The sequence below is a fragment of the Leguminivora glycinivorella genome, chromosome 13 (assembly GCF_023078275.1).
Source record: "Leguminivora glycinivorella isolate SPB_JAAS2020 chromosome 13, LegGlyc_1.1, whole genome shotgun sequence".
In the NCBI taxonomy this organism is placed as follows: Eukaryota; Metazoa; Arthropoda; class Insecta; order Lepidoptera; family Tortricidae; genus Leguminivora; species Leguminivora glycinivorella.
In genome coordinates, this window is record NC_062983.1 from 4,841,126 (window position 1) to 4,985,304 (window position 144,179).

At 38.6% G+C, this 144,179-nt stretch overlaps 3 protein-coding genes, 3 long non-coding RNA genes, 1 other non-coding gene and 1 pseudogene across 12 annotated transcripts; 4 read left to right on the plus strand and 4 right to left on the minus strand.

Annotated features, from left to right (window-relative positions):
* Window positions 1–43,512: 43,512 nt before the first annotated feature.
* LOC125232388 (arylphorin subunit alpha-like) lies at window positions 43,513–47,216 on the plus strand. The gene is made up of 5 exons (XM_048138032.1): window positions 43,513–43,670; window positions 44,116–44,249; window positions 44,732–45,559; window positions 45,648–45,811; window positions 46,111–47,216. The coding sequence occupies exons 1-5, from the start codon at window positions 43,583–43,585 to the stop codon at window positions 47,021–47,023; spliced, it is 2,127 nt and encodes a 708-aa protein (XP_047993989.1). The 5' UTR covers window positions 43,513–43,582; the 3' UTR covers window positions 47,024–47,216.
* A 3,023-nt stretch (window positions 47,217–50,239) lies between these two features.
* LOC125232389 lies at window positions 50,240–57,906 on the plus strand (annotated as a pseudogene).
* Window positions 57,907–70,024: 12,118 nt separating this feature from the next.
* On the minus strand, window positions 70,025–76,038 carry LOC125232983. Its single transcript, XM_048138845.1, has 5 exons — window positions 75,940–76,038; window positions 73,538–73,707; window positions 72,427–72,619; window positions 70,979–71,186; window positions 70,025–70,305 (listed from the first exon to the last, which is right to left on the minus strand). Exons 4-5 carry the CDS (start codon window positions 71,083–71,085, stop codon window positions 70,101–70,103), a joined length of 312 nt encoding a protein of 103 aa, XP_047994802.1. The 5' UTR covers window positions 71,086–71,186; window positions 72,427–72,619; window positions 73,538–73,707; window positions 75,940–76,038; the 3' UTR covers window positions 70,025–70,100.
* A 1,469-nt stretch (window positions 76,039–77,507) lies between these two features.
* Trnat-cgu lies at window positions 77,508–77,579 on the minus strand. Its single transcript has one exon. It is a non-coding gene; the product is annotated as a tRNA-Thr (tRNA).
* Window positions 77,580–87,411: 9,832 nt separating this feature from the next.
* LOC125233002 lies at window positions 87,412–88,709 on the plus strand. The gene is made up of 2 exons (XR_007177811.1): window positions 87,412–87,815; window positions 88,590–88,709. It is a non-coding gene; the product is annotated as an uncharacterized LOC125233002 (long non-coding RNA).
* Window positions 88,710–109,941: 21,232 nt separating this feature from the next.
* LOC125232501 lies at window positions 109,942–118,278 on the minus strand. The gene is made up of 3 exons (XR_007177753.1): window positions 117,973–118,278; window positions 110,449–110,509; window positions 109,942–110,370 (listed from the first exon to the last, which is right to left on the minus strand). It is a non-coding gene; the product is annotated as an uncharacterized LOC125232501 (long non-coding RNA).
* Window positions 110,699–117,178, minus strand: LOC125232500. Of its 6 annotated transcripts, none has more exons than XR_007177752.1 (2): window positions 116,685–117,178; window positions 110,699–111,344 (listed from the first exon to the last, which is right to left on the minus strand). XR_007177752.1 is itself a non-coding variant. In XM_048138195.1 (2 exons), the coding sequence occupies exons 1-2, from the start codon at window positions 116,709–116,711 to the stop codon at window positions 110,987–110,989; spliced, it is 390 nt and encodes a 129-aa protein (XP_047994152.1). In that variant the 5' UTR covers window positions 116,712–117,178; the 3' UTR covers window positions 110,699–110,986. The 6 variants fall into 6 exon arrangements, 4 of the variants coding, with proteins under 4 accessions (XP_047994152.1, XP_047994148.1, XP_047994151.1 ...); XR_007177751.1 differs by lacking the exon at window positions 116,685–117,178 and adding an exon at window positions 116,360–116,625; XM_048138195.1 differs by having other exon boundaries at window positions 116,680–117,178.
* Window positions 118,279–120,340: 2,062 nt separating the features above from the next.
* Window positions 120,341–124,348, plus strand: LOC125232602. Its single transcript, XR_007177767.1, has 4 exons — window positions 120,341–120,543; window positions 120,943–121,128; window positions 121,781–121,892; window positions 124,081–124,348. It is a non-coding gene; the product is annotated as an uncharacterized LOC125232602 (long non-coding RNA).
* Window positions 124,349–144,179: the final 19,831 nt, after the last annotated feature.

Here is a 144,179-nt window from a genome sequence, read left to right on the forward strand (position 1 = left end):
GTATTACTGTCACTGCTGCTTGCCTGCATATTCTTATAATTATTCCATAATGGCATCCTCTACGGAACCACTAATCGATAATTTGGGATCAGATTGTTCACATTCGCTGGATTTTCAAAATGACGAATCAAGTTTTATAAAAACTTTTAATACGACACTTTCAAGAATAATGCCTTTATAATTATTGTATAAGAGAAAAAGTATTGCTTTAATTCTTTTAAACACTTTATAAAATGCTATAATTTGTTTGCGGGATAGACGTTTTATAATATGCTCCTATGAGGCATAAAGCATCATAGTTATCTTATGCATTACTTTTATAAGAATAATTGGCCATAACAAAAGCTTTTATAGTGCTTTGAATATTATACAGCGAAAAGGCATTTTAAATGGCTTCTATAAGAATACATATTTTTAAACCCTTATTGCAGTCATATAAATTGGACTTATTAACGTGTACATGGCCAAGTTATAAGAGTAAATGTACTATTGGCCAAATCCTCTTATAATGAGCTACTATAAGAGTAAATATTTTTAAACCCTTATTGCAGTCATATAAATTGGACTTATTAACGTGTACATGGCCAAGTTATAAGAGTAAATGTACTATTGGCCAAATCCTCTTATAATGAGCTACTATAAGAGTAAATATTTTTAAACCCTTATTGCAGTCATATAAATTTGACTTATTAACGTGTACATGGCCAAATTATAAGAGTAAATGTACTATTAGGCCAAATTCTCTTATAATGAGCCGCTATAAGGAACTCTGGCATAATGAATGCTATTTTAAAACTACTATGAGTGTTTAGCCCTTATAGATTGATTTTATAAGGATATTTTGTTTGTTGGGAGCTGTGTATATATTATGAATCACCTTCCCTCCAACCTCATTAGTGACGTTACGTTTGATTATTTAGGTTATTTATAAAATGGAAAATGGTGGTCACTTTTTTCATCTATTATTTAATTCAAGTACTCTGTGATCCAACGTCCAAGTTTCGAACGCGTTTCGAATTCAAAGTCGCTCAATATCAAGACGCAAAGAATCCGAAACACGAGAATTGTAAACTTTGTTCAGTTAGCTACTCTTTCTGAGACCAAACTGATTTCTTTATGGTTTGGATCTCATATAATACTATGTTGCAGCAAACAAGCGTGTGTGTGCTATTCCCGAAAAGTTTGTACATTTGGATCACATCTCCTTTTTTGTTAAAAATTGGTAGGCTGATAGACTCCATGACGCTGAGCAAGATCCACTAGGTTTCCCAAAATGTCCTATGTAGTTTGTATGAAACCTTCCATTTTTGTTACCAGATTTCTATACATTTTCGGCAACAATAAAAAAAATAATTAAAATTCAAATTAAAAACACGACTGCAGTTTTCAAGCGGGAAAAGATGAAAATAATCTTTCTATAATGTTGGTCAGTCAACTTGATTAATATACATTAGAATTTTATTTCGATGGCAATCGGGGGACCTTTTCAATGACCAAAAACCTGACATGAAGGTCCCCCGACTGCAATCGAAATAAAATATCCAGGTTCGGTCACGATATCCTCTATGAGCATAAACTTTTGCTTTAGCTATTTTTGAACCTGACTAAACCCTCATTATTCTAATGTATATTAATCAAGTTGACTGACCAACATATAACGTATGCGGAATGAAATCTGGACAAAATTCAATGTCTTATAAAATTAATATAACATAGTTTATTTTTGATATCTTTCGTGATTTTAATTATGTATTGAATATCGATAAATAAAAGAGTTAGTTTTCGCCAATGTGAGGCTTCTAACAAAACTTGTGATACTTTATGTCCATCGGTGTCGACAAAACCAATGTTAGCATTTTTTAAGGTCCAAATTTATCTTCCATGTGATAACTTTTTAAAGAAGCTTCGTATGCTCGTCATTTTTCACATTCTTGTCCGTAGGATCATTAGTGTTCTCAAAATAATAGTTTTCTTGTCGTGAAATTCCATTTACTCGACATATTATTAGTCATTCATAAACCCAGAAATGCAAAAACAGCTGTTTTTTACATTTTTTGACTTAACGGCGTAGCAGCATTTTCAAAGTTGTTTATTTTATTTTTGAAGACTATAGGCCTAACTTTTTTTGAATGTGTATCGATACTCATGTCTTCAAGATAATTTTTATCACTTTCGCTGCCCCATTCGAATGCTGTCTCGAGCTCTCTGTGAGATTTTGTGCCTTAGGGGGCCGACATTTCTTTTAATCAAATCTCTCCCAGAAAACTTGCCAATGCTGTAATGTTTTCTTGGACCACGCTTTGTTGCGGTAGTTTTTGTAAAGAAAAAGGACGCAAAAATATTATAAATTGACTGTTAGCTTCTAACCCTTCCTACAAAACTTTCCTCGGGCTTTGCATTCGGTCACAGAAAATTGGTATGTAGAAATTACAAACAGTTTCGCTTAGAGATGGGTAGTGAGTAAATACTCAAGAGTAAATATCGAGTAAATACTCAGTATTTACTCAAAATACCCGTATTTACTCGTTTTTACTCAAATTGGTGGGTATAAACTATTTCGCGTGCTGAAATGGAAATACAAATTAGAAATATTGGTGTATTTTGTTATCGGCTACTAAGTTAAGTAATCAAATTTATATGAATTTTATTTTAAAGACGTGCTCTCCATACATGTAACTATTTTTCACAAAAATAAAATTCAGAAATTACCAGTGTGTTATACATCATCTGATAGGTCTTTAAAAATTAATTGAATGTTTCTAAAAAAAGTTTTGTAATAATATGAACAGTTTTGGAATAAAACGATAATTAAGGCCGAAATAATGTTTATACCTTTATAACTTTCGAATTCGTTGTTGGAAAAATATCCAGAAACCGTCAAATTATTGCCCATATAATACAAAACACAAAACTAGTACTTTAAACGTCACCAGCTGAGCCATTTTTGAGTTTTCTTTAGAAAACCCTTAATAAAAGGTCGTAAGTGCCACATTAACAATCACTTCCGAACATCATGCCGTTATCTAGAACATCAATTTAATTTAAGTCTCATACTTTTATTGTAAATACATGCTTTTTAGGGTTCCGTAGCCAAAATGGCAAAAACGGAACCCTTATAGTTTCGTCATGTCCGTCTGTCCGTCTGTCCGTCTGTCCGTCTGTCCGTCTGTCACAGCCGATTTACTCGGAAACTATAAGTACTACAGTGATGAAATTTGATGGGAATATGTGTTGTATGAACCGCTACAAAATTATGACACTAAATAGTAAAAAAAAAGAATTGGGGTGGGGCCCCCATACATGTAACTGAGGGATGAAAATTTTTTTTTCGATGTACATACCCGTGTGGGGTATCAATGGAAAGGTCTTTTAAAATGATATAAAGTTTTCTAAAAACATTTTTCTTAAAGTGAACGGTTTTTGAGATATCAGCTCTCAAAGTCGTAAAAAGTATGTCCCCCCCCCTCTATTTTTATAACTACGGGGTATAAAATTCTAAAAAAAATAGAGGTGATGCATGCTAATTAACTCTTTCAACGATTTTTGGTTTGATCAAAGTATCTCTTATAGTTTTTGAGATAGGTTGATTTAACTGTAATTTTGGTTAAGTTATTGGTTTATTATATTTGCTGCTACGGAACCCTTTGTGCGCGAGCCCGAATCGCACTTGGCCGGTTTTTTATTTAAAACATAACTGCTAACTAAACATTATCACTATTTTTTTCTCACAATGATTACCTCTTTTTCGACAAACTAAGACTCCCATAAGCTTCTAATAATATAAATCTCATATAAAAATGTCCACACAGTTAAAATAAACACGATTAAGTACTTAAATCTCATTTTTTAAATTATTTTTAGGTAACAGTTTCTACTCACCCAAATGAGTAAATACGAGTATTTACTCGGTGCTTTGAGTAAATTACGGGTAAATACTCAGTATTTACTCACCCCTACCCATCTCTAGTTTCGCTAGGTCGTCCTTCTCGATTGACCATCATTTCGAGAAAAGGAATCCAATACTCATGAAACTTACCAGTTTAAATGACAGATATGTAAACTTTAATCTGGCATTTATACATTATTTTAGTTTATTTATTTACTTACTCTGTACGATATCAAAACTTTGTCCAGATTTCATTCCGCATACGTTAGAAAGATTATTTTCATCTTTTCCCGCTTTAAAACTGCAGTCGTGTTTTTATTTTTTTATTTTATTTCTTACATTTTTGTTACCACACAAACCAACCATATTTTCTTTAGGAATTAGGATAATCAATTCGTTCACGGTGTTGACTCTTGATATTTTAACATGAAATGTAGGTAACTTTATTTAACGGCATTCGCTTTTAGACACTTGTACTTTTGTTATGTGCTTAAGCACTGACAGAATATCTATTGCATAGCCATAACTCGGCTGCAGAGGACAGAGAGAATGGCACACCGTAACACCAACATTCTTTCTCAGCATCCCCACAAATTCACCGCCCGGCCTTGGACCGCGTGCTTCGGGCTTCGCCCGACTCTTAGTATGAGGGCGCCTTCGGCGCCCGGCCTTCGACGACGTGCGTCGGGCTTCGCCTGACTAAGTATGGCGCTTAGTCAGGCGCACTAAGACTACATCATACTAAGAGTCGGGCGAAGCCCGAAGCACGCGGTCCAAGGCCGGGCGGTGAATTTGTGGGGATGCTGAGAAAGAATGTTGGTGTTACGGTGTGCCACTTTCTCTGTTCTCTGCAGCCGAGTTATGGCTATGCAATAGATATTCTGTCAGTGCTTAAGCACAGAATAAAAGTACAAGCCGGCGCCCGGCCCTGGGCAGCCATATGCTCGACTCTAATTATGAGGGCGCCTTCGGTGCCAGGCCTTGGAACAAGTACGTCGGACTTCGCCCGACTCTTAAGTTTGAGGGCGCCTTAAATGCCCCGCCTTGGACCGCAAATGAGGGCACCTTCGGTGCCCGGCCTTGGACCGCATGCGTCGGGCTTCGCCCGACTCTAAGTATGAGGGAGCTTTCGGCACCCGGCATTGGATCACGTGCGTCGAGCTTCGCCCGACTCTAAATTTGAGCCGCCTTCGGCATCCCGCCTTGGACCGCGTAAGAATATCAAAAAAATCAAAACGGCAGATAGCAGTTGCCTCGTGGCGTGGTAATAAATAGTCGAGAGGGTGCCAGGCGCCCGCCTGTGTAGTCGCGTGGCACGCACCTACTATTCTTCTGAGTTTATTGTACCTTATACGTAGTAAATTATTAGAGTTTTACGTAGTAAATTATTAGTATTAGTTAAATAAAGCGTAGGTATTTGTCTATTTGCGGGCGATTAAAGAATCTGTTACGTTAGTAACTTATTAAGAATCTGTGATGCTGATGTAGGTAAGAATTATGTAATGCGGCATTTTGTCAACATCAAAGCAGTGAGCCTTCTGTGTTTGTATTTTTTAAAAACAGAGTAACCTAATACTGTGTTTCGCTTACGAGACATTTAAAACGACATCAAAGCTTTGTGTTGCGAGTTTAAAGAAAAATATAAATGCTGCTGAATATTTGAATCTCGAAAGCGACTTATGGCTGGCTTGCTTTGTTGTTTTAGACCGGTGTTGTCTGGGAGAATACATTTTATGTGGTGACTTAGTTCCAAATTAATAGATCAGGTAAAAGAGGCAAGCAATATCATGCCTGTTACTCCTGTTAGTTCACTTTTAAAATGTTCGATATTTGAAACAGAACAAATGACTTATCGATGAATTCCATCATCGCAAATATGATTTTTTCTTTGTACCAAGAAATTATATTCAAAATTCAAAATATTTATTCAGCAAGTAGGCTACAGGGGCACTTTTACACGTCACATACATTTTAACATAATTTTTATTGTTACAGAGCCCCTACAAAAAAGCGTACCCCTGAAATGTATGGGCTTTTAAGGCTTGAAACTAGATGGCGCTGTTTCGCATCCTGGAGATGGCCAAAATCATAATATATTTTCCCAAAATATTTTGCGTGTTTTTATTTTTCATAAGAACAAATGACAATACATGCTTCTTTATTTTAATATCATGATATCACGTCAATACACAATTTGAAATAGTTATTTGTTATACAAGGGGGCAAAGTTGTATTTTAACGCCGAGTGTGGAATTCGAGAATAGAATCCTGAACTTGCGAGTTTTTTAACACACGAGAAGTAAAATACATTTGCACCCGAGTGTAACACAAAACTTTTCCCCTCACTATAGCGAAGAAACTACAACGCAAAAAATGCGTTTATCACTGCTTCCAGTAGTTCCACAGGTGGTAAATCATCTTTATTACTAGATCCACCTACTTTTATCAATTTTAAAGCAGTTAATTTGACTTTATTCAAGGTCAAATTACTTTACCCACTAGTGGATAAAATGCGTTTTTACCCGCTGGTATTGAAGGACAAAACACGTGTTTCCGAGCTAGTGAGGGGAAAAATATTTTGTAGGCATCATCAGTGTAGTTATAAAATAAATGAGGTACGATTCTAAGTACCTATGAACATTGTAAATCCTACATAAATTATCCTTGTTTGTACCTATTGAAACAAAATGTTCTAAAAAAGCTTATAAACTAAATGAACACTATACTACGCATAAAACTGCAACTGAAATAAACCGAAATTGTGATATTTCAGTCCCATAGCCCACACCAAATCCCACAATTGACTTCTACAACACCCACAGAGTGAAAGAGAATAGCCGTGAAATAGCTAGCTCTTTTCTGTCCGAACAGACTAGTACTAGATATTAAAAATCCTAAAAATATATTTAATTAATTCCCAAAACTAATAAAAATGGCTGCTAATAATCTCCAACGCGCACTCGAAGCTTTATTCAAATTTCAAACTTATATTAATAGTGACTGCAAATTTTGAATTAGGAATTCATGACACGAATAGTTTTCCAACCAATATTATGACACAGCTCCTATATCATCAACCAAAATATCGGATATTAAGCCTTATATGGCTAACGAAACAGTTGACTGTCGGTGGAATGGAACGGCGAGATGAGAGCTTTTGAAAAATATGTGTTCGGTTAGAGAGTGCAAAGCGGCCAAATAGCAATAACCGCAATTTAAATAGTTGAGTAACGCCGTGTAGCGCGTTTTGAATTTCTACGGGTTATAGTCGAACTGAAAATTACGCTAAGTCAGCGCCATTGACTTGCAAATTGGTTAGACTATGACGAGCACAGAACTATATTTAAATAGAACAAATAAGTTAATCTATCTGTATAGGCTCTGAGCGTGTCACATTGTGTACTGACATTGTTATTTAACTGGTGACGTAGCCGAATGGCATTTCTGCGACGTGCGACGCGAAACGAAAACGAAACGCCGCGAAAGGTAGTCTGGCTCTGTCGCGCCAATACGCAAGAGCGATAGTGATAGATATCTACGAGCGTTTCGTTTAGTGGTGCCATTCGGCTGCGTACCCTGGAATAGGAAATATGTTTTTGGCCCTTGAGTGTCCATAATTTCCTTCGAAAGGATTTCCTTCGTATTTTTCCGGATACGTTCGTATTTGTCATGCTAGTTCAGTAAAAGTCAGTACATCTTGTACTGAGAGTGACTGAAATAGCATAACACGCTCGTACGTTTCCGTAACAATACGACGGCAAATCTTTTCGCACTACATATTCTGTACCGACGTATTTTTTTTTCGTTGTCTTTAACCTACAAAGTTGATGCCCAAAAGCTGAAGGCTGTGAGTAGGGACGGACTATCTAGACGTTTTGACTCAGGCAGCGGGACAACGTTTACCTACGATATCAAGAGAATCAATTAACGATAAAATAAATAAAATAAAAATATAAATATTGGGGACACCTTACACAGATCAACTTAGCCCCAAACTAAGCAAAGCTTGCTTGTTCTATCGGTGCTAAGCGACGATATTACATATTTAAATAGATAAATACATCCATACTAATATTATAAATGCGAAAGTGTGTGTGTCTGTTTGTCCGTTTTTCACGGCAAAACGAGACGTGATTTTTTAAGTGGAGAGTGAAAGGGATGGAAAGTGACATGGGCTACATTTTGTCTCTTTCTAACGCGAGCGAAGCCGCGGGCAAAAGCTAGTACTTATATACATAGAAAACATCCATGATGCAGGAACAAATATCTGTGTTCATCACACAAATATATGCCCTTACCGGTATTCGAACCCAGGACCGCGGCTTAGCAGGCAGAATCAGTACCGACTGAGCCAGACCGGTCGTTAATATTCCAATTAATTTCTGTTTTGTCACTGACTGAGTGAATAAGTGAATGAATGGAATGAGTGAGTCGTTGAGCGTAACGACACTAACAGAATTTTACGCGCTGAGTGAGTGGCATTTCACGCAAAGTAACAATGACTGGAGACTTCCGGTTCGAGCGCCATCTTAGCGGTCTCGTGTCGTGAATAATTTCTTTTTCTTTTGATCATTACTGTTGTTTAAAGTGTAATATCGATAGCTTATTATGCAGTAAACTAATGCTGTAATGAGAAGCTGATGAAAAATTAGTCTCGAAACGCGTTCAGCCACTTTTTTGTCGTCAACGACCGGTGCTCTTGTAAAAATTAGCTATAAATCTTGCAAGTGCTAACTCATCGTACACTGTCGTACTTACCAAAGGTCGTCAATGGTAAAATCCACCTCGGAAAAAAGACCGAGGAGTAAAAGCCATTAAAAAAAACAATGACTGAGTGTTACGCGCTGTCAGTTGGAAGTCCCATTATAAGTTACCTATACCTACCTATACCTACCTACCCTACCTACCCCCCTACCTACCTATGTTGAACAAATAAAAAAAATTTAATCTTTGAAGTTTCACTTCAAAATTGTCAGATACTCAATTTGAAGTTTCGATGACAAAATCATGTCATTGTAAACTTTTGTCAGTGCATTAACGCTTTATAAATGTAGCTGGTGTCCTCACAAAGAGGTCGTGTGTGAGTAACACCGCGTCACGTATTCCGCTGGGCGCGGCCATTAGTAGTTCAGTTCTCGATGTACAGTTCAGGGTACGTACGTACTACGTAGCCGAATGGCACAAACGCTCACAAATAGCACGAACGCTCGTGGATATCTATCTCTATCGCTCTTGCGTATTGGCGCGACAAAGCCAGACTACCTTTCGCGGCGTTTCGTTTTCGCGACTTTCGCGTCGTAGAAATGCCATTCGGCTACGGGGCCTGTTCTCGATATACCTACACTGAGAGAAAATACAACCAGTTTTCATGTTCGTTCAACAAGTTTTTTGGATAAAATAGCGCCTACGTGCTCTTTGGTTCAAACAACAAGCTACTTGTCATTTGAATCGGCAATATATTTGAATCAACAAGTCGATTTTATAAAAACAACCTGACACATATTGTTTGAAACATACGTTTGGCTGATTCAAACGGATAAACCGCAACAAGTCGAACTTGTTAAATTCACAATGCAAATTTCTCTCAGTGTACTTATATTACTTATATTATATATACTGCAGGTAGAAAAGGGACAAGTTGTACTAAACCAGGGGCGGCTCACTCCGCGATTCTATCGCCGCGCTACAAGTACATGCCGGCGGCCGCGAGTTCGCGGCCTAATCAGGGGTGGCGCGCGTTCTCACGGAACGCACGTTCGCACTTTCTATGGTTACTTTACGTCGCGAGTTTTTTTAAGGTTAGTGTCCGCGTGTGTAATGGCTAATAATGTTTAGTTAAATGAATATCATGAATAATATATATACCATGGACATTTTTACACAGATCTACTATTGATTAAGTCCCCGGAGAGGTTGTCTTGTGATGTTGGAATTTGAACAAAAATAATATAAATACTATATATTTTACCTAGAAAGCACCCAAGACCTGAGTATTATAGTATAACATTTTATCCGAGTATTATTTCGTTTTAATCCTTAGGCAACCCTATCGCCGGACGCCGCGCACGTGCGGCTCGTTTCTTTGTAAGAATGTTGTAGGCATTTATAAAGGCGGCAAGTCGTGAACATCAAAGCAGTGGGCCTTCTGTACTTGTACTATTATATATTCTGTGACTAAACTTCAAACTTAATACTTAGTACAGTATAACTTATTCATCGTGTTTCTATAGATGACAGTTTCCATCAAAACCAATTTATTTGGTTTTGATACGATTGGGTGAAAATGCCTGATTCACCGAATTGAAATGAAATGAAATATTTATTTTCCAAGTAGGCATATTACAATGCGCATATGAACGTCAAATAAAGCTACGCCGGCTCTAATCCTACGCCTCAGCCTCGAGAAGATTCCAGTCCCCCTCAGTTTGAGGGAGGTATCCACTATGGGACCGGCAAGAAACTCGGCGGCCTACTTCTTTGCAAAACATCACATTTTGTAATTAACATGCATTAAACAACAAGATACAATTTAACATGCAAAAGTATTCGATATTGTTATCGAACACACTTACTCACAAATTCACACTTACTTTCTACTTCTAGAAAAATGTCTAAGACCGTTGAGTCTTTAAATGCCAAATTCCTCATTTTCACATTTTTAATACAAAATGAAGGAGAAGTGTTTTCAGAAGCAAGTTCAAACAAAGACAATTTTAAGACACTTCGTCATGATTTCTAGCTGGAAAAAAAGAGGGCTACGGGGATACGATGTGTAGCCCCGTCTCAACAGCCACTATTACTTTATGTATATTTGCCTACAAATACAATATGCATAGGTACACACCTACAAAACCATTTTTTTAATCTGTTTCAACTCACATTTAGGGCCAGTTGCATCAACCACATTTGACAGACACATCATCGTCACGTATCAGAGGTCTATCTATGGAACTTTCCATGTATACAATAGAATAGAATATAATAGAAATCTTTATTTCTTAGAATATTATGGTACATACAAAGATGGTCAAGTGCATGGTACAATAGGTGCGTCATATTCTGCCTACATTGGCGTAGAAATATACAATTTATTAATAACTAAGAAACTCGTTACCTGGATAAAAACAAATGTCTACTAACCAACAATAAATTTTAACGAATGCTTTAACGGCGACAGACGGCTTGGTGCAACCGGCCCTTAGTCTATCTTATGTTTGTACAAAAATATGTATATTTATCTTTTCCTAGTAGTTCTCTATCTGATTGATATAACTTTCCCGACACAAAAAAGGTTCGAGTATTATCTCAACATGGTAAAATAAAACCAAGTACTTAAATTTTTAATTTATTTAGTTGGTAATAGATTTATGTGTAATTGTTAGTAATTAAGGATTTATTGTATTAACTTTTAATTGATTGAATAAACTATTTTCCTACTAAAAAAAAGTACTTAAATATATTTCGGAACAAACTCTTTCTTGAAGCAAATATTTTTGAACTTTACTCCCAAAACAAAAAACTAGTATTAATAACTAATAGAATAACAAAGTTTTAAGGGCCTGGTGAAACAAAGAGCCTTTTCTACTTAAAACTTTGAGAGCCATCATTAGATACACGGAGATCAAAGCTGAAGTTTGGAGACAACTGGAGATTAGATTTCGGCGCCGGTATGAATTACTGGAAGAGGCATATACTCTGTAATTTTAGGAATTAACCCATTAACGGCTGATTTTTTTTCATGTCGCCGATTTTGATAATTTTTAAATATATTACTATATTTCTTTCCAGGATTAGAGACCGAAAGTTAAAATTTAAATCGGACCAATAGTTTTGGAGAAAAATACTGATGCCGTATGGCACCTCTAGCCTTGTACCGTGTCAACAATTACAAGTTGTTATTTTTTAAATATTTATGTAACTTGTAAGTTTTACGTACATTAAGGATAAAGGCCTAAATCGTACTGGCAACTACGTTATCTGGATTGTTTTTTACACTATTATAAGACCCATCTAGGAGGTACACCCTCAGCGCATGGTACCAGAAAATGACTGATTGTTTAGGTAGATTCCAGACATAGCCAACTGCTTTATATTGATCTCACTAATTTTGTTGTAAACCGTTTGTGAAACAGTCTGAATATATCTGTATATTATTAGTAACCACTAAGTGACCAAAATCTTCATCACAATGTAGCATTGACATCCTAATTTTTCTATAATGGCTAAAAACGAGGTATATGAAGCTCCGGTGTAAGGTTATACTATATGAAGCTTTTAATTATATTGATACCGGTATTGAGATTTCTTAGCTGTAAAAAGCATCATCGTACCACGCCATCATCCTATCTTAATCTCAACCAGTGTTGTTAGAAATTAATTTATAACCAAGTGGGTTGAACCTTGATATACTGTATGGGCAAGAGGACCAACATAGATGTTATAACTCAAAACCTTACTTTTCTTGAAGCAATTTCACTAGATATGTTGAAATAGGACAATAATAGTCTAAAACTGTAATCAAAATGCTAAAACATAAGAGGAATTAAACATAGTACACGTAATATTATATCATTTGAAAAGACAACATACTCGGCTACTGATGCCGTACGGCATCGGCAAATTTTGCCGTGCTATACACGGAAAGTGAAATTAAAATTTAATAGTTTTTGAGTACCATCGGATCAATAATATATACCAAAATAGAATAAAATGCATTTAATTTATACTTTACTAGAAATAAAACCATTTTTGACCATTTTCCTCAGACCGAACATGAAGAATTTGCCCATTTTTAGATACTATATTTTTGGGTACTCGAAATTAGTAGATATAATCCAAATTGCTACAATATATGTGGTTATAGTGATAACTGGTACCCTTAGGTATCTAATTCATCAAAAATCTGTTTAGTTTTTCAATAATTGTAACCTTAGACAGCGAAATACTAAGCACAGGAAAAGCGATGCCGTGGCACCGCTAGCCGTTAATGGGTTAAAAATAACCTAACCAGAAAATTAAAACTTTGAAAAAACCCCCGAGTTAGTAGATCGATTTTCATGAAACATGGCTAAGAGCAATGCCGACTAATTCAGCTTTCAAACAAAAAAAAAACTAAATCTAAATCGTTCAATCCATCCGGGAGCTACGATGCCACAGACAGACAGACAGACGTCTACGCCGTCAAACTTCAGAGTTATGCGACTGGTCATAGAACATATTAAGCCATTAACAAATAAATAGAATGGAAAATAATGTGATGGTTCAAAAACATATCGAGAAAGTAAACTATTAATAAATTCATAGAATAGGAAAATATGAGAATGACAATTTTTTTTTATTATAAATGGACTTACTCTTGACCACAGACTAGCCAAAGGCAAAGACGTGGCCTACAATGGTGTGAGCTCGCCCAGAAGATGCCTGTTCACCCTTGATTTGATGGTTGCCGGGTTATTTATGAGCTCGGAAATATAGCCGCCGGCAAGGAATTCCGCTATAATTGCTATTGAAAAATGAAGCCTACGAGAAAAACAAAATGTGTAAAAAATGAGAATGGTATTAATTGCCATTCAGTAAATTACAGTGTACACTCATAAGAAAACAAATAATTTGTATATTTTTGGGCAGTTGCATGTCGATTCGTCCAACCAAATACAAAATGTACAGAAACCAAGCGAATCTGTCACCTGTTTTTAACCTCCTTATTTGGTCGTGTAATATTTTCATTTAGCCTCATGTGGCAAGGAACCTTTTGTGGGAAGATTTTGTTTTCATTTACATATTAAATAACTAAATGTACAAACTAGTAGCAGGCCTACGTCACTGACTCGCAGTCGCGCGTTAAGTACCTACCCGGTAGCTGTTGCCACGAGGTGACAAGTGGCCGATGGGCGCCACGCGCCCTCCTGTATGTAGTCGTGACGTAGTAACTTATTAGTATTAGTTGATAAAGCGTAGGTATTTGTCATTCTGCGGGCAAGTGAAGGATCTGTTGAGCAATTCCCGGCAACTTTGTACATAACCACGTCAGCAAATTTTAATTGAGCCTATTTTGTTACCAACATTTAGTAATATAAGTCTACTTTCGTAAGACATATACGGGTTAATTGTTATAATTAAGAAAATATAGATACCTACTAGAGAACCTTAATGACGAAATAAAACTTAAATAAAATCTCAATTCATCAACAAAATCTTGGTAACAAAATAGGAATTAATAAAAACAAATTTAACTTTTTCCTTAATTTTTGTACAAACTTTTCGAGAACTACTGTGTTACGTTAGTACCTTATTAATAATCTGTGCTAGTAGTCACTACAAAACTGGCCTCTGTAACAATTACTAAGTTTCAAGCCCGGTCTGAAGATTTCCGAGCCATGCTAGCTTGCTTCTTGACTCCAAGTTGAGAGCTTTTGAAACTTGCAGGCGGCGTATTATGCTTCCAATTTTATCACTTATCGATGTGGATAAAGTATCCGTTACGCTTTGGCAAGTCTGCCCGTGTGAGAGTGACAGATGTCTTATTCACGTGGATAAGTGATACAATTGGAAGCAGTACGCTGGCAGGATGCAAGATTGCACGACTGTTGATATTTATGTATAACCGTGTCATTTTACTCAAGTTTTGAACAACATACAACAAGTAATTATATGCTTGGTCCTACTCCTAACTACTAGAGCGTAATTAATATTTGAAAAATATTTATCAGTAATGTGTTGAGTGCACCTGTTTGACACCTGAAAGACGCGGAACTAAATAATTGACGTCATACTTACGTCAAGTCATGTCGTTGAACAAAAATAAAGTAGGTATGAAAAAATAAAAGTAATATTTTTTTATTAAATCATATAAAACATGTTCCTTAAGGCTTTTACTATTGACCCTTTAAGTATGTGGTAATACATATGTATCTAAAATACACACTGTATACAGCGTGTGTATTCCGTACAGGTGAATATCTTAATAACGGTTAGTATCGGACCTAAGGAGCCTAACAACATGTTTTTTAATAGATTAGATATTTTTTTCATACGTAATAATTCAGCAGGCAAAGTATTATGTCCACATCAATAAGCGTACCTAACTAAACGTCATTACGAAATGACGTTTATGTCACGTCGTTAAGTTGGACGGCGTACATTGCTGTACGTCACTCTCAATTAATAACCCTTTTTAACAAAATAATTATCCTATACGATTAGTATGATCAGATACTATAACTGGATACTTTATAGGTTACTAAGATACTGGTAGTTCTGTTCATTCTTAATAGTTGTAAAATTCTGAATTAAACGATATTTGATTTAATTTAATTTAGTTATTCACCCGTATGGAGTCCACACGCTGCATAAATAATGTCTCTTCTGTTATCTTTAATTCCGAGTCCCTCAGCTAAACATTCTGTTTGTACTGAATTTTATTTGGTCCAAAGTTGTCTTAAGTTAAGCGAAGTTAGGAGTGCTTAGTAATTGGTGTCCAGATACCAAAATATCAAGTTTATGGTGAAAATATAGGGATCTTGGTTGGTGTAGGTTACAAAGTGGTGGGAAACAAGTTCAACGCCCTGTTGCTAAAGAAATTTAATATTGTGTAGTGTGAGTTTTGCGTTACCACACCTCGGACACTGGCGATCAAATATATGAAAGAGGCGCGTTCCTAGCACATAGTCTAAGCTCGTGTAGGTGAACGCGTACGATGCTTGTATGAGTGAAATATGACAGGTCGACGTTTGCGTTTTTGACAGGCGGTAACTGTGAGGTAACCGAGAAGGTAACTTTTAGCTGGGAGCAGGAGTGGCGTACGATAGTACTCTTTATTATACTGTGGCGTTACACACCTTCACGTAATCTCTATGTATATTCCGTAAATAGGTTAAGGATCATACAGTAATAAAAGAAAAAAAATAAACTGTAGGCTATACTCATTTTGTCTAATGACTTTTAAAAATTATGAAGTCTTTATTTTTTTAATCCTTCATACAAAATATTTAAAGTTCGAAGGACCACTTTTGTAAACAGTTCGGGCCGACGGTAAATAAAACACTAAAAACTTTATATGTACAGTTTATTCACACCAAAAAAATCACTGAATATTTACAAAAAAACGCTATGTACACAATACAGTATGTAAACTAACGAAAACCATTTACTGTAACCCGTAAATGTCCAGGTGATACTGAGAAACTTTTAATATGGGATCAACCCCGAAATCACGAAAATATCTTCTGACAGTTTCATAGGTAGTTTTATTTTATAGTAAGTATTTCCTATGGGAGAGTAAATTTTTATTTCGCGTTTTGGGTGTTGGTCCCATAGTAAAAGTTGCTCTGTGTAACTTAAATATTAACAGAATCAGCAAATGGTTCAGTAAATGGTTTTCGTTGGTTTACATACTGTATATTATTTACAAAGTTTGTGCAAAATAAACATTTGTCGCTCATTGACATGACAGAACAGAACAGACAAAATAAGTATATGCAAAAAACAAAAGACGCGCGCTGGCAGCGGCAACCGCAGTGGCCAGGCTGCCAGTGCGCGCGCAGCACGGAGGTTGGTAGTTCCGCCTACAGTTGTCATTGGCGTTATCTCTGTCATGCTTTAGACTTCACAGAATTCGCAATACATTATCTCTTAGGAAAAAAAATCAAAGGTAACAAAAATCACAAAATACAATTTATTTTTAAAAGTCGCTGAACAAATGTTGGTCAGTATAAGGAGTATACTCGTATCTTACAATTTAATTATTTGCTTTTGTTACATACCCCAATCGGTATATCAGTAATAAATCATACGTTCAACTTACAAGTTGTTGTCCTCAACGGAGGACCGTTAAGGAGGATCTTATATGGTGATCCTGGTAGGGTCGCCATGTGATGTGGGGGACTGGGAGAACTCGCTTGTATAGAATATAGGTTTATTCTGTCTTATGTTACAAAGTAGCTTATAATATACCTATAGGCTGAGGTGAAGCAGTGTGAGTGAGGTGTTGCACTCACACTACAATTGAGGAGTGTCTTTTCAAAAGGACTTATTTCTATAAGTCAACAAGGTTTATTTCTCTAGGAAGACATAGATAAAAATAACCTCTGTTGACTTATAGAAATAAGTCCTTTTGAAAAGATACTCCTCAATTGTTAGTTATGTAGGATTCTTTCCGTGTGTGGGTTAGAAATCAACTTTACTATGGTTAGGGCGATGTGTTAGCAACACAGATCTATATTTATACTTATATAAGAAATCGTCGCCTAGCACCAAAGTACAGTCGTGTTCATAAATATGTGTACATTTTTAGGGTTCCGTACCCCCAAAGGAAAAAAACGGAACCCTTATAGGATCACTTTGTTGTCCGTCTGTCCGTCCGTCCGTCTGTCAAGACCCTTTTTCTCAGGAACGCGTGGAGGTATGAAGCTGAAATTTATATCAATTACTCAGGTCTACTGTCCCTTGAAGCTGTGAAAAAATCAAACTTCTAAGCCAACGCAATCAAAAGATAGAGCCGTTTATGCCGCAAATTTTCGACACTTGCAAGGGAATCAAAACCTACAGGGTGCTTCCCGTGAACTCAGAATCTTGAAATTTGGTACGAAGCAACGTCTTATAGCATAGATAAAGGAAAAATTACGAAATATAGGATAGGTAGGGGTACACCAGTTTAAATTAAATACTGTTTTATAGTTTAATCATTTTTATATATTTAATGATTTTTACTATATTTATTTTAACACATATATTTTATAAATATATTTTATACTTAGGAGCTAGAACAGATCTTTCTCACTCTGCAGTCTGGATCAAAGTGAGGCATGGCGCCTGAGGAACTAATCAAGTGAACAATATGAACATGGAATGAATCAAATCAATCATTCACTTAATCAGTCTGCCTCATTCATTCATTCATTTAACACAGTAGTCAAATCAGTTACCTTTTAATTACAGGTGAGTATTATTAAGTTAATTTTTGTACAATTAATATAATCAATAATCAACACGCCCCCTCAAAAATTAACAATTATTTACAATAAAAGATCATATTCCACTTCTAAGTATTGTCTGGGAAAATTACTTTATGACCCAATATTCATTGCTCACGGATTGGGGAAACCCAGAAAAATCCAACCAGGTCATTAAAAAAAAAACAATAAAAAAAATACAACAATAACACCTAAACATTTTTTTTTTCAAACATTATTGCAAACCCATTTCAGATCGCATTGTTTTAAACGCAGCTGTAGGCAGCTGTTTCGTTAAGGTGTCCGCAATCTGTTTACCTGTGGGAAGATAACACAATTTAATAACATTTTTCTCAATTTGTTCCCTAGAAATAGTACATTACATCAGAGGCCGGGAAAATGAGGATTTCCGGCCAAGTGGATATATACGGCCGAGCGAGCGTGCGAGCGAGGCCGGATAGGGATACGAGGCCGGGAATCCGTTTTCACGCCGAGGCATGTATAGTGCTTTTCTCAAACATACAATGAAATAAAAAAAAATGCTCTAAAGGACAATATTTTATAAAAAAAAGTTACTTTGCAGGCCTAGGCCTGAAAAATAATATGAAATCCCTTTACAGTCCTCTCGAGTTGTTGCGCCCAAAAAGCGATACTTCCCAGCCCATTTTAAGGAACGTAAAGACAATATTTCATTGCATGTTTGAGAAAAATGATATTTAATGTCTATGTGTTTTGATCTTTTATGGTTAGTGGGGTTGTTGGCAATACTTATACATCCGTTATTATCCTCATAAATAATAATCGGCTGTGTGATATCTACTTTAATGCTTGACGCAAGAGACTTTAACCACAAGGCTTCACGAACAGCCCCAAATAATGCCATGTACTCAGCTTCTGTTGAGGAAGCTGCAACTGACATTTGCCTCTTTGTACTCCATGTGATAGTACATTTATCAAATAACTTGAATAAATAACCTGTAGTACTTTTTCTATCACTTAAGTCATTGCCACCCCAGTCAGAATCTACATAACCACAAAGCACATTATTAAATTCACCTCGTGTGTAAGTTAATTTTAAGTCTATTGTGCCTTTCAAATATCTCAACACCCTTTTTAAACATTGCCATAATTTTTTATTGTTTTTATTCGTATATCTGCTTAATATGTTAATGCTAGTACTCAAATCTGGCCGAGTACATAGCATTATATACATTAAACAACCTATGACATTCCTACAAGGGGCATCATACTTTTCTTCAGAGTTCAATGCTTCATAATTTAGTTTTACCTCTAATGGCGTACTAACGGGATTACAATCGTGCATTTTAAATTTACGCAAGACTTTTTCAATATATGCACTTTGATTTAATGTAATTTTATCGTCAGACCTATCAATTTTTATACCAAGAAATAATTTTATTTCTTGTAAGTCTTTCATTTGAAATTTGCTCATTAAATACCTTTTAAAATCATTCATTACTTCTATTTCACCGCATGACAGAACAAAATCATCGACGTACAATACTACATACATGTTTTTATGGATGTTTCCTCTATCAAGCATGTATATACATCTATCAACAGATGAACTTATAAATCCCTTTTCAACAAGTGCTTGTTCAAAAACTTGAAACCAACACCTAGCAGCTTGTTTTAGTCCATATAATGCCTTATTTAATTTACACACATATTTTTTATTGCAATCTACACCTTGAGGGACTTCCATAAAAATCTCTTCTTCTAAAATACCGTTTAAAAAGGCAGTTTTAACGTCCATGTGGTGAACAAATAAGTTAAATTGATTTGCAAGGCCAATAATGAAACGAAAACTAGCAATTCTAGCAACCGGCGCAAAAGTTTCATTAAAATAGACTAGATATTCCTGACTAAAACCTCTGGCGACAAGCCGGGCTTTATACCTTTGCGGCCGGCCAAACTCATCATGCTTGATAGAGAAAACCCATTTGTTATCAACAACATTTTTATTCATTGGTCTCGGTACCAAAGACCACGTGTTGTTTTCAGAGAGAGACTTTAGCTCTTCATCAATGGCAGCTTGCCACTTTGATTTATCAGGTCGAAGCCTAATTTCATCATAAGTTTTAGGTGCATCATCCAATATAGCCTGCGCACTCAATATGTACTCATCGTCATCTGATTCATTATAATTTACAGGCGGACGATTTTTAAGCCTATCACTCCTCCTAGCATCTTCTGTTTTCGTACAATTATTATCAGAGGCACTGCCAGACTTAGGGTCAATAATGGTTTCATTTAATCTGCGATTTTTAATAGGCGGGCCAACATCATCAGATTTAGATGCATCTGATTTACTATTGTCACTATACCGAGACTCTGATATCACTGATTTTGATTTATTGTTATTATCAGTTTCATTGTCAGGTCTAGATGTTAGAAAATTTGTTTCGTCAAAAATAACGTCCCTAACAGTGACAAATTTTCCGCTTTCGGGTCTCCAAACTTTATATCCGTTTGGTTCATAGCCTACCAGTATTCCCTTCCATGATTTATCGTCAAACTTAGACTTACTGGTTTTATTATGTACATAAACTGTGGCACCAAAGACTTTCAAATATTTAAGTTGCGGTTTTTTATCATGCCACAGTTCATATGGAGTTTTTGATTGCATAAGGGCTCTTGAAGGCGTTAAATTTAGTAATCGAACCGCCGTCAATACGGCTTCACCCCAAAATACTTTATCTAACTTAGCACCACTAAGCATAGATCGCCCTTTCTCAGTAATAGATCTTATCATACGTTCCGAGACTCCGTTTTGTTGTGGAGTTCTCGGAACTGTCAGATGGTAAGTTATACCCTTTTCAACACAAAAACTTTTCATCTCAGCGGATATATACTCGCCCCCGTTATCGCAGTATAAATTTACCATTTTTAAATTGAATTTGGCTTCACATTTACTAACGTAGTCTTTAAATGCAGCAAATACCTCTGATTTGTACGTAAGCAAATACACAACGCAGTAGTGAGTATACTGGTCAACAAAAATGACAAAATAATTTTTGTTATCTATCGTAGGAGGAGTGATTGGGCCACAAACGTCAGAATGAACAACAAATAAGGGTCTCGTAATGTGATCTTTATTTTTAGCCTGATTAAATGGCAATCTTGCCTGTTTACCGTTTATACAAGCTTCACACAAATTGTCATTTGGTTCAATACATTGAATATGATTAACGTCATCAATCATATCTTTATTTTTCAATTCCAGAAATTTATTTTTACTAATATGGCCCAAACGTTGATGCCATAAGTTATAGTCGGTATTATTAGCTTGGTATAAACGGGAATCAGGAATCACCATATTTAGCGACACGGCAAAGTCTACAACAATTAAACTGTTCAAGCACTTACCAGTCATAACAGTTTTGCCATCTTTACATACTTGGCATCCACCATTTTCGTCGAAGATGATCCTGTAACCAGCCAGCTGCATCTTCCGCACCGACAGCAGGTTGTAAGGGGCGTCAGGGCAGAGCAGCACGTTGTCTAAGAGTCCTTGCACGCCCACGTCGCTTGTCACCTTCATTGTTCCCTTTTGTGTAGCTAAAATAAATTCACCTTGCTTAGCAACTGATAATTTTGTTGGTGGGTTAAGAACTGTGAAAGTATTGAAAAGATTTGACCTGTTTATGATGTGGTCCGATGCTCCCGAGTCCAGAATAAATCTCACTTTATCTTCTTCAACATCATCTTGATACTCGCCGGTCATAAAAGCAAAACCAGCAAAGTCGTTAGGAGTTTCTTGATTCAATTCGACTTGTTGAACTGTGCGTGTCCTGTTTGTTTCGGCCTGTTTTTCTTGAATCATTTGTTTGAAGAAATAACAATCCTTCTTGACGTGACCTTTGCGTCCACAATGATGACATTTTATAAAGTGGGTAGTTTTCCAGTTTTTATTCTTGGGTTGTTTACGACGATTATTATACTGAATTGAAGGCTTGGGTGTATCCAGTTTTCTTTTCTTGAAATTGTGGTTGTTTTGTTCGACGTGAAGTACTTTGGAGCTTGTATCTGCACTATCGTTTCTCAATTTAACCTCGTGGTCTAATAATCTCGTTTTCACAAATGCTAAAGTTAAATTATCTTCAGATAACGTCTCAATTGCAGTGATTACGCCATCGTAGGCTGCCGGCAATGTTAATAATAGATGGGCAACCTTATCAGTCTCCTCTAATTTTGCTCCAGCCGCAAATAGTTCCGTGATCAAGTCGTCGAAGGTGGTAAAATGTCGCACTAAACTTGTATCACCTTGTAATTTCAAAACTAACAGTTTCTTTCTCAGTGCTAGTTGAGTGGCGATACTTTTACGCTCATAAATGGCATCTAGATTTTGGAAAATTTCTCTGGCGGTAGAATCGTCGCGAGCAAAACCGAGGTAAGAGTCAGCTAGATATTCGACAATTATGTTTTTAGCTATCCGGTTGTTTTTAATCCAATCACTTGTATGTTGCGCGAAGTCTTCATCAATTACTTTTAAGACGTCTAGTTCACTTAACAGCGCACGAACTCGAAATTTCCAAACACTGTACTTTTCTCCGTCGAAAGGCTTAATATTCCGTTTTGGTTTTAAATTATCCATTGTGATTAATATTTTCAAAAATGCGATGATCTGGGCCCATAACCTATAGGATAGGTAGGGGTACACCAGTTTAAATTAAATACTGTTTTATAGTTTAATCATTTTTATATATTTAATGATTTTTACTATATTTATTTTAACACATATATTTTATAAATATATTTTATACTTAGGAGCTAGAACAGATCTTTCTCACTCTGCAGTCTGGATCAAAGTGAGGCATGGCGCCTGAGGAACTAATCAAGTGAACAATATGAACATGGAATGAATCAAATCAATCATTCACTTAATCAGTCTGCCTCATTCATTCATTCATTTAACACAGTAGTCAAATCAGTTACCTTTTAATTACAGGTGAGTATTATTAAGTTAATTTTTGTACAATTAATATAATCAATAATCAACACGAAAACCATAAATTTTTAGTTACATCACATAATATATTTTTTTTTAATAATTTTAACCTTACTACCTTACTACTATTTCCTCATAAACGCGTAGAGGTATTAAATTGAAATTCGTACCAAATACTCAGGTCTATAATACCTTTAAGCTGTAACAAAATCAAACTTCTATGTCAACGCAATCAAAAGAAACAGCAATTTAAGCTGCATATTTTGAAACTCGCAAGTACTCGCAAGGGAATCAAAACCTAAAGGGTACTTCCAGTCGACCTAGAATCTTGAAATTTGGCATGAAGCAACGTTTTATAGCACACATAAAGGAAAAATTCCGAAAACCTTAAATTTTTAGTTACATTACAAAATATATATTATGACTCGATTGTCGTAATGAACGAACTTTGTAAACCTTGCAGGTTTGTACGGAACCCTCGGTGCGCGAGTCCGACTCGCACTTGGCCGGTTTTTTCACCTTATTGCGACGAGTTAAGGTGAAAAAATGTACACATATTTATGAACTCAACTGTACAAGCTTTGCTTAGTTTTGGCTAGGTTGATCTGTGTAAGGTGTCCCCCAATTTTTATTTATTTATGTTATAGATTAGAATGGCACTGAAATGTGCTCTGTTTACCCCTTTTGACTTATATCAATTCCCTTTTACCTTACGCTTTTTAGCTCTGATGTTAGCCGACAGATATTAGAAAAAATATTATGGTATTCGAATTTACAGTTAGGTACTTATTATCATATTTCTTCTAACTCTTTTCAACAAATTCTTATTTTTAACCCCCGATGCAAAAACGACGCTTCTAGTTTGACGTGTCTGTCTGTCTGTCTGTGGCATTGTAGCCGCCGAACGGATGAACCGATTTCGATTTTTTTTTTGTTTAAAGCTGAGTTAGTCGGTGTTTTTAGCCATGTTTCATAAAAATCGGTCCACTATGTCGCGGTCGGGGTTTTTTTTTCAAAATTTTAATTTTGATTTTAAGAATTTCACCACCCCCTTTCTTCCCGTGGGTGTCGTATAAGGCGACTGTGGGATATGGGTTAAATTGTGGCGTAGGCGAGAGGCTGGCAACCTGTCACCGCAATATCACAGTTTCGTTTTCTTTCAACCCCTTATTTGCCAAGAGTGGCACTGAAGCTTTAGTAGTTTCATGTGTTCTGCTACCCCTTTATGGGATACAGGCGTGATTGTATGTATGTATGTAATTTTGATAACATGATGTGCTTACATTTTGCATCACTACCTCAATTAAACTTCCAGGCCTCCATTACGTTGAAATCGGTCGCCGAACTAATAACAACATTAAGCCGTAATACTAGTACGGGCCGGCTTAATTATATAAATCATTAATGAACCCCTACCCTTCACGCTTCGCCGCTGCGCAAGGGGCTGGGGAACAGTGGATCAGAATCTAATATTTAGCGAGAGGCGCTGAACTGATTCTTTGACGACCGGTCTGGCGTAGCGCGTAGTTACCCTGCCTGCTAAGCGTCCCGGGTTCGAAACCCGGTAAGGGCATTTATTTGTGTAATGAGTTGAACACAAATATTTTAATTATTTTTTATGTTTGTTATTATGATTTTATAATAATTACTGTTCATTATTTTATTTTTATTTATTTTTTTCACGGTTTAATTGTAATTGCCTCTATGTATTTTGACTTTTGTCCATGTTTTGGCGTTTGGTCCGCTGTAAGCCAAACATGAATGAATGAATGAATGAATGAATGAATGAAATCGTTTATTCACAATGAATATAATATTATGGTTACAAAAGATCTTGGTATACAATAGTGTGTCCCTTAATATATTCAGTCTAGGTAGACGTGTGAAAACAGGATTTCAGTGATATTATGATCACTCAGTCATTTAAAATTAATTGCAACTATTTTATTACGTCTAATTAGATTTACAAAATGTATATTTGGCAACGAATAGGTGTAAAGATTTAATGAAATGTCACTAGTATAATGTCTAGATATAATATAATAAATAATAATAAATAATTTGTTCTTGAGTCATGGATGTTTTCTATGTAAATAAGTATGTATAGCAATAATGCTGAACTATAATCTAAGAGTTAAAATTATTTCTTTTTGTAAAACACATTTATTTATTTTTTTTACCTACTGTTCATCTGAAACTTCAACCTTAATGTACTTAGCAATAATGCTTTTATAACTTAAGATTTGATTTTGTAAACAACTTTGTTACCTAAATGTTTATTTAACACCTTGTATGAAAGAGCGAATTCCTCCTAACACAAGTGTCAAACTTAAAAGGAGGATTCGACACCCTAAGAAACCTTGTTCGATAAATAAACGAATTTTGAATTTTTTTTTTTGAATTTTTGAATTTGAATGTATTTATCTATATATATGTAAGTATATCGTCGCCCAGTACCCATAGTACAAGCTTTGCTTAATTTGGGGCTAGGTTGATCTGTGTAAGGTGTCCCCCAAATTTTTTGTGGGTGTGTGCGTGACCAAATGTAAAATGATACGATACTATCGTTAATCATTACTACGATAATATCGTTTTCGTAGCCATGCCGAAATACAGGGCCAGCTTAATTATATCAATCGTTAATGTACCCCGGACCTTTCACTCTTCGCCTCTGCAAGAGTCTGGGGAACAGTGGATCAGGATGTAATATTAATGGCGCTCCCACACTGCCTGTTATAAATGTTATATAACAACCTAGCCATCAACCTGGGACAAAGTGATGCACTATACCTTTTTCTCTATGGCTTTGAGGTACGTTTTTATCTTAGACTTTATACGTCTACACAGAGTTACGTAACTTACGTAGAAAAAGGTACGGTGGCCTAGATGGCGTTACATCTTTGCGGGACGCTCGGCTAGATGGCTCTAATATTGATATTTGACATTTGAATATGAATGATAAGATTATGGTCCTTATTGCCAAAACTGAGGTTCAAAAGTTTTAAGCCTGTGTCGAGAGATGGCAGTCTATGCACTGTGATTACACATCTTACTTTGACAGTAACTCTCTATAATACTCGATCATTACATTACTAGCTTTACTTGTGCACTTTATATTACCTATTTTTGTTTTCTTTCATGTTTACCCCAACATTATGTTTTGTTTTTGTGTGCCTAGATTTAAGATTCAACATTCAAACACAATGTAATATTGGGACCGATTTTTGAGTCTCACGGCGTTCGAATTCAGAAAATTGTCACTGAAAATAATAGGCAATTCACCGTTTTCAACCGGTATTTTAGTGACAGTGAGACTCAAAAATCAGCCCCATTGTTATTAAACAATCCTAACATGATTCTCTTTGCTATCAATAAATAAAATACACTTACAGGCTACAACATTCATTGACATCCGTGACACATAATCAAGATAACACTTAACTGCGAACCTCTGTCAATAATGTTGATTAATTATACAGCGACCGACCTTAAGTGTGCTCGCAGCCGTGAACGGGTTAATAAAGGGTTGATGCTAGTGAAAGCTTTCCTGATTATTAAACTTAGGTGTGAGAATGTATTATTAAATTCGAGGTTTCTTCAGGTATTGGTAAAACTTAACCGCTTAGAATTAACAATACATACGTAAATACAAATTGAGAAAGCGCCGGTAGCCTAGCGGTAAGTACATGCGACTTTCGTTCCGGAGGTCGCGGATTCCAACCCTGGCTCGCACCAATGAGTTTTTCGGAATTTATGTGCGAAATGTCATTTATTATTTGCCAGTAGCTTTTCGGTGAAGGAAAACGTCGCGAGGAAACCGGACTAATTCCAAAACGGTCTAGTTACCTTTCGGGTTGGAAGGTCAGATGGCAGTCGCTTTCGTAAAAACTAGTGCCTACGCCAAATCTTGGTAGTTGTCAAAGCGGACCCAGGCTCCCATGAGCCGTGGCAAATGCCGGGATAACGGAAGGAGGATGATGATGACGTAAGTACATAAACTCCTGTATTCCCGAAAGAAGTAGGCATAGGACATGAAATTGCTCGAGATTCAGGTCCACTCTTAGCAGCTGAGGGATTGCAAGAAACCGTAACTGGGATAGAAGTGACACGTTGATATCTACCGAAATTGAACCCGAGCCCCAATAGTCGACTTCTATGACATCCACAGGAGGAAAGTGGGTGGTATTCTTAGCCAGTCACCACACGGGGAATTTAAAAAATAAATATTTTAAAGCTCAACTCTTTCTTGTTTTTCGTACTATTGATTTATATTACAAAACTATACAATGCATAGCATAAACTTTTAAAAATCCTTAAAGAAATCCTGGGAAGCTAAAAAGTCAAATAACGACGAAGATTTAAATTGCCACCAAAATCCATTTTTAGGGTTCCGTACCGTACCTCAAAATACGGTCAGTCACAGCAAATCTGTGCTACTTGTGACCCAAAGACGGACATGTAATTGAAATTAGGAAAATTTAATTATAGGGGCCACTTTTGGGGGGTGAAAGTGAAAATTAAAAATCAAAGTTTTTCTAACTATACGTGTTTCCGGTATCACTCAAAACCTCAGACACCCCAACTGATTTTTATTTTTTTAAACTCATCTAGAGTATTCATCTTTTAATCTGATCGTTACTTTTTTTTTATTGAATTTTTAATTTTCTGTACAGCTCTACTTGACTTTTAGCTCTACACTCAATAAAATAATTGCTAACTACCATCATAAAATTCATAAACCATAAGACTATTTATTTGTGTACGTTACTGCAACGACATAAGGTTTACCAATAGACAGCTAAGATGTCACTGTAAAACACTTTAAAGCTTTATCACAGTAAACTTCAAATTGGACAGCTAATCGCAGTAAGCAAATTTAAACCCAATATTCAAAATGACAAGGTTGTAATTAGGTACGAGTTCAATTTGTTATGACTTATGATAAACATTAAGATTAAACTGACAAACAACGTCAAACTAGTAGCGGAAAAAATAATCGTCCAAGTAACCAGCCAGTATCCCTAAATACTGAAAAAGGTAAACAACCTCTAGCAATGCGATTTACACAATGTTGTATTAGGAGTATAATAGAATAGGCACGTAAAAAATAACTAATAATACTAATTTAAATAAAAATATTACCCCCATCAATATATAGCTCAATCGATTCTACTCTCGATTCTGAACAAACTGTTTTCAGGTTTTTAGTGTTAAGTGAAACACGGTGTATAGTGTTAAGGTGAGCACACACGCATTCTGAATGACTTGTCGACTACAAGAGACAAGCAAATAATAAAAATAGCGTACGTAGCCAAATGGCACAGACGCTTACGAAACGCTCCTAGATATCTATCTCTATCGCTCTTGCGTATTACATTATTTATCTATTCCATAATACAATATTTATTGATGGTCCTGTTTCATTTTCCTTTATCGCTATTGGCCGCATTGTTTTTGATCTATGTACATTCGTAGCTGTGTTGTTATAGTATTTATATATGTACGGTATATTTAGGTTTATTTTAATTCCTATTTATGTATATTTATTAGTATTAAGATTATTTGACGTTTTCTATCACTCACTGCATCACCTACTCAAATCAGTTGTTTTTTGTGTCTTGTCTCCACTACCCAAAGGTTGTCTGGAAGAGATCGCTCGTTAGCGATAAGACCGCCTGTTGTCTACCATAGTTCATTAAAATTATGTGATGTAATCATGTTATATTGGTGAACAATAAAGAATATTTGTATTGTATTGTATTGGTGCGACAGAGCCAGAATACCTTTCGTGGCATTTCTTTTTCGTTTCGCGTCGCAGAAATACCATTCGGCTACGGCACCTGTTTACCTTAATAGTTGAGAATTGAGAACGCAAATAAGGCGTAGGTGTTTGTGTAATGTGTTATAGCGATTCGACTGAATTTTGTCAGTTCAAAGTCTTTATTAAAGAAAAAAAATTGAAAATTTAAGAGCGACTGCCTAGTCGTACGACACGAGTTCGAGTCCCGCCGGAAGCGTATTGTTCATTTAATACAAAAACTTGAAGTATCGTTAGCGCACGGACGCGGACGGTTTCGCTTAATAAAAATTGATTCGTCAGTTCATTTGAATTTCTTTTAAAGATTCTTTGTAAGATTTAAGCAGATTCTTTGTAAGAGCCTGCGTATGGTTGGGTGGGGCAAACAGGCAATAGCAAGGCGACGAACAGGTCTGGTACCGACTGCAAAAATAATTGATTTGTTTATAATTTGGATGTTTAGATTATTGCAATACGATAAGAAATCTGAATTCAAATGTTTATTATTTTTTTCTTTTTAGTTTCTCCGTGTTTTGTAACGCGCTTATTTTTGAAGGCGGTTTTATTTTTTGTTAATTAAGTGGAGATAGTTGAAGGGATAGAGAGTGACAGAGGCTACTTTTTGTCTCTTTCTAAATCGAGTGAAGCCGCGGGCAAAAGCTAGTTTAATATAGAATATTTGAATTCAATATCACCCCAAGCAGGTACAAATGACTGCGCAGAATCAAAAGAGGTTTAACCGATTGAAAAAAGAGGTTGTATCGCGGCGTTGGATTTATGAATTTTAATTTTGCTCCAACAGAGAGGTATTACTTTTCAGGACTTACATTATTTTCAAAGCATGGTCAAAGAGTTGGGAAATAGAGGCGTCATTATTTTATTAATTTTAATATGGAAATGTTTTTAGGTTAAGTGAGTTATGAAGTTATAATTGACATTTAAGTTAATGTTGTAAATGACCCGAAACAACTACTTCATGTAAAATAAGAATATTATGTAGGTTCAAACTAGAGATAGGCCGAATAAATAAAATATGCGTAAATATGCGGTATTCGGCAAATTCGGAAAGTTTTTCAATGTTCGTATTCGGCCGAATAGTTCGGTTACATTGCCGAATATTTACCGAATAAACAAAGTAAATTAATAGCGTAAGTTGTTTCGTAATTCATCGGATAATGACATCCTATATCAGCATTCTAAGGAACTACCAAAGGGAGTTGAAAATGCGTTAAAATACAAAATACAATAATTTTGTAAAAAAAGGTAAGATACTTAACTTATCCTAAGAAACAAAAACCAAAATTTTCTTATGCACTAAATTATAGGAACATTAAGAGCCTTAGTAAGATGAATTATGTGTACCCATTACCAAAGACCTATATAACTTCGTATAGACCGATAAAGTCTAAGAAAAAAACGTACCCCAAAACCATACAGAAAAAGGTACGGTGAGCTAGATGGCGATACACTTTTGGGGTACGCTCGGCTAGATGGCGCTAATATTAATATTTGACATTTTAAAACATATCAAGCTAAGAATATGGGCCAAATTGTTAAAACTGAGGTTCAAAAGTTTTAAGCCTGTGTCGAGAGATGGCAGTCTATGCACTGTGATTACACATTTTACTTTGACAGTAACTCTCTATAATACCACAGTATAATAAAGAGTATTATCATACAGTGTGGCCACTCCCGCTCCCCGCTGAAAGTGCCGCCCATCCCCTCTCGGTTACCTCACAGTTACCGTCTGTCAAAAACGCGAACAGTCGACCTGTCATATGTCACTCATAGTTACAAGCATAGTACGCGTTCACCTACACGAGCTTAGACTGTGTGCTAGGAACGCGCCTCTTTCATATATTTAATCGCCAGTGTCCGAGGTGTGATAATACTCGATCCTCTTTGCCGTTACCAACCAATGAAACGTTTTTAACTCTAAGCCAGGATTTCAAATATGGGTCAATCGAGTATTCGGCCGAATGTTCGGTTTGGTATCAGCTGAACCGAATGTTCGGCCGAATATTCGTATTCGACAAAGTCCGTATTCGGCCCATCTCTAGTACAGACAAATATATATTTTTTAGGAAATAGCGATCTCACATAATCAAATCATAAACATCTGCGAGCAAGGTCATTTTTAGGGTTCCAACTAGGAACCCTTATAGTTTCGCCATGTCTGTCTGTCCGTCCGTCCGCGGATAATCTCAGTAACCGTTAGCACTACAAAGCTGAAATTTGGTACCAACATAATTATATATGAATCACGCCGACAAAGTGGTAAATTAAAAAATGGAAAAAATGTTTTGTTAGGGTACCCCCCCCCCCCCCTACATGTAAAGTGGGGGTATGTTTTTTTTTTTTTTTTTTTCATTCTATCCCTAACGTGTGATATATTGTTGGATAGGTATTTAAAAAAAATCGTTTTTTGATAAAATATTTATATCGCTCCTAAAGGAAAAAAAGTGCGCCAACCCCCCCCCCCCTCTAACTTTTGAACCATATGTTTAAAAAATATGAAAAAAAAATCACAAAAGTAGAACTTTATAAAGACTTTCTAGGAAAATTATTTTGAACTTGATAGGTTCAGTAGTTTTTGAGAAAAATACGGAAAACTACGGAACCCTACACTGAGCGTGGCCCGACACGCTCTTGGTCGGTTTTTTTAAGTAAAAGTAATAGTATAAGGCTTATACACTCATTCATCTATTGGCTGCTGTCACACACTTAACGTACTCCTAAGTTATAACTAATTCAAATCGCACGGTCTATTGTTACACATGTCATTATCAGATCTGTAGGACCCTTTACGTTATCCGATACGATAAATGTACGTTTAAATATACATAATTTGACGACCGGTCTGGCTCAATCGGTAGTGACCCTGCCTGCTAAGCCGCGGTCCTGGGTTCGAATCCCATAACATTTATTTGTATGATGAGCACAGATATTTGTTCCTGCGTCATGGATGTTTTCTATGTATATACGTATGTATTTATCTATCTAAGTATGTATATCGTCGCTTAGCACCCATAGTACAAGCTTTGCTTAGTTTGGGGCTAAGTTGATCTGTATGAGGTGTCCCCAATATTTATTTATTTATTTATAATGACACAAGTGCGGAAAATAGGAACGAAACGAGTTGTGATAAATTAAAACACGATCGAAGGGAGTAAAGTTGCTTTTGACCTCGACTCCCCTCTGCCGCCAATAAAATTCTTCTTCTTCTTCTAACTTAAGAGCTGTGCTCTTGTCGGTGGAGCAATCTCCAACTCGTCCGGTCCTCTGCCAACTCCTTCAACTTCTGGTACGACACGACCAGAACCTTTTCTTTAATTTGGGTGAAATAGTTCCTCCTGGGTCTTCCTCTTCCCCTCTTTCCTTCTACTTTTCCTTCTACGATGTTTTTGAGAAACAGGTCGTGTCGTAGCATATGTCCAACTAGTACGCCTCTTCTGTTTTCTATTGTCTTTAATATATTTATTTTTTCTTTAATCCTATCTAATAAAATTACGGTGTGTAAAAATAGTTGCTGTATTTAATACATAAATATTGGGTTGGTAAGAAAGTAATGAGCGATCGATTGAATTCCACATAAAATTTTTGAGAGAGTTCTAGAATCTTCTATGGTCGAAAGTATATAAAGGGCGAGTCGCACAGTTTCTCGTCAGTCATTCACTAGCTGTGGCCGAGCTAATATAAGGAAGAAAATGGACGAATTAAAAGTGCATGTAAGGCATTGCTTACTATATGAATTTCAGTCTGGCCATTCAGCCGCCGAAGCAGTGCGTAATATATGTCAGCGTCTTGCTCCTGAAGTTGTGTCTGAGGCCACGGCGAAACGATGGTTCCAGCGGTTTCGTAGTGGCGACTTTTCATTATCAGATCAACCTAAGTCTGGTCGACCGGTGAAGATTGATGTAGCCAAATTAAAAACCTTAATTGAAGGAGATCCGAGGCTAACGAGTCGTACTCTTGCTAGTGAGTTAGGCTGCTCTCATGTCACCATAGAAACACATTTACACGAGTTGGGAAAAAACTACAAATACAGTGTTTGGATACCGCACGAACTTGATAGAGATCAACTAAACCGCCGTGCCGATATCTGCATACAACTGTCTTTTCGCCGCACATTCAACTGGTTGGACCATCTTATCACTGGAGATGAAAAATGGGTCTTATATATAAATCATACACGCAAACGTCAGTGGCTAGCTCCAAACGAAAAAGGAATAGAGGCACCAAAAACAGAGCCTCACCCGAAAAAAGTTATGCTGTCCGTTTGGTGGGATATTCATGGTATTATTCACTGGGAACTCCTACCAAGTGGAATGACTGTTACCGCATCAGTATACTGTTATCAGCTTGAAAATTTAAACCAAAAAATCTGTCAGAATCGTCCACAGCATGCTAAAGTTTTTTCTTACACGACAATGCTCGCCCACACATTGCAAAAGTGACTCGGCTAAAGCTATTGGAGCTAGGTTGGAAAGTGATACCTCATCCACCGTACTCTCCAGACTTGGCACCTACGGATTACGCATTGTTCAGATCGCTAAGCAATGCCTTGAATGAAAAAAAGTTCGATGATCAAGCCCATCTACGACAGTACATAGCTGAGTTTTTTGAATCTAAACCTAAGAACTTCTTCGCCGATGCTATTCATTCTTTACCAGAACGATGGAGACAAGTAGTAGATAACGAAGGCCGTTATATTTTTGATAAATGATTAAAATAATAAATTAAATAAAAATTACAATATTGGTTATTATTCGCTCATTACTTTCTTACCAACCCAATATATTCTTTTTCTGTTCGACGGAGCCGGGAAGCGGTAACTTCATTTAGCGCAGCGGCCTGAAATTTGACGCTTTCCGGCCAGAGGTTAGAATGAGCTTTTTTTAGTTTGAAGACCGAGTAATAAAAAGCTAAGTACGCCGATGTGACAGGCGTGCCCATAAAGTTCACAGGGATCCGCCTCGATCGCAAAGTACACTGGTTCAATTCCAGCCCCAGGCCGTAGGTTTATTCATGTCGGATAATGTTAAAGGGCTCGAGCAATCACCGTTCGACTCCATGGCGACAGTTCGAATGATCGACAGCTGGTTTACTCCACTGTGTACCTCTTGACAAATAAATAAACTAGCTTTTGCCCGCAGCTTCGGTTGCGTTAGAAAGAGACGAAAAGTAGCCTATGTCACTCTCCATCCCTTCAACTATCTCCACTTAAAAAATCACGTCAATTCGTCGCTCCGTTTTGCCGTGAAAGACGGACAAACAAACAGACACACACACTTTCCCATTTATAATATTAGTATGGATTAGGAAAATGTAAGTATAAACTTTCCGGAACGGAAACATAATATAACAATTATACTTTTAATCAATTTGAGTAGGAAATTTAGTCAAACGTAATACATAGTACAAAATCATCACGTTGCCAAGATCTATTCTATGAGACAAATGTTTCGCATATAATAGGTGGCGACATTTCCACACAGCCATGTTCCTTTATATACAGAAACTAAGACTATGTAGGTACGACTTAATAGATAGCTTATATCTATGAAATAGTTTCTTGTGGCATTGTATCGAGGATGCTGGCAACATTTTCTCACTGTATCGCAATGCCGATATATTGTACGAGGAACTTCCAATTTCGTTTTCTTCCAAACCGGTAAGTGCTAAGAGGATTACTGCAACTTGAGCAGTGTGAATGTCAAATAATAAGTATAAAGTGACATTACCGAATAACTGACAGGTAATTGTTGTCCGGCGAACTGACCCTTTAGCACAACTTGCCTTGTCGCGCTCGAGTGCATATATCAAGCGCGACTTCATGTATGGACTCGCGCGAGACAACGCAAGTTGTGCTAGAGGGGCTGGTTGTTAGTGGAAGTTTTAAGCATAAATCGTCATCATCCTCCGCGTGCATCCTCTGCGTTATCCCGACATTTGCCACAGCTCATGGGAGCTGGGATCTGCTTTGACAACTAATGGCAAGATTTATCGTAGACTCGTTTTTGACCTTCAAACTCATTATAAATGGGCTTACCTACTCTTAGCCACAGACTAGCCAAAGACAAAGATGTGGCCTACGATGGAGTAAGCTCACTCAGAAGATGCCTGTTCAGGTTCACTCTTGATTAGAACGTTGCCGGGTTAGCTATACCTTATTTGGATTATTCCGGTTTCCTCATCGAAAAACGACTGACAAGTACCAAATAACATTTCGCACGCAAGTTCCGCAAAACTCATTGGTACGAGCCGGGGTCGAACCGCGACCACCAGATTGAAAGTCGCACGCTCTAATATCGTTTAAATATAATGCTTAAATCATTCACCGAAGCTAATAAACTTAAATTCACACGCTTGGTCGCGTGTGGAGCGCACCTAACAGATGGTGTCGAGCGATAGACTTTGATTTATCGGAGTTGCCTGAATAGCTCCAGTTCACCCGTTTATCTCGAGTGGTACATTCTTCACACAGTAGCTTTTTGCTCAGGGGTCGATTCTGAATTAGAATTAGGCTTTTGTCTTATTCTGATTTGAGGTTGACTTGCGTTCATAAATCTTGAATCAAAAAATGCTATTGATCTCAAACATGGTATGAATTAATGATGTTATGTGCCTTATTATAATAATGGATGGCGTAGGGGTGTGGCGACCCTATCGCCCGATGGTTTTAGCAGTGCAATCAGTCAACGCAGGGCAGCTTGTGGCGAGCTGTTGGGGAACAGCGACCCCACGTACCAGGTACGTTTATATTTATTACATAATTATTATAAATATTAGAGTGCTCCTGGGCTCAAGGTGTGATAGAGCTTTTTGTGAGATCTGTTACCCGTAAGGCGGGTGGGTGGACAGGACTCTCTACCTCTGGCTTGCCTTGGCTGGCCGTCCAGAGTGGAGTCGTTAGGGCTACATGTTCTAGGGGTGGAAGTGAAAATTTACATAAGACGCGAGGTTGGTACTGTGGCTTGACAGCCACTGGGCAGAAAGCGGTGTACACGAACCCCAATTGAGAACCTCGTTCCTTGAGATTTGCACGGCGGTTAAAAAACAGATATGTCGCCTCTACGCCCCCACTCTCTGAGAGCAGGTAAGCAGACATCGTATTATAGGGCGCACCTTAAGGGCCCCTCTTTATCATCCCCTACAATAGGCCCATAAAATGAAATACGGAATCCCGACCTCCAGGCCTAGCGAATTATTTCCGCGACCACCTTTTTTGTAAAAATTAAATTGCTTTTTGTAAATATATGAAGATGAAATTATTTGGATATTAATACCAAGGATTATTTGTATAGGATTTACATACTCCATACTCAGAATCGTACCTCGATTTTTTTAGCGCCACCTATTAAATACTATCATAACTAGGTACACTGATGAGGCCTACAATTTTCGCCGATTTACATTTGACATTTCTAAAAATTCAAGACTGACCTGACCTTGGTTCCGTGGCGAAGGGGGCGCTGTCTCGTGTGGGATGCAAGTTGTGTCAGCACTTACGCTGCATCCCATTTGAGGCAGACTACAAGTTGTGCTGGCTCAGCGGCGGAGTCCGCGGCAAAGTCTAAGCACACAAAGTACTCCGCGTTGGAAACCGCTTATGACTTTGTGCCGGTGGCAATTGAGACAGCGGGGCCTTGGGGTTCAGAGGCTCGCTCCTTTTTCAGGGAATTAGGGCGTCGTTTGCGGGAGAGGGGCTGCGATCCTCGTTCTGGGTCGTATCTGGTCCAACAGGTCTCCATTGCAGTTCAGCGGGGAAATGCGGCGGGTATAATGGGGACGTTTGAGCCAGGTACGATCCAGGGAGGGTTATTTTAGATTTAGGTGTATGTTGTGTTCCTTTTTTTATATATATATGTTAATAACATACTTGACGTGACATAGATACTATATTTGACGAAGCCTGATGTGCTGTGGATTTTTGTTTGTACTTATTATTTACTTTATTTGCTTATTTATTCAATAAAACTTTAATTACAAAATTCAAGAGAGATTTTTATTTTAAACTAATTAAAACAAAAGTTATGACAAAAAATCAGTTTTTGGGCCTAAAATTATTCAACTTCGATGCCAAATATCACAGAAACAATGAGCTGTGGAGTAGTTATGAGACAATGTCTTGCTTAGAGACAATGTTGTCAATGTGATAGGCTTTAGAAATAATCATAATATCAATGGATTCAAATCGAAGGTCATTAGCGCAGGGAATGCCCTTAATAAATATACGTATAAGGGTCAGTTGCATCAATCACATTTGACAGACACGTCATCGTCATGCAGCAGACGTCTATGGAACTTCCCATACAATAAAATTTAACGAACGCTTTAACGGTGACAGACGGTTTGATGCAACTAACAGCCTGTTACCGATAAGTGTTTCTTTATAATACTCAAATTAGATTTTTGCGTTCTTTTTTTTCATACAATAGAAAGAATGCAAGCGAAAATTCATTGGTCAATGGGATCTGTTCGGAATTCTAAGTCATATTGGAATTTCACCAGTAACGATGCGCTAACCGTGCTGAATTTATACACCGTGTTTTTATTTAATTCCGATAACTTTTCATATAGTTAGGTCCATTACAGGAAACAGAAGTTTTATTGAATTCAGATTTTTTTTTCTAAAAAAACCATACACCTGCGATGGATGTTACATCAATTGCTGTTGAGAAACGGGATTTACAATTAACTCTACTAAGTGTCAAAACTTTGACATGTCAATCTCATATCGAACACACAAAACCCGTCTCTCAACAGCAATTGATGTAACATCTATTGCAGGTGTATAATGTTTTTTTTTGTAGAAAAATACAAATTAAAAAAGACTATGCTATTCTGTTTCCTATAATGGACCTAACTATATAGGTTGTACCTACCGAAGTTAACGGAATTCATTTAAAAGTGGAAAATGTCTGCCTTGGGTGAGACTTGAACTCACGGCATCGATTGCAGACGTTTCTGCTAATCAGAAGTTAAAAATTTAACGGAATTCAATAAAAACACGGTGTATACCAAAAAGTGCATAAAGACAATGTTCAAGTACTCACATACTTAGTCAACTAAATCATAACTAGTCATAAAATAAAAAACAATAATGTTTATATAGATTTATCACCATTCCCGTACCAAAATGGTCCCTTATTTTAACATATTTTATTATAATAGCAGTCGGGGGACCTATAGACCAGGAAAACGCAATACATCAAGGTACCCCTACTTCTTGTTCATAATACTGAGCTATTCATATTACGACGAAAGAATTTCAGATGAATTTTGGGGAGAATAAAAGAAATACAAAGTCAAAGTGGATGAGGTTGAAAACGTCATCTAAAAGCTTCTACAATCTATGGTTAGCAGAAATGCCTTACAGATCTGATTTAGTGCGAAAAGTTTTTTTTCGTATTTTTCCGGAAACGTTCGTATTTGTCATGCTTCTTCAGACAGTGTAATTATGTCTTGTACTGAGACTGACTGCAATAGTGACATATTCGTACGTTTCCGTCAAAATACGAAGGAAAATACTTTCGCACTATATCTGTACCTATTAACCCATCGTATGCTTATGCACGGATCCCAAAAATTAGGTCATCTTTTTGTATTTTTTTCCGGAACGGTTTTTTTGCTCTACTTTATATGGTATAGCCGAGGTTGGAACCCACGATTTTTTGACGCATCCGCACACGAAGGGTTAAGGCGCCGGCACATTATTAAAATGCGACGCGACGCCACGTATTAATTAATACATTGCAGTTTGTATAGATCATTGCATCTCGTCGGATTTTTATAGTGTGATTCTGGTCATAAAAAAAAACTACAATTTGATTTGACTCAACACGCGTCGTGTGTTATCGGGTCGCGTCGTGTTTTAATAGTACGTCGGCGCCATTATGCTATTCGTATGAAGTTGGAACACTAACACAAGTTAGGACAAGCCACCGAAATGAAACGTCACGCCAAATCACACATACCAAAAGTCATGTGCGATGTTTAATTTTGGCTGCATGACACGAAAATTGAGTCGCCTAACTTGAAATTAGTTTCACATGTACAATCCGAATTTACCATTTCCTTCTCGTATCTTACTAGCCGTAGCTTTCATAAAATACACGGTATTTTTGCAGGAATAAAACTCAAGTTTCAGAAGACTGTGTGAATGATATATGTGATAGGTAGAAAACGTTTTAAATTTGGTACGGGCTCGTTAAAAGTTTTGACATGGAGGAAAATTCTAGAACTTTTTTTGGTGACAGATAATCTGACTATCCGCCGATAGCTCATAGCTTACTAGCTCGCGGTGGGACCAGTGCCTGGAGAGTTTATTTGATACTCTAATGAGACAGCATTTGACAGAAGTTGGGCACCATACAATTATTTGACACCCTAAATACAAATTTCTTTTTTATCATGCAGAAACGTCTGCGAGCGCTACTACATATTTTTAAATTAAAGGAAAAATGGAAAAATTCACACCTCCGGCAGGACTCGAACCTGCGACCTTTGGCCTTGCCGGGGCCATAAATATAATTGATCAAGTATGTGTTTGAGTAGTAGGTATATGAACGTATTGAACGTGGCTATGTTTTTGCTCTTTGCTCTGAAGTTAGTCGCTTGTCTGCTCGGCAAGGGTAAAGCTAGCCACAAACGCCGACACTTGATATATGTCAGCTAACCGCAACATTCCGCCCAAATAAAGGGAAATAATGTTACCTATGCTCTGCATAGTTGTTTGTATAGCGTAATGTAGAATAATTATTATTTAAGTAGAATATTAATTACTAGCTTTTGCTTGCGGCTTCGCTCGCGTTAGAAAGATTCAAAAAGAAGCCTGTGTCATTCTCCATTCCTTCAACTATCTCCATTTAAATAATGACGACAATTCGTCGCTCCGTTTTGCCGTGAAAGACGGACAAATAAACAGACACACACACTTTCCCATTTATAATATTAGTATGGATATACCCATGTAGGTCAGCGTACTCATCAGCGTTAATTATTGAATCAGCAAATCAGAGCAAATTGATACAGTAAGATTACAAAATAATATCACCGCAGTCTGTAGTGAAACAGGAGCCTACGTACGGTGTTGCTTATTTTATGAAAGGTAAAATATTATATTTCTCCCCATTAAATTATACTCTGCCATGACATGCTACATGCCTCATTCTCAAATGTGTGATAGCGACTACCCCTAAAATGTTCATAAAAAAAAACAAACGAAAAATTCTAAAAAATAAAATACGTTTTTTTAGCCAGAGAATTATAATGATATTTTCCACCCACTTAAATAATTTAAATAATTTAAGTGGGTGGAAAATATCATTATAATTTCGGTAAAATAACCAACACCCTAAACCTGCTGTATCACTTTTTAGATCCATTCCACGACTCTAACTTCATTACTGCATTTAGAACATCACACAGCGCGAATAAAATATTCCACATCGAAAAATCCCCGCGAATGAAATCCGATAATATTTTCTATTAGATTCGACTCACGCTAACCGATAGACATATTTCCGATTTGTCGACAGATGCAGATGGGAATTCGTGTTTTGCAGTTATAAAATATCAGCACGTCTTTCAAGCTAGGAAATGAATGCTCAAAAAATGTTAAGAAATGTTTTGGCATACGGCATACTCTAATTGACTTCGTTCAAAGATTAAATAGGACACAGTGTTAGGAGGTGAACAATGAACATATCCTTGGCCATACCCCCAAAGCCACTCCAATGAGTTTTTGTTTTATAATAATATTAAATATATTTGCTACAGGGGTGGAAGTGAAAATTTGCATACTACGCGAGTTGGTACAGTGGCTTAACGGCCATTGGGCAGAAAGCGGTGTACACCACTCGACACCCTTGAGTTCTCACACCGGTGTTGCCCTTGAGCCATCTTGGATGTCGCTTTTTGTGGGGGCCCATCTTGTGAGGATGAGTCACCGTCTGCCGGAAATAAAATTGCATGCCGTTTTATTAGACAGGCGTCCGGTTTTTTATCCCATAGCCTAGTAAATATTTAGTTCATCACTTTCATCCAATAGCCCAGTCCATTTTAGAACTGTCAAATAGTCCTTACACCCTTTGCCTCTACGTGTGTCCCATGATACGGGCAAGGGCAACATCCGCTCGGTGTACCCCTTACATTTCATTAAAGTGTCAAAAGGGCCTCTACGCATTGGCTTCGGCCCCGCGCACGCCTCCCAAAGGTCCGGAACACCATTGTTCCGTGATGGGAAAGAAATGTTATTCGATAGCGTGAGTTTTATTCTGTCATGTTTTTCGATATAGTTCCTGTATATACTTCGAAATTATCCGCTATTGAATTTTTATTTGTCATACAATCATCATACAATCACGCCTGTATCCCACAAAGGACAGAACACATGAAACTACTAAAGCTTCAGTGCCACTCTTGGCAAATAAGGGGTTGAAAGAAAACGAAACTGTGGCATTGCAGTGACAGGATGCCAGCCTCTCGCCTACGCCACAACATAACCCATATCCCATAGTCGCCTTCTACGACACCCACGGGAAGAAAGGGGGTGGTGAAATTCTTAACCCGTCAACACACAGGCAATTTTATTTGTAATTCTTAGTCGCATCTTGATTTAACTATCTATGAACAAAATAAGAATAATATTAGAATAATTAAGATAAACATAATTTTGACATGTAGCAAATTTATAGTGTAATTTTTATCATGAAATAAAGAAATCTAATCTAATCTAATCTATCTACATTAGTAAAGCAAATATTTGGTATAGTTTTCTTCTAAATCATACATACATACGTATAATCACGCCTATACCTATCCCATAAAGGGGTAGGCAAAGCACATGAACTACTAAGTTTCAGTGCCACTCTTGGCAAAAAGGGGTTGAAAGAAATCAAAATGTGACATCAATAATAAGTCTTTTAAATCAAAGTTGCAGAATTGATTGATAGCACATTGACTCCGTACGGTACCTACGTTACCATTTAACCTACTAATACTAACCAATAATATGGACAGTTAGTCTATTATACTAATAAAGCACCAAGATATGTTTAATGCACGCACAAAGTTTCTTTGTTCCTCTTCAAATTCATACAACTATCAAAACTATTAAAGTTCCAAGACACAACCAGTATCGTTGAAACTTAAAACTGAGTGGCAACTAATAAGTTCTGACAGTTCATTAAAGTAAATGACAGCTTTGAGAGCGGGGATTCCGCTGAATTATTGAAATCCACAATTAAGTTAAACCGGATTTCCGGTGAAACTTCAAAATGGCAACCGTTTTAGAGTCAGAACCAGCTGTGTTGGCAACGATTATGTGACCGTCATATTTTCATCAAAATTTAACTGAGCTAGACGAAAAGTGTCAATAACGTTGAGTATAAATCCCAGCATATTCCACAGCGCGACGTCTAGCAGAAGGGGTTGTTGTAACTGAGACAACAGACAGCACCAAAAGCTCTATGTGACCTCCTAGGGGTCAAGTTGCCCCACCGTGGGAACTACTCACCTAAACTTACGCGTGACCCCTGGGTGGGGCTAAAAGTGCAACAACCTGGCAACGGTAGTCTTCTGACCTCAAGAATTTAAAGCAGATGGAAGCACACAGACACTGGGTTTAGATAGATAAAAAAAACCGGCCAAGAGCGTGTCGGGCCACGCTCAGTGTAGGGTTCCGTAGTTTTCCGTATTTTTCTCAAAAACTTCTAAACCTATCAAGTTGAAAACAATTTTCTTAGAAAGTTTTTATAAAGTTCTATTTTTGTGATTTTTTTCATATTTTTTAAACATATGGTTAAAAAGTTAGAGGAAGGGGACACACTTTTTTTTTCCTTTAGGAGCGAGTATTTCCGAAAATATTAATATTTAAAAAAAAACGATTTTTGTAAACCCTCATTCATTTTTAAATACCTATCTAAAAATATATCACACGTTGGGGTTGGAATGAAAAAAAAATCAGTTCCCACTTTACATGTAGGGGAGGGTACCCTAACAAAACATTTTTTTCCACTTTTTATTTTACCACTTTGTCGGCGTGCTTGATATATATCAATGGTACCAAATTTCAGCTTTCTAGTGCTAACGGTCACTGAGATTATCCGCAGACGGACGGACGGACGGACGGACGGACGGACAGACAGACATGGCGAAACTATAAGGGTTCCTAGTTGACTACGGAACCCTAAAAATGAACCCTATCTATCTATAGTATCTTTTGAAACTAGGTAAGAACAGTTTGAAACTACTAACGCGTATCATTACTGGTCATAACATTATCAATAGACTTCTTAAGATGACCTTGTCACATTGTGGTAAGGAGGAATGTAGTTTTCACTTACTAGCAAAATGTAGGGGGCACCACTATACAGGCTGAAATATAAATAACCGAAACTTTGCATAGAGACTCTTGCGGCCATAATGAACAACTTTTATTTTGGGACCAATGCTGAAATCTTGAAAAAAAAAGGTTTTCTGTTCCATATAAATGAGCGGCATCATGACAGTCGCAGTGCAACAGCCAAATTTTTTTTCGATGGCAGCATTGGTTCCATAATAAAAGTCGTTCAATGGACCCTTAAACCTTACACACTTAAAGACACTTAAAGACCTTCTGTGCTCGCCAGCCATCTGCAGCTCTCCACTTCTCCAGCCCTATCATTTTGTACCTTTTGGCGTTGAAACTCTAGGTCCACGAGATCCCAGCGCACACAAATTTCTCGCAGAAAAATATGCCCGATTTTATAATTAAGTAGAAAAACAACTGAACATTCATGGCATGCCCTTATCAACGCAAAATATCACATCATTGAGACCAAACTTAAGATACAGGTAATCAGTGTCAAAAGTCTGTGATAAACTATAATATCGTAAACAAGAGTAGACGTGCGAGTTGGTATGAGATAAGGGATTTCAGTATAAAAGCGGTGCCGAAGTACAACCAGCAGAGTGGAAGAGGAAGGGGCAAGATGAAGACGGTCCTGATCTTAGCAGCTCTCGTGGCTTTGGCGGTCGCCGGGACCGTACCGCACAAATACGATGTGAAGCTTAAATCTGGTATGTTTTTATACTTTATTATTCAAAATAACTATTTGCGTAGTGACTCTGTCTGATTTATTAAGCCAATGGTCTTGGGTTCGAATACCGGTAAGGTTGTGTTATAAGCACAGATATTTATTCTCTTCTACTTACATATTTTTTTAATGAACAATATAATTTTTTCTCACATCAAATAAAATTATCTTGATACTTCAAAAATGATAGATGAGATTAATGAAAAACTTTCATTTATTTTTTGATGGCGTGTGTCTATAAATTAAACTTGATTTCTAAATTTAGCAGACAGAAAAGGCCAAACACTTTTATCCCCGTATGGTATACTTAATTTCAACGGATTATTTTTAGGCTTATAGGGTCTGTGTTTAATATGTTTTATTTTTTTACCAAATAAACCTTTAACGTACCTAAGATAAGTACTTAACTTGTTTATTTATAATTATAGTTGACGCCAAATATCTGGAGCGTCAAGACAAAATCTACTCACTTTTGGAGAGCATAGGACAATACCGAAAGGATGCAGGCTACTGGAAGATTGGGTATGAATACGACGTCGAGGCTAACATTGACAACTACACCGTAAGCTGCCTGTTACTTAGAATAATGCTTCAAGTACTTAGTTGCTGTGGTCTAGGCTCGAATCACTACGAGTATATGCATGGAAGAAATTTTATTAACAAGCATAATGTTATTCTCGAGGGACTCGTGTAATTGAAATACTGTTAGCAATATTACTAGTCCATGAAATCAATACTTATCCACGTTTGACGACCGGTTTGGTAGTGACCCTGCCTGCTAAGCCGCGGTCCCGGTTTCGAATCCTGGTAAGGGCATTTATTTGTGTGATGACCACAGATATTTGTTGCTGAGTCATGGATGTTTTTTATATATTATATATATCGTTGTCTGTGTACCCACAACACAAGCCTTCTTGATCTTACCGTGGGACTCAGTCAATCTGTGTAAGAATGTCCTATATTTTATTTATTTATTTTTATTTATTTATCCAGTTAAGTATGAAGATTAGTGCATTGGTTCTCAACCCAACTTTATTTTTTCAGAATAAACAGGCGGTTGAAGAGTTTTTACAATACTACAAGCGTGGATTCATGCCCAAATACAAGACATTTTCCGTATTTTATGATGAAATGAGAGAGGAGGCTTTGGTCCTCTTGAAGCTCTTCTTTTACGCCAAGGACTTTGAGACCTACTTCAAGACCGCAGCCTTCGCCCGCGTGCACTTCAACGATGGCCAGTTCCTCTACGCCCTATATGGAACCATTGATTTGCACCCCGGTACCTACCAAATGTTCCTGCCTGATCCCTACGAGATGTTCCCTCAATACTTTGTTAACACCAAGACTTTCCTGAAGGCATACCGCACTAAGATGCAGAACGGAGACTTTGACCCCGCCTATGCTGCCACTCACGGCATCTATCATGAGAACGGGAAATATATCTTCTACTCCAACTATACTAGCCCGTGGCTGACTGGCAGCGAAGAGGACAAACTTTCCTACTTCACTGAGGATATTGGCATGAACTCTTTTTACTACGTCAACCAAATGCTCCTTCCGTTCTGGTGGTCGAGCCAGAATATCGAACAAAATTACAGATTCCAGGGCGACTGGTACTATTACACCTACCGACAGCTGATCGCTAAGTACTATCTCAACCGCCTCAGCAGCGGGCTCGGTGAGATCCCTGAATTCTCGTGGTACAAGCCCATCGAGACCGGCTACTACTGCCAGCTGTCTACCTATTACCCTTTCTTCTCGAGGAATGATAACTATGAAATAAACAAGCCTGAGAATGAAAAGTACATTTCGTACCTCGACTCCTACGAAAAAACATTCCTGTACTACTTGGAGCAGGGCAGCTTTAAGGCTGTGAGTATGAATCTTAGTATATTACGATATATCATTATATTATATACTTTCTTACTCAAGTATTATAAAACGTCAAATTTCATTTCAGAATAACCAAGATATCGATCTGCGTGAAGAAAAGGCTATCAACTTTGTTGCTAAATACTGGTTCACCTACTTTGACTTGAGGTATACTACGCCCAAGAACTGTGAACGTTCCTACGAGATGACCGGTCTTCGTCTCTTGGCTGGTACCCCTGAGCCCAGTGACAAGTTAGTTGTTTTTATTATTTTCTAGTGATTGATCTAATAAAAAGTTGTAATTTGTTTTTCATGTAAATATAAATCAAATTTTTAACCCTTATTGTATCATCAAAAGTTACAAAATAGTTCAATGAAACAAAATAAAAACAGAAATATACGGTCATTGCAATATTCGCGAGGAAAAACATAATTAAATTTAAAGGTTCTGCGATCTGTTTAAAAATGTCCAATAATCATAAAAAAAAAAAAGGTGAAATGTAATTTTTAACATTTGGCCAGTTTTATCACAAGCTTCTTCTGATAAACAGGTACACCATTTTCCCGAGTGCTTTGGAGCTGCCTCAGACCTCTTTGCGCGACCCCATGTTCTACCAGTTCTACGCTCGCATCCTGAACTATTTCCAACAATGGAAGGAGTATATGGAACCCTACAGCTATACCCAGCTACATTTCCACGGAGTCAAGATCAACAATGTTAAGATTGACAAACTGGTGACCTTCTTCGAGCCCTATGACTTTGATATCACCAACGATATCTTCCACAGCATCGAAGAGTTCAAGGCTAACAAACCTTACGAGGGTAACACTTACGACGTCTATACGGTCCGTCAACCTCGTCTGAATCACCAACCCTTCACTGTCACTGTCGATGTCAAGTCTGAAGTCAGCACTGACGCCGTGTTCAAGATCTTCCTGGGTCCCAAGTACGACAGCAATGGCTATCCTCTTAGCATTGAAGACAACTGGATGAACTTCATTGAACTGGACTGGTTCGTTCATAAGCTGACTCCTGGACAGAACAAGATTGAGCGCCGTTCGCTTGACTTTATCCGGAACAAAGAGGACTCCATCCCCACAGTTGAAATCTTCAAGCTGTTTAAGCAAGGAAAGGTCCCAGTCGATTTGTCTGAGAAATACGTCTACCAGCCCCGAAGAATGATGTTGCCTAAGGGTACCAAGGGTGGCTTCCCCTTCCAGCTGTACGTCGTCGTCTACCCCTCAACACCTCTGCCTGAGTTTATGGAAAAGTACAAGGCCTACTTCCCCGACGCGAAGCCCGTCCTCTACCCCTTCGACCGGCCCGTGTACGAGCCCTACTTCAAGCAGCCCAACATCTACTGCGAGGATGTGTTCATCTATCACAAGGGTGAAGACGTTGCCAACTTGTACAATGTTAAGCAGTACTACCCCGGTTTCAAAAACCAGGTACCCAAACACTAAAAGAAAAGGAAATGAAATACAATACAACACCTACTATGATGATCCTACGGTCGTATTTGAACAAAGCCTCAGCGACGCGACATGGATCCTACACCAACAAAAGTGACATCCTTGTATAATAAATTGTAAGAATAACTTCAACATACTTTATAGCATAAATGATGTGAAGAATCAAATAAACAATATTTTGAATGTTATGTGTTTCTTTGAAATAATTACACCCTCCTAAAACTTCAAACTATTACTATAGAATCCGCCCACACTAACCTTGACCTTCATCATTGTGTCAACCAGAGGAAAAAAATATTAAATTAAATACCTTTTTCATCATGACACAATGTAGCAACCTCATAAAAGTATTCAAGGTTATTATTAATTAAAACAAAAAAATAAAAAGACGCACTTTTTATGTTAACTAAATGTGATTACATGCAACTGATCCTAATTGCGTAAAATTAAACCTTGAACATTTCGGTTCCACTTTAAAACAAAAAGGAATCTAAGGAGACCAGATACCTGAAAGCAGACAGGTTCTATAAATAACAGATAAAGAAAAAGATTCTTAAGACTTGGAAATTGATACAACTTCCTGTGATTCAGATCCTATTTAATTTATCTTTGTCCACGTTCAGGTAATTCAATAGGGCGCAGCAAGCGGAGGTTTTAATGCAGACAGCCAGGCAGCACCGAAAACTCTATAAGAGAAAAAATATTTGACTACCTCTGTAGGAACTACCCACCTAACCTTACACGTGACCCTGGGTGGTTCTATAAGCGCAACAACCTAGCAACGGTACTGTCTTCTGACCTCAAGTTTCTAATTAATTAAATACACGCTAACGAAAAATAAAAATAAATATGGATGACCTTATCTCCTATGAAAGAATTTCGGGAGGGGCTTAGGTACCTCGGCGAACTGTTTCACGTTTGCACGGGTACCAGGACAACAAGGAGCGCGACCGGTCTGGCTCAGTCGGTCCTGCCTGCTAAGCCGCGGTCCCAGGTTCGAATCCCGGTAAGGGCATTTATTTGTGTGATGAACACAGATATTTTTGTTCCTGAGTCATGGATGTTTTCTATATATATAAGTATGTATTTATCTATTTAAGTATGTATATCGTCGCTTAGCACCCATAGTACAAGCTTTGCTTAGTTTGGGGCTAAGTTGATCTGTGTAAGGTGTCCCCCAATATTTATTTATTTATTTTATTTATTTACATAATATATGTAAAAGTAACGAAATAGCTCTGCCCATATTAGAACCCGTTCACAAATAATAAAAATTTAAAAGAAATGGAAGCACAGAAACTGAACAGCTGTTGTAGACAGTCAAAGATAAATATCAAGGTTTATAATATACACCACAGGATAACCGGGCATCTTTTGAAAGTAGGTAAGAACAGTCTGATACTCTCAATAGACTTCTTAGGGCCACTTGCACCAACGAAAAGGAAGGGTTAACCCGAAGGTTAGCCCACCATTTTATATGGGATTTGACAGATGACATCCCGCTAACCCTGAGTTAAGTGGTTGGTGCAAGGGGGCCTTAAGGCAATGAAAATTAGTAGAATCGCATCTTCACATTCTGGTAAAGAGGAATCGGACTTTTACAAACTATTTTTTTTTTGGGGCATCAACAGCAATACAAAAAGAAATTTATAACATAAAGAACCATTAACATAGACAATAACAATTTATTTACAGATGTCCACAAGTTAGGTATACAATAAACATGCAAAAACTAAGTAGTAGCAAAAAAATACAAATTTAGTAAGGAATTTCGTTGCGTTATCCCGGCATTTGCCACGGCTCATGGGAGCCTAGGGTCCGCTTTGACAACTAATCCCAAGATTTGGCGTAGGCACTAGTTTTTACGAAAGCGACTGCCATCTGACCTTCCAACCCGAAGGGTAACTAGGCCTTATTGGAATTAGTCCGGTTTCTTCACGATGTTTTCCTTCACCGAAAAGCGACTGGCAAATATCAAATGACATTTCGCACATAAGTTCAGAAAAACTTATTGGTACGAGCCGGGTTCGAACCCGCGACCTCCGGATCGAAAGTCGCACGCTCTTGAAGAAAAAAAAACACTGCAGCTTATGAAGTAGGCACATAGGCAGTAAAGTACATAAGTATACAAACAGAATATACGTGACACCGCTGTATAAAACATTCCGTAAAGACAGACTGAAACACGATGAACTAGTACATCGCACCGGACTTAAAGATGACTGTCCTTCTGTTCTGTGTGCGTATCTCTGCTATTCTGTTCTAAATGCACAAACGCTCACGAAACGCTCACGATAATATCTCTTTCGTAGCTATCTCTATCGCTCTTGCGTATTAGCGCGATAGAGCCAGACTACATTTCTGCGGTGTTTTGGTGGCGTTTCGCGTCGCAGAAATACCATTTGGCCAAGGGGCCTGTTCAGTAATAGGAGAAGATTTGAATATAAATGTGCCACGGGGCTCACCTACCGTCCCAGCTTAATCGCTGCCCCCCATTTTAATTGCAAATGGGCTTACTCTTGGCCAGAGACAAGCCAAAGGGCAAGACGTGGCGTATGATGGAGTGAGCTTGCCCAGAAGATTCCTGTTCACCCTTGATTTGAAGATTACCGGGTTATATGAGCACGGAAATATAGCTTCAGATATTTGTGCTGAATAACAACGCTTTATCGAGATTCAGCCTGCTGCCGTCAAAACGTCCCTACGCTACTTACTTCTAAATCTACAAGCTTGTCAGTCTCTTCGATATGTACCCGTATTTGAATCATACTTCAACCAACCGTATCATCATTATACAGGGTGCCCGGTAATTAAAGGACAACCTTTTAACCACCAAGACCTTATACTGGTCCAGAAAATCGACTTTAAGGTTTAGTAAAAGTCGCCTTGCTTTCAAGATTTTCACACTTTTTTAAATTTTAATACTACCTAAAATTTTAAAAAGTGGGAAAATCTCGGACCTTAGCGGTTAAAAGGTTGTCCATTAATTATCGGGCACCCGGTATAGGTAATGTTCAACACCTACCAATCAACTAAAATTGTGTCCGAGTTTATAATTTATGTAGAAAAACAACATCCATGACCGCTAATTTCGTTATCAGCGCGAAAGTTCCTCATTAAGACCAAATTTAAGATATAGGTAATCGGTGTCAAAATTCTGTGATAAACTACAATATCGTAAACAAGAGTAAACGTGCGAGTTGGTATGAGATAAGGGATTTCAGTATAAAAGCGGTGCCGAAGTACAAGCAGCAGAGTGGAAGAGGAAGGGGCAAGATGAAGACGGTCCTGATCTTAGCAGCTCTCGTGGCTTTGGCGGTCGCCGGGACCGTACCGCACAAATACGATGTGAAGCTTAAATCAGGTATGCTTTTTATTATATTATTTAAACTAAATACTTGGGTAGTGAGTGACCCTGACTGATAAGCTAATGGTCTTGGGTACGAATCCCGGTGAGTCTGTGTGATGAGCATAGAATATTTTTTTCCTGTATCATGGATATCTTCTACTTACATATTTTTTTATGAATAAATGAAAAATGAAAATGAAATATTTATTTTTCAAGTAGGCATATTACAATGCGCATATGAACGTCAAATAAAGCTACGCCGGCTCTAACCCTACGCCTCAGCCTCGAGAAGATTTCAGTCCCCCCTCAGTTGGGAGGGGGGTATCCACTATGGGACCGGCAAGAAACTCGGCGGGCAACATCTTTTCAAAACATTACATTTTATAATTAACATGCGTTAAATAACAAGGTACAATTTAACATGCAAAAGTATTCATCAAAGAATATGAACAGACTGGGTACTCTATGGAAATTAATTTCAATAAATTATTAAATTATATATAATTTAATATTTTCTCATCACACCAACTGGTAAAAATTATCTGTATACAAAAATGGACAAGGAAATTGCAATTATTTTGACATTGTGTATCTATAATTTTAAGTTGATTTCTAAAGTTGGCAGACTGAAATGGCCAGACAATCTTAACCCCCCCCCCCTATGGAATAGATTATAGATTATTAACAAAATTTTACATGGTATTGCAAGGGTCTTTCTTTAGGCTTATAGGTCTGTAATGAATATACCTATATTATTTTTACCAAATAAACTTGTAGCCAGTTAACGTAAGTAAATAACTTTATTATTTATTGTTGTTTATTTATTATTATAGTTGACGCCAAATATCTGGAGCGTCAAGACAAAATCTACTCACTTTTGGAGAGCATAGAACAGTACAGAAAGGATGCAGGCTACTGGAAGATTGGGTACGAATACGACGTCGAGGCCAACATAGACAACTACACCGTAAGTTACCTCCTGCCAAAATAGTATTTTTTCTACTTGTCGACTGTAATCTGTCAATTAGGACACCACAGACTAAACTATAAGTGCTAACTTTTCAGTGTTGGATACTCTATGGTAGTTCCGACTCAATTAAGCGGTTATTACAAACAATTGGGTTGCTAGGTAATTCGATGTTGATACAACGGTGAACGACTCTATTAACATTAATATTAACTTGCATGAATGATGATATTTCCGTCCATTGATGATGAAGATGATGACTCGTAGAAAAAGTATTAAATACAATAGTGATATAATTAAGCTTTTCACTCTCGTACAGTACTATTAGGCCACTCAGCAAGCTTCGTAGCATAAACATGGTACTCGACCGAAAAGCTTTGTATTATTTATATGTAAAATGACGTTTGACCAAGGAAATATTTTGGGAAACAAATACTTGCCAAAAAAAGTTTTGCTAAATGTCAGTTTGCGATAAGTTGTTTTGCCAAACGTTTATTTGGGAAATGATAATTTGGGAATAATAGTTTGGGATGTGAAACTTTGGGAAACGGTTTTTGGCGAATCGTCAGTAAACCTTTTTTGTGGTGTCCTAATTGACAGATTAAAGTCGACGAGTAAAAAAACACTCTTATAGGTTTTAACTGAACGACGTCTAGTTAAAGGCCCCACGTCTATATAATACTATTAGTGAGATTTGCTTGTATCATTTATATTCATGAATAACTTGCCTTAACTGACCTTACGGCAACCACAAAGTATGACCATTTATTTTAGGTTGGGTCAAGGCGTGACCAGCTGGATTGGGCAGTATTTAATTAATTGTAAAACTGGTTTTTACCAGAGAAACTAACGAATTCACAAAGAAATATTGAGAAATTCGTAAAATACTAAGATTTGATAAGCTCATTTGAGTAGCATCTTTTGACACAACTGATACTAAGTGATTGCGTTCCCAAATACTATAAAAATAGAGATAGTAGGGAATGCCTCAGGGCGTTAAGTCCGCCATTTGTACTCTTTTTAGGGTTCCGTAGTCAACTAGGAACCCTTATAGTTTCGCCATGTCTGTCTGTCCGTCCGTCCGTCCGTCCGTCCGTCCGTCCGTCCGTCCGTCCGTCCGTCCGCGGATAATCTCAGTAACTGTTAGCACTAGAAAGCTGAAATTTGGTACCAATATGTACATCAATCACGCCAATAAAGTGCAAAAATAAAAAATGGAAAAAAATGTTTTATTAGGGTACCCCCCCTACATGTAAAGTGGGGGCTGATATTTTTTTTCATTCCAACCCCAACATGTTATATAATATATAACATGTTGGGGTTGGAATATATAACATGTTGGGGTTGGAATGAAAAAAAATATCAGCCCCCACTTTACATGTAGGGGGGGTACCCTAATAAAACATTTTTTTCCATTTTTTATTTTTGCACTTTATTGGCGTGATTGATGTACATATTGGTACCAAATTTCAGCTTTCTAGTGCTAACAGTTACTGAGATTATCCGCGGACGGACGGACGGACGGACGGACGGACGGACGGACGGACGGACGGACAGACAGACATGGCGAAACTATAAGGGTATGACTTGATATTTACGCCCCTTCAGAAAAGCAATTTTTGCAAGTCCATAGTAGAAAATCTTGGTCGTAAAGGCAACTTTTTAAGAGATATCAAAATTTTAACTACACAGATCGATAGCGCTTGAAATTCTGAACAAAACTGTATATATAACTCATTTTCGCCAAAATGTCCTTTACGCCAATTGAACCCAGAGGTATCGATAAGGTAACAATATTATTGTTGGATAGGTATTTAAAAATGAATAAGGGTTTACTAAGATCGTTTTTTGATAATATTAATATTTTCGGAAATAATCGCTCCTAAAGGAAAAAAAAGTGCGTCCCCCCCCTCTAACTTTTGGACCATATGTTTAAAAAATATGAAAAAAATCACAAAAGTAGAACTTTATAAAGACTTTCTAGGAAAATTGTTTTGAACTTGATAGGTTCAGTAGTTTTTGAGAAAAATACTGAAAACTACGGAACCCTACACTGAGCGTGGCCCGACACGCTCTTGGCCGGTTTTTTGTAAATTTGTGCAATAATCCGGCAACCTTCAAATCAAGAGTGAACAGGCATCTTCTGGGTGAGCTCACTCCATCGTAGGCCACGTCTTTGCCTTTGGCTAGGCTGTGGCCAAGAGTAAGCCCATTTATAATTTAAAAAAAAACCGGCCAAGAGCGTGTCGGGCCACGCTCAGTGTAGGGTTCCGTAGTTTTTCGTATTTTTCTCAAAAACTACTGAACCTATCAAGTTCAAAACAATTTTCCTAGAAAGTCTTTATAAAGTTCTACTTTTTTGATTTTTTTCATATTTTTTAACCATATGGTTCAAAAGTTAGAGGGGGGGGACGCACTTTTTTTTCCTTTAGGAGCGATTATTTCAAAAAATATTAATATTATCAAAAAACGATCTTAGTAAACCCTTATTCATTTTTAAATACCTATCCAACAATATATCACATGTTGGGGTTGGACTGAAAAAAAATATCAGCCTCCACTTTACATGTAGGGGGGGTACCCTAATAAAACATTTTTTTCCATTTTTTATTTTTGCACTTTGTCGGCGTGATTGATATACATATTTGTACCAAATTTCAGCTTTCTACTGCTAATGGTTACTGAGATTATCCGCGGACGGACGGACGGACGGACGGACGGACAGACAGACATGGCGAAACTATAAGGGTTCCTAGTTGACTACGGAACCCTAAAAAGAAAAAAAAGAATAATTAATTGAGATACGGTTGTACTCACGTTATTATATCGCTATTGCTGCGACATGTTTCGGGCCAATTCGGAGGCCCCTCTTCAGGCGTATAGGAGTTCACGCGACGGCTAGACTCCGCAAACTGAACGCGCCGCTCGCCGCTCCGCCCGCTGCGCGCGCGCTGATAGGACGGGGAAGGGGGGCGCAGAGCAGTCTGCTGCTGTAGTTGTTGTGTAGAGTTCTGGTAGCGCGGCTGTGTCGACCGATGGAGGTAAGCACACTGCACTCACTGTGTCCACACGATTGTCAAAACACATTTTCTGCTTCACATTAGGTATTACCGGTTTCCATGCTGGTGGCAACATCCAGCCTCCGTCCCGATTGAAATGCTGCTGATGATTAGTGCTAAAGATAAGGACCCATTGGGTAGCCCGGGGGTATACGAGATACCTTGTGACTGTGGTAGAGCGTATGTCGGCGAGACTGGAAGGAATGTCTCCGCGAGGTTGTCGGAACACATACGAAGCGTGAAGAACATGGACACCAGGAATTCCGCAGTGGCAGAGCACGCGTACGATACCGGCGCGTCCCATTTTATACGCTTCGATAGAGCAAGGTTGTTGGTACGGGAGAAATGTTTTGTACCACGCAAAGTTCTCGAGGCCATTGAAATCGGACGCCGCCCTAATTTCAATCGGGACGGAGGCTGGATGTTGCCACCAGCATGGAAACCGGTAATACCTAATGTGAAGCAGAAAATGTGTTTTGACAATCGTGTGGACACAGTGAGTGCAGTGTGCTTACCTCCATCGGTCGACACAGCCGCGCTACCAGAACTCTACACAACAACTACAGCAGCAGACTGCTCTGCGCCCCCTTCCCCCGTCCTATCAGCGCGCGCGCAGCGGGCGGAGCGGCGAGCGGCGCGTTCAGTTTGCGGAGTCTAGCCGTCGCGTGAACTCCTATACGCCTGAAGAGGGGCCTCCGAATTGGCCCGAAACATGTCGCAGCAATAGCGATATAATAACGTGAGTACAACCGTATCTCAATTAATTATTTGAATATGTCTCACGGAAGTTTAACGTGTAGAAAAAAAAGAGTTTAAATAAATCATACATGTGTAGTGACACTAGTGACTAATTATCAAGAAGTCAATTTAAGACTTGAAAGCTCCGTCTCTTAATACGGTCCATGCTCGAATCACAACATGCAGGGAAGAAATTTTATTAACAAGCGTAAGGTCATTCTCGGGACCCGTGTAATTGAAATATTGTTAGCAATATTATTAGTTCATGAAATTAATACTTATCCAGTTATGAAGTTTAGTTCATTAGTTCTCAACCAAACTTTATTTTTTCAGAACAAACAGGCGGTTGAAGAGTTTTTACGCTACTACAAGCGTGGATTCATGCCCAAATACAAGACATTTTCCGTATTTTATGATGAAATGAGAGAGGAGGCTTTGGTCCTCTTGAAGCTCTTCTTTTACGCCAAGGACTTTGAGACCTACTTCAAGACCGCAGCCTTCGCCCGCGTGCACTTCAACGATGGCCAGTTCCTCTACGCCCTCTACGGAACCATTCAATTGCGCCCCGATACCTACCAAATGTTCCTGCCTGATCCCTACGAGATGTTCCCTCAGTACTTCGTCAACACCAAGACTTTCCTGAAGGCATACCGCACTAAGATGCAGAACGGAGACTTCGATCCCGCCTATGCTGCCACTCACGGCATCTATCATGAGAACGGGAAATATGTATTCTACTCTAACTATACTAGCCCGTGGCTGACTGGCAGCGAAGAGGACAAACTTTCCTACTTCACTGAGGATATTGGCATGAACTCGTTCTACTACTTCAACCAATTAGTCCTCCCGTTCTGGTGGTCGAGCCAGAATATCGAACAATATAACAGATTCCAGGGAGACTGGTACTATTACACCTACCGACAGCTCATCGCTAAGTATTATCTCAATCGCCTCAGCAGCGGGCTCGGTGAAATCCCTGAATTCTCGTGGTACAAGCCCATCGAGACCGGCTACTACTGTCAGTTGTCTACCTATTACCCTTTCTTCTCGAGGAATGATTACTATCAAATAAACAAGCCTGAGAATGAGAAGTACATTTCGTACCTTGACTCCTACGAAAAAACATTCCTGTACTACTTGGAGCAGGGCAGCTTTAAGGCTGTGAGTATGAATCTTAGTATACGATATATCATTATATTATACTTTCTTACTCAAGTATTATAAAACGTCAAATTTCATTTCAGAACAACCAAGATATCGATCTGCGTGAAGAAAAGGCTATCAACTTTGTTGCCAAATACTGGTTCACCTACTTTGACTTGAGGGTATACTACGCCCAAGAACTGTGAACGTTCCTACGAGATGACCGGTCTTCGTCTCTTGGCTGCTACCCCTGAGCCCATTGACAAGTTAGTTGTTTTTATTATTTTCTAGTGAATGAGAAGTGAATGACCTTATAGAAAGAACCGAACCAAATTACCAGATGTTGATAATTTTTTTGATGTTAATAAAAATTAAGATATTGGACCCTAAATGAATATCCTAAAAAGTCAAAGACAAATAGATCCAGTGAAACAAAAAAATGGTCAAGATTTTTTTCATAAGGGAGAATGTAGTTACATTATCGTTTCAATGTTATTTTAACTTTTGGCTAGTTTTAACCTAAGCTTCTTTTGATACACAGGTACACTATTTTCCCGAGCGCTTTGGAACTGCCCCAGACCGCTTTGCGCGACCCCATGTTCTACCAGTTCTACGCTCGCATCCTGAACTATTTCCAACAATGGAAAGAGTATATGGAGCCCTACAGCTATAGCCAGCTTCATTTCCACGGAGTCAAGATTAGCAATGTTAAGATTGACAAACTGGTGACCTTCTTCGAGCTCTTCGACTTTGACGTCACCAACGACATCTTCCACAGCATCGAGGAGTTCAAAGCTAACAAACCTTACGAGGGAAACACTTACGACGTGTATTCGGTCCGTCAACCTCGTCTCAATCACCAACCCTTCACCGTCACTGTCGATGTCAAGTCTGAAATCAGCACTGACGCCGTGTTCAAGATCTTCCTGGGTCCCAAGTACGACAGCAATGGCTATCCTCTTAACATTGAAGACAACTGGATGAACTTCATTCAACTGGACTGGTTCATTCATAAGCTGACTCCTGGACAGAACAAGATTGAGCGCCGTTCGCTTGACTTTACCCCTAACAGGGACGAATCTGTCCCCACAGTTGAAGTCTTCAAGCTGTTGAAGCAAGGAAAGGCCCCATTCGATATGTCTGAGAAATTCTTCTACCAGCCCCGAAGAATGATGCTGCCTAAGGGTTCCAAGGGTGGTTTCCCCTTCCAGCTGTATGTCGTCGTCTACCCCTCAACACCTCTGCCTGAGGTTATGGAACGGTACAAGGCCTACTTCCCCGACACGAAGCCCGTCCTCTACCCCTTCGACCGGCCCGTGTACGAGCCCTACTTCAAGCAGCCCAACATCTACTGCGAGGATGTGTTCATCTACCACGAGGGTGATGACGTTGCCAACTTGTACAACGTTAAGCAGTACTACCCCGGTTACAAGAACCAGGTGCCTAAACACTAAAAGTAGCGGAAATAAAAATACAATAAAATACCTACTATAATGATCCTACGGTCGTATTTGAACAGTGCCACAGCGATGCGACACGGATCCTACACCATCAAAAGTGCCATCTATGTATAATAGTTTGTAAGATTAGAATCAAATAGACAACATTTTTAATGTAATGTGTTTATTTCTTTTAAAAAATACACCCTCCTTAATTTTCAAAGAGTTAATTAGAGATTTAGAACATCCTATTGTATTTACGACAGTTGAATCGAATATTTACTTGTTAACCCAATGTGAATCAAAATGAACGTATATTAATTTAACGCCAGGGTCCAAAGTGACGTTTCTCGCTATGTTTATAATAATAATGTACAAAACCGAGGCAGGTCGCTAGTATGATATACAAGAATTATTTATATCTACAATCATGCAATAAACCATCTTGTAAGTACAGCTAAAATATTATGTCAGTGTCATATTGTAACCAGACCCATTTTTTGATGAATATACATAGTATAACTACTATGCGCGGGGTAAAACACGTTATACATTATACATATCGTCACTACTTGAAAAAAATCTCGTATCTCACACTGCTCCTCAAAGTTAAAACGCAGTAAGTCTGTATGCATTTCATACATACTTACTACGATTTTCTTTTCATTAACAGAAGAAGATACCAGGCCCTGGTCATTTTTTGATGAAGGTGGGACGGCGCCAGCGTATATAGTATGACGTTATGTTTTATTTAAATGTAAATAACAAATCGCAGACAGGTGGCACTATGCGCGGGGCTCGGTGAGTTTCTAAATGTTCACTAATGATGGGTTCTATGGATTCAGGGAATAAAACACAGACTTATACATATCGTCACTACTTGAAACCAAAAAATTTTTTGGTAAGGGATCGAAAAATATGTCTGCAGCAGATCAAATCGTATCTCACACTGCTCCTCAAAGTTAAAACGCAGTAAGTCTGTATGCATTTCATACATACTTACTACGATTTTCTTTTCATTAACAGAAGAACATACAAGATTTTTTTCAAAGTAGTGACGTTATGTTTTATTTAAATGTAAATAACAAATCGCTATCTAAAACTAAACTACAATATCCCACAGAAATACAATTTTCATTTCCCAAGCGTTTAGAATATCAACCAACTGACAACAAAAGAGATCCATGCGTTTTCCAAGTTGGAGGACGGGGCCTGGGGCATATTTTCTATAGCAGCCAAGTTTGTCTGACGAGGGTAACCATGCTGACATAAGTAATGCGGACAGTCTTCATTGGTTACCACAGAACTATCAAACAAGAATTCTGCCATTAGATACATCCAAAACCATAGAGAAACTAGACTTATATTGACCGGGATATAGACAGTGATTACCTTTTTGATTTTTGTCGAGCTCCCGATATATCGACGCAGTTGCACGGTCTATATCCCGGTCAATATAAGTCTAATGAAAATAACCGTGAATCATTCAAAACTCTTATCATAGAGAAACTTATTAATAAGTGGTAAAACGTTCGTAATTATTATTGTATGTTTATTTTATTAAGTATCTTGATGATTTGATGATTGATGGCCTCAAATTAGATTATTGTTAAGATTACTTGTTAAAAATAGCGTTCGCTAACCTATATGATCCGTTTTTGTTTGAACATATTTTTTTAATAATTATATATTACTGAGGAAGGATATATTCTCAAACGTGCAAATGGTGCACTGATTATTGTCAAAAACCCTTTGACGGCAGGCGCACTTGAAAACGTTCGACCAGCATTGTTTGAAACCGATCCGTATAAACATTTATAACACTTTAAGTTCTCGCGTTTTGTACACATTTTTGAAGGCACACACGGGTTGAACGCGATAAAGTATCATTATTACCTTTTACCCAACGTTTCGGCCACGGCTAGTGCAACCTGACCGAAACATTGGGTAAAAGGTAATAATGATATTTTATCGCGTTCGACCCGTATGTGTGTGCTTCGATAAAGGGGAAAAAGTGCAAATACCGATTTACTTTCTCTCTCTCTTCAGGTCTCATGGTCACCCCACAGCTAAGCGCTAAGCGGATAAGCTATATAGCCAGCCGCGGGTCCGAACAAGTTGTGACAGGCGCATCGAATAAACATGTTTTGGCGGAACTTAGGTCGATAGCGCGGTCTTGCGTGCTTGGGACGCATTCAGGTCTATGGTACTGTAAACTTTGTTTATGGATTACATAGAGTACCTATCAATAAAAATGGTCAAGTGCGAGTTGGTGCAAATCGCACTTTAGTTGCCGTACAAATAAATAAATATTGGGGGAAACATTACCAAGATCGATCTAGAACCAAACTAATTACTTAAGCAAAATCTTGGATGCTAGGTAACGATATTGTTGGAAAAATCAGCATTCATTATCCTATAAACCAAAGAAAAAGTTAGGTAACCACGTAAACGGACTTAGAACATAAATTTTTGAATAATAAAAAGGTAGAGGAATGTTCTGGTGGGTTGGATTCCCCGGGATGTCCCGAAAAAAAAATGGTGGGTTGGGGCTTAAATATTCTTGTTTCGATCCTACTACTATAAACATCCTAAAGTATCAGTCAGTACCTTTCTGTTCTCCGTTCTAGAAAGAATAAACCATCTTTAACCAAGTCATCGTTTCCTTCCAGCAGGTCATGGGCCTACGCTCTTCCAAGGTACATACTTACATAGATAAATACTATATACAAAACATCCATGACTCGGGAACAAATGTCTCACACATGGATTTGAATAGTATTTACTTACCTGATCAGCTCAACAGGGTCACTATCGGCTACGCCAAACTGGTTGTCAAAAGTTAACATCATCTCATGCTACTCGTGTAACTTTATCTAGAGACATGATTTGAAATATTTTGTTTATACTTGTATAGTGCCATCTATCGCATAATTATGAATATCCATATGTAAATAAACGCACCAGAACAAGCTGGGTTTGTAAGAGGTAAAGGAACAAGAGAACAAATCCTTATACTGCGTCAAATAATAGAGAAAGCTAGAGAGTTCAACATACCAACATATATCTGTTTTGTTGACTTTCAGAAGGCGTTTGATTCTGTGAAATGGCCGCAGCTTTGGCAAATTCTCTTAAGAATGGGTTTCAAGACATCTCGTTCATCTATTAAGAGCCCTAATGAAAACAACTCCGCCTCAGTAAGAGTAGACAATGCTATGTCGAAGCCACTTTATCCCTCGGCAGGAGTGCGTCAAGGGTGCATACTATCGCCCTTGCTTTTCAACATTTATACTGAGTATCATGAGGATAGCCCTTGAAGAATGGACGGATGGTGTACCAATAGGTGGGAAAAATATATCTAATCTGCGATACGCTGACGACACCACGCTCATTGCGACCAGTGAACACAGCATAGAAGCACTACTGCGTCGCGTTGAAACAGTCAGTCTCGAATTCGGTCTAAAGATCAACTGACTGAAAACCAAAATGATGGTCGTGAGCCGCAATAGTGAAAATAAGACAAAAGCGATTGGGAACTGTGAAGTTGTATCTTCATACATATACCTAGGGTCACTGGTCTCAGATGGCGGAGGCTCCGAAGACGAAATCAAGCGACGCATGGCCATCACTCGGTCCGCAATGGAGAAACTCTCCAAGGTCTGGAGAGACCGTGACATCACAAGGGCAACGAAAACTGAAGGAAGAAACGAACTGAACGGAAACTGAACCGAAGGTTAACTGGAAGAGATCCCTTAAAGGGATAAGTTCGCCTTTGTACTGAAACTTTTTATTTTAAATATTATGTGCTGTATTATTTTTCTGTACAATAAAGTGTTTACTTACTTACTTACTTAAAACTCGTCTCGTAAGATCTCTCGTTTTCCCAGTGTTTCTCTACGGGGCTGAACATGGACAGTAAGAGAGAGTGAACGAAAACGCATTGACGCTTTGGAAATGTGGTGCTGGAGAAGAATGCTCCGGATATCGTGGACCCAGCGGCGCACTAATGTGTCTATTCTTCAGGAGCTCAAAATCAAACAAAGACTGTCAGATGTCGTTCACTCTCGCACCCTTAGCTATTTCGGTCACGTTACACATAGGGAAGACTCCGCCATAGAGAGACTTGTTGTTCAGGGAAGAGTGGGCGGTACAAGACCCAGACTGCGCCCCTCAATGCGATGGACAGACCAAGTGAGGGCTCTCACCGGGTGACCCTTAAATCTCTGCGCGCGGAACGCTGCAAATAGATCAATATGGCGGGAAACCATTAAAAACCGGCCAAGAGCGTGTCGGACCACGCTCAGTGTAGGGTTCCGTAGTTTTCCGTATTTTTCTCAAAAATTACAGTTAAATCAACCTATCTCAAAAACTATAAGAGATACTTTGATCAAACCAAAAATCGTTGAAAGAGTTAATTAGCATGCATCACCTCTATTTTTTTTAGAATTTTATACCCCGTAGTTATAAAAATAGAGGGGGGGGGGCATACTTTTTACGACTTTGAGAGCTGATATCTCAAAAACCGTTCACTTTAAGAAAAATGTTTTTTAGAAAACTTTATATCATTTTAAAAGACCTTTCCATTGATACCCCACACGGGTATGTACATCGAAAAAAAAATTTTCATCCCTCAGTTACATGTATGGGGGCCCCACCCCCAATTCTTTTTTTTTACTATTTAGTGTCATAATTTTGTAGCGGTTCATACAACACATATTCCCATCAAATTTCATCACTGTAGTACTTATAGTTTCCGAGTAAATCGGCTGTGACAGACGGACAGACGGACAGACGGACATGTAAATAGGCTAGTTTCCTACTAGTCTAATCAGCTTCTTTTTTAAGAACTGTCAAAACGATTTGCTAATATGGAATTACTACGAAATACTGAGGAGTGACGTCACGCTCAATTCATTTACTTTACTTTCTCTTTGACTTATTAAATAGAAATTATGTTTGAAAATAACTACTGTCCATATTTCTTTTCTAATTGTGTAGTGCTTTATTCCGTGCAGTGCATAAAATATTTTATTTTAAATATAATAGAGATCTTCATGAAACATTAATAAAGTGTTGGTCGAAGAAATGTCATTTTGGTGTCGTATCGACAGTACTCTTTATTGAACTGTGGTATCGGTGCAGTTTATGATAATACTAGCTTTTGCCCGCGGCTTCGCTCGCGTTAGAAAGAGACAAAAAGTAGCCTATGTCACTCTCCATCTCTTCAACTATCTCCACTTAAAAAATCACGTCAATTCGTCGCTCCGTTTTGCCGTGAAAGACGGACAAACAAACAGATACACACACTTTCACATCTATAATATTAGTAAGGATACTCGTACGATGAAAGATGCCGTTACGCAATGCATTCCTCATAAAAATATGTTTGCAATTTTTCTTATCAAAACCTTTGACATCCATTAATATTTGAATTTGGTTTAATGAGCTGACCTGTCACGTTGCGTTGATAATGAAATCTGTTACCAATGTTTCCATAACTGTTGTTTTCTATTTGATTAAGTATTTTTAGAGTTCTGTGCCCAAAGATACGTTCCGTTTGTACCTTATTTTAACAGGAAGTTACTTAGTTTAACAGGAAGAGATTCTTAGGGATTAGTTCGCCTTTGTACAACTTTTACGATGACCGGTCTGGCTCAGTCGGTAGTGACACTGCCTGCTAAGCCGCGGTCCTGGGTTCGAATCCCGGTAAGGGCATTTATTTTTGTGATGAGCACATATATTTGTTTCTGAGTCATGGATGTTTTCTGTGTATATTTATCTATTTAAGTATGTATATCATCGCATAGCAGCCATAGTACAAGCTTTGCTTAGTTTGGGGCTAAATTGATCTGTGTAAGGTGTACCCAATATTATTTATTTATTTATTTTTTACCTACTTATTTCTTTTGTTGGTGCGGCTGCGTTCTCACTCCTCAGTTGAAAACCTCAAACGTCGCAAGTATGCCACGCTCGGCATACGCCGTGTCTTGCGTGGGCGACCGTCGCGCGACCGTCGCCGTCGCGTCTCATACTTCCATATCGATAAGGCTTGATTTCGTATGCGTCGCATCGCCGTCGCGCGACCATCGCGCGACCGTCGCTCACGCAAGCCTAGGCGATATTTGCGGCGTTTGGGGTTGAAACACTTGAAACCCTGCGGGTCTAGTACGCGCGTCGCCTTGAGGAACTATCCAAGCGACTCATAGATGCTTCTGGTGACCAGAGGGTTGCCCAATATTTCGCTCATCGAATCAGCATTGCTATCCAGCGGGGCAATCCGGTCAGCCTTCTGAGCACCTTACCTAACGACGAAGACTTATGCATTTCTATTTTATATTTACCTTATTTGATTTATTTTGTTCAATAAATAAAAAAAGCAGACTTTATATCATTATAATAAGTAAAATAAATATAATAAGAGCTGGTAGCCTAGCGGTAAGTACGTGCGACTTTCGTTCCGGAGGTCGCGGGTTCGAACCCCGGCTCGCACCAATGAGTTTTTCGGAATTTATGTGCGAAATGTCATTTGACATTTGCCAGTCGCTTTTCGGTAAAGCAAAACATCATGAGGAAACCGGACTAATTCCAAAAAGGTCTAGTTTACCCTTAGGGTTGGAAGGTAGATGGCAGTCGCTTTCGTAAAAACTAGTGCCTACGCCAAATCTTGGAATTACTTGTCAAAGCGGACCCCAGTGGCAAATGCCGGGATAACGCAAGGAGGATGATGAAGTAAAATTAAATATCTACCAATCGAACATTTTTGTGCTCTAGTTAATATGCCGAAAAACAACATTCAAGCTTGCTAATTTCATTATCAGCACGAAAGGTCAACTCATTAAGACAAAATTTAAGACGTAATGGGTGTCAAAGGTCTTTGATAAACTAAATCGTAAACATGAGAAATGCAACGTGCAGGTTTTAATAAGATACAGCTTTTGCTCGCGGCTTCGCTAGCATTAAATGCGAAAATTGCGGAACGCTCCATACACCCCCCCCATTTTATGGAAGTGGGGGGTTAGAAAGAGACAAAAAGTAGACTAAGTCACTCTCCATCCTTTCAACTATCTCCACTTAAAATCACGTCAATTCGTCGCTCCGTTTTGCCGTGAAGCGTTTTCACGTTATCCGATCCGTTAACGGATGTCGGAAGGATTTCAAAGGCAAAAATCAAAGATGGCGGCTTGAATCAAATATGATGTCGGTCCTACATACGATATCGGATCGGTAAAAATGCACAAAGACGGACAAAGAAACAGACACACACCTTTCCCATTTATAATTCACTAGCTTTTGCCCGCGGCTTCGCACGCGTTTTTGAAAATTGCGGAATGCACCATACAAACTTCCACTCCCCATTTACGGAAACGGGAGGTTAACAACAAAAAGTAGACTAAGTCACTCTCGATCCCTTCAACAATTTCCACTTATTAAATCACGTCAATACGTCTCTCCGTTTTTCCGTGAAAGACGGGCAAACAAACAGACACACTTTCCCATTTATAATATTAGTATGGATATTAGTACCTGTGTGTAAAAAGCGATACCTAATTATAGGTTCAGCAGAGTTAAGAGGTAGGGGCAAGATGAACAGTGCATTGTCTTTGGCGTTCGCGGCGGTATCAGTCTACCGGTATTACAAATAGCTACACTATATCTGAGCTGTTTCAGAATTTGGAACCCCCCAATTAGCGTAAGATGTTTACAAAACTTAACTCGCTGTCAGTTTTGTGACGACAATTCTGAATCTGTTTAGTAAAACGTCCGAGTTTGTCTGTTACCATTAAACTGAGATCCACTTGTATCTTTATATAAATAAACTGACAAAGCTGCTTTATAGCAAGCAACAAAGTGGGACGTTTTCCCGTGCACACTCACAATGAAGCCAAACGCATAAGTGGCTCCCCTGATGTTGCTTATGTCCATGGGCGGCGATGACTGCTTACCATCAGGCGGCTCGTCTGCTCGTTTGCTGCCTATTTCATAAAAATTCTGTAAAACTGAAAATGCTCATCTACTCAAATATTGCAATAATCTATAGTGCTCCACGTGTCCCTAAAGTACAAAACGCCTCAAAGGGAAGTGTAAATAATATCAGAACCCTCTTCAGGTAAAGGCGACAGAAAGTTACTTACAACTGAAAGAAACCTAATATCAACCATCTTAACAATAACTTTACAAAAAGATGGATTGAGCATCCCGCTGCACAAAAAATTGACAAGCTATAAAGAACACAAACGAATTTATAGTTTAAAGCTCAGTGATATGTGTGAAGATGCCGTGGCAATAGTTAATAGATGTGACAAAATTTGGTGTCCCGTTTTTATTCTCTGAGGGATTACCATAGACTTATACATGTAGACCGAGGGTGTTTGTTATGCAGTGCTCTAAATGACTATATACTGTCATCCTGCTCACTCTACTGAAGCATAAATTGCTTACTGAGAGAGACAGATATAGTTTCTCTACTCGATCTTCAATCTGTAACGTGGTAGTGCTTTCTCTTCATTTTTATGAAAATCATATGGATTTTGGAGCTGTCGGTCGTATATAAACATTAAATAAAGGTCACATACAGAAAAAAAAAGACCAAGGCCTCCCAGTGTCCCGACCTGGAATTGAACCAGCGTCCTCCGTTTACCGGACGGATGTCTGAACCACTCGGCCATCGGATCACGAAATCAAGAGTCGAAAATTCGGCTCGTGGCGTATAGATTTACTTTCGTAATAGAAACACCGCGCTTACATCACATACCCGTCATCTAGTAGTATATGTACAATCTATAGGCTTATACATTTCGCGGCCTATGTTATGACGGCACAGGTATATTTTTAGAGGTATTCTGGGGCCTTATTTATTCTTATTCCTTCGCAAACGTGATTTATACAGTGGTAGTTATGAGGAAAAACCCATACCGTATGTGTTGTATATTTGGGTTGCTCAGGGTTCTTTATTAGGGCCACTAATGTTTAAGTCTTTTTTTTTTATACCACACGGCGACAAACACACATACAGCCCTTCTTATGGTTAGCAGTTCCCGTAGCCTAACGTTTGCAACTCCAGGGGTGTTACATGTGCGGTATTCGTTTCTTAATTAAAACGCTTACATTCGCAAAAAGTCAAAGCTTAATAATATTAAGTCAGCCATTTCACTTACAACAAACTACAATGCAGTTCTTCAAAAAAAGGAGGATACATTAAACAGTACGTACCGTATGTATGTCCTTTGACATTAGATAATTATAATCTTTGTAAGTAGATTCGTAATTCACTGAGAGGAATATGGTTGGTAGTGTCAAAAATTAATAATACAGACACTTGTGCCTTTTCTTTAAATGCAATATTGACTTTACTTTGTTTTATTAGTTGTTTCTTCGTGGCATATGAATATTATACTTTTTGTCCAATTTTATTATGAACTGTTAGGTGTGTTAGTGCTAACAAAAACCTAGGTTTCTAAGATTTACGACAAATATTTCTAGAGATCTATGTTTAGGTACCAGAGCAAGATAAAATTGCTTAAATATGACTCTCGATAGTTTAAATTTTATAAGTAAACAATTTTAATTCACCAAACTTACAAAATTATGCAAAAATTATTCGAAAACTAACATTCAAATGAACGGCAGTTTTCATTAGTGGAAAGTAATTTAAATTCATTAGTTGGCGTTGTTGAGATATTTAAATAATTTGATTTGGCACTGTAAATCTGGACGAACAAAAGGTTATAATTTGAGTTAAGGGTTGGGTTTTGAAGCTGATAATGTTTGGATATGAAAATGAAGGTCCGACCGAGATTCTCGGCCGGCCGAGACTCCATACAATTTATTCGCGGCCGAGAATCTTGGTTGGACCTTAATAAAAATATTCAACATTATACTAAGAACTACGAGCTGTGACTGGGTGACCTAGGGGTTCATGGCGTTAGCCCAGATTACTAAAGACGCCAGTTCGTATCCGGCCTTCGCCACTGGCGGTGTCCGTCATTTTTTCTTTAATTTTTTTATTTATATATATAGTGTGACTACTTAAAAAAAACAAATCAAAACATTTGTTAAAACAATTTGATTTGTTCCCATAGTCATGAGTCAACAGTATGCTGAATATCACACGTACACTGACAGACTAGATAATATACTTGCTTAAACAAAAATGCAATATCTTAAACTGCTGCAAATATTTCACAATATTACGTCTTCAACGAGTTCCTTACACTGAATAAACTTTTTTTATAGAATACTCACGGCGGAATACTCATTTGCTCACGGCTTCGCTCGCGTTAGAAAGAGACGAAAAGTAGCATTATGTCACTCTCCATCCCTTCAACTATCTCCACTTAAAAAATCACGTCAATTCGTCGCTCCGTTTGGCCGTGAACAAACAGACACACACACTTTCCCATTTATAATATTAGTATGGATAGAACGTCAACCAAATCTTGGCACAAAAAAAAATTGAAAAAATGTAGTGGACCGATTTTCATGAAACATGACTAAGAACACTCCCGACTAACTCAGCTTTCAGACAATAAAAACTAAATCTAAATCGGTTCAGACGACACCTGAACAGCGTGCATCGATCCATGTCGTTCACATTGGAAATGGAAAAAGATAGGGGTATTGCATTTTTTGATGTGAGCTTGAAGGTTGGAACTGAGGGCACGCTGGGACACTCTGTCTATAGGAAACCGACGCATACAGATCGTTACTTGCATGCGAGCTCACACCATCATCCCAGACAGTTAAACTCGGTCGTAACATCACTAACCAATCGAGCACACGCTTTGTGTGACTCCTCTCATCTTGTACAGGAGTTGAACCATGTTCAGAGAGTCCTGAGGAGAAATGGTTACCGAGTTGACGTTAATAAACGGGATGCAAAACCCAAGCACCTCACTCATCGCGTAGAGAGACAACCAGCGTTTATGCCGTACGTAAAGGGAGTGACAGATAAGATCTCTAAAATACTAAACAATTACTCTGTAAAAACTATCTTCACCCAACACAGGAAAATTGCACAGTTCTTGCGGTCACCTAAGGACAATTTTCCTCTGGAAAAACCTGGTGTGTACAAAGTTGAGTGCAGTTGTGGCAGTTCTTACATAGGGCAGACCAAGCGCACTATTGCCTGCAGAATTAAAGAACACATTGCTGCAGTCAAAAAGAACGATACTCGCACGTCGGCTATTGCTCAACATCTCATTGGACTCAATGAGACTGGGTGCAAATCATTGGATCGAGTTGCATAGTCCTAAGGTAATTTCGACGGAACGCCACTACATACCGAGATTGGTAAGAGAAGCCATTGAGATTCACAAATATAAAAATTTCAATCGTGAGGATGACTTCAAACTATCTAATGTATGGAATCCAGTGATTTGTTTGTGTAAAAAACCGGTGAAGTCAGAATTGAACAAACGTAGTGACACTGTGAGTGTAGTGTGTTTGGACAGACCATCGAGTGTGAATGCGACCAGGGGTAACGCTGAAAGTGAACGCAGCCGACGCGCGCGAAGGAGGGTAGATCGCGCGCTGTCTATTCTATAACTTTAACATCCACCCGCCTTCGTCAGTTTTCCGTGATCATGATGCAATTGATGCATGCAACTGCGTCGAAATATCGGGAGCTAGACAAAAATCAAAAAGGTAATCACGGTCTATATCCCGGTCAATATAAGTCTAATGAAAATAACCGTGAATCATTCAAAACTCTTTTTATAATGTGTTTATATATTTTGTATTGTTTTGTAAGTGGTTTTGTATTTTATAACTTAAGAAGGAAAATAAATAAAAAAAATTTAATTAAACCATTTCCTGAGCGAAACAGTAAAAAAATGTTATGAGTTCAGTTAAAGTAAAAAAAAAATAGTTTTCGGTTTATCTTATGTATTTCCATAAAAAGTAGAAATTACTATTAACATTAGTAAAAAAAAAATAGGAATGTTAGTATTTTAAAAGCGGTCCCCTGTCTATTAAATTTGTCAGGTTTTCAGTACTGTCTGTTCTATCACGCTTGCACTGGTCCCACCGCCAGCTAGTAAACTATGAGCTATCGGCTATAAAATCGAACAAAAGATAATCACTCCCGCGTAAATAAAAGAGACACGGCGATGTTTATAGTTACTCGCCCAGCGGTGAGCTATCAATATCGCCGTGTCTCTTTTATTTGCACGGGAGTGCTTATCTTTTGTTCGTTTTTATAGCCGATAGCTCATAGCTTACTGGCTCGCGGTGGGACCAGTGCCTTAGTGTAAGGCCTCATATTAGGAGTACAGCGGGGCGGGGCGTGCGGCGTGCATGTCAAACAATTGAACATCTGACAAGTGTCCTGAGTCCACGCTGCATAGATTGCGCGCTCGCCCGCTCCGCTCTTACATTAGGCGTACACACACTGGTACAGTTGTTCTTTCAATTTAGCAGTCGCGTCATCGGACGCGCGGCGCGCATGCGTAGTACAAGTGGAAAGCTGTTCGCACGCTTGCTCATTGAAGCGACGAGCGTTCGTCAGGGTGAGATCCAACTCGTACCCAAGGTTGGCTGCTGCACGGGACAGCTCTTGCATGCAGGCTGGGACGTCACCTCTGAAAATTTATCAACTTTAAAGGAAGAATCTGGGCCGAAGCGTTGTTTTATGGAAAGCGTCATGTGAATCAATCGTCATAGAAGACGGAGTTTCATAATTATAGCGTGCCTCGGTCTCTTCTATTGTCAGCATGCTATGGCGCCAGTCATCGTTTTTTTAGTAGCCTGATTTAGTGTCACACTACTGGCAAAGGCCTCGCTTTTTCCAGACAACATTTGTATAATTCTGCCAATCTACAGCACAATAATGGGTTGGCAACGCGCATGTGACACTCCTTGAGTTGCAGGCGTCCATAGGTGACGGTGACCGCTTTCCATCAGGCGGACCGTATGCTTGATTGCCACCGACGTAGTATTAAAAACAATCTGGATAAAATGAGTCCAAGTTAGCGTTACTGGAGGAAATGTATAGCACAAAGTTTTGACTAAATGGCCTAATGGACTGTTTTTGATTGCTTCACTAATGCAACAGTGACGTATATGTACATAGTTTGAATTTGGATCTTTGCGGTGGTCTTAGAACGTATGTACAGAGACTGATACTAAATATTTACTCGGTAAACTAAGCAATGCAAAATGTCTGGATGTACTTATCAGTAGGATTTTGTGACATCAATCAAGACGCTGCCGATGGAATGCCATCCCTACAGCAAGGAGACATTCGACACTTACTTTGGTATAGCCACGGTCCCTTCATTAAACGACTTGGTTGCATCAGTAACCTGGGCCTGCATATGCTGTCTAGTGATTTGGATCATCTCATCAGCGTAAACGCCCATCTTAGCGATGCCGTCTCTGGCTGCCTCCACACACTTGTGGATGTCAGAGACATGCTGACTGGCCAGTGTGCGTGCAGCGCGACGCTCCTCGTCACAAGATGCTGTGGATATTGAATCAATTTTATTAAATAGATGCAATGACAACGCTAAAGCGCTGGTAGCCTTGCGGTAAGTACGTGCGACTTTCGTTCCGGAGGTCGCGGGTTCGAACCCATTTGATATTTGCCAGGCTCGCACCAATGAGTTTTTTGGCGGAATGTGTGGGGTCGATCTGTTGACGAAATGTCATTTGATATTTGCCAGTCGCTTTTCGGTGAAAGAAAACATCGTGAGGAAACCGGACTAATTGCAATAAGGTCTAGTTTACCCTTCGGTTTGGAAGGTCAGATGGCAGTAGCTTTCGTAAAAACTAGTGTCTACGCCAAATCTTAGGATTAGTTGTCAAAGCGGACCCCAGGCCCCCATGAGCCGGTGGCAAATGCCGGGATAACGCAAGGAGGATGATGGTGATGAGATGCAAAGACAGCCAAAATCCTGGAGATTACTTTGCTGCGGGTCGATTTATGAGTCTCACGCGTTCGAATTCAGAAAATTGTCACTGAAAATAATAGGCAAGTTACCGTTTACAACCGGTATTTTAGTGACAGTGAGACCTAAAAATTAGTCGGCCCCAGGCCCCCATGGTCCCGGATAACGCAAGGAGGATGATGATGATGAGATGGAAAGACAGCCAAAATCCTGTAGATTACTTTGCTGGTCCGGATAACATGATAGTCAAGTGTGAAAGTAATATCTTTTGATTGACATGGATTTCGAAAGTAACGCTTGATTCCATCGATTTCGAAGACAATGTTAAATCTGACCTTTTTGTGACTGTTTTGCGTGATGTAAATATAATCTCGGTGAAGGAAATGCGAGAGCACAATATCTTAGCGAAACGAGCTTGAAACGATAACACAACAATTCTTCGCCCGGCTAAATACCCCAGTTATCGATGGGTAAATTTGGTGGAAGTAAAACACTGGTACCAGAAAAAAAAATAGTAGATATACAGAAAAGGTATAAGTGGCAAGCAGTCAAGTTAGAGGCCAGTATACGATTTTATCGATGTGCCAGAAGGGCAATGTAAGGCAGAAGCTAATGAAATAAGTAAGACTAATTTATCTTCCTAAAATTAAAACGGAGGGATCCAACATTCTTTTGCTAGGAGTAACGGTCCTCCAACAAATTCCGTCACCACCTTAGGTGGAGTGCCACAGGGTCACCATACTCATCATATCATTCGTCTGCGTTCAACCCGGAGTTAGCATCCAATCCGTGGAGGTTGTTGAAATTTCTCACCAGGCACTTTTAATTCATCAGCCAGCTGGATAAGCACATCGTATAACTTCTGTTTTTCTGCACCGCTTGGTTAATCTCGTCTTTAATCCTCCTCAGCAGCTTGGCTGTGAACTGTTGGTACGAGGTTTGGATGTTCCGGTGGTATGCGTCCAGGAATGGTGCCAAGACTGTGTCGACGTATCTTGACACTTCGCTGAAATATAAGACTTACAAATTTAATTATCAGTTTAACCGTAGCGTGTGCAACCTGTCACTACTATTGTTGTATTCAACAATTTCAAATTTTTTTAACCCGTTAAAAGCTAAGAGTGGCATTAAAAGTTGAACAGTTTCATGTCCACTACCTACAGCGTTATGGAATAGAAACATGAATTTAAGTATGTACATTTTCTAAATTTATTTATTTGTGTGAATCACATTTTTAATTGATGTGGACTGAACAATGGAAGAATTTTAAATGTTCAATAGGCACCAGGGGGCCGATTTTTGAGTCTCACTGTCACTAAAATACCGGTTGAAAACGGTGAATTGCCTACTATTTTCAGTGACAATTTTCTGAATTCGAACGCCGTGAGATTCAAAAATCGGCCCCCTGATGACTGAAACCAAAGCGGACCAGTAGGCCTAGCACATGATGGCCGCGGGAGTATGTCGCCGCGAGATAGACTACCCGTCCTTATGTCATTAATACAGTTAGAAGAAGACGTGGCATCTATCTCGCGGCGACATACTCCCGCGGCCATCATGTGCTAGGCCTACAGAGAGGGACCATGGGCCCGTTTCTCGAAAGGTACGAGCCTTGTATTACAAGTGTGTTTCCATGACAACCCATACGATTTGACAGGTCGCACACTTGTAATACAAGGCTTGTACCTTCTGAGAAACGGGCCTCATGTATCATTCCAAGCAGTCGTTTGATAGCCCACGTAATAATCCTGTACAAGTAATCATAATAAATAACTCCCTTTACTTATAGATCTTTCAAACCCTACATGAACGATGCCAGCCCCGGCCGGCTCCCCGCGCACCCTAAAATGGGGGATGGAAGTTTATATGGAGCATTTGGCAAAAAATTGCGAACAAAGTGCAATAAATTAAAGAAGTTATCAACCTATTCACCAGCGCCTGACGAGGAGACACCTTCCTATAATCCTTTGGGGACCTGGTCCTCAGCTTCTCTCGCATATAGTTCAAATGGTTGTCAAGGTCAACAGGCTGCAGCTGCCAAGGCAGGACCTCGAAGCACAGTCCGCCATCTTGCCGGACGTGCACGCTTCTTAGCTTGAAAAATAAAAAAAATCACTCGAAATATGCTAGACGAGAGTTACTTTATTTTCTGTACCGTGAATTTCATCGGAACGAGGAGGCATACTCAAGCCACCCTATTAGTCCATGCGTGAGAGCGAGAAGATGATATGTTTTTTCTCTCTCTCACATATGAATGACAGTGACATGCCTAGACACTTGCACAGGCGCCGCCTGGCGGGATAAAATGTCAGTGTGCCTCCTCATTTATGTGCGAAATGACATTTGAAAGTTCAGTGATTTGCCAGTCGCTTTTCGGTGTAGGAAAACATCGTGTGGAAACCGGCGTAATCCCAATAAGAGGCCTAGTTACCTTTCGAGTTGGAAGGTCAAATGGCAGTTGCTGTCGTTAAACTAGTGGCTACGCCAAATCTAGGGGATAAGTCGTCAAAGCGGACCCCAGTCTCCCATGAGCCTTGACAAAATGCCGGCATAACGCAAGGAGGACGGTGATGACCGTCCTAAAATAATTAACGATTCATCTTACGAAAAACCGGCCAAGAGCGTGTCGGGCCACGCTCAGTGTAGGGTTCCGTAGTTTTTCGTATTTTTCTCAAAAACTTCTGAACCTATCAAGTTCAAAATAATTTTCCTAGAAAGTCTTTATAAAGTTCTACTTTTGTGATTTTTTTCATATTTTTTAAACATATGGTTCAAAAGTTAGAGGGGGGGGGACGCACTTTTTTTTCCTTTAGGAGCGATTATTTCCGAAGATATTAATATTATCAAAAAACGATCTTAGTAAACCCTTATTCATTTTTAAATACCTATCCAACAATATATCATACGTTGGGGTTGAAATGAAAAAAAAAATCAGCCCCCACTTTACATGTAGGGGGGGTACCCTAATAAAACATTTTTTTCCATTTTTTATTTTTGCACTTTGTTGGCGTGATTGATATACATATTGATACCAAATTTCAGCTTTCTAGTGCTTACGGTTACTGAGATTATCCGCGGACGGACGGACGGACGGACGGACGGACGGACGGACGGACGGACGGACGGACAGACAGACATGGCGAAACTATAAGGGTTCCTAGTTGGCTACGGAACCCTAAAAAGAGTTAAAACCAAGCTGTGTGCGTAGCCGAATGCACGCTCACGAACCGCTCACGATAATATCTCTTTCGTAGCTATCTCCCATACAACCATTTCGGTCGCAAAATCTTCAAATCAGTAATGAACTGTCAAATGTGACATAACACGTGGTAACGTCGTGCAAACAATGCGACCGTATTGATACAATAACAAAATGTAGTCGGCGTGTGCACTTGTTACGGTAACAAAATGTGTACGAATCTGTGGCTGTCAATGTCACTGACAGAACGATTTTTAACGACACTTTATTAGTCGACGTATGCACACATAACGGTAACAACAAGTGGACGAATTTGTAGCTGTCATTGTCTCTGTCAGAACGGTTTCTGACAGTGACAATGACATAATTTGTACACACATGTGTAGGTCTGATTACCGAACTGCTCCTAAACCACTGTAACCGCAAATGACAATCTGAAATACGAAGGTTTCTCAAACTGTCTTGTGAAGTTGTGGACTGGTTGTTTTAAATCATTTAAATATGAGCGAATTAAATAAAAATAAACAACGACGACCGAGATTTTTTCGAATTAAATAATAATAAACAACGATTTAATCACTCTTCGACATTTTATAGAAATGTGGGAAAGTTAAGAAAAGTGCAGAATGATTATACAAATAGATAAGCACTTTATAGTTACTTAATGTATTAAATCTTGTGTATTGGCGCGACAGAGCCAGACTACTATTTCTGCGACGTTTTGGTGGCGTTTCGCGTCGCAGAAATGCCATTCGGCTACGGTGCCTGCTCGCTTTTAAGTATTCTTCGACCAAATACAGGTTTTGCTATTTGACATCTTTTGAACACATTTTTAACCTCCGACGCAAAAACGAAGGGGTGTTATAAGTTTGACGTGTCTGTCTGTCTGTCTATCTGTCGGTCTGTCTGTCTGTTTGTCTGTTTGTCTGTCTGTCTGTGTGTGTGTCTGTCTGTGGCATCTTAGCTCCCGAACGGATGAACCGATTTAGATTTAGTTTTTTTTTGTTTGAAAGCTGAGTTAATCGGGAGTGTTCTTCGCCATGTTTCATGAAAATCTGTCTACTATGTCGGGGATTTTTTTTTAATTTTAATTTTGTGGTTAAGTTATTCGTAGAAAATGTACCAACCCTACAATCACTGCTGGTTCCCGTGGCTTTCCATGTAAATAAGCACAAGAACACAAAAGGAATGAACATTTCTCGTAAACTAACACGATTTTTTCAATTATTCTTCTACTTCAAAGCAGGTCTTATGTTATCGTAGCTTAGCGAGCGTTCGCTCAATGCATTTTATAATTTTTTTTCGTTGTATTGTTTTTGTTATATTTTAATGACTCGAAATGGCCCCACCTAATCCCACAGTCGACTTCTACGACACTGACGGCAAGAAAGGGGGAGGTGAAATTCTTAACGCGTCACCAAATGCTTGTAAAGTCACTTTAAGGTAAATGGTTGTTATAACTTGTCTTGTACATACCTACATACGTATATTTTGCTTATCATAACCTAACCACAAAATTAAAAATTTGAAAAAACCCTTTGATTTCACTATCTCATTGTCCTTCACGGAGCGAACCGAGATCTATAATGCAAGTAGTAAACCCACAACCACTCAATGCTTTGGTTTCTGTCAATGTACCCTGTGTCCTAGAGCCTCCGGGATTATGCCGTGATGATGGCAAGAGGCCAGATGGTCTTACGTTGGTTCCTTGGCAGAAAGGTCGGTGCCTCTTATGGGACGCAACGTGCGTTAGCACCTTTGCACCGTCCCATGTGTGTCAAACCATCAGTGCTGCTGGTGCGGCTGCCGAATATGCTGCGAAGCAAAAGCACTCAAACCAACCAACCACCACCAACCAACCAACCACCAAACCAACCAACCGACCAACCAACCAACCAACCAACCAACCAACGAACCAACCAACCAACCAACCAACCAACCACCAACCAACCAACCAACCAACCAACCAACCAACCAACCAACCAACCACCAACCAACCAACGTATGATTTTATACCAGTTGCGGTGGAGACTGCAGGTCCTTGGGGTGCGGAGGCTAAGGAGTTTGTGTGGGAATTGGGTCGGCGGCTTAGAGGCAGGGGTTGCAATTCTCGTTCCGGATCGTACCTGGTCTAACAAATTTCCCTGGCTATTCAACGGGGTAACGCGGCCAGTGTTATGGGAACTTTTGGGGCAGCTGCGGTCCGGGTTGGCACCATACCCTAGGTTATTTAGTGTTTAAGTTTGACAAAGCCTGTAGCTGATTTGTTTTATGCCCTCGGTCGTCAGTTTGGTTGAGGGCAACATATTACTTAACGGTAACGACCCTCTGAGGCGATTTGCTCGCAGCATTTGGAACCCCAAAGTCTGCACCTGATTGGTTTAACTCTGGCTCGCGATTTAACTGTTATTTTAGTATGCAATTACATGCTTCAGTGGTTCCATGGAGATTTCTTTGCCCAGATGAAAACGGTATTAATTACAATTCGCTGAATCCATTTTCCTATTCTCGAACGGAAATGTACGACAGGAAGGTAACTAAAATCAATGCTGCAGAAAATGTAGGTAGTAATAAAAATATCTTGGGTAAATTTAAAGCAACATTTTAAACGCATAAAATAAGTTATTAAAGTAAGTTAAGCTTATAAATTGAAATAGATATCATACACGAAAGAAAAAACGACAAGGCCCACTGGTGGCCGAGCCGGGAATCGAACCCGGGCCTTCAGCTTACGCGGCTAACGTCTTTACCACTAGACCACCCGCCCGCCGTGGTACCCGACGAAATTTCTCTAGTGTATGTTATCTCTGATAAGGCTAGGCGCCTTTAGACCAACTCTAAGGGCGAGCAATTAGTGCATGCACCTCCTATATGAATCCTTTGCAGGATTACGATATAGCGAGAGAGATGGTGCTGCCATCTATACAACTACGGAACAATATAATAATTTGATTTGTTCCCTAGTTGTAAGTTAAGCTTGTAAATTCTAGCTATCAATTTACAAGTGCTAACTCACCGTATACTGTCGTACTTACTGTACCAAAATCACTAATTAATATTAGCTCATATCACCTTGACCACAGTATAATAAAGAGTACTATCGTACAGTATGGCCACTCCTGCTCCCCGCTGAAAGTGCCGCCCACCCCCTCTCGGTTACCTCACAGTTACCGCCTGTCAAAAACACGAACAGTCGACCTGTCATATTTCACTCATACAAGCATAGTACGCGTTCACCTACACGAGCTAAGACTGTGTGCTAGGAATGCGCCTCTTTCAATATATTTGATCGCCAGTGTCCGAGGTGTGCCTTGACTCTGGCGAAATAGTCCCAATAATGGACTGAAGCCATTTTATTAAAAAAAAAGTTATGGGTTCTAAATATTGTCATTTTACATCAGTAAGTAGTTTGAGGTCTATCTGTGTAAGGTGTCCCCCAATGATTAAGCATTACGTGGTAGGTACGCGCAATATTTCAGAATAAGATACTTAAAATAAATTTAATGTTAATTAATGATCCAAATACGTATTATTGTATTACGTATATACTTAAATGCACTTTTCAGAATTAATTACAAACTCAGACTCAAGATCTGAGCATTTAACGAGGCCAAAGTAAACATGGCTACCCGTAAATGTGCACGTTCTAAAAATACACAACAGAAACCTGTTACCTGCTGAAGAAAAAATTCATTAGCTGTATAATTAAATCAGTTAGGTAAGTAACGTCTAGGTCTAGCGCAGGACTAAGAAATGACAGTACACATTGTTAACCGGACCACTGTGTAAGATAAGACATTGTTAGGACATACATACATACAATCACGCCTGTATCCCATGAAGGGGTAGGCAGAGCACATGACACTACTCAAGTTTCAGTGCCACTCTTGGCAAATAAGGGGTTGACAGAAAACGAAACTGTGACATTGCAGTGACAGGTTGCCAGCCTCTCACATAATGACACAATGGAATGTTAGGACATAATGTACCGGAAAATACATTTAATGAAAAAAAATCAAAATCGGTCCAGTAATGACGGAGATATCGTGGAACAAACATTAAAAAAAACATACAGACGAATTGAGAATTACCTTGCTTGAGATTTGGGGCGGCGGTTAAATATAAAGAAAAGTAAAATTCTGAAAATGACACATTACAATGAAATGAAAATGACGATTTTGGAGCTCCGGGCATGTTACTTGGAACCGTTGATACTTGATATATATTATCTTTACTAGAAATGTAATTATTATTATTTCTTTAAGTCAAGTGTATAGTTATTTGAAATTACTAGTCGAAGTTTTAAAGATACATAAGTCCTCAGGCCGGAAGGCGTCCAATTTCCGCAGGCCTCTGCGCCAAGAAATGGATCTACCACTTCCCGGCTCAAGATACGTGATATTTAATTGCTAAAAAAGAAAAATTATGAACCCTCAAGAGCCAGAGACATATTTCCTATGGTAAATAACAATGCCAGTACACAGTACAGTAAAATGTGACACGCACTGCCCCTATACAAATAGATTAAACTATTTCTTCTATCTAAATATAGTTCAGTGATTGGCATAGTCAATAATGAAATTGTGTTTAAGTAGGCATACACAATTCAGTAAAATCAAAATTACCTACCTAGTAGACCTGTTATGTGTTTAATTACATGATAACCTTATTTTTGATAACTAGGTTACACAAAACAAGTAGATATATATCTTAAACACGTAATGCTTTATTTGTGCAATTTTACAATACGTTGTGATAAAATGGTTAATGAATATGCTTCATGCGAATAAAAACTCTTAGTTTAATGATCATGGTCATTCTCTTGCCCTTCTCCCAGTTACTTGGGGTCGGCGTATATTAGAGATGCACCGAATGAATATTCGGTATCCGGCCTATTCGGCCCTTATTTTAATATTCGGCCGGATACCGGATAGTGACGTACTATCCGGCCGGATACCGGATGTGTTATTTTTGATTGAATGATTTTGGGGTAAACAAATTAAATGTAAAAAAAAAAACAGTTGCGGTTATAATACTTATAATCATAGCCCTGTATTATTAAAAAAATAAACGTTTAAACAAAAACGGACTCCGCGCGAATTTCACTACGAAACAAGTCAAAACCTGCACGACGCGCCGGCTCCCTGCTTAAATTGTAGGTATTGTAGGTAAAATTCTGCTGTCCGAATATTCGGCGGCCGGATACCGAATATTCAGCCGATGATCGGGCCGAATATTCGGTATCCGGTATCCGGCCAAACAACTATTCGTTGCATCTCTAGCGTATATCTTCCTCTTCCATACATCGATATCACCTGTCATCTAATTAACTTGCTTTCGTTTAATGTCATCTCGCACAGTCCATCCACCTATTCTTCGATTTTCCTCTCCTTACTTCCTTCCACATTCATTCGTAATACCTTTCTCGTCACATGACTGGGATGACCCTTTTGCCATCCCGTCATCCCCATTTGCAATGCTAGTTGATTCGCTCTTACTTTTCTACTATCGGTGCGACTTTCAGGCCCTTAAGTGTTCATGTTTTTTGTGTTGTTGCAATGAAATATCAAGTAACGAGGCATTTTTAATGTTTTTGTTGATTTCAACTTACAAAAAGTACGCCCGAAAGCTGCAAGCTGCGATTAAAGACGGACAACTCAGTGGATTTTACTGAGTTCATTTGACACGATAAGTAGATACGTTTGCTTGATCTATAGTTTATTCCAATATTTGGATCTGTTTTAGAACATCTGTGCGTCATAGGCTGTGGTCACCAAGATAGTTTCCCGGCACTTTGTGCTCGAAAAAACACATTATGAGCAGAGTTTACGAGCACCGTTCTCTCAGGAACTCCATCTCTGTTCCTGGACTATTCTGATTTTTTAATGAAATCGTTTATTCACAATGAACATATGGTAACAAAAGATCTTGGCTGGATCTGGCTTGGATTGGCTTAAGACTCATTTGAATGGAGTGTAGACTTTTGGATATTAATTTTAAAAGTAGTAAAACTATGTTAAAAAAAAACAGTGAGCAAGCGCCCGCAGTATGCGTCGCGCTCTCGATATGTAAAGGCGGGGTCGCTACTCTTGAGAAAGGTCCTTGAAAATGGATCGAAACATGACGAACGCTATATCGACTTAACACGTAAGTAACCCGCTTAACACATTTTTAAATATGTTTGAGTCTCACGGGAGTTTTATAAGTAGTTAAAATAGTAAAACTTGCGGGAGACTCGAATACGGCCTCTAGATCTACAGAGTGGGGCCTGTAACAAAGGCGAAGAATTGAACTGTAGGCTATTCTCCTTATATACTGATCAACATTTGTTCAGTGACTTTTAAAAATTATGAAGGTTTTAAATTTTTAATTTTTCATACAAAATAAATATTAGCTTCAATGTACGCCATTATTGTTGTCATTGACGTTGTCTGTCACACTTTTGGCTTAACGGAATTCGCAATACATTACCTCTTAGAAAAAACTTTCAAGGGTGATAAAAATCAAAATACAAGTTATTTTTAAAAGTCGCCGAACAAATGTTGATCAGTATAAGGAGAATAGCCTAGAGTTCAATTCTTCGCCTTTGTTACAGGCCCCACTCTGTATATTCCCGCCTGAAAAGATAGTTTTCGGTACAGATTAAGCTTTTTTGCCTGCACTAGTGTCTTGTCATGTCGAAATTTCAGAAAGCCAGCTGTACCTATTGAAAAACGTACACGTGCGAAATGAAATTCGTAACAAGGGTCGATTTAAAATACTCCCACCGGTCGTGTTTTGATTTATCGCCACTCGTTTCGAACTTTTTAGACTAGCCAAAGGCAAAGACATGGTGACGTGGAACTTCCTTTTGCCGCACCTGTATCGGAATGTACTATTACTTATGTTGGTTTTTGTAAATTAGTCGGTTCATTTACCTATCGCCAATAAAATTATCCAACGATCGCAAGTAATCGTTATCTAAATAAATAAAATCTATATATACATATAAAGACTAAACCATTTTTTTTTTTCAAAGGAAGCAAATGCTCGGCACCGTTTTCTAGCGATATAAATAAAACCAAGGACGATTACAATTTTATAGTCTTTGATAAAATCAGTATCGAGTATACTTATAAGTACATATAAGTATACAGAAATACTGTCAAAGTGTGAAGTCACAGTGCAATAGGCACACTGGCAGATGGTGCCACATTATTAATTAGCCCATTGTACAGATAAAGAATTTCATACGTGAGAGCGAGAAGATGATATTTTTTTCTCTCTCGCGCTGCCTGGCGGCATAAAATGTCAATGTGCCTCCTCATTGTTGTGTGTCTTGCCAATATTGACACCCGAGCAAGCCAAAGATTTCAATAAGTGTGTTGAAAAACATCGTATGAAACACGTGTGCATTGGCATAAATCGGCTCTCTTATGCGCACTCGCTTCGCTTGCGTGCACAATTTCGCCTCGTGTGTAATGACCAACTTAGCACAATATATCATAGACTATGCAGCGTGTAGATTCCATACGGGCAAATAATGTATGTAGTAATGGTTATAAAGATATTCGCCCGTAGGTATGGAATACACAGCTGTATTTTAATTCGCAGAATAATATTGTAGGTTATCATCGGTAGCATTATTTTGCATATATTATGTTATTAATTTTACCAACTTCTTGTTAATTAGGCAATGTAATTAAGAGCATTACATAATTAAGAAATAGATAAGACTGTGTTGGAGGTCAGTTTAATAATGTAGTTATACGTGATGAAGTCGCGATTTTAATAGTTATTTGTTATACAAGGGGGCAAAGTTGTATTTTAACGCCGAGTGTGGAATTGAAAAACGAGCAAGTGAAAGGATTCTATAGTTGAACCACGAGCAAAACGAGTGGTTCGAGAATAGAATCCTGAACTTGCGAGTTTTTTAACAAACGAGAAGTAAAATACATTTGCACCCGAGTGTAACACAAAACTTTTCCCCTCAATATAGCGAGGAAACTACAACGCAAAAAATGCGTTTATCACTGCTTCCAGTAATTCCACAGGTAGTAAATCATCTTTATTACTAGATTCACCTACTTTTATCAATTTTATAGCAGTTAATTTGAATTTATTCAAGGTCAAACTACTTTACCCACTAGTGGATAAAGTGCGTTTTTACCCGCTGGTATTAAAGGACAAAACACGTGTTTCCGAGCTAGTGAGGGGAAAAAATAATTACGTAGACGTTATTGAAAATAGTATCAAACTCATGGTAACCTAGCTAACACTCCTAACCGAAAACACGAACTCCTATAGATTCACGACCCCTGACCTGAAAAGCCCCCTAGTTTTTACTCCCATTAACGTGAAATTGAACAACAACATCTGTCTTTTCGTTCCTCCTTCCAACAATATTTTGGCTGTCTGAAATTCAGGTGTCGCTTTTAGAGCACGCTCGCATGGAATTTGATTCGTACCGCGATGGTGTAAAGTCTCTTTTGCAGTGTTATGCTTGTGATGTATTTTTGGGGGTACGTGAGGATAGATTTATGAGGAGAAGCAGCTTAGGACAATATCAAACTACTCGTTGCATCCTAAAAAATATACCGTAAAAATATACTTTAACCCTCTTATTCATAAACGTTCACTAAAGTTATGAAGCCGATAAAGTTCGTTTGTCCCTTTCCGACGTGTTAGTGTGATAGAAAGAGACAAACGAACTTTATCGGCTTGATAACTTTAGTAAACGTTTATGAATAAGGCTGTAAGGCTCTACGGGAGCGAGAATGCTAAAATGGAAAGGAGCCCCCCCCCCCCCCCCCTTCAAATTGGGGAGTCTAGTTTAAGATACTAGTGTTATTAATTAATTAGATTTATCAAAAAAATTGACTCTTTAAAATCGAGGTTCTTATCTCGACTGTTTCCTCCTTCGAAACTTAATCAATCGGAACGAAACTTGAGAATCTGAACAATGAAAATAATCTGTGTCGGACCGTTTAGTTTTTTGGCTCATTGTTACGTCTTGAGTATCACACCTTTTTTGCGCCATAATGAAAAAGGCCGTTTTAAATACGTACGTACGTGATTGACGCGCGATTGTCGCTAGATGTCACTATAACTATGCCTATACAAATAACTCGCATTTACTGATGTATGGAGTTACAACTCTTCACTTATTCCTCTATGATATGGTGGACAGCACGGGAAGCATGGTCGCGCGATAGACGATAAAATAGCAGGCCGTCCCTATCGCACTATTAGTAAATGCGATAGGGACGGCCTGATATTTTAACGTCTATCGCGCGACCAGCCGGCGTATTATGCTTCCAATTTTATCATTTATTCACGTGGATAAAGTATCCGTCACGCTTTGGCAAGTATGTCAGTGTGAGAGTGACAGATGGATTATCCACGCGGATAAGTGATAAAATTTGAAGCATGATACGCCTGCATGCTTCCCGTGCAGGACGAGGCTATACACTCGATCCTCTTTGGTGTAAGTCTGCTAGTAATAGTACCTAGTGTTGTTAGACTAACTTGTTCGCGTATGCGATTATTAAACAGTTATTAGTTCCCGACTGGCTTGTGCAAACTTAGCGTAGTCAATAATTGCAGCAATGGGATATTCGTATTAGTCTTACTAGAGTTTGAGTAGGAAATAGACAGATAGGTTGCTTCTGCAAATGTGCTACTCACAGAATTAGATTTAGATAGAAGAAACGAGTTCATTTATTTGTATGGCGGCCGAGCGTGTCAGATTTTGTACTGAAGTTGTTACTTGCCTGTGATTTTAAATATGTCTCAGGCCCTTGAGTGTTGATAAGTTTTATGTTGTTGCAATTAAATATCATGTAACGAGGCATTTTTAATGTTTTTGTTGACTTCAACTTACAAAAATTGACGCCCGAAAGCTGCAAGCTGCGATTAAAGACGGACAACTCAGTGGATTTCACTGAGTTCTTTTGACACGCTAAGTAGATACGTTTGCTTGATCTATGGTTTATATGACATCTGTGGTGCTACTCGACAATTTAAAGCGGTACCTATTATTCAACTTTACATATTCATATTCATTCATTTATTGCGTTCATGTTCCTACTATCCCAACAAATCAAATTATTTTGCATCACACCCGCACTTTAAATGTGCTATCGCACGCAGGCGGAGCGTGAGTTATAGAAAAGTCGTTCTCCCAAGGGAATAATTAAATTTCTTGTCTATTTACATATTTTTTACATTGCGAGTGTGATGAAAAACATTGTGTGTAACTCAGGGAGTACGAATATTACAAACTCGAGTTTTTAAATCGCTCCGGCACGCCGTCGCAATTTAACTTACTCTCGTTAGTAATATTCAACTTCCTCCCCTTGTTGCACAATGTATTGAATATTTTGTATTGAGTATTTAAGGGCATTTATTTGTGTGATGAGCACAGATATTTGTTTCTGAGTCATGGACGTTTTCTAATATTATATTATATCGTTGTACGAGTACCCACATTACAAGCCTTCTTAACACTTTCGCTTCCACCGCTCGTAGAAGCTAGCCGATTACATGTTTCCCCGTATGTAGCGAAAATCTGTGTTTCGAAAGTGTAAGCTTACCGTCGGGCTCAGTCAATCTGTGTTCGAATGCCCTATTTATTTATTTTACCAGCCAGCTTAGGCCATCAAGTTTAAAAAATCGTGAAATTTCTTTTCACTCTTGCGGATAAAATGCAGTTTTTTCATCCATTTTTCAAGAATCAATGAAAATGCTCTCTTTCTCACACCAGTGTGGTGCTATACAAGTGCGGAAAAGACAAATTTAAACACGTTTTAAATTAGAGTAGCGGAGTGGCTCGCTCGTTAGCCCGAGTACATCACATGAGACTCGAGAGTTGTCCAATTTGTGCGGCAGCGATTTCACAAATCGCAAAATTCTGCAGCTACAACTTGAGCGGGATTCTGATTTGAAAATGATTTTAAAATTGTTACAAAGAAAATGAAAAATGAAAATGAAATATTTAATGGAAATGAAATATTTATTTTTGAAGTAGGCATATTACAATGCGCATATGAACGTCAAATAAAGCTACGCCGGCTCTAACCCTACGCCTCAGCCTCGAGAAGATTTCAGTCCCCCCTGTTGGGCCCTCCCAGCCAGCAGTAGCATAGGGTATCCACTATGGGACCGGCAAGAAACTCGACGGACCACTTCTTTTCAGAACATCGATAAAACATGTCCCAAACAGTGTTCAAAGACCAACTGAAACCCATGTTGCTTAAAAAGGCAAAATGACTTTTGAATACTACCTACCAATGTACCAATATAATTCCATATTCAGTGTACCTACCTAAGTATTTACTTAATTTCATGTTAAAATACAGCGTGTGGATTCCATACGGGCGAATAATTTATCCAGTTATAGTATCTGATGATACGAATTGTATAGGATAATCATTTTGTTAAAAAGTGTTATTAATTAAGAGTAATTAATTTTTGAAATCTGGCCCAGCAGCAACGTACACCATCCAATTAATTTGACATGACATAAACGTCATGTCGTAATGACTTTTAGGTAGGTACGCTAATTGATGTGGACATAATACATTGCGTGCTGAATTATTATGTATGAAAAAAAAATTCTCATCTATTAAAAAAAAAAAAACATCTAGTTAGGCTCCTCAGGTTCGATACTAATCGTCATTAAGATATTCGCCCGTATGGAATACACACACTGTATATCTTTTTTTCAAGGTTTTGTAAGTAATTTGTGTGTTTGGAATAATTGGAAACTTAAATTTTGCATCCTTGTTTTTTTCTTTTTTTTTAATTATAATTATGTAAGTACTTAGTAGTCGTTTTGTATCACCGTCTCAACCCGGGCAGGCTGAAAATCAGCGCTGAAACCACGCCGGAAGGTGAGGCTCCAGCACATAGCTGAGACTGTCCACTAAACTTGTCACGTATATGGTTTACTCGGCTAATTCCGAAATTCGGGATATTCCGAAAATTACTAATATCTACTAAACGCGGCTACATAATTTGCTCTGGCAACGCACCCTATGACGTTCAAGTATCTCCCTCCCAGCGTAAGTTGGCTTGAGACGCTAGCGGCGAAACTACGCTTGTGGCGCATCAGATTAGTGAGCGAGTGAAAAATTCCCGCTTTTTTGTCATTCGGAATTAGACGACCATCTCTAACTCTGTACTTTGGTGAGTAAATGAATTGACTGCCTTTGTGTTCGAGAGATTTTCGTTTTTTAGCCATTTTAAATCGGCTTAAACTATTCTAGCTTGAATTTTATTACATTTTCAGATTTACCCGACGTGGGGAATTCCGTGTCACAAAGTGTACCGGAATTACCCGACCTTGTTTTCTCAAAGTAATAGCCAGTGGTTCTCAAACAAACAAAATTAAGTTCTTTTGTTATTCGGATATAACGATTCCAAAATATAAATTACAGTACATTTGCCTTCAGGTCCGTTCGGTGAATTTCAACGAAGCACGTGTGTCATCAACATGGATTGATAAAGGCCTAGGAGGTCTTCTACCTAAGTTTATGTGCATTACTTGCGTTTTTTTCAAGGTTAAAGACTAACGGCTTGCTTATTGCACGGTTGTTGTGAGGTAGTATTCATAAACCCATTTTAACAGCACAATAACAAATATGCACTTGATGAACTGTTTAGGCTTATTATGTTGGCATTATTGACAAATCATAGACAAAAACGTGGCTGAACTTTAAATTAAAAAAAAGTTTGACAGCCATTTGACAGCCGCTCTAGAAGGGAAATCGTAAATTTAGAAACTAGATGGATGGTGTTATTGTTTTATTTAACCTGTGATCTGAATTCATATTAATATTTCAATAGGAATAGCGTCTGTGGCACATTCATAAATAAGATCGTGTGACGGGCGATTTTATTTTAACCTCGGCGACCGGCGACCGGCGACCACCATACAATTGATACAATCCGCGCGTTGTAAGCCTTTTCAACATTGACACTATAATATAATCCGCATCTATAATCGATGAAGGCAAACCAGGTAAGCTTACATCGTTTTTTATATTTATTTCTTAACATACACTGTTATAATTATAACGGTGAGAGTAGTGTCACTTGTCAGTCATGTTTAAGTATGAACTTGAGTTGAAGGATACCGATACCTACTCTAATAGTAATAAATCAAACCTGCTTGTGGTTATTTTGTTCATAGTAATATTATAACTGGGAAAGTGTTGTTTGTCCGTCTTTCACGGCAAAACGGAGACAAATTGACGTGATTGTGGAAATAGGAAATCTTTCTAACGCGAGCGAAGCCGCCGGCAAAAGCTAGTAGGTACATACGTGTCTTGATGTAGTTTAGTCGTGAACAAAACTAAAATGTAATTAGGTTACCTGTGTTATTTTGCTATAAAGAACGTTAATAAGATTGTCTTCTGTACTGTGGAGTATACTCTCCTATAACCCTAGTTTGGGCACTTGTCTACCAGACATTGCCTGTGTCATGCAAAACTTTTTGTTTCTTTTTAAATAAATTTACTTAATAGTTATTTCAAACTCTCAAACAAAGAGTAGCCTAGCCATTTTCAGTTCTCTATTGCTTATGTACCATTTCAAAATGATACTATTCCTATTTTGATATAAAACTATGTACAATGAGTTCTCATGATAGTATTAATTAGTCAGAGAGCCTATTAAATGAAATTGCATTGTACAATCTATCCGTTAAAATTATGACTATCACATAATAGTTAAAAATTAAAGAAAAACATGTTCATTAAAAATATTTTATTTATGTCTGATGTGTCTTTTTCAGATTCTGACAATTCCATCTTCAGCTTGGGACTGAGCAGCAGCAGCAGAGGGAGGCAGCAAACTGTAACAAATAAAAACTATAACTACCATGATTTTCAGCAAATGTAAATAAATATTTTTAATAAGAGGAATGTCTACTTTAATTTTCCTAAAATAAACATTATGATTTGTTTTATTTGCCTAGTTGAAATGTACATTACATATATTTTTTATATGAAAAATGTATGTAAAAATGTCATTTGAACTCACTCCAGTTGGTTAGTGAAGTGAGTAGGTAGTAATCATTTATCTATTATTGCAAATTTCATAGGTCATAGTAATTCTATTCTACTTATACACTGGGATATGGACTAGAATCTAACATTTTGTCCTTGCCTGATGCATGGCAGCAAGTCAAATGTGACACGGACAGGCTAAATGGAAATGAATATTAAAGGAAGCTCAGGTAACATATAAAATTATATACAAATAGGTACATCCATGAGTGTAAAATGTACCTAAACCATACATTTTTGTGCTAGGTTCCTTTGAATATTATATTGTAGAATTAAATAATTACCGGAGTAACATAAAGGACAGTTGAGTGGCAGTAAAAACTACAAAGGTACTTACCTATATTATTTGTGATGGTCGGCGGGGTGGTTTCATACTGATATGATAAATTAGTAGGAAAGTAGCTAACCTCTGGCGATGAGATATGGGAAAAAATTGGTATTCCGTATCTAATTTAGTGCTTATATATTTCAACATGTTTAAATCATGATTATGAATAGGTAAGTAATACAAACATTTTACCTGTGATGACTTTCTTCACTTGATGGCGAAATTGGACACAACTTTTCCAATAACATGCCAGCATAGGTTGCATCGCTTCATTAAAAGTTTCATTACTGCCAGACAATATTTTTACCTGAAAGTAAATTATAAATTACTGATAAAAATATAATTATAATAAAATAATTTGATTTGTCCCTATATTGAAAGTAGTAAATTGTTATTTTTAATTAACATCAGGCTGCAAAACATGAGATATTATATATTTCAACATTATAATTTTGCAGCTTACTTATCAAACAAACACTGCAGTATATCTACAGGTAAAAACATGAGGGTGACTGTAATGCAAATACAATAGGATAGTTATTCATCTCCAGGTGGAGACCATATTATTATGCTTTTGATACCACCTTACTAAGCTAAGGTATCTTATATTTAACCTGGTTGCTGTAGAAATAACTTAAATTTAAGTGGTCTAGCACAACCGTGCGTTCTCACGCGCGAGTCCTTTCCTATATCTAGTACGATTTGAAGTACATATGGAAAGCCTGGTAAGAGACGTCGGCAAGTAAGTAATGAAAACTAAAGGGTTTACATACCTATTTCTACCACCTCGCCTCTGAACTATTTCCCTATATAATGCACTTTTTCTTCGACACGATCAAAAGTCTGTTAGATCCTTCAATTTAGGTATATAAGTAGACCGCATTGCACACAACACATATTATTTTGGTTTTGCGCCACTTCATAATAATTTTAGCTTGTCAATTTAATTAAACATAATACATTTTTCTGAGAAAATGTAAGAACAGGCAACAAACACTCGTTTCAGAGGGTTCATATCAGTTCATGAGTTGCTGTCAAAAACCAGCTGATGTGAGGCGGCCATCTTGTATATTAGAGATAAAATCCCGTTAAACTGGGGTCGAGCTCATTTTAAAATTTCGAGGATTTACACAAGAGATGATGCACTGTTTAGCGCTAATGTGCGTTTATGAATAAGGTTTTTTGACATCCGCACATCAACAACGTTTTAAATAGGTTGTAACTTTTTATGAATAAGGCCGTAAGGCTTTAATATGTGGATTTTTATTAAGTAGGTACCTACATTATCATAAGGCGACCCCTTGGAAACTATTGATGGTGGATATAAATGTGTCATTAAAGTTTGAGTACCACAGATTCCTGATCGGGTAAATCCGAAATAAAAGCTTGACAAATACATGTATAAGTACTCATATACGCCAAATCGAGTAAAAGGAGCAGGGAGGGTAATTTCAATCAAAAAAGTAATATGTTTCTTATGCGAAATACACATAAAACTCGTTTTCAAGTGTATTCGGACGATTTACCCGAACCAATTCGGAATTGCACGTTTGCAACGAAAAAACAAACTAGATTTGAAATACTTTTAAAAATCTTACATTATTTATGAAAAATTCTGTAATCCATTGTTAGGCTATTCCATCTAGGAAGTGTGTTATTCACTATTTCCGTCTAAAAACTTTGCTACACTGACTGGTTCATGGAAACACATACCTACACCTTATCAACTAGTGCAAAAATCATTCGGAAATACCCTAGTGCACCTTACCTAGATTTTAGGTTAAATTTCCTTGTAAATATTGTATAGGTTACATATAACATATAACTTTAAGATATATTATAAGGTACAGATTGTAGCGATCATGTTGTGACAATAAATCATTTATCTGTCTATATATAAAGTCAAAACCGATAAGTGTGTTGTAAGGGAAAGTGTTCTCATTTGGCTTGTTTAGATTAGACTCATCATCAGTGTTTATTGAAAGCTCATACATTTACATTTGAGCATTTCTTTTTTTTTTTTTTGCTAATAAAAAAATTTTGATTGTTTTAGGGAATTTTAGGTCAATTGTACTCAGAATCACGAGTACTTTCAATCTCACTGGGAGACAAAAAGTGTCCCAGAAAATCCATACATTTTTGTTACTTTCCTCTTTTGTTACCCCATACAACATGTACGGAAAATGGTAACAAAATAAGAAAAAATCGTATGGGACAATTTTTTTAACTACTAGGATTGAAAAAGCTAGTAATTCTGAGTAGAAATAGCATTTTTTTTTTTCAAAAATATCACACTTCATAAAAGTTGCAAAAAAAAAAGAAATGCTCATTTAAGCAATACAACAAGGTAACTACTGAAGATCACAATTGCCACGACTTTGTTGGTATATTTACATTAAACTTTACTAAATTTTTTTCTCCAGGTTTAATATCTGTAGAAATAAAAATCCCATCAAAAAATCTCAAAAAAATCATTCTTTGCACTTTTAAGTATCAATAAATATCTGCTAAAAAATGTTGAACGAAATAGATAGGTATGTTCTAACTTCAACCAAGCGATATCAGCCCAGATTGTAAAATCAGAATATCGCCGCAACTCACTTGAGGCTAAGCACTAAGCAGTAGCAAGACCTAACCTGATTTCCATCCTTACCGAAACCGGATACGACCGGATTTCACCGGATATAGAATTTCATGTGAGAAAATTTTATCTCCTTTGGGTACTTTTATGAATTTATTTACTGTTGCATTTTATTATATTTTGAAAATTACATTTAGTGTTCTGATTTTATGAGACGGATGGCAAGCGAGCAGATGTATAGCTTGATAGTAAGTGATCACCACTGCCCATGGACACATAAAACACCAGAAAGGTTGTAGGTGTGTTGTCAACATTTAAAATGATAGGATGTTATTCTTTTAAGGTCGTATTCTGTCAGACATACTTTAGCAGTTTTAGTCATATTTTTTTACATTTAAGCTGAAAGTTAGGCACAAAACTAAAACTTTTAACCTCGTCCCAAACTGAACTTTTGGCATATCCAACAGTCCGATGGAACTTTCAGTTTCAACAAGTTCGTATAATAAAAATTTTTGGCAAATATCGAACGAAACTAGAGCATATTTAATCAAACTCTAAGTTTAGATCGCAGTAAAAATGGGTTTTAATAATTATGCCCAGTAGTTTAATCTTGACCGTGGTCGGTAGAACATAATTATGGTTTTACTACCCATACAACCATTTCAGTCGCAAAATCTTCAAATCAGTAACTAACTGTCAAATGTGACATAACGCGTGGTAACGTCGTGCAAACAATGCGACCGTATTGATACAATAACAAAATGTAGTCGTCGTGTGCACTCGTTACGCTAACAAAATGACACACACATGTGTAGGTCTGATTACCGAACTGCTCCTAAACCACTGTATCCGCAAATGACAATCTGAAATACGAAGGTTTCTCAAACTGTCTTGTGAAGTTGTGGACTGGTTGCTTTGAATCATTTAAATATGAGCGAATTAAATAATAATAAACGACGACGACCATTTAAGCACTCTTCGACATTTTATAGAAATGTGGGAAAGTTAAGAAAAGTGCAGAATGATAATACAAATAGATAAGCACTTTATAGTTACTTAATGTATTACATATATATTTTTAATTCTTATTGATAAAAATGAAGTGTAGTGTTGCTTTACACAATAAAAGTAGGAATCAAATGAAATAGAGTATTTACTGTGATATTAATAGAATTTCTGTTGCGCAATGATAGTTTTTTTTTCAGTGCAGATGCTGTTTTTTCTAACGCAGTAGTGCGAGCAAATCAAGCAATGATTCATTTCTTGTCTGGTCGAAACTCTTAGCTTAGATTTAGGTACTGAAAATCGTCGTACGATACACGTGCGAAAAGGACATTCACAACTCGTGTCGAAGTAAAACACTCCCTTCGTTCGTGTATTAATTTATCGCTACTCGTATCGATTTTCCTATTTTCCGCACTCGTATCTACAAGTATTTTGTTTGGGTTACAAAAAAAACACATTATTTACTCTACTACGTTTTATTTATGTATCTTTAACATTACAAATTTGTAGACACTTATCTATACAAAAATCTTGACTTAAGAAGTACAGATCGCTGAAATTAATGTTGATAGTAATATTAATGACGACTACTTCAACAAGTGTCAATTGTGAAATGCCGCAAAATACTAGTTGCTCTATAAGAGACCATAATAATATGATCCCCGATCCTTTACAACCCAGCAGCTCGGTACGCACGTTACAATTTTTTTTTAATCTTCTTTAGTGAGGGCAACTGAGTACGACGGCATATTTAATTTTTATAAAGTTTGAGGATACCTGGAAAAATTAATACATGAAGCCATTTTGAAAATATAATAAATATTCACTGCTTTCGGTCACGCGTGTACGCTGCGACTATTTTGCGACCGTTTGTCGACCGTTTGGTGAACGTTTGGCGACTGTTTTTTACATGAAATATTACCCAGTCTTAATCCATATTTTAACAACTTTATTGGTTTTCTAGGCATTATTTTTATTATTTCAGTATAGTATATGCACCGGAGCACTAAAACTTCACCAAACTACGCAAACACCGAGTATAGTCAATAATATTATTACTGGTTAAACTGAGGTAAATTGATGGCGCGTTGATAAATTTAGACTTATTTTATGAAATCACTCGAGCAATTTAATTGGCCATGGTAATTAGCCCACATTATATTACAAATGCAAAAAATATTTTATCTTTAACAAATTCTTACGCCATTACATTTTAATGTCAAATGATTTTATTTCTTTTTTACTTTGACGTCTCTGACAGTCGCCATTTGAAAAGAATGAAATGAACGAATGATTTTGGGAAAGTAGTCGCCAAACGGTAACAATGTGTGCACGCGTAGTGCACACTTCTGTCACTTCTGTGACCATTTGTGCCTGTTACCAATCGTCCCCATTTGGGTCGCCGCGACTAAACGTCGACCGTACTGCGACTAAGCATTAAGACCCGAACACCTGTGTGTACACAAAATAGGAGGATTTGCGTAGGAACGACGACCGATTATGGTTATATGGGTACAGAAAATGTTGTTACTATAAAAGTTTTTGCTTATTGAAGCAAAAACTTTTTTTTATCCCCGAACATAGAGGAATAAGTACCTAAGGGAAGAGTGTAAGTCCATACATCAGTATTAAATGATGGTATTGGTAAATGCTAGTTATTTGTTTAGGCATAGTTATACATCTAGCGACAATCACGCACATATTTATGAGTTAATCCCACTAATGCTCTGTGCTAATGTGGTTCTAAACACGGTAAAAATATATTCAAACAACAACAACTCAAAAACAACGCCACTGGATACATTTCATACCGTATTTCAATCCGTGTACCCATTTTCGCGTTCTATTTTCCGAGTGAGCGTGTCATCAGCCGGCCTAGGCAAAGGGACGATCGGTGACGCAGTCTGGCTCTGTCGCCCATAGAAGTAGGATGACAAAGAAGAACTGTCAAATATGAAAAGTGAGACCAAAATTGAAACAATGTCTAGTGTCATTGGGAGTATTTACATACATACTATCACGCCTGTATCCCATGAAGGGGTAAGCAGAGCACATGAAACTACTCAAGTTTCAGTGCCCTACTTGGCAAAAAGGGGTTGAAAGAAATCGAAAATGTGACATTGCAGTGACAGGTTGCCAGCCTCTCGCCTACGTCACTATTTAACCCATATCCCACAGTCGCCTTCTACGATACCCACGGGAAGAAAGGGGGTGGTGAAATTCTTAACCCGTCACCACACGGGCGGGAGTATTTAATTCAGAATTTATGTATTGTGGGTAACGTGAATATTTGAATAATTTGCTTTTCTGTTCGAATCGAAACCGAAATCACCCAACTGTATCCTCTAAATAATATTTTTTGTACTGGTCCAATTATTCCGTTAAACTTAAACGCTGTCGAGCTCAAAAATGGTCGTTTACTCATTTGTAGTCTGCCTCTTTTGCCCTCAAGGGATTTTCATATACATTTATTATTTATTTATTTAATTATTACTATCAAAGGTAACAATAGTATAAATATACAGTGCTCCACAAAACTATGGTATGACAGCAACTCTTTCGCATGTCCTTAAGTGTAAGCGAAATATGTGATACCGACTGCTGATTTATATTTTGTCCAACTTGATGTACCATATTTAAGCAAATAAATGATATTCTATTCTATTCTAATGATAGGTATGTGGTCGTGCCACTGCAGAAGATCGATAGAGAGAGCTAGATAGTCTACTAAGCGCAAGCGATTTTGTGAAGTTGGCTAGGTACCCAGTTGTTACGTTCCCCTAAATCCTCATCTTCAAAGCATCTATGACAACCAATACCTCGCGCATTCCTCTTTATAATAAGGTCACGAGCTAAGATTACATAAACTTGAGAGACTTCACACTTTACTAACCTATTGCGAATAAACTTGTTAGGTTACGGAAACCGTGATTTAAAAATAGCCTGGGAACCCTTAACCAACAAAATGGTGGTGTTGGTGAATACAATACAATCACTAATTTCATAACAAAAACTGTGTTTTCAGATTTTCAATTATATTTAAGGCCAAAAGCCTTTGGTAATTATGTCATATACTTGTAAAATCGATCCTTGCCACCGTGTTCGAATGGCCGAGCGATTTAGACGTCCGTCCCGAAAACGGAGGACGCTGGTTTGTATCCAGCTGCTTTGAACACTTGGAGACTTTGGTCACTTTTTCTTTGTATATGACATTTATTTCAGTTTAAATTAAAATTAATTTTACAGAACTACACGGTACATGGTTGTTGAAAGAGAATACGGAGAGTGAGTCGATGAATGGAATTTAAACTCTTCATTGACGACCAGTCTGGCTCAGTCTTTGTCTTTGGTTCGAATCCCGGTAAGGGCATTTATTTGTGTGATGAGCACAGATATTTGTTCCTGAGTCATGGATGTTTTTCTATGTATTTGTATATTATATACATATGTCGTTGTATGAGTACCCACAATACAAGCCTTCTTGAGCTTACCGTGGGGCTCAGTCAATCTGTGTAAGAATGTCCTATAATATTGATTTATTTATTATTTAATTATGTGTGGTTGCGTTCAGAAACAGGTGGATCTGGATAATATAGACCGTATACTGTTAATAGTGTGTCACCCAATTAGCCTTTCATTCCTTAATTCTTATCAGGATACGTAGCCAAATGCACAAATGTTAACGGTAATATTTTTATCGTAGCAATATCTCTTATTTTATTTTATTAAGCATACTATAAAACCGGATCACTCACGTGTGAAACGTCAAAAATCAGGAGCATTTTTTTGCAGCAAATAACTTTAAAATTTGGATTGTTATTCGGAGTTGCATATCTTTACTACTGTTAGAAATGCCGCCTAGTTTAATACAAAACATGGATTAATCATATACCTTTTGTCTCGTTATATTGATAATTCCTCATATCATGTAAGCGGCACGATGATGATGATGATGTATTTAAGCTAGATTCTGAACGTAACCCTAACTGACAGCGCTGTTCTCTGTGGTCGAGCTGTCAATTAAAAAAGAAGTTATCCCGCGCGCGTTTTATGGGAGTCAGGACAGTCGAGCGTTGTGTATTTATTTAACTTAATAAATGTATTAATCAAGACCTAGTGCGTTTTATTCTTTTAATTCAGAAGTGCGGTTTCAAACTTTCATGCTCACGCAGTATTTCGGTCAAATAAGTTGATTATCATACGAAGTTATCATTAGCGTCATGACGACGCGACGTTCCAAATAAACGCATTTACGCACTGTAAAATGCACTAAGTTTTGGTTAAATGCACTAAAGTCACGAAGTACTTAAATAGATTGATCAATATTCAATGAAGGTGTGATATCTATTGTCCAACCAGTAAGTACAATACTGTGTCTGAGGTAAGTTACATGCCTGAGTGCAGGTGTGTTGAAATGTGAAACTAATAATGAAATGTTTTACGCACTGACAAGTTCACAAATAAGATGATAATACAATCTGATCATTTATCTATGTATTGTACATTAAGTCCAGTAAAGAAATGCCTAATAAAAATGCTCATTTTGAAGCTGGTTTATATCAGTTTGTGGTGTGTTGATTGCCATGGGGTGTGATTTCTGTCAAACTTGCACTTTTATTACATCAAGTGCATGCACAACATGCATTATCAGTATTATAATACCACACTGGACTTATGGTTTGGCCGTGGTTTCTTGTGTTTATTTTCCAGATCAGAAATGATTGCTTTGACTCCTAGGAATGGAGATCATGTATCAGAGAAATGTTCATGTATTGTGGAACAAAATTTTGGATGAAACAAACAACATAAATATGGACATTATAGCCATCCCTTTCTAATGTGATATGGGTCTGCAAAGTAACATAGCGGTATGTATATAATATATTGATGCCAAAACAGGTAATACTGTGAGATAATTATTATGTTTTTAATTGAGAAATAATAATTATTTATATATTTTAAATTATAAATGTGTACTGAATAATTTGAAGAGGGTGCATTTAGTTGTGCCGTAGAGCTGGAATGATAGAAGTGTTCATAGTTGTGGTAAAGTCTCCGAGACTTATTCTTAATTTAAGTGTGAAATAAATGTGCTTGGCACCTTGAGGAGATGCTGAATTCCATAATAAATCATAATTAAGATGTATTTACAGAATTTTTAGAAAGTATTGAGGTAAGGAATATTAGTGTAGTTGTATGTTGCTGAAGTGAACCGGGTTATAATAAGTTTAAACTGCCACTTGCCTATCAACGGGGAAGTAATTGTATAACGGTTAAATATGAAAAATATTTATTTATATGAGCAAATTTACATAATAACTATGCTAGCTTGTATCAAAAAAATAGGTCCGTGAGGCATTGTACAAAGGATGCTGGCGACCTTTCCTCGTTGTATTGCTGATACGTTGATTGAGTTGATTTCAAAAGATATCTGGTCAATTCTATTAATAATAAGAAATTCGTGACTGCACTGTTGTGTTGTGCCGCAGTGATATGACTTATATACCTAATAGTGATGTTAGACTACATTGAAGTTATTTATTTTTTTAAATAGAACTAAATTGAAGTTATGATCATTTTGTCAGGTTCCCATTTGAGTTTAATTGATCCATCACTCAGTACTTGTATTTACTAGTGTGATGTGAAGGGAAGATTGTATCTCGCTGGAAGTACAGTAGGTGTGTGATTTTGAATATTTTGAGATGATAGTTTAGATTGATTTGAAATCTAATGACTATTGGTTAGTTCCACAAGAGGAAACATGGCAAAATTTACAACTATGTTCAGCTGTTGAAAAACTCATCGCAAATAAATTTATTAATACATAATGGAAATTAAATACTTCCATAACGTAGGAGATTTATGTTATCCAAGTATTATTATTGTTTTGTATGTGTTTGCCTATCTTATGTGTAGGTATTATAGACATTCATTATGATGGAATATTAACCTGTGCAACAAGTACAGCGCTAAGGAACTGCTCACTTTGATTGCATAAGAAGAACAATGAAAGAATTTACTACTGCCAGTACTAGATGTGATTACTGATTACGATTAGAGATAGGTACTATTTCATTTATTCAGTAAAACTGTTCTTAACGTTGGTAAGACATCAGGAAACGGGAGGCATTACTGGTCGTTCTTATTGATATGATAAAACATTTTATGCCTCGTTTTGCTGCAAGTGTTTCTCGCAAAAAAAAAAAAAAAGTACCTAGTTATGAAATATAGTGCCTATAAACTGGGTCAAATGTAAGTTATATGGTGTCTTGTAGTTGCGGAACTGCGTCGATTTAAATTCTATAGAGTATTCACATTCTATAAAGGACTTCTCAATTGCAATCTCACTGTGCGGACCCAGTGGTATGTTCTAATTTCATTTTTATAATGTTTTTACTTTGTCAACTAAAATTTGGAAACGATCCCAAGGTTAGTGTCTCATGACATAGGTACTAATTGAATATTTAGTCTCTTGTACTTTATTTAATGAGGGGTAACAGGATCAGATCATCAATATATAATGTAACTACTATTATATGAATTTATATACCTACTAGATAGTATCGTAATAAGAAAAACCATTACAAATGCATACAGTTATACCTACTTGAGCTGGTTGGTAATCTGTCTTTGATAATTTTCAATGTTTGTTCGAAATTAAAATTTTAAGTAATTTACACCATTTCTTTTACGAAAATTTGCCAAAAATGGACGCTATATAGTGCTGGCGTCTAGACAAAATGCACAGGCATTTGTTTTAGATAGAATCAGGGGTCGGACACTGTTCTGGTAGGGCGAGTTCGGCTGGCATTGCTGCATAGCAATTGTTAGGGTTGACACAACTTGAAGTTCCCTCGTGTGCTTGCAATGCCACACATAAGACAATTAGGTGAATAAAATCTGAATGGTCTAATAGTCTTAGGTATATGGTACGGATAGTACCATGCACTACAAAAGGAAAATACAATGCGACGCGGAACTTCGGTTCTATGGGAATTTCTGTATGTAAATACTATTATTTATTCTGTGGTTGAAGAGTCAAGTTCTACATTAAAATTTACTTTTATTGTATAATATTACCAAATACCAAAAATTTGGAAAATACACTCAATTTAGTGATAATATTACAGCATGTTGGCTTTTTAACATTGGAACTTGAAGTACCTATGTAAGAAGTTTTTGTCTAAAACGACAGCAATGAATATTACTATCACTGCACCTGACAAACCAAAAACCCTTGCAGCATCTGTATTTGTGTCTGTGTATTTGTACGTTCCCGATAAACTCAGAAACTGTTACACGAATGTTTAAAATGCGGTGTTTACCTCTGATAGATTGATTTTTGAGATGTTTCGATGTATGACTTGTCAAGCTTTTATGTAAATTGGGAGTTTTAATTGGAAGCACTACTGAAGCCGTTTGAGACAACAAAACAATGTGCATGAGATTACCTCTCTTTCATTAGAAAATAAAGTTCACGATGTCAATGTCTGTTCTTAGGGTAAAATTAAACTGGTCATAACCTGCTAACCCTGGCCATGTAGTAACTGTCTGCCAGACGCTAATGTATTCAATTGTGAAATGCTCTTTAATTATTTTATATTTCTATAGCTTTTAACTGTTACTTATAGATATTTTTGGGTCAATATACAAAGTTTAGTGGAAAGTAAATATATTGGAGTACTAATGATCCTGACTTTGGAATTTAGTACTTGTGTCCGGAAGACTAATTATAAAATAATTTTCACTTTCTAAACTACAGTACATGTCACATACTGTTCGTGACGCAACGCAAATGCTTAATTTTAATTCCAGCAAATGGTGATGCATTTCCCACCAATTTTAAAAGATAGATAAATGTATATTTTTGTACTTATATGTGTTCACAATCATAATTATGTTTGATAAATAACGTGTAAAATATTTATTGGTTTACATGTTGGATGGGCGAATCAACTTTTTGACCGACTCAAATCTGTCCGCACATTCTTAACATAGTTGTGAAATTTCACCCTTAAATAATGAATTTTATTGGTATTTTTCACTTTACCCTGTATATTAAAACATAACCCTAACAGTTAAATCCAATAAACTGAAACTTTGTTCATTAGAAGTTCGATTTCTTGGTAACTCCAGAGACATTTTGAGTAACGCCAGAGACACCAAAAATGTCGGTCAAAAAGTTGATTCACCCGGATGCTGAATGTATATTATGTCCGACAGCTGCGGTGACATGGTTGGAGAGCTTTGGTGGCATGGTTGGAGAGTTGCGGTGACATGGTTGGAGGCCGCTGCGTCCTGTGTGTACGTACGCGGTAGATGGAAGACAACTTGCCACCACTCCACGGCGGTTGGAGTGAGGCCGCTGCGTCCAGCGTGCGCACGCGGTGTTGAAGATGATTCGCTGGAGGCCGCTGCGTCCAGTGTGCGCACGCGGTGTTGAATCTTATTTTCGCTTGAGGCCGATACCCCCTGCGCGGGTACGCGGGTACAAGTAAGGGTCTCTGAGGCCGATAGCTCCCTGTGTGAGAACGCGGTAACAGAGATCACCAAATAGTCTGCTTGAGGCCGATAGCTCCCTGTGTGAGAACGCGGTAACAAGAGGCACCCCTACGCTTGCGTGAGACGGATGCTCCCTGTGCGAGTACGCCGTAACAAGCTCACCACACAGCCTGTGTCTGTGTACTTCATCGACAGCGCCAGTGGACAGCGTGGCGGCGGAGCTGCGACAGCTTTAAAACGGTGACTGTCAGGAGGCTGCGCAGGATCGGGACAGGTGGTGATCTCTCATTTCGTAGGCTGACTCATTTGGGATCACTGAGCGAAAATAGGTACGTGGTGGCATTATAAATATAATAGTACATATATTTTTACACCCTGTGCGTGTATCAGGATATAATATAGGACAACTAATGCTTGCATGAGACGGATACTCTCTGTGCGGGTACGCCGTAACAAGCTCACCATACAGCCTGTGTCTGTACATCTCAATTTACTAAAGTGAATTTCACATCTAGTGTGTGTATTGATATTATAAAAATAACAGTAGATATTTATATTGTTACTCCCTATGCATGTCTCAGGATATAATATAAGTTTAGCGGTCCAAATGTTTTGACGCCTTGTATTGTGTGCGTCGTGATATAATGATAACTGTGCATATACACCGTGTTTCACTTAACACTAAAAACCTGAAAACCGTTTGTTCAGAATCGAGAGTAGAATCGATTGAGCTATATCTTGATGGGGGTAATATTTTTATTTAAATTAGTATTATTAGTTATTTTTTATGTGCCTATTCTATTGTATTCATAATACAACATTGTGTACCTATATCGCATTGCTAGAGGTTGTTTACCTTTTTCAGTATTTGGAGGTATGTTTATCATAAGTTATAACAAAATAAGCTCGTACCTAATTACAACCTTGTCATTTTGAACATTGGGTTTAAATTTGCTTACTGCGATTACCTGTCCAATTTGAAGCTGTGACAAAGCTTTAAAGTCTTTTACAGTGACATCGTAGCTGTCTATTGGTAAACCTTATGTCGTTGCAGTAACGTACACAAATAAATAGTTTAATGGTTTATGATGGTAGTAAGAAAAAATAACCATCAGATTAAAAAATGAATACTCTAGATGAGTTTAAAAAATAAAAAAAATCTGTTGGGGTGTCTGAGGTTTTGAGTGGTACCGGAAACACGTTGTATATTATTTTGCACCGTTTGTGTGTATTTAATTATCCAACACTGTTGTAAACTTTCTGCCTTAAATTCACGCTAGTCGTTGAGTTGCAGGAAATCATCCACGCTACGGTACCATACTATACATACACCCCGTGCGTGTGTGGGTGTGGACGTGGGACACGTTATGTGATGACACAAGTTACCAGACACTTACTTTCTGTTTCCAAGTCCAACTCATTACATTTACTGACGGTAGTTTTGGGTGACCACGAGAGCATATATATTGTAGTGTGGCATACCCACGGTTCAGCGGCGGCATTGCGAGCAGCGACTAAGGCCCTCTTGCACCAACCACTTAACTCGGGGTTAGTGGGCTGTCATCTGTCAAATTCCATATAAAATGGTGCGTTAACCCTCGGGTTAACCCTTCATTTTCGTTGGTGCAAGTGGCCCTAAGTGTAGTAGGTGTTATTGGTTATAATTATAACCTTAAGCTTCACATTAGCTTGTGATGCAACAGTCTTACTCTTGTTATAGGTAGTAGGTACCTATATTGAAGTGTATGTTTACCTGACTATGCACTCGCTGTCCAAAGATGTAGATTTAGCAATTACAAAACTTATTTTTAAAATCAATATATAAATATGTGTTACGTAGATATAAACAATATTCATTCAGTACTTTCAGTAGTGATACTAGAAAACAATGTGAATTATGATATTCATTTTCCTCAAATTGCAACAATTTTTGTGTGTACCTATTGTAAGGCCGTAATGTTTATATGTACTACAACAAAATTCGTTCAACAGTGATTGTAATTTACCTAGAATAAGTAAGTATAACCAAAGACATATGTAACTCCGTATAGACAGCTACAGTCTAAGAAAATACGGAACCCTAAAAACGTACCTCAGAACCATTTAGAAATAGGTACGGTAGCCTAGATGGCGCTAATACTAATATTTGACATTTTAACACATATCAAGCTAAGAATATGGGCTAAATTGTCTAAACTGAGGTTTAGAAGTTTCAAGCTTGTGTAGAGAGATGGCAGTCTATGCACTGTGCTTACATAATATATTATGTTGACAGAACTCTATAATATTCGATCTTCTTCATTCATATTCAATCATATTATTTATGGCATTCATATCATTCTTTGGTATAACATTAGATCTACAAGGAAGTTGGCACAGCCTTCGGAAAACTAATACGTTGTTAGAGGTGTAATTGATTTCCAAAATAAACCAGCGAATGCTTCCACATAACACAAAACATTTAAATAAAATATGAATAACTAACTCAACGTAGTTTTCTGCTTCTTTACTTATTTTCGATATTACAAATTTAATAAATTTCATCTAAACTGTTAAACGTTTACATATTATTGTGTAAGGGTGTTACTGCTTTAACTGAAACAGATATTATTAATAAAATGTGATTTGAAAATTTAATAACGTGCAATAGGCTAGGCTATAAAATATTTTATGCAGTGCACCAAATAATTAGAAGAAATATATGGACAGTAATTATGTTTAAACATTATTTCTATTTAATAAGTCAAAGAAAAGATATAAAAAGTAAATGAATTGACCGTGACGTCACTCCTCAGTATTTCATAGTAATTCCACATTAGCAAATCGTTTTGACAGTTTTTAAAAAAGAAGCTGATTTGACTAGTAGGAAACCAGCCTATTCGAACAATATGGGTTGACCTTGGGATGTAGACCGTGACAGACTGATGCTGTTATACACCTTTTTGGATACGTCTTTTTAGGGTTGCATGTTGCTTAACTTGTTACTGTACTTTTGTTAAAATAAAAATAAAAAAATATTTTATTTTCTAAATTTGTTAACAAGTGTTAGCTATATGATTATGTACTTATACATCGGTAGTTGGATGAGGACATCCAGTCTATTACGGATGGCCGGTGACATTATGTATAAGTAAAATTGTTCTGTCTTTGTTTTATTAGAATCTTTGTCAAAATGTAAAAATATTTTTTTTATGCAGTGGAACTTTACTTAGGTACTCGAACCTTGACTTTTGATTTCGTGACACCTAGTTTTTGATTTGATTATGTTTTATTTTCGCTACCCGAAGGTTGTCTGGTAGAGGTCGCTCTTGAGCGATAATACCACCTGTTGTCTGCCTCTGTTTAAAATAATTTGTTTTGTCGCCACTATTTTTTTTCTGTAAGTATCTTTTGCGGAGGTGTGCCAATAAAGGCTAATACTATCTATATACCTTCATAAGACGAAGTCATCGTTAACACAAAATTACCCACTGGAAAATTATATTTTCTTGTGTCCAAAATTTCCACTGCATAATGCCAAAATTGTGTATGTTATACCTACAGATTGCTAAGTCAACCTTTTTTTTGTCAGTGTTTTGCTAAAGGTGCACAAATATTAATAACTAATACTTGGCAATTCTTATAATAGCTGTAACCTATAAATGTATTAGGACTCTCTTATCATCATCATCCTCTTTGCGTTATCTTTTTTTTGATATAAATTGTAAACGAATGACCTTAACTAGCAAAATGCAATTGATGATTATGATAATCTGTTAGTTTCTTAAGAAATATGTTTTTGTTTCTTATTTGCCTAGAGTCAGGCAAACAGCAGGATGGCCGATTGTTAGAAATGCCGCCTAGTTTAATACAAAACATGGATTAATCATATACCTTTTGTCTCGTTATATTGATAATTCCTCATATCATGTAAGCGGCACGATGATGATGATGATGTATTTAAGCTAGATTCTGAACGTAACCCTAACTGACAGCGCTGTTCTCTGTGGTCGAGCTGTCAATTAAAAAAGAAGTTATCCCGCGCGCGTTTTATGGGAGTCAGGACAGTCGAGCGTTGTGTATTTATTTAACTTAATAAATGTATTAATCAAGACCTAGTGCGTTTTATTCTTTTACTACGTAAGTAATCTACGCCACAATAGTCGACCCGCGGTGATAAGGTGTATGTATCAACGTCTATATTCCTAAAGCTTACAATGCAAAACTTTATAAGGCTCGGTTGGCTCGAGAAAAAACTATTGTACCGGACTTATGTACAGTCAACCAATTGGAACCCTAGGCCACTCTACAACCATGTCAAAATGACAAGCAGTAAGAGAGTTCTTACAATCTGATTTATAACGTCACTATGACATAGTTCTACAGTGGCCCAGGGTTCCAATTGGTTGACTGTACATACCTCTTAGATCTAGTGGTCTAACTAAACTGTTTAAATTCATCATCATCCTCCTTGCGTTATCCCGGCATTTGCCACGGCTCATGGGAGCCTGGGGTCCGCTTTGACAACTAATCCCAAGATTTGGCGTAGGCACTACTTTTTACGAATGCGACTGCCATCTGACCATCCAACCAGAAGGGTAAACTAGACCTTATTGGAATTAATCCGGTTTCCTCACGATGTTTTCTTTCACCGAAAAGCGACTGGCAAATATCAAATGACATTTCGCACATAAATTCCGAAAAACTCATTGGTGCGAGCCGGGGTTCGAACCCGCGACCTCCGGAACGAAAGTTGCACGTACTTACCGCTAGGCTACCAGCGCGTCTAACTAAACTGGTTAAATATCGCTTAAAAATGGATCTTAATGAAATGAAATGAAATGAAATGAAATATTTATTTTTTCAAGTAGGCATATTACAATGCGCATATGAACGTCAAATAAAGCTACGCCGGCTCTAACCCTACGCCTCAGCCTCGAGAAGATTTCAGTCCCCTCTCAGTTGGGAGGGGGGTATCCACTATGGGACCGGCAAGAAACTCGGCGGGCAACTTCTTTTCAAAACATTACATCTTATAACTAACATGCATTAAATAACAAGATACAATTTAACATGCAAAAGTATTCATCAAAGAATATGAACAGACTACTCTATGGAAATTAATTTCAATAAATTATATTATTGCTTAATAATACGTCGTTCTTCTTCAGAGAAAACATATCAAATTGTCACAGAAGAAAAAGATAATATGAATCTCAATTGCAATTATCAATTAAACATTGTACAAACAGCCAAAGCTACTTATTATACCGTGTGTTCATAAAACCAACGCTAAAACGAAAAGAACGCCAGAATAATTGTAAATTCTTCGTATTCCTTAGTGTGTTTACACACTATCCGATCCTATATCGGACCGATATTCCATAGGCACCATCTTTCATTTTTTCTATTGAAATCCTTCCGACATCCGATATCGGATCGGGTAATGTGAAAACAGACTTAGAAGGCGTATTTTAGAATTAAGTCTTGTCTGGCGGGCGGTCAGTGCAAGGAGTCTAGCCGCCGCGTTCATTCCTATAGGCCTGAAGAGGGGCCTTCAAAATTGGCCCGAAACATTTCGCAGCAGTAGCGATAATAATAACGTGAGTACAGTCACCAGCATAAATAAGTGATGATTTCAGGCCCCGTAGCCGAATGGCATTTCTCCGACGCCAAACGAAAGCGATACGCCGCTGGCTCTGTCGCGCCAATACGCAAGCGCGATAGAGATAGATATCTACTAGCGCTTCGTTTCGTGAGCGTTTCGTGAGCGATTGTGTCATTCGGCTAGCCACCCTGTACTTTGTCGCTTTTAATCGTTTGACAACTTCTTATGACATTTCAAACAAGATGTGAATGTGACAAGGTATAGAAGAGCATTTCTTTTTTTTTTGCCAATATTTTTTTTATCGTTTTAGGGAATCTTAGGTCGATTGTACTCAGAATCACGAGTACTTTCAATCTCACTGGGAGACAAAAAGTGTCCTAGAATTTCCATACATTTTTTTTACTTTCCTCTTTTGTTACCCTATACAACATGTACGGAAAATGGTAACAAAATAAGAAAAATCGTATGGGACAATTTTTTTAACTACTAGGATTGAAAAGGCTAGTAATTCTGAGTAGAAATAGCATGTTTTTTTTTTTTTTCAAAAATATCACTCTTCACAAAAGTGGCAAAAAAAAAATGCTCAGAAATCATCACTTATTTATGCCGATGACTATACAACCGTTGATTCAATAAACAACTGAATTAAGTATAGTGTAAAACCAACATTACGTCCATATCTTTGGCCGGTAAGGCATTTCTTTTGTTTTTAATTTATTAGCTTTATGGTCTGTCTTAAAATTAATCTAAGTTCTCGAGTTCTGAAACGAATCGTAAGAAAGGGATGGGAATATAAACCTTGGATTTGCTGAGCCATTTATCATTGGAGACGCCTCAAGCCAGCGTGTTTTGTATATTAAGAATATCCACCCTATCTTCAACTGAAATTGTATGCAAAATAGTCTTTATTTCTTAACAGTACGTTACAGTTCTGAATGATATTTAGATTGTAGTTATGGAGGGTAGGGTAGGGGATGGAGTCACATGTCTACATGGATTTATTTCAGCTTAAAAGATACTAGGTCCCTAAAGACCTCGCGTCTTACTCAATAGTGTGCTTTTGTAATTTTGTTCTGCAATTGGGACATTAGTTAGCAAAATACAATTGTAAAGAAGTAAAATCTTTGTATTTTATCATGCAGAAACGTTTCATGCATAATTATGTTAGCACATTGTTTTATTTTTTTATTTTTTATTTTATTGATTAGGGAAACAACCCACTGAGCATGAAACTTACAATAACTTGCAGTAAGTTTACATACCTCACATTTGTAAGTTTAGAACGTAAAGTCGAAAAAATATGACAACAACATTCAACTTATTGGTAATTTGAACCTTTCAGAAAATTACTAATACTATATTACTATAACATGACAAATGAAAACTGATATTATAATATTGCGAGGATGTTTTGATCACAAGTTATTTAAATGTTCATTTATTACATTGCTGCAACAAGGTATTAGTTATGTTATATACGCAACGTTACGGCAACATTAACTTTGAAACATCAAGTTTTCGATATTACCTCAATGTCTAAACTTAAAGTTTCCCAAATGTTCAAAATCAATATTACTGCAATTGACCACTTGAAATATTGGTTTTATGCAGTTGCTGTAATATCACAAATTAACATTTCCGCCAATAAAACCTTTTGATAGAACTGGTATTTTTTTTTGTAACATTACACATTACTTATAAATACAATGTCACAGCAATTGTTTTTTTTAAGAATTAATTTCTCAATGTTGCACCAATTTGTAATAATTACGTTTATAAAAAATTTAACATCAACATTACAGTCATTGACCGTTTTAAATATATTTTTTATAATTTAGCTGCGTTATCACAAAATGATCTCTCCTTCAACGATATAGGTAACCCGTATCAACTTTGGTGCCATGGAAACTAGGCAGAACCCTAGTACCTATGGGACGCGACATGCGTAGATACGTTCGCGCAGTCCCATATCCAGGCGACCCGCACTCAGGCTGGTGGTGCAGCTGACCAGGCCCAGATTCTCAAGCGCCGTAAATACTTACTCGTTCTTGACGAAGGACTACGAGTTTGCGGCACTTGATGCTATGGAGACACTGGGTCCTTGGTCGGCAGACATGAAAGCCTTTTTGGGACCTCTGTCGGCACGGCTCATTGACTCCACAGGAGACCCCAGAGCTGGAGCATATTTCTCTCAACGTATCGCTCTGGCAATACAGAGAGGAATTGCCGCCAGCATACTTATAATGGGCACCATGCCGCAGGCGGAACTTTTAGATGGAATTTTCTTTTTATAATTGGTTTTAAATTTAACCCTTAAATGCATGAATTTTTCTTTTAACGAGATATGAATATATGTGAATGGTTTTCTGACTGTAGGAAAAATAATAATAAAATATTTAATACCTACTGATTTTAATACCAAATCAGTGTTAGAAGTTAAATAGGCCAAAACTTATTTATATAAATATATAATTATTGGCAAGTTTTATTTGTAAAGTTTTACTACTATTAGAAAGGTATACTATTTCTGAAACCCATGTGATATAATGTTTAAACATAAACTAATTACTAACTCCGAAAAAATCTGCCTAAATCACATACTAAAAATCGCCACCATCCTGTTTTCTCACACTTTTCCGCTATTTCATCTTTATCCTTAAATAATAAATAGTAAATCATAATATTATTGAATTTATTTAATAACAATAAATACTGAATAATAATTAAGCTGTACATAGTAGTTCAATGGCTATAAATGTGATTTTGGATATCTACATATTGAACCACAGGCCATCAAATGTGTGATACATCACCATACATTTAAGGGTTAAGTAGTTATTTCTAGGTATTTTTTTTAGGTTTCATATTGTTATTCTTTCAAATCGTTCACCATTAAATAAAGTTTTTATTTAAAAGAAAAACGTCCAACAAAAAGAAATCTGTGAAGAACGTCCTATAATATTTAACTCTGGCTGTCCCCAACTGTACTTGCATGCATAATGTTTTTGCTACCAATTTGTAAATTTGAATAACTATAAGGTAGGGTTGATTTTAATGATATTGAAAGCCATCTAGTCAGTATATTTAGAAGAGATGCAATCATTTATACAAATAAAACAAAAATATAGGTATTTCATAAAATATTCAGAATACACTCAACATTAATCACATAGGCATTTTTTTTATACAAAATCTGTGGTTGATCAATTGCAGTGAATTTTAACTCTTCTATTTGTGACAGTTCTATCTGATTATTATAAAAAAATAACTCTTGTCGGGGTGGCTCACTCCACATTTCTTTCATACATTCCGGCGGCTAAGAGTTCCCGGCCCATAGTTTGATGACCTTCTCGCTTCGCAATAGAACTCAATGTCACATGCAGTCCGTTGACAGGTTGTTGACTGTGAGCCTTCTGTACTTGTTCTTTTATATATTATGTGCTCTGGTTTTTGGTGGACATACAGGTGCTTCTTCGGCTACACAGGATGGTGAAGTTACCAATACTGAAACAGGTATAAAATTCAATGTAGAATAATATTGTTAACTTCCTTGATATGTTACACACATTATTAAGTACATACCACTTAGATTCATCTGCATTATTGCAATCATGTGAAGGGTATTTGTGCAAACTGCAAGTAACTGAAACAGAAGAATATGAATACATTAGTAAATAAAAAATATATAAAACGTTATTCACAGTTAACATAGAGGTAGAAAAAAACTGTTACATAGAAAGTCTGAATTTAATGTTGTATTGTATGTTATTAATTAATCCATACTAATATTATTGTTTGAGCCTGAACTCAATTGTTTAAATAAAACAGTATAAAATATTACCATTTCTTTTAATGGATTCTAAATTACAGGTTTTGTCTAGGACACGCGACAGAGAGAGTTTTCGATTAGTAAAAAAGGGGACGCTGGTGACGCGCACCGTGCTTTTATAGTGTCGCGACGGGGGAAAACCGCGGCGCTTCAGTCTTCATTCCTATTGGTCCGGCAGGTCGAGGCTCTGGCCGCTGCTCATTGGATCAGCGGGGTGACCGGAGGTTGGCTATCCTGTCTGTGTTGCCAGTCAGGGCGTTAACATACTCCGGGGCGCTGAAAGACTCTCTTTCAGGATTCTTGTTGTGACGAGAGCGGGCATATTCTGTTCAGCGCACGCTTGATCACCCCTCTAGCGGTATTGATGTCTGCCACGCGAGGTACGCCATCCTTCCCGTGGTATAGTTTGACGACTCTGCCCATGCGCCAGAGCAACGGCGGTAAGCCCTCCTCCTTGATGAGTACTACTTCTCCCAGTTGTAGGTCACGTTGCCTCTCGCGCCATTTGTAGCGTTGCTGTTGTAGAGACACGTACTCGGCCGACCAGCGCTTCCAGAAGTGTTGCCGTAGCTGCTCCAGCCTCAGGTAGCGGTCCAGGCGGTGCGGGTTGCGGTCGTCGAGCGGCGGGCCCGGCAGCGACGTGAGCGGCCTAAAAATGAGAAAGTGCCCGGGAGTAAGGGGTGTAAAGTCTAAGGGGGAGGGAGAGAGTGGACAGAGAGGCCTACTGTTTAATATTGCCTCCACTTGGCTAAAAAGGGATGCAATTTCTTCAAAGGTGAGATGGGTGTTACCCAAAACTCTTTTAAGATGAAATTTGGCGCTCCTTATACCGGCCTCGACGTATCCGTTGAAATTTGGCGCGTAAGCTGGTGCGAATTTAAATTTAATTCCTTGACCAGCTGCAAATTCAGACAAGTCACTTTTATATAACTTAAAAAAATCATTAATTTCTTTAGCTGCAGCTACAAAGTTTCTGCCATTATCGCAAAACAATTCCGCAGGTCTGCCGCGCCTAGCGATAAACCTGCGTAGAGCTAGCACAAATGCATCTTTAGATAAGTCGCTCACAGCTTCTATATGAACACATTTATATCTTAAGCATATAAACAGACACAAGTAACATTTGGTGATTTTGCATCCACGCCCCCGGCGATCTGTTATTAAATAGGGCCCTGCCATGTCTACAGCTGTTGACGTGAATGGAAAATCAGCCTTAATTCGTTGCGCTGGTAAATTTCCCATTATATTTTTTAAAGTTTGGCCAGCGATACGTTTACAGGTGACACAATTGTGGGCCGTGCTTCGTGCCAAATTCCTGCCGCCGATCGGCCATATCTCGTCTCGTACTGAGGCTAGCAATGACTGTGGCCCGGCATGTAAGAGACGTACATGTTCATGTGTAAAGATGAGTTTAGTTAGTGTGTGTTTAGCACGTAACAACATTGGATGCTTCTGATCGTAAGTACAATCTGAAGCATCCAGCCTCCCGCCTACTCTCAAGAGGCCTTGAGAGTCGATGAACGGGGCCAGGGTTAGTATGTGTGACTTGGGACTCAACCTGTGACCTTTGCGAAGCGTTTCAAGCTCTGCAGAGAATGACTCCTGCTGTGCAAGTTTGATTAAAGTGTGAAATGCGTCTGTAAGCTCCTGTGCTGAAAGTGCACCAGTTAATTTAGGCCCACGGGGCTTACAGTTATTTATGAAACGACGCACATAGGCCATAGTACGTTGTAGTTCTGTGTATTTTGAAAATCTGTCAAAATCTATAATAGATGAGGTTTCTGTGTTAGTAGTGAGCATTGATGTTACTTTAGTTTCAGGTAAGACCTCCGGCTCTACAGCGTTTAATTCTGGCCATTCATTCTCAGGCTTTAATAGAAACTCGGGGCCTTCCCACCACAGAGCTGTCCCTGCGACATGTTGTGGATCCACACCACGAGTTGCAAGATCACTTGGATTTTGTTTTGTAGGTACATGTCTCCAGGTGGCTCCGGGAGCAAGGCTGTCTATAGCTGCTACCCTGTTGGCCACAAAAGTTTTAAGCTTTGATCTGTCTGTTTTTAGCCAAGCCAAGCAGCAGCTAGAGTCAGTCCAGAATATTGTGCGAGAGACAGGACGTCTCCAGGCTCGTACTACAGCTGCATATGTTTGGGCTGCTAACAAGCATCCGGCCAATTCAAGTCTAGGAATAGATGTGCGACGGATTGGAGCAATTCTGTCCCTCGCACACAGCAAATGTACTTTCTGTTCACCGGATTCAGAAATAGATTTAACATAAATGCAGGCTGCATATGCAGTCGCCGCAGCGTCAGAAAAACAGTGTAACTCTATTGTGCAGGTTGCCTCACATAATACATATCTAGGTATGCTAAGTGATTTAATGTGATGTAAGTTTTTAATGAATTTTGACCAGATATGCTGTATTTCAGGAGACACTGGCTCGTCCCAAGCTTTGCCTTCTTTCCATAAGGTTTGAATTAATATTTTAGCTTTAACTGTGCATAGACTTAAGAGTCCTAATGGATCAAAGACTTGGAACGTTTCAGATAAGATTTTTCTTTTTGTAACTATTTTATCAGAATGATCATTTTTAATGGAAAAGTTTAGTACATCTTGGCTAGGTTGCCACCCTAGTCCAAGTGTTTGGCAAGCTTGACTCAATGCTAAGTGATCATCTTTATTAATATAATCTGACTTTAATAGCGCGTTAGAATTCGAGCGGTATTTACGTAAATTGAAACAACCAGCGGCTAAGGCCTGTGAGACACCTGCTTGTATACGAAGCAGCTCTATTTCAGAGTCTGCGCCTGTTAATAAGTCATCACAGTAAAAGTCATTTTGTATAATAGTCCTAACTAAAGGATCCTTGCTCTCAGCTCCTAACTGCCACAAACAGCGTGCTGCTAGCCAGCTCGATGAAGCAAAGCCGTAAGTAACGGTATTTAAAGTTAGTGAGCGTATGGGTAAGTGCTCATCTTCGCGCCATAGAATAACTTGTAGGTTTCTATCTATTTCATTCATCATTATTTGCCTGTACTGTTTTTCTATGTCACCAGATAGCACATACTTGTACTGTCGGAATCTAAGCAATATGTCAAACAGTGGGCTTTGTATGTTAGGACCTACAAGCTGAATATCATTTATTGAATACCCAGAAGAGGTGGGACAGCTAGCGTGAAAGACTGTGCGCATGCGTGTAGATTCACTCTCCTTCATCACGGGGTGATGCGGGAGGTGATTAGCTTTGTAACATCGCTCAGACTCCGACAGATGCCCTAAGTCTCTATATTCATTTATGAAATCAACATACATTGATTTTAGTTCAGGTTGGTTACTAAAACGTTTCTCTAAACTGAATAAACGCTTTTTAGCTATGTTAAATGAGTTGCCTAAGCAGTCCGGCGAGTCCTTTAAAGGCAAGCGCACAACGAATCTGCCGTCAGATTGGCGGTAAGTGTTTTCAACAAAGTGTTGGTTTATAGGGTGAGACTCGAACTCACTCCCATTTTTGATGGAGTCCGTTTCAGACGGTAGCTCCTCTGTTTCCCAAAATTTGGTCATTTGGGCCGACAGATCAGAGAGACAGAGGTGGCTGCGCGTGTTCCCTGTATGTAAATGAGCCGAGGCTCCCTCTACCGGTCCCGCTATTAACCACCCTAGTTTAGATGGGATTAGGAATGTGCGCTTGCTCGTTGGCAATCTTTTTGCAGCACCTGTCACAATAGTCCAAAACATTTCCACTCCCAACAGCATATCTATTTGGGATGGAACGTTAAATGTTGGGTCAGCAAGCTGCACAGAGGCAGGTAAGTTAAGGTGACTAATGTCTACATAGTTTTGTGGAAAGCGACTAGTTACTTGATCTAAAACTAGAAAGTCAATTTTGGCATTAAAATCACTGAGTTTAGATTGAATATGAGCTGCACAAAGCACAGGTTGATAGGTCAGAGGCGTATTTCCTATTCCTGTCACATTTGAGGCAGTTAGAGGCTGACAATCAAGATTTAGTTTTTGTCTCAAATTATGAGATAGATAATTAGACTGTGAACAACTGTCTACAAGACATTTAACTGTCTCCTTTTTGTTGTTAATAGGGTTGATCACTTCAATTAGAGCTGTTGAGAGCAATGACTCGCTAGTGCTAATTAAAGTGCTAGCAGTGAGGGTGTTTTGCACCGCTGCACTGTCAGAGGTTAGCATAGTCGAGGAGCAAGCCACATCCGACCTAGCACTATTTGCAGGTTCGGCTGTTTGTTCCGTGCTGGCTCCAGGTGGAGAAGTGTTGAGTGTTTGTGTGGTGTGTAAGTATGTATTGTGACGTCTCTTACATACCCGGCAACCGTTCAGCTTGCACTGACGGGTCTCATGGTCCGGTCGGAGGCAGACATGGCACAGCTTTAGACGTGACGCCTGCGACCAGCGCTCGTCGACTGTCATCTTTTTAAAGGCTGGGCAGTCGTACACTCTGTGATCACCATGGCACACGATGCACGGCCGACCCTTGTGGTCATCTTGTTTCTCTGAAATCACGAATGTTTTTATGTTTTTATCATGTTTAAATGAAGTTTTATTGGCCACAGGCTCTGGCTTGTGGTTAGATTGTTTTTCTCTCCTAGAGCGATACAGATTTTCTAAGATGTCTGCACGATTACTAAGAAATCCCCTAAAGTCATCGAGTGATGGCCACTCTTTGAGAGTGTTCCTATGTTCTTCCCATTTTGCATTAGTATTGACGTCTAACTTAGCCGTCAATAGGTGAACTAAAATTGTATCCCAATGCTCTGTCGGTTGACCTAATGTCTTTAGGGCCCGGAGATTTTTAACTACATGATCATTAAGGAACCTTAAGGCCTTATCCGATTCTCGCTGTATAGGTTCTAAATTAAATAGAGAATTTAAATGGTTAGTAATCAGCTGTCTTTTATTACTGAATCTGTCACACAAAATTTTCCAAGCTTCAGTATAATTGTTAGCGGAGACTTCTAAGTTTGCTATCACTCTGGCCGCATCCCCTTCAAGATAAGAGCTCAGATAATGGAATTTATGAATAGGTTTAATGTGATCATTATTGTGAATTAAAGATTCATAAAGGTCCTTAAATTCCATCCACTTATAATATGAGCCATCAAATTTAGAGATTTTAATTTGAGGAAGCTTGAAGCCGAGATGCTCAGAATGACAGCCGTTCGATGAACATGTTCTGACAGAAGTCTCTGGAGAGGGTTTTTGAGCTTGAGAGCGTTCAAGAATACACTGAGCTGCAGCTATAGCATTATTGATATGGGTTTCATTGTTGTCCCGTTCTGCAAGTTCAGTGTCTAAATTTTCAAAATTAGCAACTTCGATTGAAGTTTGCAGCTCGTCAAGTCGCGTGGATAACTCTATAACTTTGTTTAATCTTAAGGTCAGCTCATTGAATTTAACACCTGATAACACTTCATCATCTGAAATTTTGTCTAAGTAAATGCGGAATTTGGAAACTTGACCTTTAATCGATCCGCGTTTAGTACGCAATTCTGCTAGAAGAGCCTCCCTTTTAGCTGCCTCAGCCATGTTGAATTATGTTTTTAACTGGGCTAGCAAACAAGTCAAATACAATTTTAAAAATAAAATGTCAAGTTTAAAGTTATCCACGTTAGAAATAAAAATGTGAAAACAGCTTACGCGCCTTTTAAACTTCAACAGCTAGGCCGAGGTGTGTTGCGGCAGCAGTCCCTTGGACAACTTGCCACGTGGTGGCAGGTATGGGCGTGGCACTACAGATGTGGCACGCGACACGCACTGCGACGGTTGTCCACGGAATCCACTGAAATTGTGCAAACGAAACTGTGCATAAGCGAACACAAACCAAGATGCAAGCAGGCGCGATGTTAGAATAGAACCACTTTGCGTCAGCGTAATTAGAAAGAAATAGATACAGTTGAGTTTAAATTCACCTTTTTAAAGAAGAAAGCAGTGACTTTGATTGCAAATGAATTTATCACCTTACGTTTTTATCACAAAATAAGGATGGCATATGCAATTTCTATTAAACTTTAAACGAAACTCAATTTTTAAATTAAAAGTATGGAAAGAACAATGCACTTTACTGTTTTAAGCAGAAAAAACTCGAAATGCAGTATGCGTTAAGCTATGCTATAGCAACGTTTATGTGCCAGCGTGGCTTTTGAGGTTAACGTCACACTGACAATTTGCAGATGCGTTCTGAAACTAAAACACAAATGAAGGCAATAATACGCAGCGAGCTCTCTCCTAATTTTAGATTGATGGGGAACTAGTGAAATTTGAATTTAAAGTAAGGTTGTCAAGTCAGTACGGGTAAAGGTCAAATAGAGGTTAAGTTGTTTACGAGTTCAAAGTTGAGTAAGTAGGTAGATATATAAATTGATGTTAGCTAAGTTGGGTTGGAATGAATTTAAATTTAAGGTTTGTAAATTGGAAAATGAATTTAAATTGGAAAAAAGACTAGGGCTAATTAAGAAATTGGGGAAACAGAATTAGGTGGGTATGGGCACTTCTCACGGCACTTTCCTTAAAAACTCGCCAGCCGCCACACGCTGCCGCCGGGTGCCGCGCCTTCGACGCTCGTCAGGTTTTTTCTTTGTTCGCCGCAGCTGTCCCCCAGGAGACTTCGGGAACTTGATATTCGGCTGGCGGCGATGTCCCTTTTCTGGCTTGCGACGTCTTCTTCTGCTCCAGGCCCAACCCGTTCCGCCAAGATGGCCGTTGTCTTGAGGTGGCTATAAAAATTTAGAGTTCCTCTCTCCGCACGTGTCCTGTCTACGGTCGCCAAAATGTTTGAGCCTGAACTCAATTGTTTAAATAAAACAGTATAAAATATTACCATTTCTTTTAATGGATTCTAAATTACAGGTTTTGTCTAGGACACGCGACAGAGAGAGTTTTCGATTAGTAAAAAAGGGGACGCTGGTGACGCGCACCGTGCTTTTATAGTGTCGCGACGGGGGAAAACCGCGGCGCTTCAGTCTTCATTCCTATTGGTCCGGCAGGTCGAGGCTCTGGCCGCTGCTCATTGGATCAGCGGGGTGACCGGAGGTTGGCTATCCTGTCTGTGTTGCCAGTCAGGGCGTTAACAATTATAAATGGGAAAGTGTGTGTCTGTTTGTTTGTCCGTCCTTCACTGCAAAACGGAGCGACGAATTGTCGTAATTTTTTAAGTGGAGATAGTTGAAAGGATGGAGACTGTCATAGGCTACTTTTGTCTATTTCTAAAAGCTAGTTTGTAAATAAATCTAAGCAATAATTTATAAACATACCTACTGTCTTTGGCAGACTGTCACTCATTCTCACTGGGAGTCAAAACAGGTGCTGCACTGAGGCTTCAGCCCTCCTGTGCTGTTGTGGTTGTTTACGTAAGTATATGAAAACATGTGTTAAATTTGTCAACTAATATGTTAAGTAGTGATTGCGCGAGCCTGTGACAATCGTGCCTCGAGCGTTCTACCACCGCAGCCCAGTCCACTGATATATACTAATAATACTCTTTGCCACTGATTCAAGCGCATTGGCAAACTGAAGTTCAAAAGAAACACGCACACGCTAAAAATGCCCAAAACGTCAACCGAACGGTTGCTAAAACTTTCTAAGTTTCTAGTTTCTTTGACATTTGCATTAAGCTAGAAACAAATTATGGGACGCGTCATACGGACGTGGCTGACGACCGCGACTTGCAGTCTTAAAACATCTGGCGGCCAGGTTTTATGTCTGAAACCAAACGCTCAAGGCCATGTCCATGGCTTACGTTACGTCCGATAGTTTGCACAATTCCGAGTATATTCATTATCTTATCTACAATGTAGACGCCACTGTAGATTCTACATCGCAGCAGTGGCCATGCGTCCGCGGACGCGTCGCGTCTCATAATTTGTTTCCAGCTACAATGCAATGCAACGCATTTTGACAGTTGTTTCGATCCACATCAAAGAATATGATTGTATCCACATAAAAGTTCTCGATAAAAAAAAATGTATCATTAATAATTGTTATATAATAGAATATACATTTAAAGTTTATTTTGTAAAGTGAAAAAATTCACATATTCCGTAAACCGAAACATTTTTACGATGTTGCCAGCTCTAACTTACAATAAGCAAGCAAACTGGTACATAAATTTACTGGGGTAAATTTATAATTTATTCCCATTAAAAACAGTTCACGTTTGTGAAACGCGAACTGTTTTTAACGGGAAGTTTTATATAGCAGTTAAATTATTTATTTGTTGAATATTTATTTGGAAATTGTGAAACAGACCCTAAATATTTTGTAACATTCAAATTCAAAACTTGATATCCATAATAAACTTAAAATCCACATTTTACGAGTTTTAAGAATATATAAATAAAACTTACTATACAGAGCAGTGGTGCAGAACCTTTTTTCTTTGGGGGCCAAAATATATTATGAAGGAATTTTAGAGGCGGACCAGATTTACACCAAAATAGGACATACGATACAAGTGCATAAAAAAGGAAGTTCGAAACGAGTGGCGATAAATTAAACATGACCGAAGGGCACTAAATCAACACGAGTTACGAATTTCCTTTTCGTACGTGTGTCGTACGATGTTTTTCAGTACAATACGACCTGGAATATAATGGAACCACTTCTCACACTAGTGCGTAAAAACACCATCTGTACTAAAATAGTACATTACGATACAAGTGCGTAAAAAGGAAGTTCGAAACGAGTGGCGATAAATTAAAACACGACCGAAGGGAGTGTTTTAAATCGACACGTGTTATATTAATTTATGATATCACATTCACAAACACGACATCCACACTTAGCATGCCAACTCAAAATATTCATGCTGCGTCCTTTGAAAAGTAAAAACTGACAAGCGGTCGAATAAGCGTATTTCAGCAAATATAGACAAGTTAATCCTCCACACATAGTCGTTTTTAGCCAAATATAGCAAAATAAACGAATTCGCAACGACTTGGAATGGAAGTGCTACTATTATAATCATTGTAGCGAAAAAGTTGACTACGGACACAGAGTACATATTATAACTACGGATAAAGGTGTAAATGTAAAATAAATTATTAGAGTTGGTTGGCAACCCCGGATCGCCGTCCGTGATGTCCTGCCGTCAGTGTTGCCAGATCTCCTGATTTATCAGGAGATCTCCTGATTTCGAGGCGCATCTCCTGAATTCCTGATCTCCTGATTTTTACCAAAAATTTCCTGATTTTCCCAAATATCTCCTAATTTTTCCCGAAAATCTCCTGACTTTGTGAGAAATTTCTTAGTGTTCACGATTATGGTGTTAAAATTCTATTCTATTCAAATTTCTCGAAGTGAGTGTATGGCGGCAATCGGCAAATTGCAGTAATAATACAGATGTAGTGCAAAAATACTTTCCTTCTTATTTTTACGTACAAAACGTACTGAAACTGTCTGAACTAGCATGACAATGACGAATTTTTCCGTAAAAACACGAAGGAAAACCTTTTCGCACTACATCTGTACTGTACATAACACTGCCTTAAATACGTCATAGTAATAGTATTATGAATCAAGTTTTAAATGACAAGATTTGACTGACCATATTTTTTTTAAATATTTAATTAACGTAGATGTTACAAAAAATGAAAATAAACTAAAAGAAGAATAATATCATCAATTTATGACTTTGGAGAAATTATGTCTCCTGATTTCTCCTGATTTTTAGGACATGTGTCTCCTGTTTTTTCAAATTGGACCTGGCAACACTGCCTGCCGTCGCCATCTTTCATTTCCTCTCGTCTCGAGCGTTGCGTGTCTGTTCTTGCTGTAATAAAGTGCTGTATCAAAAAATGGATCACATTGAAGACCATGATCATGCAGTAAGTATTTTGTTTCTTTAATTATGCATGAATTATTAACACAGTGATATTTATAGTGAACAAATGAGCCTGGCAGCCAGCGGCAGCGGGACTAGGTTGATTTGTGTAAAATTGGTTTATTACAGAAAGAAGCCTACAACACAAGTACCCCGCTAAGTACAATACAAGTATATCGTGAAGGATGAATTAGTATTTATATAATAAACAATATGAATTCAATTCACTTAGTTTAGTCTGAATACGTTTGGAGGACAATTCCGGGTCGCGTCGCGGGAGCGGCGAGCATCGGCGCAGAGCGTCGCGGCCGCGCCCGCGCATCACGCATCACATCTCCAACGTCTGCGCATTACGCACTTTATTTTAAATATTCAATTTAATATAACTTTTTACTGTGTTCAGGGTTGTTTTTGTTGCTGCTTCATCTTGGACAAGTTGGCAACCAGCAACAAGACCCGGCCTGCGAGCAATGACCAGTGAAATCCGCAACGGACCTATAAGAAGCTATCCCTGTTCCTGCACTATCATCGGGCGAGGTGAACATCGCTGGTCCATGTGATGCGGCGGATCTATCTCGAAGTTAACAAAGTAAGTTGCCCATTCTATTTATACCTACTTTGATTTCCTTGCACCCCTTTTCGATTTGTTGTGAATAGTGTCGTGAGTTCGTGGATTAGGCATTATAAAGCCTCCGCCACAAGCCACACATAAACGGTACGTATAGAGAAGTCTGCCTAACTATTATAGCAAACGTAAAGATTTAAAAATAATAAGTATAATTTTATTTGCTTCTAATTTACCAATACTTACAGGTACACAATTAGTTAGATTTATTGAATATTTTTGTGCCTCTGTCAGACATTTAAGGCGCAGTTAAGCATAGATTAATTTAGGTATTTAGTCAGTTGTGGTTGTCTATTATTTCAACTTGACAATTAAAAGCCGTCGAGGGTGCAATATTTGTATCTTGTCTACAATGTTTATTTTGTGTTTCATTGTGTGACAAGTATAAAAACGTCACCTAAATAGTCCCACTTAACCCTTTGGTAGTCCTAGCTCAGATTAATTAACCCAAGAGATTTGTTTAAATTTCATTAGCATTTAATTGCTAATTATGTATGTGTTCATAAATTTTCCTGGGTTTTCTAATTCACTGTTTCTGCACCTCATTAACCAACATTTTGCGCATTTGCTGTTATTGCATTCGCACTTGCTTTATCCCACGCACCGAATATTTCAGATGGTTGTATTTGTGGCGCAGCGCTCTGCTACTGCCACGGGCTGTTCTCCGACTGGAGACCCACGTGTCAGCTCGACAGTGTCGCCTCCTTGCTTCGCCCCGGTGGAATTTGGTTAGCTTGCACATTGTTACCCTTCTCTTCATTTATTTATTTATGTATTTTTATTCAGTAAATACAAAATGTCGGACAATGACAGTACCAGTAGTGATAACGAGAGCCAGGAGATTGACGAAGCAAAACTAAAACTGTTAGTTCGCAAACATTTTGCGCGGAAATCACGGGTTACTAAATTTAAAGAATTATTGGCCCCATAAGGAAAAGAGTTAATTTCAGAAAATAAAAGTGATATACATAAAGCGTCTAGCAGGCTCTAAGAAGATTGGCCCCTGCAAGGGATTTGGTTGTAATTTGAGGTGCATTAGTGACAGGCCCTAAGTACACTTTATGCGTAATATCAGCCTTCGATCTTCTTTTGTTTCCAAATAAAGTCAGAATGAGAAAGCATGAAATGGAAACCCCATTCCATTCCCCAATAATGCATATTTTTACAGTCATTCATATCCTTGAACTTGGATGAGAAAAATAATAGTTATTGTTATTTGTTATACAAGGGGGCAAAGTTGTATTTTAACGCCGAGTGTGGAATTGAAAAACGAGCAAGTGAAAGGATCCTATAGTTGAACCACGAGCGAAGCGAGTGGTTCGAGAATAGAAATAGAAGAATATGAATGTCTAAAAATATGCATTATGTATCAGTGGGGCTGGTGAAAATTTCTGCTAGGCAACACTGAGCAAAAAGGAACCTGACCTTAACATTAGGTATGTACTTTCCTAGTAATCAATTTTAGGCAAGCCGGTGGGAATCGGCTTGTATGGACCAGCCTCTGCTGTTATGTACTCCATTTCATGTTCTTTCATTTTGACTAGAGATGGGCCGAATATGGACTTTGCCGAATACGAATATTCGGCCGAACATTCGGTTCAGCTCTTACCGAACCGAACATTCGGCCGAATATTCGGTTACGCCATATTTAGAAAGCGGATGTTAAGATTAAAACTATTAAATGATGGATAATGGTTGTGGAGGATGGAGGATAACGGAAGTTAAGATTAAAACTATTAAATGATGGATAATGTCACTAGAACTACATATGTTCTTACGATTTAGTGGATTTAACTAAAACTTAGTTAAAACAACTCTGAACTCTACTCAAGTCTTAAACTACGGTTTTTTCAACTTTGTATTTATATTTTGACGCATAGTGAATTATCTCTTTTTAGTAGTTCCTTAGAAAGCTACTAAAATAGGAGCTTATTATCGAATGGAATACGTAAGATCTTCATTAGTTATGTACTTTGTTTATTCGGTAAATATTCGGCAATGCAACCGAATTATTCGGCCGAAAACGAACATTGAAAAACTTGCCGAATATGCCGAATACCGAATATTTACCGAATATTCGGCCCATCTCTAATTCTGACTTTATTTGGTTACTCTCGCTTACTTGGTTTGGTTTATGTAATATCACAGTTTAAAAATTACCTTGATTATTTTTTACATTTTCGTGAACAAGTCTGAAATAAAAGAAGATCGAAGGGTGATATTACGCATACATAAAAACGTGTCGACTGACGTCACGGTCAACTCATTCATTATAAATTTCAATGCGACTTCTTAAATAGAAATTGGGTTTAAAAATAATCTGCCATATTTTTAAACCCAATTTCGCCGATTCGAATTCGTGTTTAGTGACGTCACGGTCAACTCATTTGGTGTGCATTGGGGTAATTTCGAAGCACAGAAATGCTCAGGTAATTTAAAAAGGGGAATCTTGATATGATGGAAATAATGGTGATTTTTCTGTGACTTTAGAAATTAGACGACTTTCGGAATTACCACAATGCACCCTACTTAATATATTTCTATCAGACATATTCAATAGCAATTTGATTAAAAAATAACTTCTGCCAATGTGTTTCTTATAATTATCTGATGCTTCATTTGTAATTTTGTATGGTAGTATAAAATATTTCTAGTACTGAAACTTGCCTGTACAAAACCACACTTGCAAAGTCTCCACGTCTTGAAGACTTTTATCAGTTTCAGTTTCTAAGAAATCGTGCAGACATATTGAAGACTGTGCAGGTTGCGAGCTCAAAGAGCGCTCAGGCAAATCATAATAATAATCAATACGTTTAATCATACAAAATATCATAAGTCCTTCATCTCATCAGCTGCAAACTCATGTTTCACGTGTGCAATCAAAATTACAGATTGAATGAATTTAAATTTTTGCAGGTATGTCACCTGAGGCGAGGAGGATTTGAGTAGGTGCATATGCGAACGGCCTAAGTGACGCCTCTTCAGCGCGACGGGTGTATTCTCCTCAAATATGAGAAGGAGCTCGGGTCCTGTGGGCTCTTAACCGTCGTAGTTTTCACGCAGTGTTTTAAAATAGTGTTTGTGTGTATTATGGTAACATACGTTCAATTCAAATGTGTAACACTACATAACTATACATAGGTATCACTTTTCATTAGTATGGTGATGTTTTTCCGGCCTGAAGAAAAAATTCAAATAAAATAATTATGTTGTCTGTATATCCATGTTTTTGTTTTACACATCAATGATTTTTGTGTGTGGTATTTTTTAAGTTTGACTTTTTCGTTTCTAGTTATTTTGATCATACATAATCATTAAAATTATGTTTGGAAGTATTAAGCTGCACACGGACCGTCGCAAACCTGTCGAGCAGACTTTCGGTTTTTGGAGAGAATCTAGCTTGTTCCAATTCACTCGCGATCGAAACTAGCGAGTTCTCGACAGCCGCGGCGGTCCGCGCGCAGCTTGCAGAGCACCTTGCGTGCAGTTAATTTGTGACATCCTATCAACCACAAAAATCAACTTCCTGAAACATCCCTATGAAATATTGAGTGAACGGTTCACGAGTGGCTTGCACAAAACATGCATCTAGGAAATGCTAGCAATATTATTATTTCACTAAACGAACAAGTTGCCAGTGATTCGTTGACACAACATACCAAATGCAACTTTTAGGTACATTACAAGAGTAACTTACAAGGAACTTCACTAGAGTTATTAAAGCAATGTTACATTTGTAACTTATTAAAAGGTACCGGTGAAAAGTTGATACAATTTACAACTTTAAACTTTTTGGTGTATTGTAAATGCAACATTGCCGTAATGAATAGCGTGTAAGTTACGTACAAGTTGCATAATGTGCTATTGTTGCAATGTACAAAAATGAACTTCTTAAAAGTTTTCGTCGTAACTTTCTAGTAAGTTGATATTTCAATGTATCAGCAACATTGCTATTCAAAGTTATAGAAAGTTGTAAAAATCCGATCTGGGAAACTTACAGGGTTTATCTACAGCGCGGCCGAAAGCGTTTAACATCAATATGGCTCAAACGTTGCCCAAACATTGCAACGTTGCAATTGTAAGTTTCAAGCTCCCAGATGTAGCATTGAGCAATGTTACCGCAAGTTCTGCTTGCTTAACGGGAAACAGCATACATAATTTCCACTACCTAGGTTGTCTGGAAGAGATCGCTCTGTAGCGATAAGACCGCCTCTTGTTTTACCTCGCTTGTTGCTTATACTTACTGTTGTTTCCTGTATTGAGGTGTGCAATAAAGAGTATTTGTATTGTATTGTATTGTATTGTATTGTATTGTATTGTATTGTATTGTATTGTATAATTTCTTATAATCTACAACGCCGTTTCCACTGAAAGTTAGTACATACAATTTTGCTCTGAGAGACAAACATGCGATTAGGTATGTTTAAGTTTACATAAATGTAACATAAGGATGTAAAAAAAGTAGGAAATAAATAGGACTAAACAATGAATTACAAACCAGTATAAATAGTTTGTGCGCTCTTGTTACTGGCGAATTGGCTAGTTTCCTAAATTCTTACTAGTCAAATCAGCTTCTTTTTAAGAACTGTCAAAACTATTTGCTAATATGGAATTACTATGAAATACCTACTGAGGAGTGACGTCACGGTCAATTCATTTACTTTTATATCTTTCTCATTGACTTATTAAATAGAAATTATTATAAAATATATAAATATTATTATATGACATTCTTACACATTGACTGAGGCCCACGGTAAGCTCAAGAAGGCTTGTGTTGTGGGTACTCAGACAACGATATATATAATATATAAATACTTATATACATAGAAAACATCCATGAATCAGGAACAAATATCTGTGCTCATCACACAAATAAATGCCCTTACCGGGATTTGAACCCGGGACCGCGGCGTAGCAGGCAGGGTCACTACCGACTGCGCCAGACCGGTCGTCAATTATGTTTAAACATAACTACTGTCCAGGTTTTTCTTCTACTTATGAGGTGCTTTATTTCGTGCACTGCATAAAATACTTTATTTTAAGTGTAGGAAACTAGCCTATTCTCAATGTAGGGTAAACTCGCCTAATTTGGTGACACGCCTAATTCGGTGAAACAAGCAAAAATTGTCTTTCGGAATAGTGCTTCAAAGCTTGTATCACCGAATTAGGCGTGTCACCGAATGAGGCGAGTTTACCCTAACTTGACACTCGAGTACCTGTTAAGATGTATTCTTTTTTTTAATTATAATCTGTCCAGGGTGGCTAGCCGAATGGCACAATCGCTCACGAAACGCTCACGAAACGAAGCGCTAGTAGATATCTATCTCTATCGCGCTTGCGTATTGGCGCGACAGAGCCAGCGGCGTGTCGCTTTCGTTTGGCGTCGGAGTCCATTCGCACCTGACCTGATGGAAAGTGACGACAAGGCCGAGGTTGTAGCTCACTGGTTCAGTAATAGCCTATTCACTCTTGACTTGAATATACCCAGATTGTATTCGCCCGGGAATACAGATGAGGGGAGCATGTTCCATTCCTTAGCAGTTCGCATTAGGAAAGAAGATGTTTGCTATACGCCACCTTGGTGGTTGAGAATTGAGGGAAGGCATGGATAAATTCGTACACATCCAGCAGGCCACGATGGCGCAGTTGGGAGCGGGATGGCCCCCGGCAAGGTCGCAGGTTCGAGTCCTGCCGGAGGTGTGATTTTTTTTCCTTTCATTTAAAAATAATATAATATAACCCGGCAACTTTCAAATCAAGAGTGAACAGGCATCTTCTGGGCGAGCTCACTCCATCGTAGGCCACGTTTTTGCCTTCGGCTAGTCTGGGGCCAAGAGTAAGCCCATTTATAATAATAATAATAAAAAGTACGAGGAGGGTTTTGCCTGTGCAATTGCCGACGAAGTTATGATGACGAACAACTACCGGAAGAAGGACGGTACGGTCGACATTTGTCGGGCATGCCGCCGTCCCGGAGAGTCACTCAGGCATATCATCTCCGGTTGTTCTCATCTAGCTAACGGTGAGTACTTGCACAGGCATAATCTCGTAGCCAGGATCATTCACCAGCAGCTTGCTCTTCAATACGGTCTTGTGGACCGGGAAGTACCGTACTACAAGTACACACCTGCGCCAGTTCTCGAAAATGGTCGTGCCACGCTCTATTGGGATCGATCTATTATCACTGACAGGACTATTGTAGCCAATAAGCCTGACATTAATAATAATAATAATAATAACCATCACAAAAAAAAAAAAAACCGCTGACACTGACGGACGTGTCTTTGGATAAATTTTCACAATTTTATTTATTTTATAGTATTTTTATCGCCGTTCTTGGTTTTTTTGGTTCAGTTTTTGTGTATTTCTTACGCTACATTAAATCATGTACAACAATGAACATGCAACGGTACAATTATCAAAATACACGGATATCAGCATGAACTGTCAAACGGCGATAAGTGCATTGTGAAATTTGTGAAAATGATAACAAGGTCACGCACCAAAGCGGCACAAAGAAACGCACGCCCACCATCCCCGCCCGCCTCGTCCAGCTCCCCGTCCGCATCCTCGTCGGGCGACGAGTTCGCCACGGCGCCCGACACCGACGGGTCCAGCGACGAGAGCGGGCCGCCGCCGCCGCCGCCGCCACCACCACCTGCGCGACGTGGGCGGCCACCGCTGCCGGCACGCTTGGGGCCTGCGGGACATCCTGCCCCGCCCACGGCTCCCGCTGCCGGTGGTGTAGTGCGTCGCATGACATGGACTCGAGAAATAAACGAGAATGTCATGCGCGCCTATTACGGGGCCACAGAGGGGGGAACCCGGCTATCCGCGTACCGTTCTAGAATGCTGCCTCTGTTCCAGGCACTCGAGCCATCCACCACCGTATCGGAGCAGCGTCTATCGGATCAGGTGCGCGTCATTCAGCGGTCAAAGCGGTTGGATGACGCCACACTTGATCGGCTTCGCCAGGAGGCTCTCGCTGCTCGCGCGGACCCCGCCTCGGGGCGGGATTTGCCCGCCATGTCGCAGGACCCGGTGCCCGAACCCGACCTGGCACCGGAGGCGCCGCGGGTTGATTCCGGTAACGACGGCGGGGACTTCGCGAGTCAGAGCGTGAGTGAGCCTGCTAATGAGCAACTGAGGAGGTCTTTGGAAGAGGCGATTACGCAGTATCGCTCCACAAACAATCCTAGGCCACGATTACCACGTCTGCCCATGAATAGACGCAATCTAGCGTTAATGGGAGCCTTAAACGCTTTACTAGAGCCATTTATACGGACTAGTAAAGATCTAGATGATACACACTCGATCATGTACTGCGGAGCCATCGCGGCGTGCCGTGTTGCTCGAGTCAAGTTTCCGGACGCTGACCGTGCAACTAGGACCGTCGGAGGTGTCCCTGCATGGCAAGTACGGATCGAGCGTCGTATCAACTCATTTAGGACTCTCATTGCAAAGCTGATCTGCTTCAGAGGGGGTAATAATCGCCCCCGAGTAATGCGCTTTGTGAACCAGGCGTTCGCGGGGACGGACATCAGACCCCGCGACTATTTGGCCAATGTCACAGAGCGCATCGACTTCCTGAAGCAGAAAGTCTATGCATGGGCAAACCGTATTCGCCGCTACAGAAAGCGTGTGGACCGATTCCAGCAGAATCGTCTTTTTCAAAGCGACCAAAGGAAAGTATACCGAAGGTGGGAGGAAACCGACCCTCGTGTGTCTGACGTGCGGCTGCCGGATGCTACTGCCATGTCTGATTTCTGGCGTAGCATCTGGTCGGTGCCCGTCGAACACACGGAGGGTGAGTGGATGACCGTTGTCGAACGCGAGTGCGAGAACATCGAACCTATGGGGGCTATCACCATCAGCCCCGACGACGTAAGTTGTGCTACCCGTACGGCCCAGAACTGGAAAAGTCCTGGACCGGACGGATTGCACAACTTCTGGCTAAAATGGTTTCGATGCTCGCACTCGCGTTTGGCAACGCAATTTCAACAAGCCCTCGATCTTGGTTCTCTTCCACCTTCCCTAACAACTGGTGTTACTTTCCTGCTCTATAAGTCCGGTAGTACCACGGAAGCAAAAAACTACAGACCCATTACATGCTTGCCTACACTCTACAAGCTCCTTACATCCATTTTGAGAGCAAAAATTAACGCGCATATTGTCGCTAACAACATTCTGGCTCCCGCTCAAAATGGATGTAAGGTTGGGTCCCGTGGTACTAAAGAGCTCCTCCTCATAGACATGACCATTTGCCAACAAGTTCGGCGGAACAAGGGGGCCATCTCGGCCGCTTGGATTGACTACAAGAAGGCCTATGATTCGGTGCCTCATTCATGGCTGGGAAGGGTATTGGAGCTGTATAAACTTGATGCAGCTTTAATATCCTTCCTGGCTGCATGTATGAGGCAGTGGACCACAGTCCTTCGTCAACCAGGAGGCAGGGATGACCCCCTGGCCCGCAGGACTTCATAAGGATTGAGCGAGGAATATTCCAGGGTGACAGTTTGAGTCCATTATGGTTCTGCCTAGCTCTGAATCCCCTCAGCACGCTGCTGAAGGATTCTGGGCTAGGTTGCCGGCTTCGGAGAGAGGGTGAAGTCATCTCTCACCTTCTGTACATGGACGATCTCAAACTATTTGCACCGAACACCCAAGACCTGATGGTGCTATTGAACACCACAGAAGTCTTCAGTACCGCCATCAGAATGGAGTTTGGTGTCGATAAGTGTGCGGTTATGCATGTACAGCGGGGGGAGGTTGTAAATTCAGAAAATTTACAACTTTCTGAGACGATGTCGTTCAGATCTATCTCTGAATCAGAAACCTATAAGTACCTTGGTATGTCACAGTCGTTGGGTATTGAGGATGTTGGCATTAGACGGTCGGTGAAGGAGCGCTTTTTCAGTCGGCTCACAAAAGTCCTTAACAGTCTTTTGTCAGGAGGCAACAAAGTGCGCGCCTTTAACGCCTGGGTAATGCCTCTACTCACATACTCCTTTGGCATACTAAGGTGGACCCAGACTGAGCTGGACGCCCTGGACCGGAGGGTCCGCTCACTGCTTACCACACACCGCATGTTACACCCGCGCTCGTCTGTTATGAGATTGTACATCCCACGGAAGTGCGGAGGTCGAGGCTTCCTAAACGCCAAAAATCTCCACAACCGTGAGGTGTACAATCTCAGGAATTACTTCCTTAACAACGAGTGCGGGATGCATCGTGATGTGGTGGCAGTGGACGGAAACCTCACGCCGCTCTCCTTGGCGAAAGAGAACTGGCGCAAACCTGTGGTACTAAGTACTGCGGACCGCAGGGCGGTATGGGAGAGCAAGCAGTTACACGGGCGGTTCTACAAGGCCCTCACGGGACCCGATGTAGACCTGCTCGCATCGGTGAACTGGTTACGATTCGGGGACCTCTTCGGAGAAACCGAGGGTTTTGCCTGTGCAATTGCCGACGAAGTTATGATGACGAACAACTACCGGAAATATATCCTGAAGGACGGTACGGTCGACATTTGTCGGGCATGCCGCCGTCCCGGAGAGTCACTCAGGCATATCATTTCCGGTTGTTCTCATCTAGCTAACGGTGAGTACTTGCACAGGCATAATCTCGTAGCCAGGATCATTCACCAGCAGCTTGCTCTTCAATACGGCCTTGTGGAACGCGAAGTACCGTACTACAAGTACATACCTGCGCCAGTTCTCGAAAATGGTCGTGCCACGCTCTATTGGGATCGATCTATTATCACTGACAGGACTATTGTAGCCAATAAGCCTGACATTGTCATAATAGATCGATCGCAACGCCGGCCGTGCTCGTCGACATCACCATCCCCCATGATGAGAATCTCGTGAAAGCCGAGAAGGACAAGTCCAGTAAGTACCTAGACTTGGCTTACGAGATAACCGCCATGTGGGATGTTGATTCGACGATCATTGTCCCGATAGTCGTTTCAGCGAACGGTCTCATAGCGAAGAGTCTCGACCAACATCTCGAGAGACTCTCGCTAGGTGGATGGATCAAGGGCCAGATGCAGAAGGCAGTGATCTTGGACACAGCGCGGATAGTCCGACGGTTCCTCTCTCTGCAGCCCTAACCACCGGCAGCTTGGGCCCTGCCCCGCTGCTGGCGGCACCCTAGGTTAGGTTTTTTATAATGTGTTTATATATTTTGTATTGTTTTGTATGTGGTTTTGTATTTTACTTTTATAATCATATTATAAGTAGCCTAACTTAAGAAGAAAGATAAATAAAGAGAATAATAAGACATAAACCCTCAGCACCCTGCTGAAGGATTCAGGGCTAGGTTGCCGGCTTCGGAGAGAGGGTGAAGTCATCTCTCACCTTCTGTACATGGACGATCTCAAACTATTTGCACCGAACACCCAAGACCTGATGGTGCTATTGAAAACCACAGAAGTTTTCAGTACCGCCATCAGAATGGAGTTTGGTGTCGATAAGTGTGCGGTTATGCATGTACAGCGGGGGAGGTTGTAAATTCAGAAAATTTACAACTTTCTGAGACGATGTCGTTCAGATCTATCTCTGAATCAGAAACCTATAAGTACCTTGGTATGTCACAGTCGTTGGGTATTGAGGATGTTGGCATTAGACGGTCGGTGAAGGAGCGCTTTTTCAGTCGGCTCACAAAAGTCCTTAACAGTCTTTTGTCAGGAGGCAATAAAGTGCGCGCCTTTAACGCCTGGGTAATGCCTCTACTCACATACTCCTTTGGCATACTAAGGTGGACCCAGACCGAGCTGGACGCCCTGGATCGGAGGGTCCGGTCACTGCTTACCACACACCGTATGTTACACCCGCGCTCGTCTGTTATGAGATTGTACATCCCACGGAAGTGCGGAGGTCGAGGCTTCCTAAACGCCAAAAATCTCCACAACCGTGAGGTGTACAATCTCAGGAATTACTTCCGTAACAACGAGTGTGGGATGCATCGTGATGTGGTGGCAGTAGACGGAAACCTCACGCCGCTCTCCTTGGCGAAAGAGAACTGGCGCAAACCTGTGGTACTAAGTACTGCGGACCGCAAGGCGGTATGGGAGAGCAAGCAGCTACACGAGCGGTTCTACAAGGCCCTCACGGGACCCGATGTAGATCTGCTCGCATCGGTGAACTGGTTACGATTCGGGGACCTCTTCGGAGAAACCGAGGGTTTTGCCTGTGCAATTGCGGACGAAGTTATGATGACGAACAACTACCGGAAATATATCCTGAAGGACGGTACGGTCGACATTTGTCGGGCATGCCGCCGTCCCGGAGAGTCACTCAGGCATATCATTTCCGGTTGTTCTCATCTAGCTAACGGCGAGTACTTGCACAGACATAATCTCGTAGCCAGGATTATTCACCAGCAACTTGCTCTTCAATACGGCCTTGTGGACCGCGAAGTACCGTATTACAAGTACTTACCTGCGCCAGTTCTCGAAAATGGTCGTGCCACGCTCTATTGGGATCGATCTATTATCACTGACAGGACTATTGTAGCCAATAAGCCTGACATTGTGATAATAGATCGACTGCAACGCCGGGCAGTGCTCGTTGACATCACCATCCCCCATGATGAGAATCTCGTGAAAGCCGAGAAGGACAAGTCCAGTAAGTACCTAGACTTGGCTCACGAGATAACCGCCATGTGGGATGTTGATTCAACGATCATTGTCCCTATAGTCGTTTCAGCGAACGGTCTCATAGCGAAGAGTCTCGACCAACATCTTAAGAGACTCTCGCTAGGTGGCTGGATCAAGGGCCAGATGCAGAAGGCGGTGATCTTGGACACGGCGCGTATAGTCCGACGGTTCCTCTCTCTGCGGCCCTAACCACCGGCAGCTTGGGCCCTGCCCCGCTGCTGGCGGCACCCTAGGTTAGGTTTTTTATAATGTGTTTATATATTTTGTATTGTTTTGTATGTGGTTTTGTATTTTACTTTTATAATCATATTATAAAAATCCTAGCCTAAGAATTAAAATGAATAAAGGAAATAATAATAATAATATATACTTTATTGTGCACCACTTATTAAAAGGAGATTACATTAATAAAACGATTAAAACTAGGTAACAACAGGCGGTCTTATCGCTTAAAAGCGATCTCTACCAGACAACCTTTGGGTAGCAGGAAACAAATTACCAGAAACAATGAAACGGGTAGTGCCAACATGAAAATTACGTGTAGAATAAAACTGCACACATCAAAAACTAAGAAATAAGTAGTTACATAAACATAAATATTTTATTTATACCTAAATAATAAAATACATACAATACATAGCAAAAAAATATATACATATAAAAACATACACAAATATATTATATAAATATAAAGGCAAATCAAGGTAGTGAGAGGTAATGAGTTTTCAAAAGACTTTTAAATAAGGGAAGGGATTTTGCACATCTGACATCCAACGGTAATGCATTCCACAAACGAACAGCCCGAAAAGTGAAAGAGTTAACAAAGAATTTAGAAGAGGAAGATGGAGGAACAAGAAGAAGCTTCTCCGCACACCTCGTAGAAGACAGATAGCTAAAACGTTTTTTAAGATAAGGAGGTGTGGTTGGGTTATAGAGAATATTATACAGAAGGATTAGAATATGTGAGTTGCGACGCTGACGAATGGGGAGCCACTTGAGCTGAGCACGAAATTCAGAAACATGGTCGTATTTACGAAGGCCAAAAACAAACCTTATGCAGGCATTTTGAAGCCGTTCGAGTTTGTTGAGCTGATCTTCCGTAACGTCCAAGTAGCAAATGTCAGCATAGTCTAATATGGGAAGTAGAAGTGTTTGCGCAAGCGCAATTCTGGTAGCAAGCGGCAAAAAATTACGAAGTCTACGAAGTGATCCCAAAGAAGCAAACAATCTCCTGCTGACTTCACTGACTTGCGGAACCCACGAGAGTGTGCTATCAATTAGGATACCAAGATCCTTTACTTGGCCCGAATACGGAACTTGGATACCGTCAAACACTATGGCTGGCAAGTTGTGAAAGTCAATCCGAGCAGTGAGTTGAGGGCTACCTAAAATTATGACCTGAGTTTTAGACGGATTGACTTTCAGTCCATAACGGCTACTCCAACTAGAGATGCACTCCAAGTCCCGATTCATGAAACTAATAGCTTGAGCAAGTTCATTAGTAGCACACTGGTTGTAAATCTGGAGGTCGTCGGCATAAAGATGGTATGAAGAGGAAAATAGATCATTGAATAGGACATTGTCATAATGTAATAGATCGATCGCAACGCCGGGCCGTGCTCGTCGATATCACCATCCCCCATGATGAGAATCTCGTGAAAGCCGAGAAGGACAAGTCCAGTAAGTACCTAGACTTGGCTTACGAGATAACCGCCATGTGGGATGTTGATTCGACGATCATTGTCCCGATAGTCGTTTCAGCGAACGGTCTTATAGCGAAGAGTCTCGACCAACATCTCGAGAGACTCTCGCTAGGTGGTTGGATCAAGGGTCAGATGCAGAAGGCGGTGATCTTGGACACGGCGCGGATAGTCCGACGGTTCCTCTCTCTGCAGCCCTAACCACCGGCAGCTTGGGCCCTGCCCCGCTGCTGGCGGCACCGTAGGTTAAGTTTTTTATAATGTGTTTATATATTTTGTATTGTTTTGTATGTGGTTTTGTATTTTACTTTTATAATCATATTATAAAAATACCTAGCCTAAGAATTGAAATGAATAAAAAGTAAAATCTAACCATAGAGGACACATTAAACAGAGACAGAGAAGTGTAAATCCTGAGTGGAAGCTCGAAGCGGAGCGTTACGGCCCAGCTACGACATTGGTCTAAGCGCGACAGCGGTGAGCGGCGGCCATACGTGCGAATGAAAAATCCCATCGCTGTGTCTCGCTCCAATGTATGGCCGCCGCTCACCGCTGTCGCGCTTAGACCAAAGTCGTGGCTGAGCCGTTAAGCGAGGCGTGCAGCGGGCGGGCGAGCGTGCGTCCACCCTATGCAGCGTCGACTCAGGACACTTGTATGAGCTTCAATTGTTTGATATCCACGCCGCACGCCCGATATGAGCGTTCACTCAGGTTTTAAATACACTAAACTTACTGAAAATCAGCTGTCACGTTGGACTAGGAATGGTGGACTTTTTATGACAAACAATTTTTTGTAAGCAAATTCAGCATTTATAAAATAAAATACAAGTTTTTTAGTAACCTTAAAAATAATGAAGAATCATTGGTAGTATTGATTTGAAAACTGTTTTCTTTACTTTTGCTTGATCTCGATTATCACTGACGAATCAAACTGAACTGACCGTGTAGTGCCCGAAAAAAAATAAAACAAATCAAACGTGTAGAACCATTAATAACGCATTACGCGTTAACGCGTTATTAACAAAAATTAATCTTTATGGACTGTCAAAAACGCTAATGCAAAAATAGCTCCCGCCAATCTTACCTATTCCATTTTATAAAATATTAACTTCATCCCAATCTAAGATAATAGCGTTCAGCCGCATTTCCAAACGTCCCGAACGCCAATCAATTTCGAAACTTTTTCAAAAATGGAATCTCCAGATAATCGTGATAGATGCCTGTCAGTGATTGGACAGGGCTCAGCGCTGTCAGAACCGGCTCGCTCGGGATTGGACGGATCGGTCGGTTGTTATTTCAGTGGTAATAACTGAGCCCGGCTTACTGCGTACGGCTCGAGTGCTTTTAGTGTAACGGAGTTATATTCATGAAGACATAGTACTGTAGCGAAAGTTGTGAAGCTTTATGTTAAGGATAAGAAAGGACATGGGTCTTTAAAAAAGAAAATCGGCTTTGCTAAATTTATTTATAATATCAATACGAAATCGGGGAAATATTGCAAAAAGGCCAGGTCAGGATCGTAGCAAATGGAAATCCGTGATCTCTGACTACGCCTCTGGGAAACAGGTGTGATTGTATGTATGTATGCATTTATTTATAATATGTAAGTTAGAGAGGCACAATAACAATTTGTGTTACGACTTTTACTGTTTAATCGTTGAGATTCATCTTAGTCTGCATAAGCAGTTCAATTTCACTACACACCCTGTTTTTATTGAATTTCGTTAACTTTAAGGGAAGGTTCTTTAGATCCAATACAATTAATGTCTCTAAGAAACTAGCGTCTTAACTCTTACGGTTATCGAGTTATTAAAAAAATAAAGATAATTACCGAACACGTGTATGACAGCCTTTACCAATTCCTAATGAATCTAATGATTATTTGTTTTGTCATGTGCCGTCAATCACTTGACACTAATTTGAATGTTATTCTTAAGGGTCTCTCACACTAATAAATTCATTTATTATGTATGAAAATGATGAAAAAGTTTTTTTTTTGCGAATTTAACTAAAAGTGATGTACAGGATGGTTCCTGATAATGAACCTAGCCACGTGTCGAATTTAACGGAAAACAAAAAAAAACACGGTGTATAATACTATTAAAAACCAATTGAAAGAAAAAAAAAAGTCCATTGATTACATCTATCACACACTAAGCTCGTGTAGGTTAACGCGTACCATGCTTGTACAAGTGAGATTATGACAAGTCGACTGGTCGCGTTCTTGACAGGCGGTAACTGTGAGGTCACCGAGAGCGGGTGGGCGGACCTTCAGCGGGGAGCGCGAGTGGCCATACTGTACGATAGTACTCTTTATGCCATAAGTTTGTATAATATAAAACGGTTGGCAGTCACTTTCTCCATACGTTTTCGCGTAAATTAAATTTAAAAAATCTGTTATTCAGCGTTGTGTCGGAAATCAAGTGTGGGATTGGTTCGGACTGACTGATTGACATCTGTGAATCGATTTCCCCTGCTTTATGCATGAGCTGATAGAATTGCTGAGCGAATTCATTTGTCGTTTTAAACTGCAACGCCTGTGGATTTCCAACGTTGATTCAATCCGTTTTACTAGTTGAGTGGCAAAAATGTAAACCTAGGAAAATATTGCAATCGATTTTGGCGTGTTTATTTTCAATAAATAATTTAGTAAGTATGATTATGTTTTTAGGTTAGTATAATCATAGATTAAATATAACAAGATCATACCATCCTATACATTAAAATGCATTTAATTTATGGTATAATTAAGGAATATTGCCTTACCCCACCAAGAGGCCATGATCATATGTTTATTGCTGTGTGAATTACCTGTCCATTAATTTTCAAAAGAGTTTTTAGTACTAGATGGTATTTTTTAACCCCTGACGCAAAAACGAAGTCTGTCTGTGGGAAGCTACGACCCCCGAACGGATAAACCGATTTAGATTTAGTTTTTTTTTTTGTCTGAAAGCTGAGTTAGTCAGGAGTGTTCTTAGCCATGTTTCATGAAATTCGGTCTACTATGTCGCAGTCGGGGATTTTTCAAAATTTAATTTTGTTTTACGCACTAGTGCGAGAAGTGGAAACTTCGGATTGCTATCTGTACTGAAAAACGTACCGTAACTCATGTCGATTTAAAACACTCCCTTCGGTCGTGTTTCAATTTATCGCCACTCGTTTCGAACTTCCTTTTTACGCACTTGTATCGTAATGTACTATTCTATTCTATTTCATTAACATGTTTTATGTTTTTATACTTAATGATGATTTTTAAATATAAAATAAAGTCTAAAAAAAAACTGTGTTTTTTTACAGCAGGTGGCGCGGTATGCACATTTTTCTATTCTGCGCTTTACCGTAAAATCGGTTTATTTCTGCGCTATTTATTTTTCGAAACTTAGTCGTCTAGTTCGAAAATTTTGAAATATATTACACTGAAGTTACTTGTTGTGTACTTACTAGTTTGGTATGCACCATTAAATGCAATTCATGCAGGAAGGAAACTGTTTGGAATTTTAAAAATGTGATATTGATTTTATAATGATGCAATGTTAGAAGAACGCAATCTCGAACGAACTCGTGTGAACGAGTGAGTACGTGAATTATCATAAGTCTTTGACAATGTAGACTGATAAATTATAAGATAGTGGCTTTTGCCCGCGGCTTCGCTCGCGTTAGAAAGAGACAAAAGTAGCCTATGTCACTCTCCATCACTTCAACTATCTCCACCTAAAAAAATCACGTCAATTCGTCGCTCCATTTTGCCGTGAAAGACGGACAAACAAATAGACACACACACTTTCCCATTTATAATATTACTATGGATTATACCAACATAAATATACGGTACAAACTTTTATCTCTTATGACTGTACTTTTCCTACCACTGATAACTATTATTTTTATTAGATCTTCTGCATGAAAAAATATCATCTGTATCAAAAATAAAGGAAAATGCAACAGCAATTTGAAAGAAAACAAAAATACCTTTTCCCGGAAAGCGTCAAATTTCAGGCCACTGCGCTAAACGAAGTTACCGCTTCTTGGCTCCGTCGAACAAAAAAATAATATACACAACTTGGCAAGTAAATAAGAAAAAATGAGAAATGAGAAATGAGATTTTTATTGATAAAATTATAAGTAATTTTACATGTCACTCCAATAATAAATAATTCTTATTAACTAAACAGACTAGTATATTGCTAGGCCCAATTAGTGAGTTAGGTACATCTTTTTATCTTATAGTTAAGTTAATGAGTTAGTTTATAGTTACAGTCGTTACAGAGTTTTTCATTTTGCAACATTTATGTTAAAGAGAATTCATTTTAGTTTGACATCCTAGTGGTTCTTAATATAAATTCGTTTATTGTGTAATAAGCAGATGTAATCAACATTTTTTTAAGTTTATTTTCAAATATAGCCTCACTAGGTGAGTCAATGACCTCTTTCGGAAGTGTGTTATAAATTTTTACACCCATGACACCGAGTGACTTCCGAGCCTTCGCTAGGCGGCGGCGCGGGACCAGCAGCAGGTGCTCGCCGCGCGTGTTGCGCCCGTGGCTCTGCCCGCGGGTCATGTACAACCCTAGATTGGACCGCACGTACTTGCATGCAGTCAATATATAGACACATGGCAGCGTGAGGATTTTGTGTTCTTTAACACTTTCTAAACCGGGCTCTACGCGGCGCTACGACATTTTCGCTACATACGGGGAAACCCATGTAATCGGCTACGCTTCTACGAGCGGTGTGCCCGACAGTCGGGTTCTTGGTAGCGAAAGTGTTAAATAACGACTGCGCTGGGTAATCATATGGTTTATTTGAAATTATCCTAAGGGCTCGCTTTTGCAATCTAAACAGTCTATTGCATTCGGCAGCAGTAGCCCATAGTTCTACACCTTGTGTTAAAATTGAGTGGAAGTACCCGTAATATGTTATTCTGAGGTTTTGGGGTGTTAGAGATGGGGCGAGTCTAGCAAGGGCGAAGCACGCCGACGCCAGCCTGTCAGAAACCGTATCTATATGGGGGGTCCAGGTTAGACCCGCGTCTATGGTAAAACCGAGGTATCTAGCTTGCTCGACCTGGGGAAGCATAGTATTGTTTACATATATTTCTAGCGGACATATACCAGTGTTTCGCAGTTGAAAGTGCATAATATTAGTTTTTTCTATATTCAGAATCATACCGTTAGATGAAAACCACCTGGCAATGTTATGCATTACTTTATTTGCTGTAGTTTCGAGTAGAGATGGGTAACTAAAATGACCAGGTAAATACCCGACGGTGGGTATTTACCGGGTAAATACCCGATATTTACCTACCCGCGGGTAAATACGCGGGTATTTTCATTTTTCTTCCAAATTTGACGTTTTTAAATGGTGTTTGGGCTAAAATAGATTAATTTAAGTCAGTCTTTGTAATTGTACACATAATGTTTATTCAAATTGGGAACGAATAGGTTGCTATGAGATAAAATGTGATTTTAGTGTATCACTCCAACTTTAAAAATTGTGTAATATCATTCTCTGACATACGGAAATAATTTAAAATGCTTTTAGTATAAATTATAAGTTTGATAAATTAAAACTGTAAATAAAAATATGTGAATAAAAATATTTTAAAAAAATCTTTTTCAAGCTCATAACTCATACATAGTATGTTCTATGACAAAAATGCGCAGAAACTTTTTTGTAGGAAATTGTGTCTACTTTAGTTCGTACATACAATACTTTTCGATATTAATGTTAGTTTCCATGAAATATGAAAAAAATACATTTTACCCCCTAACCCCACCATAACCCCTCCAACCAGTACTAGGAAGTTTATCTTTATCGTATAAATACGACTAATTAAAATACAATCTAAAAAGCACACATAAAACATATTTTTTTAATTATTTTTAAAAATATACATTCAAATTTCTGTAAACTTAATTGTCTATTTGACTGAACAGTTTTGTTTTAAATTGTGTATAAAAATTACAACCACTAACTTAGTATTTATCTCCATTTTAACACAAATCAGCATGTCCAACATGAAATGAATCTACCCGTCAATTTGGGTAGATACGGGTAAATACCGGGTAGATAGGTATTTACCGGGTAAATACCTGGGTGGGTAGATTGGGTATTTACCCACGACCCATCTCTAAGCGTAGCCGAATGCACAAACTCACGAAACGAAACGCTCATAAATATCTATCTCTATCGCTCTTGCGTATTGGCGCGACAGAGTTTTTGTGTTTTTTGTTTTTGTATAAATAAATAGTTTAATACCACTACTACAAATTTTAAAGTCTTTCTGTACATAGACTCATCTCGGACACTGGCGATCAAATATATGAAAGAGGCGCGTTTCTAGCACACATTCTATGGTCGTGTAGGTGAACGCGTACCATGCTTGTATGAGTGAGATATGACCGGGATTGGCCATACTGTACGATAGTACCTACTCTTTACTATACTGTGACATAGACGTGTATAGACGTCTTCAATCTGGAGAAACAATCTCACGATTTCATGAAGTGTAAGTTCATCGGGAGTATATTAATACGCGTTATTCATGCATGCGGCACGGCCAAGTGTGTTAGCAGGTTACCACGCATGATTACTTGCTACTCACGGTTGCGAAGGATGACAGATTACCCAGTTATTTTTGACTCTGGGGATCGATTTTTGAATTTAAAACGCACGAATTCGCCGTTCGAAGGTCTGTGGAACACGATGTAATGTTATTTTTGAAAAGGACGGCTAGTAATTTTAAAACTAGTGACAATGAGAAATCATTTTCGATTCTGTTAGTAGAATTTAAATCGCTGGTAGTGGAGATATTATTTAACGAATTTCATGAAAACGAATGGCCGAGATTCCAAAATCGGCCCCCAGGTCACGTACCGGTGACGCGCACAATATCGCATAGGAATTCGCCGCTATATCGTGCGCTTACGCTGCTCAATGCATTTCTGATATCCGCATCTGAATGCGACTTATTTGCATGGAGAATGGCGAATGTATGTCATGAATGTTTAAGGTTTTGTGAGTCGTCACCCATCGACTCTAGGTTGTATTTTATGTTTAATTTTTGTTTTATTATAATTACTTTTGTGTACACTGTACAGTGATGTATAATACTCTATTTCTCGTGGTATTGGCTTGTCTGTAATGCCGTGTAAATATATTGTTTTTAATAAATAAATTATACTTAAAATAAAACGAAAGCAATTCAGAGGTGTATAAGTTCGTAGCTCTAGCTACTGGAAGCATGTGAGTGGATAGTGCTACTTCCGCACAAAGTAGATAGGAAGGTACACAGACGTCTACAAATATTATTATAAAAATAAATAGGAAGTTACACAGACGTCTACAAATGTTATTGTTAAAAAAAAAACCAATACAGTTTTAAAGCGAAGTGAATATCGCCACTCGTTTAGAACTTACATTTTTTCCGCACTTGTATCGTAATGTGCTATTACAGTACACTTAGCCATACCGTTACCATTATATTGTAAAATTATTCAAATCTTTTCTCTTTTTGAATCTTTTTTGATCGCCATGCTTCCTAACCGTGTGTCCCACCGCTACTGTAATTAACTCGCGCACAATGTGCTTGTTCCGCGATGATTAGTAAATTACCCAGTGTATACCCTTTAGGAAATTATACTCAGTGTGCACCACCCTTTATGCACGATACAAATAGGCGTTCGACGCATGGTTTAGACAAGATGTTAAAATTAGTGTGTAGCTTTTTGTTAAGAGGCGTCTTTGGTTATGCGGAAATCTTTGTTTGAACTTGGCAACAATATTGTATGGAAATTGTTAAGCTCCTTTTATTTCATATTGAAAATTTTCTATCGCACTGATATAGTTTTCGCGTAGAGACATCATTTGTCTAAACTTTTCAGTATCTCCTCATTTTACACTCACATATATTTACTCACTCATAACTACCAAGAAAAATATCTGAATTTTAACTGTGAATCCATCGTCCACTTTTGTCTTGATCCACTAATAAGTCGTTTGAGACGTTGGTATTTAAAAAAGAACTGGAAATATCCAGATTTCCTTAGTAAAACTCTGTAAAAATTACACCAACAAAAAAAAATTAGAGACAGTATAAGAATTCATAGGAAATTTCATTAATTATCACTTTATATTACACTAGCGTTTGCCCGCGGCTTCGCTCGCGCTAAATTCGAAACTTGCGGAATGCTCCATACAAACTTCCACCTCCTATTTTAGGGAAGTGGGGAGTCATAAAGTGACAAAAAGTAGCCTATGTCACTCTCCATCCCTTCAACTATCTCCACTTAAAAAATCACGTCAATACGTCGCTCCGTTTTGCCGTGAAAGACGGACAAACAAACAGACACACACACTTGCCCATTTATAATATTAGTATGGATTACATGCATTTACATTAAAACCATTTCTTCGCTTAAGTGCTTTTTCACATTATCCGATCCGATATCGGATATCGGACCGATATCCTATACACTACAGGCGTCATCTTGGATTTTTTCTATTGAAATCCTTCCGACATCCGATATCGGATCGGATAATGTGAAAACGGCCTAAAGGTCTCGTAACCTAGCCATAAAACCCAAAAGAAAAATAATGTCCGCCATTGCAATGTCACAGCTGGTATCCTATAAGTCAGTATCTGTTTAACGTTTCCTCTATGTTTACAAGTTTTACCTCCCGTTAACTTGAGCAAAACAACTACCGCAATATTTCACCCGACACCGAAAAACGAACACTCGTTCGAATTTCAAAAAAACAACTTCGAAATTCAAAAAACGCGGCAAACGGCCGTTGTCTTCGAAAAAGAAATAGCAAAGGCAGCCTATATTTCATTGTACCGCACTCCCTCGCCGCTAGCCGATAAATCCAGAGATTTCTATTACAGATAACGCCATAACGCCCTGATTCTTTCCGGATATTTAATTTTATGTCCATTCTGGTTCTGGTTCTTACTTTTAAATTAATATTTTGCGAGTTGAAGTTGCGCGCGATTTAAGGCCAGTGTACACTGCGCACCGGTTGCGTGTGCGTGCGTTACGATCAAAGAATAATACTCACTAGGAGAAGAACGCCAACTTCATACAAAAAACTATAAGGGTTCCTAGTTGACTACGGAACCCTAAAAATTCCCCCTTCCAATCACACCCACACTTACACACCTTCACACGTTTATACTAGTGGCGGTCTCAATCAAATTCCAACGGACATTAATGGAACTAAAATTGACAACCGGTTTAGCGCATACGCGGATCCTGGCAAAACGGAGGGGATTTTTTAAGTGGAGGAAGGGATCATGTCATGGACTATTTACTTCACAGTTATACTGTTGTAAGAAAAGTACAGTCGAAGATAAAATCTTGTGCCAAAAATGATTTTTAACCCCCGACGCAAAAACGACGGGGTGTTATAAGTTTGACGTGTCTGTCTGTGTGTATGTCTGTCTGTCTGTCTGTCTGACTGTCTGTCTGTTTGTCTGTCTGTCTGTGTGTGTGTCTGTCTGTGGCATCGTAGCTCCCGAACGGATGAACCCATTTAGATTTAGTTTTTTTTTGTTTGAAAGCTGAGTTAGTCGGGAGTGTTTTTAGCCATGTTTCATGAAAATCGGTCTACTATGTCGCGGTCGGGGGTTTTTCGATTTTTTTTTTGTGAAA

What these genes read in the sequence shown, in the direction of transcription:
- LOC125232388 (XM_048138032.1), top strand. Translation starts at nt 43,583, where the DNA reads ATGAAGACGGTCCTGATCTTAGCAGCTCTCGTGGCTTTGGCGGTCGCC. An exon ending in CGATGTGAAGCTTAAATCTG is followed by an intron (nt 43,671 to 44,115) that starts GTATGTTTTTAT and finishes TTATAATTATAG; the next exon opens with TTGACGCCAAATATCTGGAG. An exon ending in ACCCCTGAGCCCAGTGACAA is followed by an intron (nt 45,812 to 46,110) that starts GTTAGTTGTTTT and finishes TCTGATAAACAG; the next exon opens with GTACACCATTTTCCCGAGTG.
- LOC125232983 (XM_048138845.1), bottom strand. Translation starts at nt 71,085, where the DNA reads ATGGGCGTTTACGCTGATGAGATGATCCAAATCACTAGACAGCATATG. An exon ending in GGGACCGTGGCTATACCAAA is followed by an intron (nt 70,306 to 70,978) that starts GTAAGTGTCGAA and finishes ATAAATTTTCAG; the next exon opens with AGGTGACGTCCCAGCCTGCA.
- LOC125232500 (XM_048138191.1), bottom strand. Translation starts at nt 115,132, where the DNA reads ATGACAGTCGACGAGCGCTGGTCGCAGGCGTCACGTCTAAAGCTGTGC.